The following is a 140834-nucleotide window of genomic DNA, read 5'->3' as shown; positions in this document are numbered from 1 at the left end:
ATCCCTTATCTCCTGTTGGTAAAATTGTGGGCATCTTGGTGTCCCTGACACAGGGAAGAAGTTATTCTTGGCAGCTCTAGCAAATTCTGGTTCTAAACTTGGTCAGGGGAGGAAAATGACTCTCTGGTTTGGACTTTTGTCCCCAGACGTGTGATGAAGGACTGGTTCCCTACGGGTTCTATGAGTTCTGCCAATTCTGAAGTTGTGGAGAGGACCCACTCCTTCGGGTGTAGGGTGGGTCTCGGCCAGCAGATGGGGGCACGGTGGGGCGCGTGGTGGTGGCTGTGAGGCACGCATCAGCCAGGAGGTGGCGCCAAGGTACCGTCCGAAGACCCTGGCGTCTGCGAGGCCGCCTCGAGCGAAGCTGGCTCTGCGGACGCTGGCTCGGCACCAGCCCACGTGCTCGCGGAGCCTCGGGCAGCCTCTCTGTGGCTTCGTCCATTCCCCGGGGCTCGTCCTCTCCGTGAATTTCTTTCTTTCACAAACATCGACTAGGTCCTACTGTGTTCCTCCTCCGGGTTAGGACTTGACTGAGCACTCCTGCGGACTCCCCGCTCGGTGACAGGCAGCATGCTTGGACCTTCTCTCGAGCTGCTTTGGTCGACAGCCCCGCCCCGTGGGGGGCGTGGTCTCTTACAAGACCCATTTTGCAGATGAGCCTGGAGTTCAATCAACTCGCTCCTGAGATTTGGACCTAACCCGGTGCACTTGAAAGTGATTTTTGCCCACTCTGTGAGTGAGGAGACAGGGGCTAAAAGGTTATTCGGACAGTGTGACTGTCCAAGTTCAAGAAGACACAGCAGGGCAGCGATCTCCAGAGCCAGAGGGGCGTGGAAACTTGCACTTGCCAGGATCTGGAGAGGGAGGCTGGCTGGGTCAGGCTTGGCGTGGCAGAGACTAGGGCCCTCTTCCGGGCAGTGTGTGTCTGCTTCTTCCAGAGGTCACCCAGAAGGAATGTTGCTGTGAATCCAGATTTTTCTGTGAAACCTCCTGACAGGTAAATGTTACCAATTCCACAATTTACAAAAACAAACTCAGCGAACACCCAAGAAACCATGTTACAAAGGATTGGTGAAAGACTGGGAATGTCATTGTCTCACTCTTTTGTTTTCTATTTGGGGAACTGAGGCCCTAGGAGAATCCAGAGCCAGGTCAGGCAGAATGTCCCAGGCAGGCTGTTCCCAGCCTGGAGACTGGGGGGAGTCCCTGGGGGCTTTGATTGCATTCCCTGCAGGGTGACCAGGGTCCCGGGCCTTGAAGCTCAGGTTGAGGGACTTGCTGTGGAAGGGCCCAGCTGGAGGCGAAGGTGCTTCTAGTTCTGTGACTGGTCCCTGAAGCTCCACCCGCCCATCCCCAAGGCTTCAGAGCCTGCAGTCGCTTCCTTGTGTGGCAGGAAGTATTGAAGACTCTGCTCCCAAGGATTTCTCTCCCCAAGAGTGATTCTAGCTTAGAAAATTACAAACCAACCTGTGGGGGTGGGGAGATGTGGTTTTAATTTGTACCAAAGGAAGAAAGAAAGAAACCCACGCTGTGATTCTGGGTGATGGGAGAAGCGTGAGGGCCCCCCTGGAAGAAGCAACAGTGCTAACGGGGTGGGTGGGCTTTCAGGAGAGGTTGCAGCAAGCTTTTGCCCAGTGGGCCAGGACAGGGGGACATCCCTATTCCTGCACCTTCCCTCTCTGTCCCTGGGGCTCTCTGCCTCAGCTTGCTGGCTGGCACAGCATGCTGGCCTTGCCTGGGGGCTAGTTCCTATCTCCTCCTCACCCCAGGACTCCCTATCACCCAGGAAGCGTCTGCCTGGCCCTCCGCTCCCCTCCCGGCTGCCTTTCTTCTCCCTGCCCACCTCCTTTCTCATCTCCAGCTCTTCCACCGAGCCCTGGTTCTCTTTCGAACAAGTGTTATTGTTATGGCTAATTATAAAAGTCATACTGTGCATCGACACCCCCCATCCACACAATAAACAGGGACTGGCAGATACGACCACCTGGAAGCCTCCCACCAGCCCTGCCAATCACAAGGTACGGTCCTTCCAGACTTGCTTTCCATGCCAAAAACATTTTTTAAACTTGGGATATTATTATATGCACTGTTTTGTAAGCAGCCTTCTTTGCTTAGCAGTATGGAGCAGACATCTCTCTGTGCCAATAAATATAGATTGACAACATGTTTTTTAATCACTGCATAGATTCCATGGTATGGCAGGAGCCTGACTCATGTGCAGGACTTCCAGGAGGTCTCTCTCTTTTTCTCCCAAGTCTCCCTCTGGAGACTTCTCCATGCTTCCTCTCTCCCCCCATCTCTTTCACCCTCCTCTTCTCCTGCCTCCATCCCCAGCATCCACACCCACACCCCATTCTTCCCGGATGAAGGACATCTCTGGCCCTCCCTATTCCCTCCAAGTTCTCTGCACCCTGCGGAGGGGTGCCGGGGTTGGTGGCATCTAACACCCACTCCCCTCTGTCAGAAGTGTGCCGTCTCATTAGCTAGCCTGTCCCCCCAAGTGAGGCAGGCAGGAGCCACAGTAGCAGCGAGAGGCCTAATTGAATGTAACTAATTATTCACTCCCTTAAATGGGCCTGGGAGGGACAGAATTACTCACTCTGAACTGGGGAGACAGGGAACTGGCCGGCTGGCAAACAAATCCGGGGCCTGCAGAGCCTGGCTCTCCTCAGAATACTAATTAGGGCAGGAGAGATGGGATAAGACCAGGCCGGGGAAACCTCTCCCTCCCCGCCCATCCAGGAAGTCGGGGGTCTGGAGGAGAAATGGACCCTTGTGTGAATCTAATTGGAGGACCCCAGGGAAGGGTTCGTATGGGGTGGGGGATGCAGGGAAATTAAATGCGGAGCCTGGGGCTTGAGGTAGGTAGGGGGCCAGTGTTTAATATGGACGGAGGCAGGAGGGCCCCTTGGAGCTGGCAGAGAATGAGCCAGGCCTGGGGGTGGGGTTGCAAGTCACCGTGGTCCCACGTGAGCCAAGGGGACCCAGCCAGCTCCCCAGAGGAAAGCCCTCTAGTCCCAAGCGCTGCCCAGAGCCAGGCCCATGCTGAAGACTGGAAGCCTGGAATCCTCTCCAGACCCGTTACCTCACGTAAGGGAAACTGAGGCGCAGAGAGGGGAGGCCTCACTTTCATCCAAGATCTGGCAGCCAGAGCCGGGGGAGGGGGTCAGGGCTGGCCTCAGTTCTGTCCCCATGCAAAGCTTGGGTTCCCAGCCTCTAGGATGACTCAGGCCTCACCTCAGACCGATGACGCGGGAGCTTTGTCCGCGTTCTCTCCTCCTCCGCGGTCCCCGTCCTTCAACTACTGGTTTAAGATTTCACAGCCCTACCAGAGGCCCTGCTCCAGCTGGGTCCGCGTGGTCTGTGGCGTCTGTTCTGTTCCTCATCCAGTCCCTCCCAAAGGTGTCCAGTCTTACCTGTGACTGTGCAGAACAGCCTGAGGGAGGTGACTGGGCGGGGGTGCGAGGTCCAGGGAGGTGGGGTCCCAGGGGGCTCGGGGCATCTCCTGGAGGCCAGAGGTGAGAGGTCGGTAGGGATCATTCAGGTACAGAAGGTGGGGAATCGGGCTGCAGAGAGATGCAGAGCAGGTAGATTGTGTGAGGGGCAACAGGGAGTGGTAGGTATGGATGGGCAGAATCATCATGATTCTGGATGCCATTTATGTGTCAGGAACTTCTCCCACAGTTGATCCAACAAAATCCTTTGAAGTTTCCAGGGAAATCATGAGGTCCCTTGTAACTGAGCAAGGTTCGTTCAGAGAGGTTGAGTAAATGATCAAAGACCACACAGCAGAGGTAGCATCCAATTTCTGGTTCTCCTGTATTCCATTTTTTTTTTTTTTTAATTGTGGTGCTGGGGATTGAACCCAGGGCCTTGTGCTTGTGAGGTGGGCATTTTGCCAACTGAGCCACATCCCCCACCCTCCTTTAGTCCAAATTCCATACTCCTGTCTCCAATGTTGCTTTGGTTTTATGTTTGTGATCTCTTCTCTTGCAAGTGTTAAAGTGGGTGTATTACTATTCTGTGTGTGTGTGTGTGTGTGTGTGTGTTAGTGGTGCATGTTGGTACGTTCTCTCTCCGGAAACGAGCCAGCTGTCCGCAGTCCCACCCTGCACCATGCCCCCGGCTGACCAGCCAGAGGAGGGAAGCAGGATCTGCCTCTGCTTCCTGCTCCTCCTCTGCCCGGCCAGCTCCAGTGCCCACTCAGCTGGTGACTGTCTAGCCTCCTGGCTGGGCGGACGAGAGGCGGGGGAAGGCGGGTCGCCCTGCCAGCCAAGTGACAAATAGCCTTGTTAGTAACAAAGGTGGAGAAGAACCCTCCCTAGCATGAGGGAGAGAAAACCCCTTCCTAGGCTTTCTGAGCTGTCCCCCGCCCCCCGTGAAGGTGTCAGGAAGAGATGGACGGTCGCCCGGTCACACTCACCCCCTCCTCCCCCACCCCTCAAGTGCAGGGGACTTCATGGGAGCTTCATGGAGGGGCAGCAAATTTATGAGCCCAGCACTGATTCCCCAATCACCTCACCAGCCGATCCATCTTTCTGGCGCCGGGGATGAAATGAAATTACGGTGAAATAAATCTGTAGAGATGATGGAGGGATTGGGGGGGCACACGGGGTGTGAGCTGCAGAGGAAAGGGGTTCCGGTGGGGGGTCCCTGCCACTCCCCTTGGCTGAGATCCAGAGAGGGGATTCTGCTGCTGCCTTTCTGCCCCTGAGGTCTCAGGGTGGGCGTGGGTCAGCGCTGGGTCTATGTCCCTGATTTTCCTCGAACTCCCCTACCCAATAGGATCCTTGTTCAAAGGACTGGGTACAGGGCCCTTTAGCTTGTGCGGGGTCCTCATTAACCTGGGTTTCCAGACTCCCAGGGTCAGAGAGCTGGCAGGCTGGAGCAGGAGAGGGGAAGAGGGAGAGCTGTGTCCAGGGCAAGGTAGGGTGGGTCGGGTCTGAGCAAGGCTTGGGTCATGCCTCACGTCTTCCCCTCCAGTAGTCATGGCCAGCAACCAGTCAAAGGGCCACAGAGAGGCAGGGTCCCTGGAAGTCCCTGCTGGGCCTCGTGGGAAGGAAATCCGTGCTACTGAGTGCTTGGAGTGGCGCCTGTTGGCCAGGGGTTCCGGGTCCTCCCGTGTTTTAACAGGCTCCGGAGTGGGTTGGTGTGGAGCGGCAGGATGCGTGTCTTGGGACGGGCCAGGGTGAGGCAGTATGCTCCCCGAAGCCCTGAGCCCAGAGTGCAGAGCCTCCTGCTGCCTCCCACTCAGCTGGCTCCCAGGAGATCCCCTCGCCCTGGGCACTGAGCTGGAAGAGGATGCAGCCAGCTGGCTGGGATGTGATCATCCGGCCTCCTGAGCAAGGCCAGCCCTTAACCACAGGGAAGCCATGAGGTCCATGAGCATCCAAGGCTGGGCTGGAGCCACTGGGCAGGACTGGCCTTCCCCAGCCCACCCTGCTCCAGGACCCTCCCCTTCCCAGGAAAGTGCATGTGACTTTGGGGGCAATAAAGGCCAGAGGACCACCCCCTCAGCACCTACTGATGTTGCAGGGTGGATGTCTGAGCAGCCCAGGCTCACAGTAGGTGGGGTTGGGGTGGGAGCCAGACCAGGCCGCCCTGGAAATGAGATTTGCCTTGTTATCTGTGCTCGCTCAGGCCAGGGCCTTGGGCATGAGACAGTCCACATAAGGAGTTTCGGGGTGGGAGGGGCAGAGCACCTGCTGGGAGGGGTGTGTGTGTGTGTGTGTGTGTGCGCGCGCGCGAGGGTTCCCTGGTTAGTTGTCTTTTCAAAGAATGTGTGTGCAAGGGCTTTGTTTCCCGTTCACGTGTGTTGCTATTTCTTTAGCGTGTGGTGCTGGAATCAGCGCGTGTCTGGAACCTGCATGTGCGTCTGTACCTCACACCCACTTGCTCCTGACAGTTGTTTGTGCGTGTCCTGGTCACCCCCGCCCATGCTGAAAGCCTGCAGGCTGACACGCCCCTGCCCCAGCCAGGTGGGCCGGCCGCCTGCACCAGGGCGGGCTGGGTCGCGCTGCGTCCTGGAGGTGGGTGAGTCTGGGCGTTTTCCAGAGGCAGCAGCCTGGCAGGGAACAAAGGGGCAATCAGTTGAGAGGCCACAAGAGCACTGATTGAGGAAGAGGAATTAGCGAGGAGCCTTGTGGGCCCTGCAGGAGGCCGTGGGTGGCGGGGGCCCTGGCGTCTTGATTAGGAGGGGAGCAGGTGCAGCTGGGCTTACCTGGGCCACAGGAGGGCAGGCAGCCGGGGAATCGGAGGGCACGGGAGGGGAAGCCCAAGGATGGGACAGGGACCAGCTGGAGCAGAGCCTGAGGCTGAGGGGCTGGACCCGGGACCTAGAGGGAGGGAAGTCAGCGCTGACGTGGTCCCCGTCCTAAGTGCCACTTGTTCAGAGCCTGCCCTGGGCCTGGCAGTGGGCTAAGCACCTGGCACATTATCCTCACAGCACAGAGACCAGTTCTATCGCTGGCCAGGTTGACAGATGAGGGATCAGAGACCCAGAGAGGTGGGGCACCTGACTCAAGGTCACACAGCTATTGATTCAGGTGGGCTTGACTTTAAACTTTTTTGTTTTGCTGAGCCGGGGCTTGAATCCTGGGCCTCAGGCGTGCTAGGCAAGGGCTCTGCCCTGAGCCGCACCCCAGCCCCTGCGTGGCTTGAGTCCTCATTTGAACCTCTGTGCCGCCTTCCCACTCCCGGCCTCCGCTGCATTGCCAGCGAGAAGCTACAAGACAGATTGCGGGTGCAGGGAAAGGAAGGAACTTACAAATCCACCCGACCAACAAACAAAGCAGGTTGACCTGGGATTGGCAAGGTGTCTGTCACTAGAGGTTGCAAGCAGTGGCCCCGGGTGAAGGGGTTCCTTGATGGGCGGGAGGTTGAATTCCATTCTCTCCGTCCTTACAACATGGACTTGAGTCACAGCCCCTGGGTTTGAACCCCAGCTCCCTTGTTTCCTTGCTCTGTGACTTTGGACCACTTGCTAGACTTCTCTGTGCTTCAGTTTTCTCAGGTCAACTGGAAGACCGGAAGACGGTGAGCATTGGAGGAGCGACAGGGAAGTGCTGGAGATGTACCTTCAGCCGAGCCGGCAGGCTGGGAATTCTAGCATTGTGTCTCCAGGGAACGGAGTGAGAAGGGCTGCAGTGTGGAGGCCAGAGAGCTGGGGAAGAGGCGGGGCACGCGGTGGACAGAAAGCAAGGGAGGAAAGCGGGTATGTGGCGCGGGGCTGGGTGTTGAGGGGGGTTCCGTTTCTGGAGACGCCCCAGCCTCGTGCCTGCTTTTCCAGCCCGGTCTGCTCCCTGCCCCCCTTTAATTGGGCCCCTCCCTCCCCTCCTCTGCAGCCCTGATGACTCCCTTCGCCTCTCAAGTTGTGCCAGGAGAGCCCCCTGGAGCCGGGGACGGCCTTGGGTGGCACATCATCCGGGTGCCCTGGGGACCTCCCAGTTCTCTCTCAATGCCCAGGAGGACATCCCCGTGGGCCTCGGGTCTGCTTGTCATGCCTCCTGTGAAGGGAAGTCAGGCCAGGCTCGGAGCCGCTGGCAAACAGCCGCTTCCCGTTAGGGCTCAATAACACGGATTCGTTATAAACCTGATTTCTGCCACCACTTCCTTCTCCAAGCTCCTTCTCTCCGCGGCTCCTCTTTCCTGTTTGCATCCTGCTTCCCTGGCTGCCCCCGGGGTCTTCTGGTGGGTCTCCTTTGTGACTGGTCCTCTGGAGGCAGACAGTGTGGTCAGGTTCTGCTCTGAAGCCTTCTCATCCGGGGACTCCAGCTAGTCCTGTGGCTCCAAGGCCCCGGGGTATTCCCAACACATCTGTCCAGACTCAGAACTTTCCAGCTGTCTTCTTGACGTCTCCATGGGGCTGTCCAACAGCCGTCTCCACAGGAAAGGTCCCCAGTGGAGCCCTGTGTTACCCGCCTCTGCTCTCCCCTGGCCGGCCCAGTCCCGGCCGTGTCCAAACATCTGGGAGCTCTCCTGGCTTCTTCTCATTCCTGCCTTTGGCCTCCCATCCATCAGCCACCCTGTCAAGTCTACCTGCAGAACCCTCGGAAATGGCCACTTCTCTCTGTTCTTCCTGGCTGGTCTGAGCTTGTGGTCCCTCACCTGCATGTTGCCAGGGTGGCTCTGCAGGGTGGACAGCTCGCCACACAGCAGCTGGGGGGCATTTAGAAGCACTCATCAGATCGAAGTTCTTGGGGGGCGCTCCTCAGTGCTTCCCGGCAAATCTGAGCCTCTGGTCCGCAGGACCCGTGTGACTTGGTGTTTTTCTACCTGTTTCTCCCATTTCATTTCATCCCATATAACTTTCCCCCTGGTCCACTTGGCTCCTGTCACATGGCTGCCCTTTTGTCCTTGAACTACTGAGCTCAGCTCTATTTTGCTCCCTCTTGACCTCTTGGCAATTTCTGGTGCCCCAGCAGTCCGCTCGAGGGTCACCTCCTCCGAGAAGCCTTCTCTGAACATCCAACAGGACAGTCGCCTCCCTCGTTACCTTCGAGCTCTGTGGAGCGTGGCATTTTTTATCCATTTTCTTTCTTTGGTTTTTGCTTTCCTCTGTCTTGATGAGCAGCATTGAGGTAGGGATGTGACTTGTCTTGTTCATTACGGAATCCTCAGTGCCAAGCATGGTGTCTGGGTCACAGGAGATGATTAGCATGTGTTGGTAGAACCAATGAATCGCATTTATTTTTACAATTCCCTTGGCATGACAGGTATCAGATTTTCCCATTTGAGTTTGCAATACGAAATTTCCTAAGAATAAAGCAAAAAGGGCGCTGGGGAGGTAGCTCAGTGGTAGAGTGCTTGCCCGGCATGTTCAAGGCCCTGAGTTCCATCCTCAGTACTGGGGGAAAAAAAAAAAAAAAGAATAAAGAAAAAAGGATCTGATAAACGACTTTTATCCAGAATATATAAAGAACGCTTACAACTCAACAATTAAAAGACAAATGCAATTAAAAAATGAGCAGAGGATTTGAACAGACATTTCTCTAAAGAAGATCACCCATCAGCACATGGAAAGATGCTCCCCATCATTGATCTTTAGGGCAATGCAAATCAGAACCATGAGACACCACTTCAAATCTCTGTGTGATATCATTTCACTAGAATGGCTCAAATTTTAAAAAGGCAGACCACTAATAACAAGTCCAGGTAAGGCGGGGAGAACCGAGATGCTCAGGGCTGCTGTGGGATTGTGGAACGGGGCAGCCACTTCGGAAATCGTTTGGCGGATCCTCAAGAAAGGCTAAACGTGATCCAGCAGTTCTCTCCGAGGTGCATGCCCGAGAGAAATGAGAGCACACATCCGCGCAAAGACCTTGGAGAATATTGATAGTGTTATTCAAAAGCGCCTGAAAGTAGGCACAACTCAAATATCCATCAGCCGATAAACGGGTGTGCACGCGTTCATCCGGTGGAACGTTTTTTGGCAATAAAAAGGCAGCAACCTCCGCGGTGCATTTTGAGAACAGCGTGCTTACTGAGAGAAAGCAGCACAGCAGACCAGTATTGTGATTCCTTTCACATGAAATGGCCACAAAGCCACAGAAATAAAAAATAGGTCAGAGGTTGCCAGGGGCCAGGGGAGAGGAGCAAGGGCGCACCCGGGCGTGGGCGCAGGGTTTGGGGAGCGATGACAGCGTTCTGAGATGAGACGGTGGTGATGGTTGTGAAATTCTCTGCGTTTGGCAAAAGCCACTGACTCATATTTTAAAAGGGTGCATTTTGTGTTATGTGAATTACATCTCAATAAAGCTATTATTTTCAAAAAGTTAAAAAAATTGACCTTTTCTTTAAATTATCAGCAGTGTAGGGACACACTCTTCACGCTGTCCGGTGAAGTCATAGAGGAGGATGGTGAATGACCCCAGCTGGTTTTTAGGTGGCTAAGGAAGAAGCCCAGAACCCTGTAGCCACCTAGCCTTATGCTAAACTCACCATTTCACATGTGGCCCTTCTTATGGCCACAGTGGCCTGCGCCCTCGATCTTTCAAGCTGCCTGGGCTTTGCAAATTTTGGCCTTTGCCTGGGGTGCCCCTTCCCCTTTCTCCACCTGATTTAATTCCATCCAGGCGACTGGGAGGCCGGGCAGGGGCGAGCCCTGTGCCCGCTGCCGCAATACAGGGCAGACCAGCAGGGCAGATGCCATGGAGCCCTTGCCCAGCTCCCAGGCTGTGCGATGGTTGGGCCCTGCAGCAACTAAGCGGGCTGGGGATGCAGCGGAAGGACCTGGCAGCCGGCAGCCTGAGGGATCAGGGAAGCGTCCCCAGAAAGGGACACTGCGGCTGAGAAGTCAGCCAGGCAAAAAATAAGAGGAAGCGTGCCCGGCCCAAGGGAGCAGTGTGGTAAAGGCCCCCAGGCAGCACAGCAGGTTGAGGGACCGTCAGAGGAGGCAGGTGGGACTGGGATGGGCGTAGGACCCGCCAGAAAGGACCTGAGACACTTGGCCCGGCGACCAGCGCGCTCGCAGGCTGTGCCAAGGCATCTGGGTGTTTCCAGGGCTCGGCGAGCTTCGGTACAACACACATTATGGCTAGTTTTCTTCGAATCACTGAGCATCCCTGCCGTCAGCCACCCGTCCTCTGTCTCCTCCCTATTAGAAAAGACATGGCCTTTATGCTGTCCACTGCTGTGTCCCCAACAGCCAGAACAATGCCCAGCTCATGGAGACACTTAATAAATGCTTATCAAATACATGAGTTAGCCTGCTCTTCTGCTAAATTGTGTCATTTAGAGGCTGAGACCTGGAGACTCACTGTGGTGTCCCAGGGCCTAGCACTGAGCTTGGCATACAGGCGCTGCTTATAAATATTTAAAGAACGAATGAGCCTGTGACAAACTCCCACAGGGCAAGGGCTACCTGATTTATGTCCCCAGTGTCCGACATATCGCCTGGCAGGAAGCACTCAGGAGAGGCTTGTAGGAAACCAGAAGTCCCTTCTGGATGGGGGCCCAGGGCAGCCTGCATGCGGCTCTGTGCTGCTGGTTCTTGGTCACACAGGAAAAGGAGGAGCCCAGTGGGTAAAGGCTCTTAGGGCCCTGGAGTCACAGGCTGTGTGGACAGGATCAGCCTGGATTCGCGTGAGGGGTGGGGAGACAGGAGCACCAGGGAGGCCTTCCTGGGGGTCAGGGACCCTGCCCCTGGTCATCAGTCCCCTAGGCCCACCCTCTTCTGGCAACTGGCAGGCAGCTCCACCAATGAGGTGTGGGCACAGCTGGGGGTGGTGGTGGGACGGGACAGATGGTGGGAGACAAGGAAACCCCCATGTCCTCCTCCATCTGTTACATTTAATTGACTTCCCGCAGAAAGGAAAAAAAAAAATAAACCAGTTGCAAGGATGAAATTGCTAATTAAAAGGCCCTCTGATTAGATAGACAAATATTTACCAATTATGCCTGACCCTGTCTGTTCCTCTTATGTCTGAAAACTCCCCGTCAGCGTCAGCACCGCGGCCACATCACACCCAGCTGGTGGCTCTTCCACCAATCGCTCTCCTGGGGCTCAAACCCGTGCGAGTGAAGCAGGGTAGGAGAGATGCAAATACTGGCAAATAGTCATTCAACAAACACAACGTCCATTGCACATTCAGATCCATGGCTGAGCCTGAGTGGGATTCCCATGGACAGTTCTTCAGGGTGTGTGCTGCCCAAGGGCACGGCCCTGGGAGAATGAAAGTTCTACTTGTCAACCTGGGGTTGCTGGCACCAGAGGAGGGAACATTTTTTTTTTCTTTGTAAAATGGTGCATTAGCTTGCCAAGCCAAATCCTCGGGATTGCGCCTGCCAGGGAGGGCACGTTTTCCTGATTCATACAGAACGGGTAGCAGCAGCTCTACAGAGATGGCCAGAGCTCAGCTCTTGATCCTCAAGGGCTCTTGGGCTAGAGGGAAGAAAAATATACCTATGATGAGGAAATGTTCATTTAACACACTTATTGAGCACCTAATGTTTGCCAGACACTGTGTTAGGTGCCGGGGAGAGAGATGAGTAATGCATTTTCTGCCCTCCAGGAGCCCAGTCTAATCAGAAGAGATTAACAGGCGTGTCTGCGTCTGCCCTTCCTTTCTTGCCTTCCTTCCCTCCAAATAATCTCCAGGAACACCTGGGAGACAAGAGCCAGAGGTCTGGACTTACACCACCCACATTTAAATCCAGGTTCTAGCCAGGTGCAGCGGTGCACACCTGTAATCCCAGCAGCTCTGGCGGCCGAGACAGGAGGATCACAAGTTCAAAGTCAGCCTCAGCAATTCAGTGAGTCCCTAAGCAACTTAGCAAGATCTCAAAATAAAAAATAAAAAGGCTGGGGATGTGACTCAGTAGTTAAGTGACCCTGGGTTCAATCCCTAGCACCCCACCAAAACTAAATCCAGGCTGTACCGTGTCCTGCCTGGGTGACCCTGGGCAAGTTACTTTGCCTCTTTGTTCCTCTGAAATTTGGAGATAATAATGGTAACAGCACTCTAGGGTTATTATAATGATTAAATGAGTTAATGCATGTAACGCACACCTGACACATAGTAAGTGCTCAATAAAAGTTAGCCATTGTGTGTGTGTTCTAGCATCTATTGTATGCCAGACTCTGTCTCTTGGGGACACAGAGCTGAGCCAGTCCAGTTTCCTCCTCCCTCCAGAATTCACAGTGTGGAGCATACAGAGAAATCCATACCCAGACACAGGCTCTCACACACTCAAGCTGTGCTGAAAGAAGGTTGTGGTTCTAGAAAAGCAAGTCTTGGAAGCAGGAAGGTCTGGCGTCATCTTAAGTGCAGGTTGGGGAGATGGAATGGTTCTGGCAAGGTAGTGATCTCCCCATTGCAGGAGGTGTGCAAACCAAGGTGTGGCGGTGGGAGGAAGTCAGCTCAATTCCATAAGGTGAACGCTGCTCTTGGTATGACAGCCCCTTGTGGGACAGATGAGTTTCCCAAGATCAGTGGAGCAGGTGCAGAAGCCCAGCACTGGGCAATGTCCTGGGAGTCTGTCCTTCCAGCACAGGGACAGCCAGTTTCCCACGGCACAGGCCTGTTCCCTGGCAAAGTGTTGGGTGGCAGGACCGGGGCAGAGGCAGGACTGAGGCAACCTCCCTCCCTGTTCAGGAGGCCCATGTTGGGGTAGGAGACAGCAGGGAGCCCAGTATAGTGAGAACATTGTCCAGTTACTCCCCCTGCCTGGGTCTCAGTTTCCCTACCTGTGAAACAGGAAAAGCAGGGACAAACCCTTGTCTCCTTTCTCCCACCCCCAAATTATAGACAACATTCATTGAGTGCTCAGGACATACCAACCAGTGGGCTAAGCCTGTGGCATGTAGCATCTCATTTAAATCTCACAACAACCCAGGAGGCAGGTACTATTATCATTGTGCCCACTTTACAGATGAGGAAACTGAGGCTCTCAAAAGTAGAGTAAGTAGTTCACTCTGCCTGGAAATGTTAGACTCAGGTCCCAAGTCCAGGCCTGGCTGACCTTGAACCCTGGAGTGCCAGTCACCTTGCCCACCTACCAATCAATCCTGCCAGCCTCTCTGGGATAGCCCGTGCCCCTGCCACATGCCCGGGGACACTCCTCTATTCCCCGTCCCCATCTGGGCTCATACCATGAAAGCCCCATGCAGAGCCTTCTACTCTAGAGGGATATATATTATCTAAATTTGATAAGACAACTTAATTTCACTCTGTGTCTGTTACCGGCGATAAAACCAGGAGACTTTTATGACCCAGCGTCCTCGGCAAGATTGTCAGGAACTTATTATACAAGGTCTAACTGGATTTCTCTCTGCAGATGGCTGGGAGCCATGGGCTGGAACGCAATTCGGCAACACATTTGGGGGAATAAATGCAAAATGCTTGTTCCAGAGACTTAGATAAGGCAGCAGCCTCTGAGCTCCCCAAGAATCGGATCTGCCTTCCCTGGGCCCTGAAGGGTGATTTGGGAGGATTTGCCCTGCTGGAGGAGGAAGGGAGGGTGGCTCTGTCCCCGCTTCATCCCTGATCCTCCGTGCCCCAGGAAAGGAAGTCTTGAGACTTGGGGTTCAGCAGAGCAATTCCTGGAGAGCCAGCGATTCAGGGCAGAAGTGGGAGAGAAGGAGGGCGCAGGAGGGTGTGCAGGGAGGGACCGAGGACATGAGGGTGGCGGGTACTCGAAAAGGCTGCCCAAGGGCCAGGCTCGGCCTGCTGCCCACGATCCACCCCAGGCTCACTCCTTCCTGTTCTGAGATGTCGGGGACCCTCACATCAGGGCTCCCAAGCAGACCCATCCTTGGACATGGGGTTCACGCCCAGATTCATACTTGGGTTCACAGATGCCCCAGGATTTTGAAGTTCATTGCCAAGGAGCCCCAAATTCAGAGCTCACCTCAAATTCTGGTACCTCCTAGGCTTGGACTCAGGCAGGGGTGGACAGCACCAGACGCAGACCTGCCTAATCCCAGGGGTGCAGCTCACAACCCGCCTCAGCCCCAAGTTTGGAGGTCACCCTCGGGCAGGATCCCCAGCCAGGGTTTCCGGACGGTTTGGCACACCCCGGATTCTGATGTCCCCCCAAACGAGCTTGGGTACCCCAGCCCTAGGCTACCACCAGAAATGGAGGGGCCCCCCTGCGATTCGGGCGTCCTTGAACAGGCTCATACTGAGCCTCGGGGTGCAGTGCCAGGCTCCCAGCCTGGTGAGAGATGCTGCTTCCTCGCCATCTGCCTGGGAAGTCACCTCTGCCCTGCCCCTTGCCACTGGTTCTGTGGCTCCAGGCACTTTCCCCCGGGGCCAGGGAAGTAGTCAAGACCGTTGTGTGCCACTTAATGAGAGCGTTAGGGACATGTTCTGAGAAATACGTTGTTAGGTGCTTCTGAGGTCATGTGACCATCAAAGAGTGCACATACAAACTAAGATGGTCACATGAAGACCAAATAATCCCTCTCCTCCTTGCCCTCCCCCTTCTGTCTTTCTTGGCACTGGGGATTGAACCCAGGGGCACTTTACCACTGAGCTACATCCCCAGCCCTTTTAATTTTATTTAGTTTTGAGATGGGGTCTCTCTACGTTGCTGAGACTGGCCTCAAACTGGTGATCCTCCTGCCTCAGCCTCCAAGTCTCTGGGATTATGGGCAGGTGCCTCTGTACCCAGCGTAGGTATATAATCTTACGGGACCTCATTGTCCATCCTGTCCATCGTTGTCCAAAATGTAGCTTGACTTAACTTCCATCTGCCACTCGGCTGCCCGATGCCTCCTTTCCTTCAGCTTCTTTTCAGTGGGCTCTGAACTCCATCACGGGAAGCTTTGCTCGTCTTTTCAGCCGTCTCTGCCTGTTTCTTCGCGGGGGCTGCATCCCAGCTGGGTCCTTCCCCTCCAGTTTTTGGTCCAGGGCCACCTCTGCACGCCAGGGCCTGGCAAGTCCGGTCTCACCGAACTCTCACCACAACTTCCAAACCAGATTAGCACACCCATTCCACAGATGAGCAAATGGCGGTGCAGAGAAGTTAAGTTACTTGTCTGAAGGTACACAGCACAGAAAGTGGGAGCCTTTTTCTGCCAGGATCCTGTCCCGAGCCTTGGAGCCGAGCTTGGTCATGCCTGGGTGTGGGTTTGAGGGTCTGCTGCTGGTGCGGAAGTCTGAAGGGTATCGGGCTGAGTGTAATCTTGTGTGGTTTCCACACTGGCAAAACGAATTATTTCCAGTAGACAGGAGGAGGGGGTGGGGGCACAGAGTGGAGGACACTGTGTTGAGATCAAGGGCACCAGCAGCCAGGGCAGTCACTGGGGGTGCGGGGGATGGGAGCTGGCCTTTGCCAGCAGACAGTGATGAATGAGCTGGGCCCCAGCCTTGGGGCGCTGAAGGGCGATCTGAGACGGCTACTCTGTGTGTCGCATGGGGGGGGGGGTCGGAAATCACTGCCACCCTGGGGAAGCCAGGAGCGGGGGGCCACCTCACTCTGGGTGAAGGCCGGGAAGCCCCAAGGGTCTCCGGAATGCTAGTGACCTCCCTCTGCTGGCCCTGCAGGGTGCAGTGCTGGGGCGGCCGCCAGCCTTTCCACTCTGTTCCCGAGGTGGGAGCGGGTGCAGGAGGCCTGGACCAGGGTCTGTGGCGGAACGAGTGCCTGCTGCAGTGAGGAGCACAGAAGATCAGAACCGGGCTCTGTCATCTCCTAGCTGTGTGACCTTGGATAAATCGCTTCACCTCTCTGAGTCACAGGCACATGCACCAGGGGCTGTGATGCCGACCTGGAGGTTGTAAGGTACAAAGTAAGAGCTGACTCAGGAAAGGGTGTTTAATATTAAAAAGGGGGTCCCCCGCACCCTAACAGGCTGACCCTGAAGATTCCCTCCAAGAGGTGGAGTCTGAAAAATCACCTCAAACCCCCAGCTGAGAGTGATTTTATTTTTTAAAAAGAGAAACAAGTCATATAATCCTCAAAGGATTTTCCCTCTTGGCTCTAAAAAAAAAAAAAAAAACTAACATCTTCATCTCCATCCCCCCTTTTAAGCTAATTTGTGGAAAATTAAAACGGGGAACTCACGGAGGCTGGCATTTTAATTGGATCGCGTCTGGCGTCCTCTCTAGGATTCCCTGATTAGCTGCCTCCATTCAATCCTCCGAGCTCTGTTGAGCCTGGTTCTCACCATCCGCGGGGCCTGGGACTGGCAGGGACGCGCAGGGACAAGGTGGCTTCCTGCACAGGAACACGGGTGTCTCCCTGGTGCCCACCGCTCCCAGGGGCTCTGTGGCCGAGGGGTCCACGCTGGGACTTCTGATCTCTACAAGGCACCCTGCTGCCCTGCCTGTCTCTGATCTGGCAACAGGGTCCATGGAATGGCTTCCCTGGGACTTGAATGGCTTCCCTGGGACTTGAATGGCTTCCCTGGGACTTGAATGGCTTCCCTGGACCAGACCCCTGGCTGGCAATCGTTACTCAGTGTTTCCTTTTCCACCCTCCTCCAAGATCCAGGGTGGGGAAAAGAGTCTCCCAGTGGCTCCTGGGCCCTGAGGTCAGTTTCCTGCTGCAGCCACCAGCCAGCCAATCTGGTTACAAAGCCACCTCGTGGATCTCGACAACAAGGCTTCTTGTGTGCTTACCTCCAATCTGACTCTACCTGCAGGGTCTAATTTGCCTCCCTAACAGCCCAGGGGAAGAACCCATTATTATCTTCCCATTTTATGGATGAAGAAACTGAGGCTCAGAGAGGCTCAAGGTCACACAGTTAATTTTAGTGGCAAAGTCAGATTTCGGTGTCAGGTCGTCTGACACCCCCCAAACCTCCTCAGCTCAGCCTGGTTTTGGAATCCAGGGTCACTGGATTCCCACTGTGTTCCTGGGGCCTGGGACTCAGGCCATGGACATCGCCATCCTTCCGCCCCCTGAAGCCAGCCTAGCCCAGGGCGGGCAGGTAAAGGGTGCAGCGGGGCCAGCAGCGCCCCCATCGCTACCCCCAGGCCGAGCCCCAAGACGGGGCGCCCTCCTCCGCCCGGCGGGGGGCCGCAATCAGCGCTAATCAGTAGCTGCTAATTATCCGGCCCGTGGGGAGGTGAGCGCAGCAGCGCCAGGAGGGAGCCGCCGGCTGCGGGGGCGCAGGGACCCGGTTCCTTCCACCCCAGCTGGGCTCAGTGGGACGCTGGCGCCGCATTCTTCCTTCTGCGCCTGGGTTTCCCTAGTTACCAGTGGGGACAGGTGAAAGCGGTAGATCTCCGAAATGCAAGCGAAAGGGCCTTGCGCCCACCCGCAAAACCGACAGGTAGTTGCGGAGCTCTGAGCTGGAAGTGTGGGCGTGGCCGCTCCAGCGGTCTTAAACCCGGTTGCTGGGGTAGTTAATTTAGTTGGTCGCCTCTCACTTTTCTCCTAAGGTCAAAGCACCGACATCCACTTAAAAGGGTTCAGAGTGTTCAGTGTGATGACCCGAACGGCTCTGCATGTAGTAAGTGCTCAATAAATGGCAGCTCTGGCTGGGAGCGTTTTTGCTTACATGAGCTCCTTTAATTCTCAGAACAATGTGCTGAAAGTGGCCTCAGGACAGATGGGGAGACTGAGGCTCCTAGAGGAGAAACCCTTTGCTGGTAGACTAGCTTCTCCTCCTCGCAGCATTCATTCATTATTCATCCCAGTCCTTCCTGAATGTTTACTGAGCACCTACTATGCTCCAAGCCCTTCTTTGTAGCTGCAGCCCTCTTGGGGCTCAAGTTTCAGCAATTCCAATTCCCACCGTCCTGGCTACCCCTGGGAGGGACACTTCCCACCCTCTTGTAGGGGCTGGAGAGGACATCAGGGAGAGCCTGACTAATGGAAATCCTCTGGGTTTGGGTGCCTAAGTATCCCTCTTCTCATAAACATCACATGTATATTTCTTTCATAATGACACTGAAAGCTATCAAACTATCTAATTTAATTTCTTTGCAAGCGGCCGTAGGTTCTGGCACAAACACCTCAGGCAGAACGTGCCGAGATTGCTGCCATGCAGGCCTGACTGGCCCCGGTACACACTTGCTAAGTACATATTTATTGGGCTGGGCCCTCTCCTTGGAAGAGGCGGGGATTCTGCTGACTCAGTCCAAAGGGGAGGAAAGTGGGCACAGTGGTGATGTGGGGAGGAGGGGAGGGAGCAAAGGGGGAATGTGCTAGGTAATTAATTATCCGTTGTACATCCGTAACTTTTTATTAAATGAATATGCAAATGCTTCCTAACTGGGCTGACTTCGCCTGGGTCTGCCTGTGGCATGACTGTTAATCTGTGGCTGGGTCCATCGGGAGGAGGCCTGCCTGTAAAGTGGGCCAGCCTCTCTTCTCTCCCTCGATTGCTGTGGCTCCCCTGCTCCACCGGGGCCAGCAATTTGCTTACCCAAGGCCGGAAGATTGTGCTTTCTTAAGATCGCTCCTCAGCATTTCGTCCCTCTTCCTGTTTGGGCTCAGTGTCGAGCATCGTCCTCTTGTTCTGGCTTCTGTCTGCTTCTCCAGCCTCATTTCCTGTCCTTCTCTCTCTTGCCTGGCATGCCTTATCTCTGCTGGCCTCCCGCCAAGCTCTCTGTACCTCAGGACCTTTGCACCAGCGGTTGTCTCGAAGGCTGTGCTCCCATGGCTGGCTCTGCCTATTCCTCTAGGGTTTGGGTCAGTGTTTTCTACCCGAACCTTCCAGGTGAAAGTGCCCTTTTTCCTGTGACACCTGCTTGCTTTACTTTTTTTTATTGCACCTGTTATTCTGATTATATTCTTTTTCACCGATTGGTTTTGCAAATTTCTTTTCTCTCCCGCTAGACTCTTCCTTCCAAGGAAGAATAGCCTCGTGTTACTCCCTGCTGTATCCTGAGTGCCTAGAACGGTGCACATGGGTGACAAACACACCTTACCTGAAATGGATGAATGAAGAGCCTTCTCACTCTTAACCTTGTCGCCGGGTCACCCTCTCCAGCTCTCCATCCCATTCGGGATCAGTCTTCCTGCGGGCAACCTTCCATGGCTCCCTAGTTCTCTGGAATGACACCCGAGTCCCTTCGCCCATGCTTTTCCCAGGCGGCCTCTTCCCTCCCCCACCCCTTCTCCATCCACCCCAGCTCTTTCCGTCCTGCACACGCCTCGGCCTTCACACGAAGCACCCATCTTCCGGTTGCCAAATTCTCTCCAGTGCTCTTAGCCTGGGCGGTTCCACCTTGCCTTTCGCTTCTCGGATCAGGCATCGCCTCCTCCGGGAAGGCCTCCTGCTCAATCTGCTTTGCCTCTTGTCGTGACACTCCCTGGCCCACCCTCTTGCCTTCCCGCTTCCCTTTCTGGATGGGGAGCTTGGGAGGACAGGAAGGTACAGGAGGACAGGAGGGTTCCTCCTCATCCAGGCCGCGATCACGGAGCGGGGAGCTGGCTTGGATTCTGGATCAGGGACGTGGGTTCAGGAGCCAGGCTGCCTGCGTTCAGGGGTTGCCCCTCTGTTTACGACGTCCACACCCCAGAGCTGTGACAGCTGGTATCCAGCCTTTGTGCAGAACCCCTGGAGGTGAGCTGGACCCGGTGACCCCCTTCTAACCAATACAGCCAGCGGGGTAACGGCTGCCGCTCCTGAGGCTCGGTTATAAAAAGGCTGCGACTTCCATGTGGACACCTCCCTCGCTCACTCCCTACTGTGCGTAACCCACTGCAGGCCACGTGACAAACCTGATGTTTCCAGCCAGTGGCCCACGAGAGACCCCGAGGCACTCCGCTGAGTTCTGCCCGGATCCCTGACCTAGAGAAACGGTGAGATGATGGACGTTTGCTGTTTCAAGTTGCTAAGTCTGGAGCGCGTGTATCACACAGCCGTAGACAACTGAATACCGAGTGGCCACGGGCAAGTCACTTGACCTTCCTGTGCGTCAGTTTCTATGTCTGTAAAATGCGGACAGTAATCCTGCCTTGTGGATTCTCTGTGCCTGTGGTTGTGAGGCTCAACCAGTTAGCACAGTGCTTGACATACAGTAGGTGCCATTTAAGTGTAGCTATTACTGTGCACTCAGCACCTGCGGAGTGTGGAACAGAGTAGCTATAGCGGGGTAATAGTTACTGTTCACTGTTCTCTCCGCCGAAGTTCAAGCCTCCTGAGACGGCCTTTGAGGTCCTTAGAGCCCCAACCCCTGGCAGCTGCGTGCCGTGGTGCTAGCCTGTCACATTTCATTTCATCCTTACAACATCCCTGGGAGGCAGGGGCTGCTGCATAAATGCACAGACCTGGTTCCAGAGAGGTTAAGTAGCTTGCCCAGAGTCACAGAGCCAGAACCAGATCAAACTAAATATTGAATCCAAGAAAATTTGGCTTTTGGTTCAGCTTACCTGTGTGTCCTCCGTGCCTCCCCGAGGCCTGGCGTAAAGGGGGAAGCAGGCCCCTGGCCAGTGCCCCCTGCCTCACCATGACAGGTGAGAAAGCACAAAAAGGTCACCCTGCCCAGAGACTGGAGAGCAATGCTCAGCCCAGAAGGCTGACCGGCCAGCACGGCCCGGGGCGTCTGCCTTAATGGAGAGGGAGGGCGCAGCAGCTGCAGCCCCAGGGAGAGCTGCCCATTAGCCCTAATTAGCAGCCCGTCTGGAAAAGAGCTGGGGCTGAAATTAAGATGCTGTCAGCGGGTCCCAGCTGGGTCGTAGCCGAGAGGCAGCGCAGCGTCTCCAGTGTCTGAGCGCGAAAGGCCCAACCGCCTGGACCAGCCCGGCCCCCCAGCCAGGGGGTCTCCGGCACCGCCCTGCGGAAAGCCCCTGCCCGGCTGCCTCCGTGGGTCCTCCCACGGCCCAGGGAGGTGGCACCTCTGCACCCATTTTGCAGAAGGAAAAACAAAGGACGTGAGAGTTTTAGGGTGTGCCCAAGACCCACAACTAGGAAGTGGCAGAGTTTGGGGGGCCCTGAGCCCAAGGCTGGGAGTGGAAGGAGGAGGCCCAGAAGGATCCTGACGAGGGCTGGCAGCAGAGCCCCCAGGAGGACGGAGGACAGGCCTCCAAGACGCCATCACCGACTCCGTCCTCTCCCTCTTCCCTGGACAGGGCAGAGGTCCCAGGGCAGGGGAAGCAGGTCGGAGTGGAGGAGCCGGGGTGGAGGCAGACCAGCCTCGGGCAGGGCCCACGCCGCCTCCCCAGCCTCCAGTTTCTCTCTTAAATTGCCGAGAACAAACTGGGATTTAAAATCAAACCAAAGGAAAAAACCACAAAGACCCTGAAGCCGCTTTCCACGAAATCGATGGCAGTGATTTGTGCAGCAGATGTGCCGGGGACACCCTGCTGGACCGCGGAAGGACTGCGTGGCGTGCGTGGCGGGAGGAGGGCCTGGAGGGGCAGCCCCAGGAGGCCTGCGGATGTCCCAGGGTGTGACACACACCAGCTCCCTGCCCAGGGCTTTGGCAGGATTAACTCTTTAATCCTTGCAATTAACCTTGCCAGGGGGGCATGTGCGGTCCTTGTCTTGTAGTTGTAGAAACAGCCCCGGGGCAAGGGGCTTGTCCAGTGGGTGTGTGGGGGGGATTCCAACCCAAACCTGTCTCCAGACAGCAGTCTGAAGGGCTCCGAGGGCATCGGGACTGTCACTCAAAGAATGGCTTAGGTCTTTGTCTATGAATAAGTTTAGAAAGTCGGGGGAGAGGGATCAGACAGATAATGGCCATGTGGGGGGTGGTGGGGAAGGGTAGTTCCCCAGAGGGAGCCCAGGGCCTCACAGGGACCAGTGCTCTGGACCGCTGCAGACTCCGAACTAGACTCCAGCTAGTGGGGCCAACCCTGGGCCTCCTCCTCCCTGGACCCAGATCAGGGCTTGGCAAAGTGCCTCCTGCTTGCAGGCCAGCCCTTGCTGCTTCACTAATAAAGTTTTATTGGAACCCGGTCAAACCCAGGTTTGCTTTCATAGGTGACACAGATGAGCAGCTACCAGATCCTGAAGGCTCTCAAAGCCCAGAATACTTACTATCTGATCCTGGATGGAAGAAACTTGGCCAGTCCCTCTGACTGCTATCCTAGGCAATGTAATTACCCCCCTTTAGATCTCAGACCTTCTAGGACATCATCGCTCAAAGCGTCCATAGAGAATATTCAATCCAATGGAGGCACAGAGAGGGAAAGGCACTCACCCAAGGACACACAGCAAGGAGTGAAGGAATCAGGAAGGGGATCCTGGCTGTTACATGGCTGTGGCCCAGTGGCCCAGTGGGTTAGCCCCAGGAGACCCTGAGAGTTGGCCTCCACCCTAGTACCTCCAAGGTGTTTGTACACCCTGACAATCTGCAGACAGCGTTAAATATCACTGAATTGCCACCTGCCAAGAATGGCAGCTCCTCCCCAGCCCACTTTCGGGGTCGTTGTGTGGAGGAGAGTCGGGGCGGGCGCTGTGTGTCTGTCATTTCTCGTATTCAGTGATGTCTGTAGTAACAGGAGCACAGGACTCGGGCAGGAACTGGCGGTGGGTTTATTTTGGGATGGTTTTTTCCACTGCACCATTGATGTCCTGAGTTACTCTTTTCCTGCTTGATGTACTGATCTAAGTTTTGCTTTCAAAATAAAATCAGGCATAAAGAGGGGGCTGTTGGAGGAAGGAAAACATTAAGCATACAATAGTCCAAGTGCTACTTGGAGATGGCAGAGGTCATAAATATGGTATTCGAACGCTGAAACCAGGAAGATGCTGATCGATTTTCTAATATTTCCAGAACTGAAGTTCCAAGGTCCTGGATTTGAGCACAGGATACGACCTCCAATCGAGGGTGCTATCACGGGGAAGCGAGCTGGCCATGCACAAGGCCACCATGTCCTCGCCAGACCCAGGGTGACTTCCGTTTCACAGGAAGGTGTGCCTCGGGCCTGTTCCTTCATCTCTGCCTTCTGGGTTGAGGTACAAACCCCCAGCATCTTGGAGTCAGGTGACAGGAGAGGCCAGAGGTGGGAGGTCACGGTGGCCCTCTGGTTGCTCTTGCCTGCAAGAGGCTGCTCCTCGCCCAAGCGTCTCGGTGGCAATGCTGCCCTTGGTGGCCTGGGTAGACTTGGGTTTGGAAGCTGTGAACAGCCTTCTGTAGGAGCCAGGCCTGGGGTCCTTGGATTCGAGGGCTGACTCTGCTGCACCCTTGCTGTGTGACTTGAAGCAATTTCTTTAACCTCTCTGAGCCTTGGTTTCCTCAAATGTGAAATGAGACTCCCCAGTGATCGGACCTGGCTCCCAGGGTTGTGCTGAAGGTGTGGGTCAGGTGGTGTGGGCAGTGAGTGACGTGCAGTGGGTGTGGCCCTCGGGGGCTCCGGCGGGCAGCCCTGCCAGGGTCCAGCCCCGGGGTTGGAGGGCTGGGCTGGCTCCCACAGCGGCTGCCTGAGTTGATGGCAGCTGGCTTCCTCGCTGCCAGGCAGCCGCTGACGGTTTTATGGGTGGATCACAGGTAATGAGCTCTCCCTCCAGGACCTGGGGACATTCTAGAAAATTGCATTAGGGGTGGAGAGTGGGAAGAGGGAGAGCAGGGAAGGAGGAGAGAGACTCCCCTGCCTCTGCCCGCCTCGTCCTTCCTTCCGCTGCCTCGTGGAGAGAACGGGAAGCCATCGTGCCCACCCCGGGCCCAGCCCCAGGGAGGGGCCGCTTCCTCTTGTCTCGGGGTGACCTTGCCCCGTATCTGTCATCCTGGAGGCCGATTCCCGGGTGTCACAGATGGGCTCCTTTCTTGTGTCTGTCCCCACTGTGGCCCCACCCACCCCTCCTCGCCAGCAATGTGTGTACGACCCCGAGGACACGGTGGTGGCCTGGACAGAGACGAGGTTCCCGTCCTTCCAAGAGCTTTCGCCGGCTCCTTCTCTACCTGACAGATGTCGACTGAGCTCCTATTACCTACCAGCAACTTCGGCCAGGGGAGGTGCAGTAATGGTCAGAAAGGACATCGTCCCTGTGCTTGGGGGCACCGTGGGGAGGCCGACCAGGCTTCGGGATGGACACAGACAAGTGCTCCTGAGGACGCAGGGGATGGACTCCTGTGGGCACTAGGGGTGGACACTGAAGTGCCCCAAAGACCCCCCTGGTGATTTCTATCAGGGATTGTCTCCTCACTGAGGTGGCCCGCCCCCAGGACCTTGGTCACGGACACCGATGGCATCCTGTGCATTAAGAATGGGTGCTCTTGCGATTCCTCAAGGTCACCAACGCTGGGCACTGATGGTACTCCAGTGACGTTGGTGGTGACACTGGTGGGCTGAGGACCCTGGTTTGCTTCTTTCTCCTGGAGATCCCAGGGGCCCTCCCCATTCAGTCTCTCTCCACCCACCGGATCTAAGCCCTTGCAGGCAGAGGGACCTTGGGCAGATCCTGTGGCCCTGCACATGGAGTGGGGGTACCCCACGGCCTCTGTCCCGCTGGCAGGGCTGGCTCCCCACTGGAGACCCGTCGATCCCCCTCCCTGGGGGCCTCTCTGAAGCTGGAAAGTCGTTTCCTACACACGCCAGAACCCACCTCTTCCTTACAATTACTGAGAATCACTTATGAAGGGCAAGTCGGCGCGCACGTATTGATTGCCATGGGAGAACTCAGGAATCATTTCGAGTAGATTAACCTAACTTTTTTTTTTTTTTTTTTTTTTTGCCTTTTGGGAAGTTGGACTCGAGTTATTTAAGGAGATTAATCAGCTCTTAAGAGGTCCAGACAGACTTCCTACCTCTTCTATCTCCTTTTGGACAAGCTAGGGCCATGTCGCTTTGACCTTGCCTTCAAAACATGTTCTGCCTTGCTCCGGAATCCCCGCCCGTGTCTCCACCACCACTGGCCAAGGTCCGGCTCAGCAGGGTTCCCACAGGCCCCTCTTCTGGGGAAGTATTCCTCCGGCGGCCATGGTTCCCCTGGAGAGCCTTGTCGCCTGGACCCCAAGCTGGGCACAACCTCAGAGAGGGCGGCCCCACCCAAGCCTTGGGGCTTTGCAGCTGTCGCGTAGAAAGACCCAGCTGCCCCGTTCATTGAAAGGCAGGGTTTTCCTTCAGTGAGAGCCTGACCCTTCAATGGTGCAGAGTTGACCCTTCTGAGTTTCTAGGTGCAGCTCAGCTCCTCTTCCCTCCCAGGAAGCCTGTCCCAGCCTGGGCTGCCATTCTGGGAGCTGCTCCTGCTCAGTGAGACCCAGAGGAGGGGAGGAGGGGGGAGGGAGGAAGGAGGAGGGAAAGGCGTGAGAGGTTCTGGGAGGATTCAGCCTCTGCCTGACCCCATGACCCATCTTGCAGTGGACAAAGGGCACGTTCTGATGCCAGGTGGACTTAACCTCAAGTCTCAGCCCCAGCCCTTCCTGGCTGTGTGACCTTGGGGAAATCACTTCACCTCTCTGAGCTCCCAGTCCTTCCTTATTCAAATTGGATGTAAGTAGTTCTTACTTCACAAGATTGTCACCATTACCAAATGAGGGCACATGTGTGACATGCTTAAAACAAGGTCCGGTGCTTAGTAGGCGCTCCACTGACAGCAGGGCCATGTCGACAGGCCGTATTGCATGGGACTTCCTCTCCGCCTTGGGGAGTCCCACTGCTGCTCCCCAACCTCTTTCCCAGCTAGAAGCAGAGAGGACGGCCAGGTGCCTGGGCCGGGGAGGGGCGAGGCGGGATTCTCAGCGCCGAGGGTTGGGGACACTGCAGAACACCGCAGGCCCTCGCTGCCCGTCCCTGCCGCTTCTCTCCCCTTCCAGGAAAAAAGTTTGAAGTCGAATGGGTCCCGAGGTGGAATATTTTCCAAATGTCAGTGCAATCTGTGGCACATTACAGCTAAATGCGATCATCTCCGCGCCAGCTCTGAATGTCAGCGCACCGGCCCTGATGGAGTGACAAACAGCAGGTTGACAGGTGGGGCTGCGGCCCCCCTCTCCTGGGAACTCAGCCTCGCTGGGCAGGAAACTGGGCCATCTCTGAGCCCAGCAGGAGGGGTCCGTGGGCCTCTGTGGGGACCTCACGGCTGGCCTGGAGGGAGCCTGTGCTTGCCCACGAACTCTGCTGCAGTGTCCTCTGCCCCCAAGCCACTTCCTCCTGGTGGTCAGGACACGACACTGTGTGTCGTGTGCACACGTGCTCAGAGACACCATGAGGGTGGTCACTGAGCAGAGCTGGGGATCTGAGTGACGGTGCACGTGTGTTCTCCATCACGGTGCCACCGCGCGCATGTGTGTGTGCGCGCGCGTGCGTGTGCGCTTGGACGCTTGGCGGGACCCCGGCCGCCGTACACACACGTGCCCTTACTGGCTGTGGGATCTGTGTAGAGATGGGCACCATCTGTCTCCTGCCCTGTACGTGATCTTCCGGTGCCTGCACCCGTGTAGCTGTGCGTGTACCATCGTGTGGGGTTCTGTGACTGAGATCCTGTGTGCACACGTGACTCAGGGCAGCAGTGTGTGCCTGTGTGCATTTCTGGGCTCGTAAATCCCATGCCAACTACAAAGGGCTCTCTGCCTCACTGCCCTCGTGGCGGGGCCTTTGATGGCTGCCTGCTCTCGGGGCCTGTGATTGGCTGGGCAGGATGGGGATTAAATGGCCTCCAATTACCAGAGAGTGAACGGTGAGCCTGGGGCCAGAGGGATGGGGCAGGACGCCAGGATCTGCAGACCAGAGGGATTAACAGCCCGGCAGGGCCAACAGCCCCAGGTGCGTGTCTGTGTGGGGGTGTAGGCACCTGCGGGAACGCAGTGCGTGTTGTGTCCGTGATCGCCAGAAGGTCGTGTCTGTCCACAGACTCAGGTGTCGCTGCCCCTGAGCGTGCATCCTTGTGTCGGGGATGCGTGTGAGTTGTGATCTGCGTCAGCGTGTCACCAGGTCTGTGAGCATATGTGTACACATACAGAGTTCTGTGTGAATCCGAGCGTGAGGCTCTGCACAGGCGTCCTTGGGTGTGCATGTGTCTTTGTGTGACTTTCGACATGGGGTGGATCTTGGATTTCTTTGCGTAGTATGTGTGTGTGTGTGTGCGTGTGCACACGTGTGTGGTTAAACGAGAGCATCTGAGTGAATCAGTGGCTGTGTGGGGAGGGGGAGGGGCAGCGCCCACCCCCTGCTCATGGTCAGAGCCCCAGGGTCTCCTTCCTTTGACTGTGTGAACGGAGCCTCCACCACCTGCACTGCCCCAGCGAGGGAGCTGGCGGGGTCTGTGGCCAGAGCGGGTGCTGAGACCTGAACGAGGGATGTGATGGTTAAACCGTGTCCCCCTGACATTCACCGGTTGAAGCCTAAACCCGTCCCACTTCAGAATGGGACCTTATTTGGAAATAGGGTCACTGCAGATGTAATTCGTTAAGATGAGGTCATCCTGGAGTTGAGTGGGTCACTAATCCAACCTGACTGTCATTATAAAATTGGGAAATTGGGGCACAGATGTAGGTGTAGAGGGAGGAGGGGGAGGAGACAGGGAGGAGGTGGCCACAGGCCCTGGGGGAAGGGCAAGGGAGGGAACAGCCCTGTCACAGCTGCACTGCAGACTTCTAAGCCTCCAGCACCAGGAGATGACACATATCTGTCCTCCAAGTCACCCAGGTTATGGCCCTTTGTTACAGCAGCCCTAGTAAATGGATTCAGGAGACGTGAAGCGTCAAAAGCGCTTCAGCTGCCGGCTCCCTTCCACCCCTTAACTCCCATTTCACAGATGTAAGTGCTGTGACCAGCAGCTGCCTCCTCTCGCTCTGCCTGGGGGGATCTTCTAGGCTCCTCCTGCTAAAAGCACCCTGCCTCTGGGCCTTGGGTGGCAGCCTCCTCTGAGAGAGCTTGCAGATAACCCCGCCATCCCTCTTCCAGCCCCGCCCCTCTTCCCACACCTTGCTTGCTCCAAAGGCTTCCAGCCCCGCCCCTCTTCCCACACCTTGCTTGCTCCAAAGGCTTCTGGCAAGGCTGGTTTGTCACCATTTCAAAAGGAGCCACATCTTGGCTGGGCGTGGTGGTGCACATCTGTAATCCCAGTGATTGTGGAGGCTGAGACAGGAGGATGGCCAACTTCAAGGCCAGCCTCAGCAATTTAGGAGGCCCTAAGCAACTTGGTGAGACCCTGTCTCAAAAAAAAAAAAAAAAACCCTAAAAGGGCAGAGGATGTGGCTCAGTGGTTAAGCAGCCTTGGGTTCAATCCCTGGCACCAAAGGGAATTAAAGGAACCACATCTCCCCACTGTTCTCTCTTCTATAGCTCTATGTTCTGTATACAGCAGGCGACCACTCTTTAGCCTCGGCGAGGTATCTCAGGCTTCCAGTCTCTTTCTGGGCTTGGGTGGGAAAGAGGACAACCCTCCCCCAGCCCTCTGCCCACGCCAGGCCGGAGTCCCAACAACTGCTATTCATCTGGGCTTCCTCCCGGCCAGGGCGGAGCTTCCGGGCCTGCCGGAGCTCCCCCTCTGAACTGCCCCCGCCCCAGGACTCTTTTTCTTGTTTCCATTTTCCAAAGGAGAACTGAATTCCAGAGAGGAGAAATAAGTGGCTTCTGGTCACACCTTAAGATTCTCGACTGTCAGATCAGGAAGGAGCCTAGGGAGGTTAGACGGCCCTCCTGCTGCCCTTACAGCTGCAGAAACCAGGTCCCAGGGGCTCCTCCCGCTACCGGACCCTCCTCTGCTCCTCAGAGATCCCCCCTGACCCTCTGATCCTGGCGCCCCCGCTCCCTCCCTGGGCCTCCCTGACAGCAGCTCATGCAGACACGTGGCCACTACATCTCTCTGGTCCCTCCACTTTCTGAACCCCGGTGCTGAATCTCCGAGTCGTGTGCCCATGACCTGCAGCCCCTTCAAACTCCACACGTCCAAAATCAAACCAACCGCGCCTGACCCCACACCCGAGGCTTCTCCTGGGTTTCCTGGCTCATTACCAGCTTTGCCACCCTTGTCACTCAAGCCTGACGCCTTTGACCTCCTCCCGCCACCGTGCCTGAGTCAGTCTGTTGCCAGCTCCGGCCAGGTCTTCCTTCCACGCAGTTCTCAAGTGCACTGTTGCTGACCCAGTTTAAGCTTCAGGCTCTCTCTTTCAGATTCATGTGTCAACCTCCTTGTACCAGCTAGAGTTAGGCTTGGCTGCTTGGGACAGAAGACCAAAACAAGTGACTCCAATAAGTTGGGAGTTTATTTCTTTCTCACATAAACCAAGCTGGGAGATGGGAAGGTTGGGGCTCCATGAGGTTACAGGAAACTTGTCTCTAGTTTGCTGTCTGGCCTTCTGTAGGATAGAACCTCTGACCTTATGGTCCAAGGTGGCTGCTTGGGCTCCAGCCATCTCAGATGTGTGCAGCCAACAGAGAGGAGAAAGGGGCAGAAGAAGGAAGCAAAAAGGCATGAATGAGCAGTAGTTTAAGGAGTGAACCAGAAGCAGTCACATGCCAGTTCTGCTTAGTCTGTATCGGCTGAGCCAGTCCAGGCAAAACCCATCTGTGCTAGAGGGTGGGGAAAGTGGTCATCGTAATCGATGACCTTGTGTCCAGTTAAAACGAGGGGATTTCCTGGCTAAGGAAGAAGGCAAGACCGTGACACCTCTCCTATCCTCACTTCTTTTACCCACTAATGTAGCCTGGACACATAGCCAGGGTGATCTTTCCAAAACGCCAATTTGTACATAAAGTTGCAGATTTAACTAATAAAAATACAAGATTCCCAGTTGAATGTGAATCTCAAATAAACGATGTGTGAGTGTTTTAGCATAAGTCTATTCCAGGCAGTACTTAGGATACTGATAGTGGAAAAGTTATTTGTCACTGACCTGAAATTCAGATCTAACTGGATGCCCTGTATTTATGAGTCAACTCTATCCACACACCTTCCATGGTTCCCCATTGTTCTCAGGAAAAGGCCAAGCTCTTTGGAGGGACTGACTGTTGGAGCTGTCCTCCAGCTGACCTGTGCGTGTCTTGCCTCCTAGACAGTGCCCTCTGCTCCTGCTGTTGTCCTTCTGGAATCCCCTTTCCATCTAAGAAGCCCATGCCTCCAGAGGACTATGACATCTGCACCTCTACATACTGGGGACATGACAGGGGTGAGAGATGAGCTGATGAGTGGAGCAAGTCCAAGGCCACCCAACAAATAAGGGCAAGGCTGCAGCAGCCTCTTGGGCACCATGAGTCCCTCCGCAGTGCTCTCTACATCTGGGTTGGCTCATGTGGGCCCAGAGCTGCGATCTCTGTCTCTGGGGTCTTCATTCCCTGCGATCCCACGTCTGTGCTTGGTGTCCCGCAGCATGCAGGGGGTTAATCCAGCCTTGGAATTGGGAGCTGGAGCCCATGGAGTCCTTCCTGACAATAAAGCTAATGAATCCCTCCTTGCTGTTTTCTCTTGCACAATAACATTTAATCATCATTTGCACAGCAGATGAGAAGTTTGCAGCAGATGCAATTCTGCGTGAGTGGCGATTTCTGCGTGTGGGCACCATTCCTACTGTCCCCGGCACACCTGACAATCCAGGGCTGGGGCAGGCTGCACCCCAGGGGGGTTGTGAGCATCCACGTGCCAGGGATCTGACTCCATCCACGTGTGGGAGATGGGCTTTGGAGGAGGCACGTGTCTGTTTGTGTGCATGTTGTTGTGTGGAGTTAGGCAGATGTGTCACAGGCTGTAGGGAACTGTGGTGGGCCTGCCTGGAGGTGCATGGGGACGGAAGTGGTTAGGTGCCTGAGGACAAGGGGCCTGGAAGCAGAGGAACATACATCCAGGGAGGCAGGTGCCCAGGGGGATGTATTTTGCAGGTGCACACGCTTGGTGTAGACCTGAGCTCTTGGAGGATGCCTATCTGTTCAGGTGCTTGTAGGTGATCATACATATCACAGTCATGCACACAGCTGCTCACACGTGCAGACACAACTATGGGCACCGTGTGCTTGAGTTTAAGGCTTGTGTCAGACTTCCTGAGGATACATGTGCTTTCTCATGCATGCACATAAATGTGCACATGAGTCATGAATGAAAGCGTGGAGTTATATTTTAATGTGTATGAGCACAACTAAGAACACACACAAGTACTGTGCATTTGAATGGAGTTTCTGGGGGCACGTGTGTGAGAGTGCATGCCTGAATGGTGAAGTATGTTTGCTCGTGGAAGCATGCCAGTGGACACCCGTGTACATGCATGTAAGAGAACATCCTAGGGGAGGCGGGTATTGCTTAATGTGCAGACGTGAGTGCCCACATGAGAGTTTGCTTCTGCACATGCATGGTGTGCTGGCACGTGGCCACATTTGCGGACCTGCCAGGATGCACCATGTATGTGGTAGTGAACATGCATGCACCTGCATTGTGCACTGAGGGGGAAACATCTCCTGCAATGTGTGCATGCGTCACGTGCTAGCACGCTCCTGCACCCGTGTGTGCACTGAAGCGTGAGACCTCTCGCATCAGTGTGAGGGCTGACAGGGTTACATTTTCCAAAGGCTCAGCGGCCAGTGACAGAGCTGGCCTGAGTGTGCTTGCTGGCAGGAGGTAAGTGGAGCTGTTGATTCGTGACCTGGGGGTGGGTGGCGATGACGGCTGGCTGACGGATGCGGGCGCTTAGCCGCCCCCTATGACAGCAGCCCGCTCTCTGAGCTGCCCAAATCAGGAGGTGGGAGGTTGATTCTTGACCTCTGTTGCTGGGTGCTGGCTTCCTACCGCCCTGGTGTGTGTTGGCAGCCATGTCAGGATGCACACAGTTGGCGCACACCAGAGATGCAGACCCAGGCTGGGACTGTGGCCTGCCAGCTCTGCCCGCCTCCACCTTGCTCTCGGCTCTGCCACCCATCTGGAGCATGCCCCCTCCCCAGCTGCTTCTCTCCTATCCACCCCACTCCATAAACCCCACTGAGAGTCTGATTTGTCTAGTCCTGGGCAGAGCTGGGGTGGGGGCGGGGCATGTAAAATGGCCCCAGGCCCTTAGGATCCCATCCTCATAAGATAGGGCCGATTAAAGCACCAGCTTCAAATTCCCAAGACATGTCATGGAAAGTGCCAAGAGCCGTGATCACAGAGTCCTTTCCCTGTGAGTCTTATCTTCATCATATTAATTATGTACAGTGCTCAGTACAGTGCCTGGCATGCAGCAAGTGCCACATAAGTGGGCTGTCCTCATCATTATTGCCATTATTGTCATTGTCATTCATACCCTTGGTTCTGAAATTCTCGGTCAGTTGTACATCAGGTCCTGCTCAAGACCCTGAATGGTCTTTTATACCATGATAATGACAGGGACAGCAAGAGGACCAGAAGCGGCTCTTTCTCTTGCCATCCTCTTGTGCCTTTTAAGGAGGAGGAGGGCAGGCTCTTCCTTCTCTGAGCTCCTTGGTAGAATTGGGTGCACCCAGTTGGAGCCGGAGCTGAGGCGGCCTCTTCTTTGCCTGAAACGGGCAGAGGATCTGGCCCTCTTCCTGGAGGGACCTCATGGAACCAGCGAGGCAGATGGCTGAATCTGTGTACCCCACAACCAGCTCCTTCTCCACGACACCCAATCCTCAGAAAAGCTCCTGGTCTGCGTGGTGCGTGGACACCCCGTGCACCTGTAGAAGGGGCTGCACTCACCGGGCTTCACTCCATGCTGGCCCAGTGTCCCGTGGAGACAGCAAGAGCAGATGCAGCAGGTGGGGACACAGGGGACCATGGGAACATGGCCCTACCCTGGGACCAGCAGAAATCCCCGGAGGCTTGAGAGCCCAGTGAACTCAGCCGCTGCCTGGGGCTTACCGTGTGCGGGCACTGCCTGTGCTGCCGATGGGTAGTGCTGGCGCCAGAGCGCCCAGGCTTCCATCTCAGCATCTCCACCTACTCATTGATCTTGGGCAAGGTTTTTAACCTCTCTGTGCCTCAGTTTCCTCACCTAAAACATAAGGGCTACTGCATTAGGTCAATGTGGGATTGAATGAGCTAATTCATACAAGCCTTTAGAGTACACAGGAAGTGCTCAATGCGGCTGTGTTTTAACTTTGCACCTTATAGAGTAGGTGTTGAGCATGTGCATTTTATGGATAAGAAAATGGAGGCACAGAGAGGGTAAATAACTTGTCCAAAGTCACACAGCAAATAAACAGTAGGCTCAGAAAGTGAATCTGGTTGAATAAAGTTCTTTACTCCTTGGCAAGATCATTAATTCCACGTGACCTTGGTAAGTCTTTTCCCATGTGTGAGGTTTGGACAAGATGTTCAAAAACCAGTGACACCATGTCATTGTGTCCCCCTCTAGACAACCTTCCCATAACCTTCCCATAACAACCTCCTTGGCAGAGTGAGAATCTGTCAAGCCAAGCAGTGTGTGTGGAAGGAATGGATTTGGAGTCGGGGGAAATGTTGTCCCAGCTCCGTCCCTCTGTCCCTCACCAGCTGGGTGTCCTTAAGCTAGTCACTCCGTTCCTGTGAGTCTCAGTTCCCCCCTCTGCAACACAGATGGCTGTGCTCAGCCTCAGAAGGATTGCAGGGGGTCTCCCTGGTCCCCAAGCCACCATTTGTAGGACAAACTATAGGAGCCATGGGCTAAGGGTTTCACCTGGGGTGAAATGAGATGAACTCCCGTCCACCACACTAACCCCACCTCCCTCTCATTAACCACCCCGCATGGACTCCAACTGACACGTTCAAGGTGAGCCAAGTGAGTTCCTCAGCCTGACTTCCACAGCCTGCCTGGCCAACCTTCCCCGCTCACCCCCCCCATTCCAGCCCCTCCCCCACCTGCCTTGCCAGGACACTCAGGCTTGCTCCTCTCCTATGATCTCAGACTCATCCTTTAAGACCCAGCAGGATCACATCCTCCAGGAGTTTTTCAATCTTTCTCCAGTGCTTTAGTTCATTTCCTTACATCTTAACCAAACAGAAACATTGTTTCTATTCCCCACAGCCTCCCTTCCCTGCGCTGGGTTCTGAGCTGCAAGGAACCGCCTACCACCACCTGGGCAAGCTGCGACTCTGTGCAGTTGTGTCCTCACTGCATTGGGGCTGGCAGTACCTAACTTAGCAAAATAACACCGGCAAGGCACTCGGGACACAGTGATCATCTCAGGATCTGTCACAGTGGACCTTGGCAAATGTGGAGGGAATGAATGAAAGCTCTCCGGGAGCATAAAAAATAAGGCTGATGAGCATTTATTGAGCACTTGCCAGGCGTCAGGAAGGCACTAGACCAGAGCTGATCATTCATTATCTCCTTTAAGCCTCAAGAACCCTTTTTTGGGAGAAGCCATCGTTATCTCCACTTTACAGATAAGGAAACTGAGACTTCAGCCATTGAGAACATTGCTGAAGGACGCCTAGCTAGCAGGAGCTGGGATTCACATTGGATCAATGTGGAGTGAAGGAGCTACTCAGGGCTGGGATTGGGGCGGAGAGACAAATAGCCAGCATCTCGTAATATGGTTCAGAGTTGGAAACTCCTGGAGATGACTTCGTGCAGGGGTTCTTAAGTTAGGGTTCAGGGATGAGAGGACTCATGAGTTTCCAGATCAGACAAACAAATTCCCCAGTGCCCAGTGGCTTTTGACCCTTCTGTCGAAGTCCTCAAGCTGTCCAGCTTGTCTTCTCTTGACACTCCTGCCAGATGTGACCTGAGACTCTGGAAGGCTCAACAGTCACTGGGGACACCCCTATTTCCCTCTGATGGGGAACTGACAGTTGGGACCAATTCCTTCTCCCCTGGGGATGCTGGGAAAAGGGGAGGCATCTGGGGCCATGGAGAGAGCTCAGAATTGGAGGCAGACACACTGGGCTTCTAATAAAGACAGAAATAATAATAGTAACAAAGGCTAACATTTATTGAACACCGACTATGTGCCAGGCACTGCCCTAACCACTTGACACATCTGAACCCTTCTTATCCTCACGATTCTTCGAGGTAGGTTCTGTTATTAACCTCATTTGACAGATGAGGAAACTGAGGCCCAGAGAAATGAGGCGACATACCCAAGGCCAGGCAGCCGGTTAGTGCCAGAGGCTCCACCATTCACTGGCTAGGTGTCCTTGGACGGGTCACAACCACTTCTCTGGGAGGCCTTCCCCATCTGGCACCTGCAGGATCCCACCTCACGGTTTCTGTGACGACTAAGATGGTCTGCGCACAGCGTCCCAGCACACAGTAGGTGCTTAGTAAATGAACAGCCCTTCTTTCCTCTTCGCTTTGATGGAGGAAACCTGGGAGGGGGCGTCTCAGCATCGTCCTGCTCTAGCATGCCCTTCAAGCCACGGCTGAGCTACCTGCCCGTTCCGTTCCCCACGCACCCCCGCCTCCTGCGTCTCCTTTTCTGACCCCAGAGCCACGCAGTGCCGGCTCTCCTTCCCTTTTAATGACGTTGGTCCTATTTCCGCACCTCTGGAGTCCAGAGCTGCACCGCTGGAGGCGGGGAGAGAGCGGCCCAGCCAGTCCGCGCTCCGATCCGGCCGCCTGGGAGGAGGGGAGGGACGGGGAAGGGGCAGCGCGGGGAGACGCGGCGGCGGCCGGGGGCTAGGAGGCTGGGGCCTCGTCGTCCGCGCGGTGGCCGGCGTAGAGCGCGGCCAGGGGCCGGAAGCGCGGCCCCCAGCTGCTGAGATAGGCGAAGTCCTGCTCGGAGCCCGACGAGCCGCTGTGCAGCGAGCTGAGCGAGGCGGCCGGCGAGTCCGCGCCCTCGAAGGCGTAGGTCTGGAAGGCGTCGTAGGGCGGCACCGACAGGTCCCCGTCCGCCAGCGCCACCTTGCGGCTGATGAAGTCCCTGAACACCGAGAAGTCCGGCTCGGGGCTCGGCGGCCCCTGCGGGAGCGAGTGGCGCTCGGAGGGCAGCCGGGCCTGCGGGGGGCTGCCCGCGTCCCCGCCGCCGCCACCGCCACCGCCACCGCCGCCGCCGCCGCCCGCGTCGCCGCCCTTGAGCTCGCCGAAGTCGTAGAGGCTGCGCAGCGCCGACATGTCGTAGGCCTCCGTGTCCTGCTCACCGCCGCCCTCGTCGTTGTATTTGATGACGTTGTCCCGCATGTCCTCGTCTTCGTCGGGGCTCAGGTGGCTCTTGTGGTGGCGCCTGAGGGTGAGGATCAGCAGCACCAGCACTGTGTGGGATGCACAGGGCGCAGAGTGAGGGTCCCAGGGCATTACCGGGACCCCCGCCCTGTCCCCCCGCACAGTCCCTCAGAGGAGCAGGGGACTCCTCATTCATGCAAATTTCCTAGATTTCTGTTTAAGAAAACACCTTTCTCACACTCAGAACAGGAGAGGTGGTGAGCTACCCATCTCGGGAGGTGTGCAAATGGAGGCGAGATCAGCATTGACGATGGAGTGGCAAATAGAGGGTTAAGGGTTTTCATGGGTGTCGAGGTCTGGATCCAGCCTCTGAGGTCTCGGTCCTCAACTCTATAAATACGCCCTACTCTAGATGCTGGGGGGTGAAGGGGCCAGCTGAAAGACACAGGGAACTGGGGGCAGTGAAAGATGTCCTTCACCCTTGACCTCCTCCATTCACTCCAGAAGTCCTGTGGTCTCAGGAGTCCTGAGCCACCAGGCCAGGTTTAGCGCCTTCACTTCCAAGATCCCCTGGGAAGGAGTTCCTCCGTCTGTCCCTCTGTTCTTAAAGTCTGGCCTCTGGGCCAACAGCAGCAGCAACAGTCCCTGGGGAACTTGTTAGAAATGCAAGTCCTCAGGTCCCATCCTAGATCTGCTAGGTGGGGCCCAGCACTGTTTTCACAAGGTCTCTGGGTGATGAAGAGACAGCTTCTGCGCTATTGTAGACCATATTTGCTGTGTTAACATGTCTGTCTCCCGTATGGAGAAATACACACCCTAGACTGTTCCCAAGGACCTGGAAATGTCGCCCTAGCTTGGTGCCTGGTGTGCAGAAAACACTTGAAGCATGCTTGAGGAATGAATGGAGGAAGGAATGAATACTCGAGTGGAGACCTGGGTGAAGGAAAGGGTGAGTGAATGAATGAATTGGCGCCCCTTGTTGGCTCCCAAGACTCCACAGTCTCCTCCTCTCACACCCCTGAACGCTCCTTTTCAACTGTCTAAGCAGGTTTCTCCTTCCTCTCTGACCCCTTAACATTAGGAGTCCCAGGACTCCACCCTCCCTCTCTTGACGCTCTCCTCCAGTCTCATGGCTCTAAATTCCATTTAGAAACTGACAACTCCTATATCTCAGGCTCCAGCCTGAGCTGCTCCCTTGGAATCTAGATTGTACATCCAATTTCCTACTCAACATGTCCTCTAGGTTGACCAAGAGAATCTCAAACTTAACATGTCCAAAGTGGAAATAATAATCTTTCGCCTTTCCCCAACCTCAGTCTCTTCCATCTCGGTGATGGCAATCCCCAACTTTTCAGTTAGGGCTTTTAAAAGTCTCTTTTGTTTACTGATGGATCCAGTACTCACAACAGGAGGGACTCACTGGCTGGATATGTAAGTGGATGGTGGGTGGGTGAATGGATGGACAGACATGTGCTGGGTACTGCATCAGGGATTAGACTCCAGGCAGTTCCAGTCAGGCCAGTGGCCAGAGCCAGCTGCTCACTGGGTAGGGTACTGGCTTACCACCTATTAAGGTAGCTTAAGACAGGGATGAAGCTGAGGATCTGGCCAGGCCTAGAAGGAGGGCAGGAGGGAAGGAAGGTGTCAGGAGACAAGTGGGAAAGATGGATGGACAGCTTTCAGAGCTGGAAGCCGGGATCTGCAGAGGGGGATGCCCGCGAGAGCAGATGGTGGGGATTGCGGGAGGCAGGCGACAGATGTGCAAGGCTTGATCAGCGATTCCGCCCGTCACCTTTAGAGCACTGATGTGCACTTTCTTCGTTTGTGGGCAATTAGGCAGAAATTTGTTTGCACTGCCTCGGAAAATGAAACCGCTGTAAAGTGCACCCGCTGGAAAAAGGGTTTCTGAGCCACGGGCGGGGGCGGGGAGGAGGGCGGGGCCTGCTGGCGAGGCGGAGCCTGCCGGGTCTGCGGAAGACCTGCCACGTGCCGCCGGCCCTTGGAGGATGGCCGTGCGGGCTGGGGGGGGGGGGGGGGGGGGGGAGGTGGGGGCAGCTGGCATCTCTCAGGGAACCGAGCAAAGCTGCCCTCTGAACACCCCGAGGACCCCTGTCAGCCCAGCTGCAGCAGGACTGGGGCATCAGTGGCCACCCCTGGGATAAGAGCCAGGGGACTGCTTGAATCCCATTTAGCTCCGGAAACTTGACCTCTTCTCAGGGGACACTTCGGGGTTCAATGGCAGCGGGTGGGACTGGTAGCAGATTTGGAACCCCCTCCACAACCTTTTAAGCTTCTGCCCCAGGTGTCCCAAAGTTTTGCTCCCAGTTTAAATTCATAGCAGGTGGTGGAGCTAGAGGAGGGGACACAGGGTGAGAAGATCTAACTTCTAGCTGGAAGACCACCCGTGTACCCTCCCACCAGCCACTTAGCTCTCGAGCCTCAGTTTCCTGGACTAGATAGTAGGGCGATGCACCTGGCCGCGCAGCCGAGCAGCGTCTTTATGGAGAAAAAATGTAAAAGATGTGCCTGTCTTTTAAAGGGCGGGAGAACTTTGGACTGGCGAGGTGGGCAGCACGAGCGCCATCCCAGGTGGGGACCATTATCTGGAGTATGTGGGGCGGCTCTGTACCTAGGAGACTTCCTGTGGGAGGTGGGACCAGCCAGGCCACTTCTAGGAAGCGGGAAACTGGGGCCTATGCATAGGGGCAGTTGGGAAGGAAACCCAGGGCCCCGGGATGGGGGCCAATCAGGAGGGGCGGGTGACTCTCGGTGGACTCACCGACCAGGATGAGGACACAGACCAAGAGAGCGATGAGGGCGCCGGGGCTGAGGGAGGCAGCCATGACAAAGGCCGTGGTGTTGCAGGACTGGATGGCACCGGAGCTGTCGCAGCCGCAGATGCGGATGGTGAGCGTGCCCGTGCTGCTCAGCGTGGGTGGCCCGCTGTCCACCACGAGGATGGGCAGGAAGAACACGTCCTGCTCCTGCCGGTTGAAGCCCACCTGCTGTGTGTGCACCGCGGCAGTGTTGTCTGCTCCGGAAGAAGGGGGTGGTGCGTGACTCTGGGGTCAACCCGCATCCCGCCACCTCCTGATTCCACCTTGAGATTTGCCTCTCTGTGCTCCAAACAGCTGCTGACTCATGGGTCTGTTCTCCAGTCTCCCCAGCTTCTGCCCCAGCTGCCCAAAGAGCCTGTCCTTAGCCGCATGGCCCACAGTGCTGTCCCCGGCTGTCCCCAGATTCTATTCCCAGCTGCCTCAGGATGCTGTTTTCAGCTCTTCTAAGATTTTGTTCCATGCTGTGCCAAGGTACTGTCCCCAGCTATTCCAAGATTCTGTCCCTGCCTGGGCCAAGGTCCCGACCCTGACTGTGTTAAAAAAAAAGTATTATCATTATCTCAACAGCCTGTTTTGTTCTGGATTCGACTCCAGCTGCCCCGTGTTCTCTGACCCTAGGAGTCCTGTGAGCCTTGGGTCATGGTTTACTGGGCCCTGACAAGTCGGAGGTCATCCGAGAAGATTGGGAATGCTCTCTGGCATCTGCCTTTGGCTGAGGAGCCTTTCTGTCCTTCATGCCAGTCAAGAATCCTGGAACCAGGAGTCTCTCATTTAGAGGTCAAGCCAATAAGACTGGGTGCACAGCCTTTGGGTCCTGATGAGGGGACCCTGGCACACAAGGTCTCTTTATACACAACTTTCCTTTTTACGCAGGCAGCCAGAGAGGACCGCGTGAACTGGCACAGATGGTCCTCATGGCTTCAGCCTGTTGCTGGGAAAGCCAGGCAGGACTTGGGAAGGCTAGGTGATAGGTAGCACCTACTTCCTCCGCCCCTCCTGCCTCCTGCATACCTGTCCTGTGGGAGTCAGGCTGCCCTGACTCTCAGTTCTGCAGGACATGGTGATACGAAGGGCTGGAGCCCCGCTGGCCGCTGCCCCACCATTAATCACCAACTTCACCAAAGGAGGCCCTCCAGCCTCCTCCTAGCCTCACAGTCCTTAGGCTGGACTCTTGGAACTGAGATTTTTGGCAGCCTGGGTCCCACTCCAGCTTTGTGGCCCCAGAGGTTCAGGTCAGCCTATTCTTATATGGAGAGGGAAATGCAAGCCTCATAGGGGCTTTGGAAAGGAAACCCAGGACCTCAGGATGGGGACCAGTCCCTTCCCCAGCAGGCCTTCTTCAACAGTCCCCCAATTCAGTGCTCCAGATTTGACCTTCCTCACCTGGACATAATACAGGGAAAAGAGCCCTTGGAAGGACTGGCTTGTAACTGGGGAATATCCAGGAAGCGACCTGATGTCCAGAGGAGACAAGTTTGGTACTGAGTTGAAGACCACCCAGGAGGTGACGGCACAGGAAGGTCCATGATATTAATCTAAAACTTTTACACACATTTGAATATTTCCGTGCACGTGTTAAAATAGAATTCTGAGTGTATCATTTACTAGCCTGGGAAACTCAGCTCCTTTGGACCCTGGTGTCCTCACTGTAAACTGAGAAAAAGGGTGTCACGTGTGAAAATTAAGTGGTGTAATTCATGCATAATCCTTGGAATAGTCCCCGGCATCTAGACATTCTCCACAAATGCTGGCTCATGTTTTTCCCACTCGCCCCATTTCCCTAGGCTGCACCCCGCGCCTGCTCCCTGCTGGGCCTCCCTGCCACTCCTCAGGACGCTCCTGCTGTCTGCAACACCCTCTCCACCTTCCTGCCTGGGCAGATTCCTCATCCGTCATGCTCCAGCTAAATGTCACCTCCTTTTTGTGGCCTCTTTTCTCTGCTTCCTGGGAAGGAAGGATTTATGCCCCTCTCCCCACTCTGACAATGCAGGTGCCAGGCACTGTTCGGCTGCAGCCCTTGTCACTTGCATTGAACTAGCGAGTGCCCCTCTCTTGACTACCTGGCCAGCCGGGACCTGGCACTGAGCCAGTCTTGAGGAACGATGCTTGAATGAATCACGACTCAGGCTAACTGTGGTCATGGGCTGGATCCTCAAGCTTTGGCTTGGACTCTGGCCCTTCTGCCAAAGGGTGAGTCCCCCAGCTATGAAGACATCACCTTTGACTGGGGAAGAAAGGAAGTTCAAGGGCGAGTGGAGAAAAGGAGGAACAGAGTGGGACTCTGGATGCTTTTTATGCATCTGGACTGTGTGGAGACTTTAAGTAAATTGCTGTGTTAATCCTCATCAGCAAGACCTGGGGCTGTATTTTCCTTTGATATGTGTGGAAATGGAAGCTCAAGAGAAGTGACTTATTTGAATTTATCTAGTGAAATCATTCATCCATCCATCCATCTGTTCATCCATCCATTCATCCATCCATCCACCCATCCATCCATCCATCCATCCTCATTCTCCATCCTCATCCATCCATCATCCATTGTACCTCCATCTTCTACCCACCCATCCATCTACCTGTCTTCCCTCCTCCTCCCTTGTTCCTTCCCTCCCTCCCTCTCCTCCAACAAATCTTAATTAACCACTATGTGCCGGGCACCATGCTAGTCACTGTGGGAAAACCATAGAGCTAAGTTACCTGTAGTCCTGGATCTGAGCTCACACTCTAACGGGAGAGATGAATGCTAATCCAACAAACGCACAGTTGGGTCCATTTGTGATCATTTCACAAACCATGGCCAGTGCCGTGGGGCACAAGGGCAGGAAGAGCACATCAGAGGACTTGACCAGCCTGGGAGGTGGGGCTGGGCCTCTTGGAAGAGGGAACACTCTTCCTGAGTCCTGAGCAACGACTTCAGGCAAAGGGAAGAGCCCAGGCACAGGCCACGAGATTGGAAGAAACGTAATATGTCCATGGAACTTAAAGTGGTCCTTTGTGGCTGGAGAGGTGGGGGTGACCGCTAGAGTGAGTCGAGCTGAGGCTGCCGGGAGGCAGGAGCACGTCATGGACAGTTTGGAGGCTGACTTTGGTAAGGGATTTGGTTATTATTATTTTTTTAAAGAGAGGCCATTGATTGGGAGATTTTAGGCAAATAAGTGACCTAGTGACATGTCATCCATTCATTCAACAGCAAATACGCATTGAACACACTCCACATGTCAAGACTCTTAGCCCCTGGGGAGCACAGCAATTAATAAGACGGTCATGGTTCCCGTCCTGGCTGCGCCTACCTTCTGGGCAAGGAAGTTGATGATCCTAAGTTCAGGAATGGGCGTGGACCTGCAGTTAGGAAGGGCTGCGTGTTTTCAGTGAGATAATTGCGGTAGTGGAGGAACCAAGTAGACAGATTTGAGAAATGAGTGTCTGGCGCTGGCTGGTCTCAAGTTGCCAAGAAGAGCGGAGATGTCTGTCTCAGGTTGCTGCCTTTGGCCGTGTGAACATATGTTCCGAGAGCTCTGGTCCCGGCTATCCTCCACCCCGGGGAAGGGATTCCCCGAGCATCATCCCTGAACTCATGGAGATACCCTCCTGGGCAGCAGCTGGCTTCTGCTGGGGAAGCCCTGGCCACCCCCGGCCCCACCCTACCCTTCTAGGTGGGATCTGTGCCTGGCTCTGCATCCATCCATCTGGCCTGACATACATCAGTGTCAATCCCTGGCTGCAAAAGCAATATTTATAAATCACGTTTCCAAACTGGCTACAAATTTGTACAAAGAAACAGATGGGTTGGGGTAGCCATTTGTCACCTAGGATATTTATACAGTGAGGGGGAGGGGCTTGCTTGGCATGCAGCAGGAAGGGCCTCAGGGACTGGAGGAAGAGACCTTTGTGGCTGCTCTGACCTCAGCATGCTGTCCCTGGGGCTTATACCAGGTGGTCACCCTCTGGGAGTCACAAGTCAAAAAGCAGCTGGGATGCAACCCAGGCCCCTAGGGTCAGAAAGCATTGTGAACTTGGAGATAGGGCTACCTGCGAGTCTTGGGCCAGCTTAGAATACCAGTGGAGAGATGTGTAGGCTGGGCTGTACGGTGGTTAAAATATTGAAATACTTCCAGAAAGGTTTAAAGAGCTAGGGCTCCGCGTCCCTCCAGCCCTTCCCGCAGGTGTCCTCCAGGCGTCCTCCTAACTTTAACACCATCAAGCCCCAAAGGATTAATGCTGGGCACAGAGGGGCTCAGGGCCCTGCTCTGGTTGTGGTTAGGTGTTTTCTGATTCGTTATCTGAGCTGCCAGGCTGGCTGTTAAATAGTTTTACTGTGGCTCCTGAAAATACAGATGGGTCTGACTTCAGAAGCCACCGAGGCCTCTCCCTTTGTCAGCTGGGGTGTAAAGGTCTTGGGGTTGATGGCAGAACCATTCCAGGGCCAGGCGGAACCAACCTGAGCTGTCACCGGCCGCTCTGACTCCCTGTCCTCCCAGTCTCTCGCCCACTCTAGCCCACAGGCCTCCTTCCATCCCAACCCTGCTCCCACCTCAGGGCCTTTGAAGCTGTTTCTTCCACCCAAATGGTTCTCAGCCCTGCTATCTGCATGGCTTGCTCCTCGTTTCCCTTAGGACCCTCCTTGCTACGGCTCCCCCAGAGAGGCCCACCCAGGCCGCCCTGCTTAGAGCAGCTTCTCCTCTCACCCTGGCTTATTTTTTGTTTCATGTAACACATTTTACTGAGCACCTATTATGGGCATCACTGCTGTGGCACCCAGGGTCCAGCAATGAACAAAACCAGGTCCAGGTTCTCGTGGGTCTCCTCATTCCTCCCTCCACCAACCGCCCGTCACCCCCAGTGTGGCATTCATCTGTTTCATTTCTGTCCTGCCTGGCTGGACTGTAAACTCCCAGAGGATTGAGATTTTCCCATCTGCCATTGCATCGCCAAGGCCCAGAGCAGAGCTTGACCCATAAGCTGAGTCTCAGTAATGCTCACTGACCTGCTCAAAAAATAATTGCTGGATGTGGGAATTGATGTGCTCTAGGTACTAACAATATACCGTGGTGGCCCTCATCCCACCAGGGCCACCTAGCCACTCGGAGTGGTGAGCATTATTAGCCCCTGTTTACAGATGATGAAACTGAGGTTCAGAGAGGGCCAGACAGACACTTGCCAGGGTTGCATGAGGAGCGGGGACCCAGGGCCCTCACTCTGATGCCTTGGCACCGGCCTCCCCCTCAGTCCACCCCTTAAGGCTTCAAATTTCAACTCCTGAGGAGCCCTGGGTGCAGTCTCACTGAGGACTCAGCTGTGGGGGGCGGGCAGGGGGCTTCCAAAGTGTGAGCTGGGCAGGAAGCACTTGCATCTGGGCAGCTGTGGCCTTGAGCCCTGCTCACCACTGTCTCCCCGTAGGGTCCTGGGCAGTCCCTTTCCCTCTTAGACTCTCAGTTTTATCACCTGAAAATTGGCAGAGGGGCCGGGAAACCACCCTCCAGGGAGGTCATAGGATGCGGAGGGAAGCGGGGCAGGAGCACTTCCGAGCCGCGGTCTGAGGACAGCGTGTGTGGGGCTTCCTTTCACCGTTGCTTACAGCAGGGGGTCCCCGCTCTGCCCCCGCCTGTGCCCTCTCTGGATCTTTCCACCGACCCCTCTCTACCCTTGGGATGCCCCTCTCCTTCTGCCAGCCCACACCCTGCTTGTTCTTGGTGGCTTGACCCGTGGGTTTGGTAACAGTCCCAGCTGGGCCCAGGCTTTCTGTGACCTTAGACCCCACACTGGTCCCCTGGGTGTCTCAGTCCCTCCCTCTATAATAAGGGAAGAGGGCGGGGAGGCCAGGCCCTCCCTGCATACATCCGGGGTTGGGTGGCTCAGGGTAACTCACCTTGGATATCCAGCAGAGAGAAGTGGGGGTTGCTGGGAGCCTCAGGGACCAGGCGGAAGTAGAAGCGGTGCCCGCCCTGCGGCTCATCTCTGTCCACTACACTGATGGTCTGGATGAGCTGCAGGGTGAAGGGGCGGGGCTGAGGGTGAGGCCGGCCACTCTGGCCAGGCTAGAGGGTGCCCTGGCCGCCCCAGCCGCAGCCCCCTCCCGGCCCCTCAGCAGTACCTGGCCTGGCTTGGCATCCTCACACACGGCTGCCTCGTAGGGAGTGGCCAGCTCGGGGGGATTGTCATTCACATCCAGGATTCGGATCCTCAGGGACGCCCTGGAGAGCTGAGCGTGATTGTCTGTAAGGAGAGCACAGGAGGAAGGCAGGCATCCAGCGTGAGGGCTGGGCAGGATGAGACCAGGACGAGGCCCGCCACCAGGACAGGACCAGGACGAGGGCCAGCAGGACAGGACCAGGACGAGGTCCTCCACCAGGACAGGACCAGGACGAGGTCCTCCACCAGGACAGGACCAGGACGAGGCCCGCCACCAGGACAGGACCAGGACGAGGGCCACCAGGACGGGACCAGGACGAGGTCCTCCACCAGGACAGGACCAGGACGAGGTCCTCCACCAGGACAGGACCAGGACGAGGGCCACCAGGACAGGACCAGGACGAGGTCCTCCACCAGGACAGGACCAGGAAGAGGTCCGCCACCATGACAGGACCAGGACGAGGGCCACCAGGACAGGAGCAGGATGAGGGCCTCCACCAGGACAGGACGAGGAAGAGGGCCACCAGGACAGGACCAGAACGAGGGCCACCAGGACAGGACCAGGACGAGGGCCACCACGAGGACAGGACCAGGACGAGGGCCACCAGGACAGGACCAGGACGAGGGCCACCACCAGGACAGGACCAGGACGAGGGCCACCAGGACAGGACCAGGACGAGGGCCACCAGGACAGGACCAGGACGAGGGCCACCAGGACAGGACCAGGACGAGGCCCTCCACCAGGACAGGACCAGGAAGAGGCCCGCCACCATGACAGGACCAGGACAAGGCCCTCCAACAGGACAGGACCAGGACGAGGGCCTCCACCAGGACAGGACGAGGACGAGGGCCACCAGAACAGGACCAGGACGAGGGCCACCAGGACAGGACCAGGACGAGGGCCACCACCAGGACAGGACCAGGACGAGGGCCACCAGGACAGGACCAGGACGAGGGCCACCAGGACAGGACCAGGACGAGGCCCTCCACCAGGACAGGACCAGGACGAGGGCCACCAGGACAGGACCAGGACGAGGGCCACCACCAGGATAGGACCAGGACGAGGGCCACCAGGACAGGACCAGGACGAGGTCCTCCACCAGGACAGGACCAGGACAAGGCCCTCCACCAGGACAGGACCAGGACGAGGCCCTCCACCAGGACAGGACCAGGACGAGGGCCTCCACCAGGACAGGACCAGGACGAGGGCCACCAGGACAGGACCAGGACGAGGCCCTCCACCAGGAAAGGACCAGGACGAGGCCCTCCTCCAGGACAGAACCAGGACGAGGCCCTCCACCAGGAAAGGACCAGGACGAGGGTCACCAGGACAGGACCAGGACGAGGCCCTCCACCAGGACAGGACCAGGACGAGGCTGGCCACCAGGACAGGTCCAGGATGAGGGCCACCAGGACAGGACTAGGATGAGGGCCACCAGGACAGGACCAGGACGAGGGCCACCACCAGGACAGGACCAGGACGAGGGCCACCACCAGGACAGAACCAGGACGAGGGCCACCACCAGGACAGGACCAGGACGAGGGCCACCAGGACAGGACCAGGACGAGGTCCTCCACCAGGACAGGACCAGGACGAGGGCCACCAGGACAGGACCAGGACGAGGCCCTCCACCAGGACAGGACCAGGACGAGGCCCTCCACCAGGAAAGGACAAGGACAAGGGCCACCAGGACAGGACCAGGACGAGGGCCACCACCAGGACAGGACCAGGACGAGGCCCTCCTCCAGGACAGAACCAGGACGAGGCCCTCCACCAGGACAGGACCAGGACAAGGCCCTCCACCAGGACAGGACCAGGACGAGGCCCTCCAACAGGACAGGACCAGGACGAGGGCCACCACCAGGACAGGACCAGGACGAAGGCCACCAGGACAGGAGCAGGACGAGACCCGCCACCAGGACTGGACCAGGACGAGGTCCTCCACCAGGACAGGACCAGGACGAGGGCCACCAGGACAGGACCAGGACAAGGTCCTCCACCAGGACAGGAGCAGGACCAGGGCCACCAGGACAGGACCAGGATGAGGGCCACCAGGACAGGACCAGGACGGGGCCCTCCACCAGGAAAGGACCAGGACGAGGCCCTCCTCCTGGACAGAACCAGGACGAGGCCCTCCACCAGGAAAGGACCAGGACGAGGGCCACCAGGACAGGACCAGGACGAGGGCCACCAGGACAGGACCAGGACGAGGGCCACCACCAGGACAGGACTAGGATGAGGGCCACCACCAGGACAGGACCAGGACGAGGGCCACCAGGACAGGACCAGGACGAGGCCCTCCACCAGGACAGGACCAGAACGAGGGCCACCAGGACAGGACCAGGACGAGGGCCACCACCAGGACGGTACCAGGACGAGGGCCACCACCAGGACAGGACCAGGACGAGGTCCTCCACCAGGACAGGACCTGGACGAGGGCCACCAGGACAGGTCCAGGACGAGGGCCACCAGGACAGGACCAGGATGAGGGCTACCACCAGGACAGGACTAGGACGAGGTCCTCCACCAGGACAGGAGCAGGACGAGGGCCATCAGGACAGGACCAGGACGAGGGCCACCAGGACAGGACCAGGACGAGGGCCACCAGCACAGGACCAGGACGAGGGCCACCAGGACAAGACCAGAACGAGGGCCACCAGGACAGGACCAGGACGAGGGCCACCAACAGGACAGTACCAGGACGAGGGCCACCACCAGGACAGGACCAGGACGAGGTTCTCCACCAGGACAGGACCTGGACGAGGGCCACCAGGACAGGACCTGGACGAGGGCCACCAGGACAGGACCAGGATGAGGGCTACCACCAGGACAGGACTAGGACGAGGTCCTCCACCAGGACAGGAGCAGGACGAGGGCCATCAGGACAGGACCAGGACGAGGCCCTCCACCAGGACAGGACCAGGACGAGGGCCACCACCAGGACAGGACCAGGACGAGGGCCACCACCAGGACAGTACCAGGACCAGGACCACCAGGACAGGACCAGGACGAGGGCCACCAGGACAGGACCAGGATGAGGGCTACCACCAGGACAGGACCAGGACCAGGACCACCAGGACAGGACCAGGACGAGGGCCACCAGGACAGGACCAGGATGAGGGCTACCACCAGGACAGGACCAGGACGAGGTCCTCCACCAGGACAGGACCAGGACGAGGGCCATCAGGACAGGACCAGGACGAGGCCCTCCACCAGGACAGGACCAGGACGAGGGCCACCACCAGGACAGGACCAGGACGAGGGCCACCACCAGGACAGTACCAGGACCAGGACCACCAGGACAGGACCAGGACGAGGGCCACCAGGACAGGACCAGGATGAGGGCTACCACCAGGACAGGACCAGGACCAGGACCACCAGGACAGGACCAGGACGAGGGCCACCAGGACAGGACCAGGATGAGGGCTACCACCAGGACAGGACCAGGACGAGGGCCTCCACCAGCACAGGACCAGGACGAGGGCCACCAGGACAGGACCAGGATGAGGGCCACCACCAGGACAGGACCAGGACGAGGGCCACCAGGACAGGACCAGGACGAGGGCCACCAGGACCGGACCAGGACGAGGGCCACCAGGACAGGACCAGGATGAGGGCCACCAGGACAGTACCAGGACGAGGGCCACCACCAGGACAGGACCAGGACGAGGTCCTCCACCAGGACAGGACCTGGACGAGGGCCACCAGGACAGGACCTGGACGAGGGCCACCAGGACAGGACCAGGATGAGGGCTACCACCAGGACAGGACTAGGACGAGGTCCTCCACCAGGACAGGAGCAGGACGAGGGCCATCAAGACAGGACCAGGACGAGGGCCACCAGGACAGGACCAGGACGAGGGCCACCACCAGGACAGGACCAGGACGAGGGCCACCACCAGGACAGTACCAGGACCAGGACCACCAGGACAGGACCAGGACGAGGGCCACCAGGACAGGACCAGGATGAGGGCTACCACCAGGACAGGACCAGGACGAGGTCCTCCACCAGCACAGGACCAGGACGAGGGCCACCAGAAAAGGACCAGGACGAGGCCCTCCACCAGGACAGGAGCAGGACGAGGCCCTCCACCAGGACAGGACCAGGACGAGGGCCACCACCAGGACAGGACCAGGACGAGGGCCACCAGGACAGGACCAGGACGAGGGCCACCAGGACCGGACCAGGACGAGGGTCACCAGGACAGGACCAGGACGAGGGCCACCAGGACAGTACCAGGATGAGGGCCACCACCAGGACAGGAGCAGGACGAGGTCCTCCACCAGGACAGGACCTGGACGAGGGCCATCAGGACAGGTCCAGGACGAGGGCCACCAGGACAGGACCAGGATGAGGGCTACCACCAGGACAGGACCAGGACGAGGTCCTCCACCAGCACAGGACCAGGACGAGGGCCACCAGAAAAGGACCAGGACGAGGCCCTCCACCAGGACAGTACCAGGACAAGGGCCACCACCAGGACAGGACCAGGACGAGGGCCACCAGGACAGGACCAGGACGAGGGCCACCAGGACCGGACCAGGACGAGGGTCACCAGGACAGGACCAGGACGAGGGCCACCAGGACAGTACCAGGATGAGGGCCACCACCAGGACAGGACCAGGACGAGGTCCTCCACCAGGACAGGACCTGGACGAGGGCCATCAGGACAGGTCCAGGACGAGGGCCACCAGGACAGGACCAGGATGAGGGCTACCACCAGGACAGGACCAGGACGAGGTCCTCCACCAGGACAGGACCAGGACGAGGGCCACCAGAAAAGGACCAGGACGAGGCCCTCCACCAGGACAGTACCAGGACGAGGGCCACCACCAGGACAGGACCAGGACGAGGTCCTCCACCAGGACAGGACCTGGACGAGGGCCATCAGGACAGGACCAGGACGAGGGCCACCAGGACAGGACCAGGATGAGGGCTACCACCAGGACAGGACCAGGACGAGGTCCTCCACCAGCACAGGACCAGGACGAGGGCCACCAGAAAAGGACCAGGACGAGGCCCTCCACCAGGACAGGAGCAGGACGAGGCCCTCCACCAGGACAGGACCAGGACGAGGGCCACCACCAGGACAGGACCAGGACGAGGGCCACCAGGACAGGACCAGGACGAGGGCCACCAGGACCGGACCAGGACGAGGGCCACCAGGACAGGACCAGGACGAGGGCCACCAGGACAGTACCAGGACGAGGGCCACCACCAGGACAGGACCAGGACGAGGTCCTCCACCAGGACAGGACCTGGACGAGGGCCACCAGGACAGGTCCAGGACGAGGGCCACCAGGACAGGACCAGGATGAGGGCTACCACCAGGACAGGACTAGGACGAGGTCCTCCACCAGGACAGGACCAGGACGAGGTCCTCCACCAGGACAGGACCAGGACGAGGCCCTCCACCAGGACAGGACCAGGACGAGGGCCACCAGGACAGGACCAGGACGAGGGCCACCAGGACCGGACCAGGACGAGGGTCACCAGGACAGGACCAGGACGAGGGCCACCAGGACAGTACCAGGATGAGGGCCACCAGGACAGGACCAGGACGAGGGCCACCAGGACAGTACCAGGATGAGGGCCACCACCAGGACAGGAGCAGGACGAGGGCCACCAGAAAAGGACCAGGACGAGGCCCTCCACCAGGACAGTACCAGGACAAGGGCCACCACCAGGACAGGACCAGGACGAGGGCCACCAGGACAGGACCAGGACGAGGGCCACCAGGACCGGACCAGGACGAGGGTCACCAGGACAGGACCAGGACGAGGGCCACCAGGACAGTACCAGGATGAGGGCCACCACCAGGACAGGACCAGGACGAGGTCCTCCACCAGGACAGGACCTGGACGAGGGCCATCAGGACAGGTCCAGGACGAGGGCCACCAGGACAGGACCAGGATGAGGGCTACCACCAGGACAGGACCAGGACGAGGTCCTCCACCAGGACAGGACCAGGACGAGGGCCACCAGAAAAGGACCAGGACGAGGCCCTCCACCAGGACAGTACCAGGACGAGGGCCACCACCAGGACAGGACCAGGACGAGGTCCTCCACCAGGACAGGACCTGGACGAGGGCCATCAGGACAGGACCAGGACGAGGGCCACCAGGACAGGACCAGGATGAGGGCTACCACCAGGACAGGACCAGGACGAGGTCCTCCACCAGCACAGGACCAGGACGAGGGCCACCAGAAAAGGACCAGGACGAGGCCCTCCACCAGGACAGGAGCAGGACGAGGCCCTCCACCAGGACAGGACCAGGACGAGGGCCACCACCAGGACAGGACCAGGACGAGGGCCACCAGGACAGGACCAGGACGAGGGCCACCAGGACCGGACCAGGACGAGGGCCACCAGGACAGGACCAGGACGAGGGCCACCAGGACAGTACCAGGACGAGGGCCACCACCAGGACAGGACCAGGACGAGGTCCTCCACCAGGACAGGACCTGGACGAGGGCCACCAGGACAGGTCCAGGACGAGGGCCACCAGGACAGGACCAGGATGAGGGCTACCACCAGGACAGGACTAGGACGAGGTCCTCCACCAGGACAGGACCAGGACGAGGTCCTCCACCAGGACAGGACCAGGACGAGGCCCTCCACCAGGACAGGACCAGGACGAGGGCCACCAGGACAGGACCAGGCGGTGGGGCCCACAGGTCGTTTGGGTGGACCACATTCGTCAGAGGACAGGACTGGGGACACATGGGCTGTGTGAGTCAAGGTCCCCGTCCCCTCCCCACCACCATTACCAGGAGCACCTGCACCGTGAGCATCATCACCACCATGACACCAGGACCACCCATCGTCCCCAACACCAAGACCACCACTGCCACCCTCACCACCATCACTAAGCCATCACTGCCATCGACTCTCCTCGCCGCTTCTGGCAGGATAGGTCAGTACCACCAGGGCCGGCCACGCCGCCCGCACCATTGCCAGCGCCACCACCGCCATCATGCTGGAAGCAGCATGTCCACGGGCCCTGCTCTCGTCGCCTCTCGTCACAAGTCCCAAGACCACCCTTTATTCTCACCTCCACCACCACCGTCCCTCCATGACCACCACCACCATCGCCTCCTCCGCCATGGCCACCACCATCACCATCGTCGCCTCACCACCATCGCCAGGGTCACCACCAGTGCACCCCCGTCCCCAGCAACACCATCACCTCCACTCCCGCCTCCATCCCATCACCCAGAGCACGTGGGATGCACCGGGAGCGCCCACGGCCATCATTTCAGCAGCGGTTTGGCACAACTCGTATCTTCACGATGCAAAGGTGAAACTAAAACATGGGGACTTTAAAGAAGAGGTCAGCGGTCAGCGGAACTCCCAGACCTCTGGTCCCTGCGGACCTGATCCTGAAAGGGCCAGACCAGTCGAAGGAGGTGGAATTTGGCCAGCAAACGCAGCTGGGATGTGCACGAGGTCAAGGCCCCGGTCTTATCTCCCTCCGCATCCCGGGCCTTGCCGGATGTGGCACAGAGTAAGCTGAACAAAAGAATGAAGCATGGAAGGATGGAGACCGAAGGAGGCTTGGATTCCAGGTGTGGCTGAGAGCCTGCCCCAGGGTTTGACCTTGGTTGAGACCCTGTGCTCTCTGATATCAGTTTCCACACATGGAAAATGAACAGGGCACAGTGAGGAAGAGCAAGGACTTGAGTCTCATGGTTCTGATCCCAACCCTGCCACTTAGTAGCTGTGTGATCTGGGGCAGGTCACTTAACTTCTCTGTGCCTTGCTCCTCACCTGCAAAACAAGTCTAATAGTAATAGGTTGGTTAAGAGAGAGGTTAATGTCTGTAAACCACATGCAACTGTAAACACACACACACACACAAGTGCTATATAAGTGTTTGGTAAATAAATAGACATCCTCAAAATGACTCCAGATGTGAGCGCTGCACCCAGCCTGGCCTCTCTGAGCAGCACCCTGCACGCTGTCCCTCTCTGGCCTCTCCCTGTCCTGGGGCTCTGCATGCTCGCTGCACCTCATCCTCAGCTGTCTGGCCCTGGGATCATTACTTACCTGTTCCACCTGCCACTGACCTCGGGGGCATCCCGGGAGAGGAAACAGCACCCCACTTCCAAGCACCGACTCGGATGACGGGGTCTCCAGCTGGGCTGGCAGGGAGTTATTTTGGTGGCAGGCTGGAAGCTTCCAGCAGCTGGCACCCCGTGAGTTCTGGGGCAGTGGGGCTGGTGGGCCACCTTCTCCTCTGAACTCAGGGCCCTGACAGCAGCTGCTTGTGTGTTGATAAAGAGAGAAATGGGGTGGGGGCGAGCGGGGCTGCCTCGTGGGGGTCGAGGGAAGGAGGAGTCCTTCGTTAGCTCAGACCCGACCCCTCTCTGGAGCTCCCCTTAGCCTGGGGCACCTTATCTCCTCGGCTCACCCAGATCTGCCGCTTCAGCGATTAGAGGGCCCTCGCCGGGCTGAGAGGTGGGAGTCGTGCTGGGGGTGCCGGGCCAGCCGTTATTTTTAAGAGCATGTGTTGCCAGAGAAGCTCCACAGACAGATGGGGAGAGGAGGGCGAGGCCCGCAGCCAGGAGCCCACGCCTGGGGAGCCGCGGGGTCGCAGTGCGGTGCAGCAGCTGAGGGGAGCCCGGGTCCGATGGGCCATGAGGAGGGAGGCCACAGGGCAGGCAGGATGCCCAGCGGGTCCTACTGCTGGGAGACCCCCAGGATTGTCTCACTGCTGTGTGTTCCGCCAGGGGCTCGCCAACCTCCTCTTTTAAAAGGTGGCAAGTCACCCCTGGGGAAGGCCCTGCCCCTGTGGCATGCCGAGGGCGGATCCCCAGGGTGGGGCGCTGAAGGAGTTTGCTGACGAGGTGTGCCTTGAGGCTGCTGAGGCTGCCACCTCGGCTCCGGGGCGGGCCCAGGATCCCGGCATTTATGGCCTACCCTGGTGCCTGGTTCTCTGGGCTGGAAACATAAGAATTGCCTGAGACGCTGTAAAAAAAATCCCAGCACAATGCTCGGGATGCTTGGTCATTGTTTTTGCTTTAACTGTTCCCCAGGGAAATCTAATGTGATCAAGGACTGCCAACAAGTGACCTAGGGTGACTGGCAGGTCACCTCCAACTGGTTTCTCCCAACCCCTCCTGGTCGCAGTTAGTATTGTTGATCATTTCTATGTCTATCCTCTTACATATTTGTATTGCTTACAAAGACTCCATCAGTTGCCTAACCTTGACCTCCGTGCAGGATTTTCCAACTGAGAGAAACTTTCTTGCAGATGTCCTTGAGTGAGTCTCAAAACACCCCTGAGAGGGCCCATTGTTAAACCCATTTTGTGGATGCGGAAACTGAGGCCCAGTGACGGGTGGGAGTTTCCCCCGAGTCAGGGCGGGGTCCTGAGCCTCCCGAGTCTAAGTGCTTGGTCCAGATACACTGGACCCGCTCTCCTGCTGCCTGAGGTTTGTCCGTTTGACGGCAGCTCCTGCTCGGTCCCAGGCTCAGGCTGACCTCCCCAATGCCCAGTGGCAGGTGCCCCCTCTGGGGACTTGCTCTCCCACAGTCTCCCCCCTTGGCATCTCAGTTCAGCTGACTGACATGCAAATTAGTTTAATTATTTCTTCTTCTAAAATAAATTATATTTTGCAGTAGCTGCAATATGTTGTGTCAGGCAAAATTACATTCAATATTTTTAAACTAATTGATGCAGCCTTGAGGAAGGCTGATTGACAGCCCGGAGCTGAGCAGGCCCGCAGCCTTAGCCGATTCCTAAATTAAAATTAAACGTGCTCTGGCCCGGTGCTTCCTCCGTGAGCTGGCTCACCATGAAGCTGGGGAGGTGGCAGGTGGAGCCCCGGGGCCCGAGGGGACTGAGGAGGTTAGGCAGCTGTGTGAGCACCTCAGAAGAGACCAGACTCAGGGCAGGAGAACTGCTAGGCCACGTGGTAGGTCTCTTACCTCGCTGGGCTGCCGAGTTCCTTATGACAGCAGAGACAGCTTAGATGGGGCCATTTGGAACTAGGCTTGTGGTTTTTGCTGACAACTATGGATTAAGAATCTCCTTTGTACCAAGGACACAGCAAAGAGCAAGAACAACATAGTCTCTTGGTTTAGTGGCAGAGACAGATGCTACTCCTCTATGGCAAGAGCTGAGAGAAGAGCGTTGGAGAGCTAGGAGAATAGCAGGCAGGAAGTCCTACCCTGGTGGGGCACAGGGATGTTTTCTTGGCGTAAGAGATTTTTCTGATGAGATCTGGCTAGGAAGTAACCAGGCAAAGGTAATGGGAAGGGAAAGACTGTTCTGTGGAGTAGGATCAGCATGTGCAAAGGCCCTGGGGTGGGACAGGAGGCTGTAGATTCTTCCAAGGAAACTCCAGCCCCTGGCAGTCACTCACCTGCCATCTGGACTAAACTGAGTGTGAGGGTGTTAGAAAACAGTGGGAAGGAAGAGGCCATGTGGCCTGGCCTAAAGACAGAAGGAATGTGCTCCTTCCCAGAAGGACAGCAGCAACCGCGTACTGAGCACCGGCCATGTTCAGGGTCTGTTCTGCCTGATTTTATGCTGTCACTCCCATGGAGGTTGGGACTAATATCATCGCTGTGTTATGAGGAAATGGGCTCAGAAAGTGAAGCAACTCCCTTGCAGGGAACAAGTGACACCTGGGACTTGAACACAGGCCCAGTTCCAAAGGGGGCACTTTGGACCACCAGAGGGTACTGCCTCCCTCGGTGTGCCAGACCTTCTTGCCTTCGAGGTCCCATACAAATGCCCTGCCTCCTCCAGGAAGCTCTCCTTGACTACACTCAGAGGATGGGTCAAGTTGGACATGCCCACAAGGCCCACGGATTGTCCTGCCATTGCCGCCCGACCTCATCCCTCACCTCTCCCTCTGCCTTTCCCTGGGGTCCCAGTGTCCCTGTGCCACCCACGCACATCACTTCCCTGCTTCACGCCCCTCGGTGGTGTCCCTCCAGCATCCTCTGGGTTCCTACTCTACTTGCTCCTCTTCCTCCTTCTCTCTGCCCGCGGCACCTCTGTCTCTATTGTTTAGGGCTGTACGCACGGCACATAGTAGCTGCTCAATGAAGATGTGTGGAGGGGACTGCGCGGCCTGGGGCTCCCCTGCCTGTGCACCGGGGATGCTGGGGAGGGGACCAGGAGAGGGCAAGGCCTTCCTGGACGGACCGCTGCACCCCTCCAGGACCCCTCCCTCTGAGGAGCAGCGTGGTGCCGTGACCCTCTCCCCGCCCTTCTCGAAACCAGTCTTCTCATCCAGAAAACAAATGGCTATCCCAGAGAAAGAGATGCCCAGAGAGGGAAGAATGAGGTCCTGGGCGTGGGGGGCGGGCGGCAGGGGGGAAGCGCAGGCGGGGAGGGGCCCCGCCGCCAGCCCCGCCCCCACGCCCCGCCCCCTTCCTCAGGAATTAAATTGCATCTGAGCACCAGGCTCTGAGCGGAGCTGGCCAGCTGGGCAGGAAGATTGATCATCCCAATTACCCACCACCAAGGAGGAGGAGGAGGCGCTGGGTGAGCAGCTGGGGTGCTCTGGAGAGGGTACCTCCTGGTTCTCCCGGTCCCATCCCCACGTGCCTCCGCCAGAGGACGGGGTGCAGGGACCGTGACCTTCTGTTGGGCTTCCACACGGAGGTGGGAGGGCTTGACCTCGCTGGGGAAGTTCGTTCCTCTGAGGGACGAGGAGAATTTCTGGTGAAGCAGGGGCCCCGAGGTCATGGCATCCCCAGAATTTGGGGGAAGCGGAGGAGAGAACGTTCTCTTTCCTAGGGGTCAAGTGGGTTCCTGATACTTGGGTGGCCCCATGCTTCCCCCAGACTCCGTGGATGCCACAGAATCTTCGTCCCTGCCAGCATCTGTTAGGCACTAAGGTGGCACAGGACCCCGGTGTCACCAGGCCCAGAGGAGCCCAGGCCTGAGGTGCGCTACCCTGGTGATGGGGGTCCACCCCTCCCGTGCACAGCCTCTTCCCCAGCCTCCTGAGGCTCCCGGCCACGTGTCAGGCCCTGCCTGGGCACCCCAGCACGGGGCTGTGCCCGAGTCCCCTGCAGCCTCCTGTGGGTTCCAACCTCCCTCCCCGGAGCCTGAGGGAGCAATGGGGACCGCGCATCTGTTCGTGGCCCTCTTCAGCTCAAAGACCTGCCCTGGCTCCTGTCACCTCTAAGAGATGTCAGATTCAGCAGGGGACGTTCCAGGCCTGTCCCCTCGCCCTCACCCAAGCCCACCTGCTCCAGCTCTTCCCAGCCCCGGCCTCCAGCCACACCTCTCCGTCTGTCCTCAGAATGGGCAGGGCCGCCAAGCCTCCAGGCCTCGCGTACAGGTACCCAGAAACCCCCCTTGGCCCTTGAGACTCCCTCAGACACCCCTTCCTGCTGCCCCCTCTGGGTGGGCCAGGCGCTGGCTGCTCCCCAGGAACGCCACGGCCCCCTAACTTGGACTCTGCTATAGCTGACAGCTGGCCTGCCTCTCCCCTGGCCTCCTGTGAGCCCAGGGCCGTGGCCACACATGTTTATCACCAGATCCCAGGGCCCAGCCCAGGCTGTGGGGTGGATGACAAGAGGCCCTCAGAGAACCTTGACTGAAGGGGGACATGGGGAAAAGCTGCTGAAGGAGACAGAGCACTGTGCGGTCACCCTGCTCCTCCCTCTGTGGCCTTCCAAGGAGCACTGGATGGGAGTCAGAAAGCCTCAAGGGCGAGGGACCTTTCCTTGGTGGGGCCCAGTCTCCCCGGCTGAAGCAGGGGGCAGGGGGGTCCGAGGCCCGAGTCTGCCATCCGACAATCCCTCTCCCTTCAGATTCCGTTCCCCCTTTTCTTAGTACCAGGGATTGAATTTAGGGGCGCTTAACCACTGAGCCACATCCCCAGCCCTTTTTATATTTTTAATTTTGAGACAGGGCTCGCTAAGTTGCTGAGGCTGGCTTTGCACTTTCGAGCCTCCCGCCTCAGCCTCCCGAGTCACTGGGATTACAGCCTCAGACACCTTCCCTGGCTATTAATTCCACCCGCTGGGTGCCACACACCATGCTAGGCACTTGCCATGTGTGACATCTAATCCCTTGAGGGCATTATGTTTTATACAAAACACAGCCCAATGTCTGTATACTGTAAATTTTAAATAAGTAGAAGCTGCTCTTATCACTAGTTATCAGTCCTCAGTGACCCAATAAGGTGGTCCAATGGCCCATGCTGTGTAGATGAGACATTCAGTACCCGTCTCCACCCGTGCTCCACACTGTTCTGTGTCCCCACTGGCTGCACGAGCGCATTTGTTTGTCCCCTTGGTAAATATTCACACACTCTGCTATGCACCTGGCAGGTACTGAAAGTTGCAGATACGGATCAGACCCTGTCCTCGTGGAAGATGCTGGGAAAGAGGGGAGTCACTAAATATGCAAATAAATGCATCTATAAATTGGTGGCAGGAAGGGACATGCTGGGTGCTGTGAGACGTGACTTGGCCGGGTGACCCAGATGGGGGAGCTTCTAGCAGGTCTGGTTAAGGTGACCGCTTTGCTGTCCTGGTCAGCCAGCCGGTATCCTCCCAGGCTGCTGGATGCGGCCCCTGGGCAAGCCCTACCCGGCCAGCCTTTCCAAGTCCCCCACCCCACCCAGCCTCTTTGAAGACTGTCCCTTTACAACTGCCCTTTCCACTGAAGGATTCAGACACAAATTGTACTTTAAATTCAATATCGGTCATTAATATTTCATGATTACAAAACGTTAAAGATAATGTCAGTGAAGGAGTGTCTGCATGGGCAGAATGGATGACTCAGAAGTTCGGGGAGCGGGGAGCCGGCATACTAAGTGGGCTGGGAGGCTTTGAGGTAATCTGGGATGACAGGCGGCGCTCCGGCTGAGGGCCACATTCTCTGAGGTGCGCAGGAAGCTCCGCGGTGTGTATAAATATTTCCCCTCTGATTCTTGTCACCTCGTGTTTGTTACGCCTGGGAGCAGGTGGGGCTGCCATGACCCCCCCGCACCATCCCTGTTTCGAGAACGACAATCGGACACTTCCAGAGGAAGACACAGGGCCAGGCGGGCAGGCCCACTGGCATTGCCCTTGGGGTTCAGGGTGGCTCCTGGGGGCGGGAGACCTAGGTCAGGCCCTGGGCCTGCGGGGACTCGCTCTGGGGTCTTGGGGGCTATTGCTGTTCCTCCCTGAGCTTCTCTTTTGTCATCTGGAAAATGGGGATAGGGCACTCATCTTGTTCTCATCTCCTGGAGATGGCAAGAAGGCAGAGTGGGTGGGTTATTCGCCACAGTTCTTGATTTGTGCCGGCATCAAGGAAGTACCACGGGAAGGGCAGCTTGCAGACAGGCTGGGACTGGGAATCTGGACAAAAGTTTTTGCCCTCTGAGCCTCAGTTTCCTCATCCACACACTGGGGGCAGCTGTAGAGTCAACACATCACTAAAGTGCCTGGCCTCAAGTCACGTGCCCAGGGTCCAGGCCATCGGACAATCATTAGGTGAGCATTTATTAAGTCCCAAGCCCGAGGCCACGCTTTCTTTCCTCCTCCAGTTCAGCCCTCCCACCTGCTCTGTGGGCGGAACCACTGGTTTTCCCATTGGCTACCGACGGGGGAGGGGCGAGGGCGGGGCCCCAGTTCAGACAGGGCCAGTCTACCTTCAGGACTCACCCTCCCCACCCGGGTTAGTCGCTGGGGTTGGTGGCGGGATGGGGTGGGGCTCTGAGGGCAGAGTGCCAGGGAAAGGAAGGCCATGCAGAGATGCGTCCAAGTCCCAGCTTGGCCACGGCAAGTCCTTGGCCAGACCTGATTCTCTGAGCCTCAGTTTTTCCAAGGGTAAAATGGGCACTGATCATGCTACTGATTAGGATTCGATAAAAGCACGTGCTAGAAAGCGTGGAGCCCAGGATGCACGTTAAGTGGAACTCATCCAGTCTGTGTGGAGGAGGGGCCCCTTTCATCTGTCAAGCGGTGGCATCACAGACCTGCCGGCTCTCTCTGCAAGAGACCCACTGGGTAGAAGCACAATGCTTGACCCAGGAAGGGACTTGCCAGTGGTGGCACATCAGGCGTGTGACAGGTTGGTGGGGGCACGTCCAGCGGGCAGGGAAAGGCTCTCACCCCCTGGCTCTGCCTGCAGCCGGACGCCTCCGCCGCTGCCCAGGGAGCAGGTTCAGGGAGGAGGGAGGTGGCTTCTTCTCCAGCCACCTTTGTTATCTCTTTCAAGGGGAGCAGGAGTGGATTCAAAGGCTCCGGAGCAGCAGGCGCTGAGGTCTGAGTCAGCTTTGTATTTTCTTTTAAACCGCAGTTGAAAGAGAGGAAGGGAACTTCAGCCTAGGGACTTCCTCGGCCCTGGAATGGGCTGGTGGGGCTGGAAGCGGGAGGACGCCAGCAGCGTGGGGGTAGGGGCCGCTGGGCAGAGCAGAGCAGAGCTGCCCCCTGCAACCTGGTGCCGTGATTGCCCCAGCAGCTCTGTGGACTCCTGAGGGGTGTGTGTGTGTGTGTGTGTGTGTGTGTCCCCTGGAGAGCAGGGGGAGGCGGAGGCCCTGTGGGCACTCTCCTCTGCCCTCTCCTGGGGCCCCGTGGGTCCCTGCGCCCTCTGCTCCTCACTTCCATGGCCTCGCTTTACTGGACCCCATGCCTCAGACGCCCAGCTGTGCCAACTTCCCTCTCACACATATACACGCATGTGCACACACATACTGTTCCAGAAACTTCTCAGCTGTGCCGAACTGCCTGCAGTGTGCGAAACTCAGGCCAAGCACCTCAGAGTCATCCCTGACTCCTCTCCACCTCTCACCTTCAGGTCAGCCCCAAAGTAGGTCCTGCGAGCTCATCTCCAGCCTGTCTGCTACTGCTCCAGGCAAGCCACCAAAGTCCTTCCTCTGCTCCAACCCCCACTGTGACTCCCGTCTCAGGAGCAGAGTCTAAAGGCTCCACCATGGCCAACCACTCTGACCCTCACCAACCAGGCGCGCCCGCTTGCTGCTCCTCTCGCATGGGGCTGGGCCACAGGGCCTTTGCACTGACTGCTCTCTGCACCTGGGCTGCTCTTCTTCCAGGGGCAGCACGAGGCCCTCCCTGTACTGAGGTCTTTGTAGAAATGTCTTCTGTCAGGCCTCACCCTGAGAGAATCCGTGCCCCTCTTCCTTCCAAGCCCCTCGCCCCGCTCTTCTCGCGTTCTTCCTTAGCACTCACATCCTCTGACATCATGCACACCCTGGCTCAGCCTGCTGATGACCTAGGATAGGCACTTTTCTGCCTTGGTCAAGGCTGTGTTCCTAAGTCCTACAACAGGGCCTGGCAAGTAGTTGCTCAATAAACGACAGAAGAAAGCTGGCCTCAAAACTAGCCCTATCTTCTTGGCTTGGGACCCCTCCAGGCTCTTTATGCCGCAGACCAGCTTTTGCCGTGACCTCCACCCAGGTGGGACCTTTGCCCAGTTTCTTACCGTTTTCCCCGCCCCCAACATTGGCCCCGCCCCCATAGACTTTGACAGCCCAATCTTTGCCCCGCCCCAGTCATTGGACCCACCCCTCAGTTTTTGCCCCACCCCTCTATTTGCCTGGTGGTGTCACCCAGCTCACCAGCTTCCATGGCCAGCACTGTGATGTTGTGCCAGCCTGCCGTCTCACGGTCCAGTCCCTTGCCCGTCACGATGGCGCCCGTGTCTGCATCAATATCGAAGATCTGGTCCAAGTCCGAGTCGCGGTCAATGGCGTACCTGCGGAGGCAGGCGGGGCTGATTGAAGGTGCCCCATGCCGGATGGAGCCCGTGCCCACGTATCCCTTCCCAGTCCACCTGCCCGGACACGGGCGGGCAGAGAAACCCTTTCCCGGAGGGAGGCACCTGGGTCTGCCTCGCAGGTGGCTGGTGCCTGCTGTGCCCGTGGGCCTCCCTGTCTCTCTGAGCCTCAGTTTCCTCAGCGGGGGAATGTGGGTAATTATAATTTGCACCCGCGGTTGCTGCTTCTGAGAACAGGCGACATGCCTGACACAGTTACAGAGGTCCCAATCTTACCTTTCCAAAATAGGTGACCCTGGAATTGGGCTTGATGGCGAGAAGGGGACTGGGGAAGGCATTCAGGGCAGTGGGGACGGGACAGAGGGCGTGGAAATGATCCAGGGACCGGTTAATGGTACAAATAATTACAAACGGGAAGCGGGAGAGTCAGGCGGGCTCCATGTGTCCTGGGGGCGATGGAGAGTTTTGATCAGGAAAGAGGGGGAGTTGAGCCTTGTCTGGAGGTCAAGGTGGAGGCAGCAAGACGGCGCCGGCTGCGGGGAGGGTCTGGGGCTTGGTCCGGGCTCCTGCCGCCTGCGCAGCACGCGTGAGCTAATCTGCGGCTTTTCAGTTGCCGCGTGAAAAAGCCCTTTGTTCCGCCTTCTTCCCGGGCCTTTGTGCAGCGGCTCCAGGCCTGAAAGGCCCGTGTCCAACACATGTCTCGGGCGGCGGCGGCCCAGAGAGGCCCCGCCAGCGCCGGCCTCCGCTTCCCGGCGCTGATAACACCGTTGGGGGCGCACAGCGGCTGCGCCACAGACAAAGGCCTGGAAGCCAGGCAAAGGCTCATTGTGCAGCCAGGACAAAGCATCCTGGGGCGGGCTGAGCCCCAGCCACCGGCCCTCCCCCACATTCCAGAGAGGGAAACTGAGTCCCTGGGAGGCGAGGACACCAGAAACTGGCTGCTGGGAGCCCCAAGCCTGGGGTGACCCTTCAGGGGCATCCTGGCTACATGGCCCCAAAATCTCTGGGCCTCAGTTTCTCCACTGAGATGGAGATAGTGACCCCTCGGGATGGCAGGGGTCAGAGCGCACTCAGCTGGGCTTGAATCTTCTGCCTGTGTGACTTTGGACAAGACTTCCTTTTGCTCATCTGGAAGAAGCTTGGCGTGGGTCAGGGAGGAGCTGAGACTCTTTTCATATTTGCTGTGGAGGAGTGAAGGCAAACTGTAGAGGGCTGGGCACACGGGAAGAGTGGGACTTACAAGCCAGTCTCCTGAATCCCTGCTTTAACACTTCTTCCTGTCCCTATGCTGGGCCTGGGTCCCACTGAGCGGGGAGGTCCAGGGGCAAGACGGTAACTCCTCCCCGGCACACGCTTGCCTGGCCGCTGGCGTTCTCCCCAGCCATGCCCTGCTCCTTCCTTCATGCCAGACACGACCAGGTACCTTCTCTGTCCTGGTCTGTGCTAGGCACCAGGGACAAAGTGGCAAAGGAGACAGGCGAGGATCCTGCCGGGCATCCTGTGAGGCTGCCGTGATCTCCCCACTTTGCAGATGAAGACACCGAGGCTCAGAGAGGAAACTTGCCAAACTTAGGGTTGCAGCGTTTGGTTGTGCAGGTGGCGTCACGAACGGAGGACCCAGGCAGGAGTGGGGACGAGGGACGAATTTCACCCGACCCTCTGCTTGCCAGCCCTGTGCCCCAGGCCGGAGAGGAACTCCGCAGAGTGGGCTGGGGAGCTTAGTCTTATTTACACAAAGCTGCCATCTGGGCTGGCCTCGACCCTGCCCAGGGTTGCACGGTGACTCTGTTGCAGAATTGAAACGCATACCCAAATTTGGGACTCTTTGTCCCCTGTCCCCCAACCACCTGGTCCTGTCAGATGTTTGGGTCCCAAAGAGGAAGAAGGAGGCGCTGAGCATGGCACAGCTGGAAGGAATCTCAGCGCCGCTCTGGACGCTGTGGGTGGAGGGTAGGGCGCCGGGAGGCCAGGGCTGGAGGGACCCGGCTCCTGATTCTCCTCCCCGCTGCTTAGCCCTCTCTCTCCTCCTCCTTCTCCACCCCACCTCCAGTGTTTCTCCTTTGTTTCCTCCTAGAGGGGAAAGACTGAGCTGGAACCTACGTGGAGACAGCTGTTCCCAAGGCCGGGGGGCGGCCGCCATTGACCAGCTGCGGGTCAACACAGTTGGCCGGCTGGCTGAACCCAGGTGTTTTGTTCCAGCCCAGGGAAGCTGGGAGTGAGTGGGAGGGTTTCCGAATGTGACAAGGACAGTGGCCTGGCAGACCTGGGGCGGAGGGAGCTGGCGCACCTCTCGTGCAGGTACCTCTGGTCTGTGTGTGGGTGGAAAGTGTGTTTGTGTGACATGAGTGGGTGTGTGTGTGTGTGTGTGTGTGTGCGCGCGCGCGCGTGCGTGCCTGCACATGAGACGATGAGCTGCAATTGGAACAGCAGCTGCTCCACCCTGGGTCTGCAGCCAGGTCCATGCTGTCCCCAGACAAGACACTTCCGCCTTTGAGCCTTAACAGAGATGTTAACCCTGCCTCTCAAGTTGCTGGGAGGACTGACGGCAGAAGATGTCTAGCCGAGTTCCAGGAAAATTACCCACGAATGGAAGCAATTGTCATTCTAATTAGGATTCAGAAATGTCCCGCAGGGCGTGCCCAGGAGTCCCGCCGCCCAGTGTGCGGTTTGCGTGCCGGAGTGGGTGGCACCGTGTGTGGACGCCCGACATCGCCGGCAGTCAGTCGGGGAGGTGGCTGTGGGTCCAGGGGCTCTGCTTAGATGTTGCCCTGCTGCTTCTCATGCCAGGAACCAGAGCAGGTGGGGGTGGGAGGGGACAGTGCAAGGATATGGGAACATACAGGCCTGTGTGTGTGCATGCTCATGCAAACACACTTATGTTAGCCCACGTGTGCAAGGGAGGCCTGGGAATGCTGATTGGAAGTGTAGATCTGATGCCCGTCTGCCTGGGTTTGGAACTAGCTGTGTGACTTTGGGTAAGTCACTTAATCTCTCTGTTCTTCAGCTTCCTTTTCTTAAAAATGGAGCTAATACTCTCCTCACGGGCTGCTTGTGACTATCAATGAAGCATGTTTAACCTGATACATGGATTAGCTCTCACTTTTTATGTGTACAGCCTGCAAAAGGACTTCACCTGCACGAGCCCCGCAGTTCCTCCCAGGTAGTACCACCCGTCCCACTTTACAGATGAGGAAACTGAGGCTCAGAGAAGCCAGATACTTTTGCTCTAGGCCACAAAGGGTTAGTGAGTAGCAGAGCCCAGGTCCAGCCCATGTCCGTCCAGGTCTAAGGCCTCCCAAGGGGCTGGGCATGGCTGTGGCACTCCCCACCTGTGACATCAGGGTCAGGGTGGGACGGCGGCGGGTACTGCTTCCTGGTCTGGGGAAGCGTGGGGTGTTCCTACACAGTATGTGCATGCAGAGCACACGCAGGCCTGAGAAGCACCAAGGGCCGCGGACCAGGCCACACACACCTTGTGGCGTTCCGCCTTGTGAGTGTTGTACACGCAGCAGGCGGACCGCGAAGCCCCCGAGGCTGCTAGGGGCGGAAATCTCTTCAGACACATGGCGCTGCCCGTGCTGCTCCATCAAGGGGCCCTCTCTGCTCGTCCACCCTGTCCTTGACTTTCACCTTTTAATGTGCATGATCAAAACCCCGCCCCCCAATGCCTCGAAAGTTGTATGTGGTCGGCGCTGGCCGCAGAAGGAAGGGGACGACATGTCCAGTCCAAGAACGTGTTTCCTGAGAACCTACTAGGTGCCACGCTCTTACTCCTCCCTCCAACCCGGGAGGATGGAGCACAGAACCTGTGCACAGCAGGCTCTTCACACCCACGGTGAGCCCAGGGCTATGGCGAGGCCCATTTTAGAGACGACGCTCACAGGATGCAGTGACTGGTTCAAAATTCTATGATTTGAACCCAGGTCCTGGCTGATTCCAAAGCCCAGGAGCGTCTGCCGCCCCCCACGGCACTGCTGGGTGAAACGCGCTCCCTTCCTCTGGTCCCGAGGAGACGGTCCTGGGTTTGGTTTGGTTTCCTTTGGTTTGGTTTGGTACTGGGGATTGAGCCTAGGGGTACTTTGCCTCTGAGCCAAGTCCCCAGCCCTTTTTATCTTTGAGACAGATCTCACTAGGTGACTGAGCGCTGGTCTTGAACTTGCAACCCTCCTGCCTCAGCCTCCCAAGCCGCGGGGGTTGCAGGTGTGCGCCACCACGCCTGGCTATGTTCCTGGCTTTGATGTTCAAAGGGGACTTACGGCGGCGGGGTGGGGACTGGCGGGAACACGGCTGAGCTCATAAATGGCTAGTCTGCCTGCTCAGTGGCCCGATCCCTAGATCTGAGCACTTTCCTCTCTCCCTCTAGAACCTTCTAAGGCTTCCTGCTGCCTGTAGGAGAAAGCCTCATGTCTTCACCTGACCTTCAAGGTTCTTCACAGCTTGTCCCCAAGTGCCCCTCCCTGCTCCAAACCGCATCCTCTTGGTCCTGTGCTCCTCTGTCAGCTCCTCCCACTGGAGCCTGGATTGCGCACATGGCACCCAGTCTTCCAACAGCCCATGTCTGACTCGGCTTTGTGGTCCACGCGTGGACTGGTCACAGCACAAATTCAAGAACCGCACTAACCCCAAAGAACTAAGCAGCAGGGAGCACATCCACTTGCTTCCTGCCTGCCCAGAGCCCTTGAGCATCCTGCTCCTTCCATTGAGATGGTTCGCACGGGCTCTCATCCCTGACCACTCAACCCCAAGCGCCCGACCCCTGCTCCCTATTCACAGAGCCTCTTGGGTGTATGTTGGCAGGGCTTTCGTCTGACCCTGTTTCCCCGCCGCATGGGACAGCAGCGCTCACCTATCAGTGACCCTGGAGCTGGGACCTGGGACACGCGGGGCCTGGGCAGCACTGCGCTCAAGAGAACCCCATCTGACTGGCACAGACCCGCACCAGCCTCTCGTTGGGCTCTGCCCTTGGCTGCGGCTCAGGCAGGCCCCGGAGGGGAGCTGGGTAAAGGTTAGGGGTGTTAAATTGGTCCGCCTCAAGCTCCTCCCAGCCTCTTCTTCTGAGGAGCCTGGGGGAAGGGCCAGCAGAGGAGATGAAAGGAGGGGAGAAGCAAGTTTCAAAGCTGGCCCTCTCCTCGCAGATGAAAGCAGGAGGGAGCGGGGAGAAGACAGAGGGGCGCGGGAGAAGTGGAGGGGCGGAGCAGGGGAGGCGCCGCTGACCTGGCCCCTGAGCTCTCGCACAGCACCGGTCGGTTCTAGCTCCCGGTGACAGCCAGCAGAACATCCCCCGCAGTTTCCCCACAGACAAGGGTGACAGGCCTCCCTGGAGAGTCTGGGGCCAGGCCAAGGCTGAGGGCTGACTCGAGGCTGCAGGCCAGCCAGGTGGGAGGGAGTGGAGATCAGAGGCGGCAGCAGGGTGCTCAGGCAGAGTGCTGGCATTTGGGCTTCTGGATGGAGGGCCCTGGAGGCTCCATCAGACTTCACCTGGGTGCCTGCGCTCCTCCCTCACCGCAGCTCTCCCTGTCTTCCCTTGTCCCCTGGCGCTGGACATCAGCCCAAGCCATTCCTCTACCCGGAAGGCCCTTCCCCTCATATTTACACCTGACCAGACCCAGATGCCCTGCTCAGCTCAATTCCTGCCTCCTCCAGGAATTTTCCTAGACTCCTGAGTCTGCATCTCAATCTAAGAGCCTATGGGCAGTTAAACACTGCAGCATCTTTGTGTCCCATTACCTAGGGTTACTAAGTAAGGTTGCACAGGCTGGGCACTGTACAATGCCAACAGGACTGTTCAGATAGATGATGATGGGAATGTTATCTCTGGAATTGTGCAATGCAGAGATCCTCAAATTAACTTTCCCTCTTCTCAACTCTCAGCACAGTGAGGCACAGAATCAGCTTAGGCATTACTCATTGACTACGTGCAGGGGGTTTAGGGAGGAACCAGGGAGCCCCAGTCATTCCCCACTCATTGAACTACGGCTGTGACCCTGACCCCCTCCTCTGAATCAGCTTTTGCCACAGCCTTTCTTTTCTCCTCTTCTCTCTGACCTTCCAGCCTAGGATCCCATGATCCCTGCAGCTCCCAGGTCCTTCCGGGGACACCATCTACCTCCCTCCTGCTCTGCCTTTCTCTCTCCTGGTTCTTCTGTTCTTTCCCTTCCTGGCTCTCTTCCCTTCCCTCCAAGGCTCCTGTCTGTCTCTGCATTGCCAGGCAGGGGTCTCAGCTCCTTTGGTCTCTCCCACCCTCTCTCCAGGGCCCTTGCCTCTCCCTCTCCCTCTTCCTCTCATGACTGGCTTCTCTGAGAGTTTGTTTCCGCCTCAGACTTCCTCTCTTTAAACATTTCATTCATTTACCATATATTCGGTCAGCGTCGGGGAGGGGTGGGCCCCGAGGACACAGTGGGGAACACACGGTGTAAGTCCATACCCTCATGGGTTTGGGCTTTTAGTGACAGAGACAAACAAAACATCAAAAACCAAAACAAAATAAAAAACCCAGGAAGCTCCTTAACCGGAAACGAAGGCTCGGGAGAGGGACAGCGAGGACAGTGTGACAGACAGAGAGGGATGCAGGAAGGCCTCCACGAGAGGGTGACTTCTGAACAAAGCAAGTCAGAGGACAAGCAAGGGGATTATTCGGGGGAGAACATTCTAGGCTTGGGGACCAGCAGTGGCCCAGAACCCAAGGCGGAGGCCAGCTCGGTGTCCTTGGGGTATGGGAGCAGGCGGGTGTGACTGAGCAGTGTGGGCGCGGGAGAGAGAGGGGTCTTCGGGGAGGGGGGACGTGAGCCGCGGGTGGGCGGGGCCACGTGAGGGCGTGGCTTCCATGCGAGCCCGCAGGCGCTCTGGGCGGGCAAGCTCTGCTTGGTGCAGGGGCAGGACTGGCTGGCTCCTGCACCTATTGTGGATCAGAGAGGGGCGAGGATGTAGCAGGGGGGCCCAGCACGCAGGCCACTGCGGGGACGCCTGCCAGAGGGTTCGGTGGCCTGGATCTGGCTGGCTGCCGGTGCCCTGCGCCTGGTCGGGTTCTGCCTGCCTTTCCCAGGCAGGGACGAGGGGCTTTGCTGATGGACTGGAGGGAGGGGTGTGTGTGAGTGACAGTCGAGGTGCCTCCAGCACCGATGACCTGAACACCTGGAAGGGTGGACGGGTCACTCGGGCTGGGATGACTCAAGATGACTTAGGGGTTCGGGCTTTGATATCCCTTTGGTGGAGGGAATGGGGCTCGGCTGTGAACACTGGCCAGCGGGAGGCATCTGGGAGAACCCCGGGGTGCCGGGGCAGAGCCGGGGCCAGAGGAGGAGCTGGTCGGGACTGGCTGGGAAGAGGACTCTCCCGCGGCCTCTGGCCTCCTCCCCGCTGTTCCCACTCCCTGCTGTCCCCGTTCCCGCCCCCTCAAGGTCCCCTCCTCTGCCCCTCTGCTCTCTGGCTCCCGCCTCTCCCTCTGTCCAGCTCCAGTCCACCTCCTCCTCCTCCCGCCTCCCCCCTGCCCGCCGTCTGTCGCGGGTGGTGGCGAGAGAGCAGGCAGCAGGCGTCGGCCCCGGGCGGGGGTCTCACCGGACGGGCCGGTTGGCGGCGTCGGGGTCCCGCGCCGTCACCACGCCGACCAGGGAGCCCACCTGCGCGTCCTCCTGCACCTCCAGGAGGCCGGAGGGCGGCTGGAACTCTGGGGGCTCGTCCACGTCGGTCACCGCCACGCGCACGATCGCCTGGTCGCGGAAGGTGCCCAGGTCGGCGAAGCGGGGGTCCACGAACTTGTTGAGGGCCTCCAGGACCACGGTGTGCACGGGCTGCGACTCGAAGTCCAGGCGCTGGGGAGAGCAGAGGGCTGTCAGCAGGCGCGGAGGAAGCCAGGCTGGCCACTGTCCCGGGCGGCCTGCGCAGGGTCCCGGCCGTCAGGGCTGCACGGGGCACTGGCTGTCAGAAACTCGTACCCACCCTTTCCAGGTCCAGGCAGAGGCACCCAGGGGATGGTCCTGCCTAGGAACAGCCACTCAGGGCTGAGGGTGACACCCACACGTCCTGCCTGCCCCCCGTGTGGTGGGACAGCTCGTTAATTTTTTGAGCAAACACAGAGCACTTAATAGGTGCCAGTGCTGTAATTGTATTAGCTCAATCTCACCAGAACCCTGGGAGGCTTGCTTTATTACTATCTCATTGTACACCTGAACTTGAGACCAGAAAGGCGCAGGAACTGGCTCAAGGTCGCCAAGCAGTTAACCGCTAGCAGAGCCGGGATTCGAACCCCGGTGGCGTGACTCCGAACCTGGCTCCTAAGGCCGGGAGAAGAACAGGCAGGTGCTGGATCTGCGGCCCCGGGGCCCTGGGTTCCTGTCCTGCTCCCCTGCAGCCAGTGGCCACTCTGGCATTCCAGCTGGCTTCTCTGGGCTGCAGGGCAAGTGAGAGATGGTCCCTGGCACCCAGGAGAGAGCAGCTCGTGTGAGCTGAGCCCAAAGAGCGAGGAGCGGGGCTGCCTGGAGCCTCCCTCTGGGTCTGGCGGAACCCAGGCTGGGCCTGTGGGTGCTGACGGGTGACCCCGATGGGTGCACTCCCTGGCTGCACCTGGAGACCCAGGGGCAGGTGCCCTGCTTAGGGGGTCCGGCTGTCCCCCCAGAAGCCCTCACCCACCTTCCCCAGCAGCACGAATGGCCGCCTCCTTCCTCCATCCTGTCGCCTGGGAAAGCAGGATGCAGGGAGGCAGGCAGCGGCCCGGCCTGGCCTGGGAGCGAGCGAGGACTCTGGAGCCCGCTCATCAATCAGGCGGGGCTCTGCTGCCCGAGCCGTGACCGACGCCACACAGACACCCCAGGCGCCGCTGCTGGAGCAGGCTGGTGCTCACAGAGCCGCGACAGGGCAGTTCTGGGGGGTCGTGAGCATGCGCCCTGCTGGGTCCGGAGGCCGGGCTTGGGCCTGATTCTGCTGCTCTGGGATGCCGGGCCTCTCTGGGCCATTCTTCATCTGTGAGATGGGCTCAGTTTACAGGAAGCACACACAGAGGCCAGGAGACTGAAAACCACACAGGGCTTAGAAGGGTGGGCCTGAGCCCGAGCACTGGCCGTGTCCCTGCTGGGCCATCTCTGCTCAGCCACATGACCTTGAGCGAGTTACAGAAGTTGGGGCCTCAGTTCTCATTGATAAAATAGGCCACGATCGGCTGCCGTGGGGACCGAAGGCGTTAACCCTGCAGACGCGGTGGAGGGGCGTCTGCGGCGAGGGCAGCGCTTTATTAAAGTACTCGCTGTGCTGTTATCATCCTCCGGGAAGCAGCCCAGGACCTGGGAGCTAGGTCCTTACACTCAGAGCCAGGCAGAGAGCCGGTCACTCTGGGCTTGGGGGACAGATGAAAGGAGTTGGGGGCAGCTCCCGTGTGGAGTCAGAGGCAGAGCTTAGGCTGCCGAGGGACCTAAGAGGGCAGGTTCTGGCGGGGTGAGAGGAAGAGGGGCTGGTCAGGAGCTGGGGTGAGCCTCCTGTCCCTGGAGGTATGCAAAGGCTCCTGAGAACTTGCAGGACAGTGCAGGGGTTCCAAGCTCCTGTGGGAGAGCAAGTGGATCATCTGAAAGGCCTGCGCAGCCCTGAGTTACCGAGCCCACGGCCAGACCCTGCAGGAGGGAGTTTTTGCGTCCTCATTCGACCTCCATCTCCTCCTAGGAATAGTCACGTTTGCAGTTTTAGCGTTTGGTTCTGGGGCCAGTTAGTTGTAAGGAATTTCCTGTTAGACTCAGGAAAGAGTTTTGGAATGGTCCGAGCATCCTTCAACCCAGCTCTGTCTCTGACCGGTAAGATCTTGGACAAGCCCTTTTACCTCTTTGAGCCTTCTCACTTATAAAAATGTGAATAATGATCTCTCTCCTTTAGAAGGAAAGGTAAGGATTAAAGGAATTAGGAGGAATTAGGAGCGTGAAGGACCTAGAACAGAGTTGAAACAGCACACTGTCGTGTTTAAAAGCATGGATTCAAATCTGAATTGAATCTTGGCTTCAATAAGTAGCTGTGCAACCTCAACTACATCACTTAACCTCTCTGTGCCTCCTTTTTCTCATTTGAAAAACGGGAATGATAGAGAGCATCAGTGTTTTCCCAGGTTGGTCCTGGGTCTCTAGAGACTCAGCACCCGGAGTGGAATGAGGTCAGATATTGGACTGTCAGAGGCCTCCCCGACCCCGCTGCCCCTGGGCCTGCCTCCCGCCTCCCTCCCGAGGCAGCCGCACCTTCTGCACTACTATGATGGCCTCCTGCGTGTCGCTGTCCGTGGTGACCTTGAACACACTGCCTTCGCTGCCGCTCTCCGCCTTGAGGTGGTAAGTCATGTCGGTGTTCTCGCCCACGTCTGAGTCCTCGGCCTTCACCCGGCCCACGGCGGTGCCCACGGGGGCCGACTCCTGAATGCTGAAGTGGTACAGCTCTGTGGGGGACACGCTCGTGAGGGGGCGGGCAGGGCGCAGCCCGACCTCGGCCAGCCCCGGGGTGGGGGCCCAGATGTGCCTCTGGGGGCTGGGAGAGGCCTGCCTTCTGCAGAAGTCTGGAGGCCGTGCCGCGAGGAGGCTCCTCGTTCTGACCCAGGGGTTATTTGCTGAGCGCTTTGGGGAAATGCCCGCCGTGCTCTGGGCCCGTTTCCCCATCTACCCGGCAAGGGGACCGGGGAGCACAGTGACAGAGGCTCAGGCTCTGGTGTCGGGGAAGCTGAGTGAGCCGAGCCTCGGTTTTCTCATCTGCAGGATGGGGACGACCAGGGTGCCTTCCCAGCAGCAGCGTGGGCAGGACAGGACCACGCCGACGTGGCCGGCACGTGGAGGCCTCAGTGAGCACAGCGGCTTGTGGGCGCCGCCTGTGGGCCGCACCTGCCGCTGGCCAAGCGGCCCCATTCCTTCGTCTCGGCCTGTTGGTGGCCACTATGGTGTCCCAGGCAGCCTGTGGCCCTAGGCGCTGGGGCCACAGCAACCAACAGCACAGACTCTGGCCCAGCTCTCACCCCAGGGGCCCTCCGGGGGATACAGTGTGTCCACAGGTGACAGGGACGCAGGGGGGCTGTGGGCTCGGCAGAGGGGCCGGGCAGGCCCAGCGGACACGTGCTTGCCGAGCGCACGCAAGGCCCGGGGTCATCCTGGAGAGAGAAAGCCCAGCAAGGAGGTGACACTGCTGCATGCTTACAGCAGAGGGAGGCAGGGGGCGGGCCGGGCGGCTGTCGGGAAGGAGGCTCTAGACAGGGGCGGCAGGTGCAGAGGCCCCGAGGGGGTGCCGTGCCCGGCGCGTTTGCAGAATGACAAGATGGCCATGCGGCTGGAGGGGAGAGACAGAGGGAGCCAGGCGTGAGGTCGAATGGAGGCAGATGGCACCTTGCTCTCTGACCAAAGCCAAGGTCCAGGTGCGGACGGGTCGTTCGGTGATGGGCCAGCCCAGGTGACGCGGGGCCGAGGGATGGAGTGCGCCTCTTGGGGCCTCCAGGTGTCCGGTGACCCTCGCCAGCAGGGGCCGCCTCTGGCTCATCCTCACAGCAGACCTGATGGGCCACTGCCTTGCTCTAATCCCTTCCACAGCTCCCCACTGTCCCTGGGGGGGAGCCAGGCGCTGGACCTGCTGCTGGCCGCCGCTCCGCTCCTGCTCCCCTCTCCAGCGGTAGCTGCAGCCTGGCCGAAGGGCCGGGTCCCTGCGGGCAGCTCGTCGCCTGCAGGCAGGCCCTCTCTTCTCCCCGCCCCGCCCCGCCGTCTCCCTAGCGTGAACGCCTGGGGAAGCTCCCACTCCTCCGGGCCCTGCTCCTGGGCCCTGCGCCCTGGCAGCCCCCTGGCCAAGATGACTGCATTTCCCTCGCATGTCCGGAAGACAGGACTGCATCTCTTATCCGTCCTCAGTGCCTGGCAGAACACAGGCTGTCACCTAAATGAAATGCGTGAGCCACCATGATGAGTATGGGGATGGAAGCCAGCTGGATTACCAGCACACATCACCTGATGGGCAGGAATTAAAGAGTCCGACAACCCCAAGTGTTGGTGAGGATGTGGTACAAGCCATGTGTGCAATTTTTCATGCAGGTAACCAGGTATATCCCATGACCCAGCCATCTCACTCCTCTGTGTACACACTGGAGACGTGTGCAAACGGGCACTAGGAGATGTATGCAGGATGTTCAAAGCAGGATCCAAACTGGAAACAATTCAAATGTCCCTCAACAGCTGAATAGATAAGTGATGGAATACTATACAGCAAGGAAAAACGAACACGGCTACAAGTGATGGCATGGGTTCATAAACAGAATTTTGAGAGAGAAAAAAGCAAGACACAAAATAATTTGTATTGTAGGATTCCACCTACATGAAGTTAAAAATGGATAAAAGGAGACTATAATGTTTGGTGAGACTGATGGAATGAGTAGGTTCTAAAGAAAAGCAAAGAAACGATGGTAGCAGAAGTGAGGGGTGGTTAATGCTGGAGGAAGGGGTGGGAATGTTATGATCAGGACCAGGCATGCTGGGCTTCTGGGGTCCCAGGAGTGTTTGTTTTATAATTAGTGGTTGAACTGGACCTCTCTGTCTTATGCCCTTCTGTGGGTGTGCCGTACTTCACAACAGAGAAACGAGGAGGGAAGGGAGGGAGGAATGGAGAAGTCCCCTGGTGCCCTGGCCGCCTCCTCTGCTCTGCCTCCCTGTTCTACTCACGGCTGGTACAGAGCCTGGCCCAGCTGGGCAGGGGCCACGTGGTGCTTGGACCCCATTGCGGGCTGGCTTCTGTGCTGGGCTCCCTGGCTCTCCACCTGCTGTCTGGCGGGAGTACAGGCTGCGGGATGCTGTGCGCTCAGCTAAGGGATTGCATTCCCTTATCTGGCGGGGGTCAGTCCCCTGTGGCGGGCCTAATGTGAGAGCAGCGGACCTCAAGTAATGACTCCCTGATAGGCATCAGCCCGGCTCCCGGCAGCACTTAGTCTCTGCCAGCTTCGGTGGCTTTCCTGGCGGCCCAGCTTCCCGCCTGAGCCTGACAGAGGGACAGAGGGCTGGCTGGGCTGCTGGGAGGTGGGGGCCTGGGCCAGAGAAAACCACGGTCCCCCATCGTGCCAGGAGGGGCAGAGGGTGGAGAGACTCCCAGGTCAGAAGCTGCCCCTGCCGCGCGGGCTCAGGGACGCAGGAGACGCCCGTCACTCAGCCTGGTTTCTCCAGGCACCGCCGTGGGCCGGGGTGTGGGGGCTGCTGCCTCTGCCCACCCAGCCCCGCCCCAGCCCGACCCCTGCGCTGTGCCAGCTTGGTCACCCGCAGACAGCGGTGCAGCCGGGGACCCTGTGCGCGTGAAGGCCCGCAAGGCGCAGGGGCAGTCGGACGGGAAGGGCAGGTGGGGCGCGGCCTCTTCCTGTGCGGGACAGGCAGAGGTGGGCAGGAGGGAAGCCAGGGTCAGTGGGTGGCTTGGTGGGCTAGCAGACAGACACGCAGAGGTGGCCTCCCTCTGGGAAGCAATGACTCACTCTGCGGGAAGCGGGGCGGGTTGTCGTTGACGTCGGTGACCACGATGGTGACGGTGGTGGAGCCTGAGAGGCCGCCCAGCTGCCCGGCCATGTCTGTGGCCTGGATGACCACCTCGTAGCGCTCCTGGCTCTCGCGGTCAAGGTCGGGCACAGCAGTCCGGATCACGCCTGGGGGTGAGCGAGGGTGAGACCCGGGGAACCCGCCACCAGCTGCCGGCTGGCGCGGAGACCCCTGCACAGGCTGAGGGAGGACTCAGACCTGCTGGACCGTGGCGCAGTTCGAGTTCAGGAGGAGAGCGGGTGACACGGCAGACATGGATGCGGCCACAGCGGAGGCGTGGGCTCAGCGGCCACCACACACACACACACACACGTGCTCTCGTGCACACACTAGCTGCCATCACGCCTTCTTGTTCACATGCATCCCTTTCCACAAACTCCCCGAGCCTTACCCCGCATCCGGCCCCTCCTGGCCCTGCCTTCTCTGTCTGGACACCAGTTAGTCACTGAGTAGACGATCCCCAAGGGGTTACTGGGAGGGGTGGGGAGCCAAGAGGGGGACAGCGAGATGAATCCTGCCGAGGGGAGGGCCCAGCTTCCCGTCTCCCTGCCAGCGGAAGAGGCTGGGTCTGCAGGGGGAGTTGATGAGGCGTTCAGAGCTTCTGCTGACACCCACTCCAACCTGCGAGCACCAGGTGGTGACAGGTGGCGTCCAGGGCCTGAGCGCAGGTGGAGTCACACACCAGCAGCCCCAGGATGCGCCCCATAAACCCAAGCTGCACTCCTGCTGTCCCCAAACAGCCTCAGACTCCAATAAAGGCCACGGCGCAGGCAGGGAGGCTGAAGGAGGCGCGTGTGCGATTGGGGCTGCCAGACATGGGGCGCAGGGGCAGGTCTGCTAGTGTGGGTCACGTGGGGAGATGGGAGGGCCATGGGGGCCAGGTGGGGATCGCACGGACCGTCAGTGCCCTCCGTGGCTCCTCACTGGGCCCCTGCCGGCCCCTCCTGTGCTACATGCAGCTGGCCTTCTTGGGGACGGGGTGTCTTGGAAGCAGGCGGCTTTGGGAAAACTCCCACTTCCTTGGCCATGTGATTCTGGGCAACCCCTCCCCTCTCGGAACCTCAGGGTCCTTCAGTGTAATACGAGGACACCCACACCTACCTGAGCAGGATCGCCCAAGTCTGGCACCGCTGGCATTGGGGGCAGGCTCGTTCTCGTGTGTCCGGTGGGGGGCACAGCCTGTCCCCTGCAGGACGTCTAGTAGCATCCCTGGCCTTACCACACTTCAGAAGCTCAGTTCTCCCACCCAGGTAAAAATGCCTCCGGACACCGTCAAATGGGCCCTTTACTCGCTGGACAGGGTTCCAAGCCCCTGGAGCGGGTACCTCATTTAATTCTCTCAATATCCCAATGGGGAAGGGGCTGTGATGAGATTAGGTGAGGAGATGGAGGCACAGAGAGGCCCAGAACCTTGCCTAAGATCACACAGTAGAAAGCACACAGCAAGGACTTATATAGGCATCCATTTGGAACTGGCCTTCTAGACCAGGGAGGGAGGCCTCCCTGCCCAGCCTACCCCAGATCCCTGTCCACACACCCCCAGGTCCCAGGGGCCTCCGACGGAGGGACACTGGGTCCTGTCTCAGCTCCTGGACGGGCCTCCTTGCTCTTCCCAATGCTGCTTTCCAACCACGCAGCAAGTCCACCAGCCTGTTTTGGGTGCTGCGGCGAGATGCCAAGATGGCAAAGGAGACCCTTCTGGCCTCAGCGGGTCCCTTGGGGAGCCTGCGGCTGGACGGCAGGGGTTGCACTGGGGAGATGGCGTGTCCTGTCCTCTGCCCTGGAGGATCGGAAGGAAGGGAAGAACATAAAGGGGGAGAGAAGAGGAAGAAAGGTGATGGTGGAAGAGAGGGGGAAGAGGGAGAGAGAGAGAAAGGGAGAGAGGGAGAGGGAGAAGGATAGGGAGAGGGAGAGGGAGAGGGAGAGAGGGAGAGGGAGAAGGAGAGGGAGAGAGGGAGAGGGAGAGGGAGAGGGAGAGGGAGAGGGAGAGGGAGAGGGAGAGGGAGAGGGAGGAAGGAAGGAGGAGGAGCAGCAGCAGTGGCAGTAGTGGTCCTGGTGGTCCTGAGGAGAGGGAGAGAAACCTAGCAAGAAACAGGAAGGACTACCACAGGGTAGAGAGACAGACACAGAGACAGAGGGAGAGGGGACAGGCGGGCGGGGAAGGAGGGGAAGGGGAGGAGGGGTGGGTGGGATAAAGCCGTGAGAAACCCAGGAAGAGCAGCAGGAGAGCGGCCTAGGGAGGGACAGAGACCTGGAGAGAAATGGAGAAGAGGCACCTGAGGGCGGGGAGGAAGGTGATGGGAGGGCAGGTGACGGCGCAGCCCCTGGGCCAGAGAGCGGGGAGTCCCGGACAGAAAGGAGAGGGCGCTGACTTTAGTGGGACACTGACCCTGCGCCAAGCTCCGTGGGGGTCACTTTACACACAGGATCGCACTGAACACAGAGAGCCCGGGGACACTTCAGGGCTTGGGCGCCAAAGGCTCTTAGCAGGGCTTACAGCAGGGATCTCGTTCTGCCCCCGGGGTGTGAGGAGAGAGGCTCCAGGAGGCTGGCCTCCTGCTGTCCCCACCACTTCCAGCTCCAGAGGAATGGGGGACATCAGTGCTTTTCACTTGGATACTGGTCATGAAGTCTGTAGAGTGCGTGTTTTGGGTGCCTTCTCTGGGCACCTATGAGGTGGGCATCTGGAGACCACGCGGCCCCTGGACCCTGTTCCCAGGTCGCACACTGCAGCAGGTTGCTATGGTGACAGCTCTCAGAGAACCACATCTCTTGGTATCCACAACCTTGTATCATTCTCTCCCACACTGATGGTGGCCTTGGCCATGTGACTGACTTTGGCCTATGGGGCATCGGCAAGTGTGACAGAAGCAGACGGTGATGAGCCCTGTGTGCTGGGGCCTGTCCTTCTGGATTCCTGAGAAGCCTGGATGAAAGGCCACAGGCAGAGAGGCTGGGTCGTGTCAGCCCTAGTGACTGCGCAGTCAACGGTTGCCACCTGAGTGACCCCCGCCAAAGGACTGCCCAGACAGTCCACAAAATTGTGCCAGAGTAGGTCGTTTTAAGCGCCTATTCTTCGGGGCAGTTTGCACACGGCCACGGCTTACTGATAGAAGACCAGCTGGCCGGGCTGCTTCCGGTCGGTTTTGTCTGGGCTCACTCATACAGGATCAACTAGGTTGGAGGTCCAAGAGGACCTGATCCACACCGTGGGTATGATCGGGCTTCTGGCTGGGACACAGGGGTTCTCTCATCCCCCAGTAGGTTGGGTCCTTCAAATGACAGTCTCAGGACTAAGTTCCAGCACAGCAAAACCCAAAGCTGCCAGGCCCCTTAAGCCAGAGGCTTGAAATTTGCATAATATCCTCCTGCCACATTCTATTGGCCAAAGCAAACCATGGGCCAACAAATCAAGGGGTGGGGAAATAGACTCCACCTCTTGGTGGGAGGGGCAAAGTCCCGTTAGGTTATGTATCTGTGCGTTCCTCGTCCTCAGATTCAACCAACTGCAGAATGGAAATACTCAGGAAAGAAATTGAGTCTGCATAGAATATGTACAGACTTTTTCTTTTCTCATCCATTCCTTAAACAATAGAATATGACAACTATTTACACAGCATTTACTTTATATTAGGTATTATACATAATCAAGAGACTAAAGTCTATGAAAGGATGTGTGTAGGTTAGAGACAAATACTATGCCATTTTGTAGAAGAGACTGAAGCATCCACAGGTTTTCGTATCTGCAGGGGTCCTGAAACCAACTTCCCATAGATACCCAGAGACGACTTTACTAAAGACTGCGCACAGGGATGGGAGGAATGGAGGGTGCATTTCCCATCTACCCTGCCACTCTATCTATCCCACTCCTCTCTGCCTCCTGAAGCTGGAAGAAACGCGAGGGAGCTGCACTACTGGGTACCTGAGGGGCCCCGGGGATGAAAATCTCAAATAAGTCCATGAAGTTGTTCTTCAAACTTTCAGGCTTGGCAAATTCATTCATTCACTCATTCATTCATTAGACCCTCGCAGAGGACCTACTATGTGCCAGAAATACACTGAATCAGATATGAGCAGGGTAAAAAGTGGAGACTCTGGAGTCAGACAGATATGAGTTCACGTCTTCTTTCTACCATTTACGTCCTATCTGACCTTGAGCAAGTCCTTGAGTCTGTCTGAGCTTCTATTTCTTATTCTGTAAAATGGGGCTACCCACTAGACAGGGCTTAGATGAGAGGAAGCTTCCAGCAGCAGGGGCATCTGCATTTAGGAGATCCCTTGCTGATCCTTTCTTCAAGTCCTGAGTTGGGCACCCTCACAAAAAAGTTCGACAGGGGGAGAGATGCGTGCTGGCCTTGCTCGTTAGTTTATCAATATGGCCTGGCACAAAATGTTCGAATGTCATCTGGACTGACTGATTCCTACTGCCCCTCGACTCCCTCCCAGCCTGGGTGTATCTGCCTGTTTGTTTGTGGCTTCTCTATCAGAACAAAAACTCCCTGAGGGGAGCAACCAGGCCTAGTTCATCATGCTGACTCCAGGATCTGGCCCTTAGCAGGTGTCCAACAAATGTGATTTCCATTCTCTCCTGGTAAAATGGACGTCTCCAGAATTTTCAGCAGCGATCCTGGAGTCTCGGAGAGTATTTCTATTCCTGCTGGGGCGGTGGTGGGCGGGGGCTGGTAATTATAACCTGGCCTCGGCTCCCTGCAGCCTGCCTTCACCCATCGCCCCCAGTTCCAGCTGTTGTCCTCATGGCCCCTGCTGTCCCCTCCAAATACTGCAGAAGGGGCCCTGGAGCTGGTGTGACGCCTCATTAGCCCGCAAATGCCATCCCTGTCGCCCCTGTGGGGGGCTTGCTGGCAGGCCTGGCCTTTAAAACACACAAGTTAATTCCTCCGCTGGCACTCGGGCCTCGTGGCGCCCCGCCCCCGCCCTTCCTCACACCTTCCTCTCAGGCCTCGTTCCGGCTCTGCTCCCTGCTATCTGCACAGCGAGAACAGACTGTACCTCGCAGCAGCAGCTAAATATAGACCCGCATCGGCGGAATATTCCTGGCTGGGGAAATGGAGCTGGGGCTGGGAATGGTACCAGGGCGGCTCTGGCAGTGGGGCCGGGGGCACCGGGAGGAAAATTCTGGTTCTTCCTGGGAAAGGTCAGACTGAGCTGGAGACCCTAGGAGAAGGACCCTGATGGAACGCCTTCGCTGCCTTGCATGACGCTCCCCTTCTGGCCTCTGGGGAACCGTTTCTGCTCTCCTGGGCTCCGGGAACGCCCACTTGCCACCCTCCTCCAGACCCTCTGCTCTGGGGGATGCTCCTCAGAGAGCGGCTGTCCTCCTCACGCCTTGGGAGTCTGCTCTTTCCTCTGCCCACCTCTGCCACCTCCCAACACTCAGTCCTCACCCTTGGCTAATACCTGTGTTCTTTCTCTTCCTCTTCTCCCCAAGGCTTATCCTCCCCCACGCCCTGCCTCCTGCTAGAGGGAGGAAGTCCTCATCACTGCCATCCTCACCCCCTGTGCCAAGCGCTGGGCAGGACACCTGACCCATTTGCTGTTCCTTGGGCCTGCAGAGCTCTTGCCCCAAATCCTGTGGGCCACACCCTCACTCCATTCCCCCATCTTTCCTCTACAAGCCCACCCCTCACCTTGGTTTATGGTTCTTCCTTGCGCCCATTACTACATGACGCTATGCTATGTGCTTATTTTCTGTATTCTTCATGTCAATAAAAGCTCCATAGGGCAGTACTGAATGTACCCTTTGCTGCATTCCTAGTGCCTGGAACAGGCACATAGTAGGCACTCAATAAATACTTGTATGCATGAATATGCTTTCCCCCTGAATTCTCACATCAATCATACGAAGAGGCACCATCACCCCCTTGTGCACGTGGGAAACCCGAACTTAAAGAGCCCCACGCATTCTCAGAGCTCCACACCCTTATTTCAGATGGGCCCCTGGAAGTTCTAGATGTTTCTTTCCCCCATCTTCTCTCATCCTAAAGCCAGTATGGCTGCAGCTGGATTCTTTAGCTCTGCACCAGAACCCAGTGCACATTTGCTAATTCCTATGCTCCTAAATGGCTTTCGTAATTCACATACCTCCTGCTTCTGTAGGAGGTGCTCCTTACCTAGACGGATATACAGGACTAGGCAGAGAGAAGAATCGAGGGATCCTCACTTTGGGACCTGGGTCTGCCCAACCTTTGCCCTTTGCGGGATCTCACCACAGCATCTCCATGTCCCCTTATTTTCAATCCTTCATCATTTCTGGTCTCTCAACTAGACAGGCAGATTAAGGAATCCAAGTGGGTGCTGAGGAAGAATACAAGCTTTTGGGTTTTGTCCTTTGGGGGTCTATGCTGGGTACCCCGACTCCAAGGCCTCCCTAACTCCAACTCCTGCCTCTACAGCAGCAGCCCAAGGGATCTTGTTAAAATGAAAACCTGAGCATGTCACTTCCCCGCTTAGAAGTCATCAATGAACCCACAGTGTTGGCGAGGAGGAGGGGGAAGTGGCTCTCACACGTGGCTCGCGGGAGCGTGATGTGGTAGAGTTCAGCATTATCTGCTGGGAGTCTAAATGCATGTGCTCTTTGACCCAGCTTTTCTACTTCCTGAAAATTACCCTGCAGATATGCCTACACAGGCACAAAATGATGTATGTATGAGGTTATTCACTGTAGCAGTGTTCGTTGTAGCAAAAGATTGGAAACAGCGTAAGTGTCCATCAATTGGGGACTGGTGAAATAAATTTTAGTGTATCCATAACAGGCATTAAACAGAAGAATGAGGAAGCTCTTTATGGACTGATATGGAGTAATCTTCAAGATGTATTGTTAAGCAAAAAAGCAAGCAGTGTGTGTTCATAGCTACCATTCATGAAAAAATAAAACAAATACATGTGCCTTATTTTCTTATGGATGCATAGAATAGCTCTGGAAAGATTCACAAGAAAATTACATTGGTTGCCTTGGGGACACAGACCGGTTGACTTGGGAACTGGATGGGGTGAAGAATTGCCTCTAAATACTCATTTGAACTTTTTGAGTTTTGAACCTTGAAATGTCTAATCTGTTTTGGGTTTTGTGACTTAATATTTTTCAAGTGAATGAATCTAAGATCTCATAGGATACACACACCAAGCGGCCACCTCTGGGGTTGCAATTACCGGAATAGGGAGTAGGAAGCACTTTCTTTTTAACATTTATTTAATGTTTGAATGTTTTCTAAAATATACTACTTTAGCAAGAAGGAAAAAAGTAAGGAAGACATTATGTGGAAGAGAACGCAATTTTAACTGGGTTTCTAGACTGGAATCCTCCTTCTCTCCAAACAAAACAAACCCACATACAAAATCCCCCAACCCAATTCATCAACCCCCACTTCCGGTCATTGCCCTTAGACTGAAATCCAAGCCCCTCGCCTGACTTCCACCCACACAGTCCCTGAGGCCTCTCCACGTGGCCTCCAAGCTCTCTTTACAGTTTCCCTCGGCCTCAGGCACGTTTCCCTATTTTTGCCTGTTCTGTGCCCTCCGCCTGCAATGCCCTTCTCAGAAGTCTCCCTTTGGCCGCCATCTTCCGAGATTGCTGCTTCTGCCTCCAAGAAGCCTTGTGTTCTAGTTGCCCAGTCACATGCCTTCCCCCTCCTCCCACAGTCCTCTGAGCTCCATGATGGCATTTGACAAACGTTCTGTGGTGTCTGATGTCTCATCTCCCTCCTATTCCAGGGGCTGTGCGAGCACCCAGTGGAATCAGCAGCTCTCCCAGCTGTGTGACCTCGAATGAGTCACTTCACCTCTCTGAGCCAACATCCTCTCCTTCTGTCTTCCCTGGCACTCTCCCAAGGTCCTTGAGAGACTAGTCAAGTCCCAACCCCTGAGTAAGTGAAATGGGGATTGGTGGGTGCTGCACTCTTGTTTGCTGCTGCTGGTGGTGTGTGTGTGTTTGTGGGGTCAATGAAACAAACAACAATCCACCCTTGAAAACCGTCTCTAAGCGTTTCCTTTCCATCAGATCCTTAACAGCAGCCCAGTAAACAGAGCTTTCAAGCCTGCGGAACGAAGCCCCTCCTAGAACTGCCGAAAGGAACCCTTGCAACCCCAAAAGGGCTGAGGATGCGTCTGCCTCAGTTCAGCTCCCAGGACTACAGAGGTCGCCTCGTTCAGACCTCTGATGTCCTCCCAGGGCACCAGCAGCGACGCCTCCCGCCTTTTTGTCTTTCTGCTCGTACTGCAGGAGCCCCCGCCCCACTTTTCTGTTCCTCAGCCCTCCCTCTCCCCGCCCGGTTGCCCCTCTTGAGATCCCCTCGGCCCTGGAGTCCCCTGGACCCCCAAGGTGCCTGCTCCAGAGTCCTCTGAAGCGCACGCTCTCCGCCTTGGGTCAGACGGCTGAGAGTACAAGTCTGGGGTGGTTCTCCACCTGCCTCAGGCCACGCCCCTTACAGCCCCTCCCTCCAGATTCACCCTTCTGGTCCCGCCCCTTGGCCCGGCCCCGCCCCTCACCGGTCTTAGGGTCCACGGTGAAGTGGGGCTCGCCATCCAGCACGCTGTACACCAGCCGGGCACTGCTGCCGTAGGTGGGGTCATCCGCATCCGAGGCCATCACCTGCATCACGGACGTGCCTGAGTCCCGGGGACCAAGCAAGACAGGGGTCACCTGAAGCTGTTGTGCTCCTCCCTCCCGCCTCACCCACCCCAGGGAAGCGGGGAGAAGAGACCAGCCCCCTCACACATCCCATTCCCACAGAGGCACAGCCGGCTGCCTGACCCGGGCCTTCCGAGTGGCCCAAGGGTTACCATGGAGTCCGATCTGGATTCACATTTCCCTAGGGTGGTTCCCAGCAGTGGGACTCTGCAAGGAAAGCCAGCACCTCTGAATCTGCTCCCTCTTTAGCAAAACGGGGATAATCCGAGCCTTCCAGCACCAGGTTGAGGGAAGGATTTTGAACTGCCAGCACGGAGAGGCTGGGGACAGCCTCTCAAAGGTGGTGGCTGCAATCATGATCACAGTTAAGGTCGTGGAAGGCCGAGTCCGAGCCAGGACTAGAGACCAGGCACCTACCTCCTCATCTAGAGGTCTTTACCACTCCAGGCCCTTTGGATTCCTCAGAACTCTGTCCCCTTGCCCCCACCATGGCAGTAGGGGATAGACAGCCAAGAGGGACAGCTCAGTTCACTGGGGCTCAGGGGGCAGTGTCTCTGGGCCCCTGGGCAGCAGAACTCAGTGCCCAGCTTTCCCCCCGGAAAACAGTTAACTTGGGCCTGGGGCCCTCCCCGCCCCTCCCCCCGTGCTCAGACAGCCCCCGCCCCCAGTCACACAGCTTCTCCTCATGCTCTGCACGTAGGCTACTGGGGAGAGTATAAATTGGATAAAAGTCCATCAAACAGCGGCAATTAAGTTATTGATTTTCGACGCTGCCTCATTAAACTGGGAGCTTCTCTCGGCCTGTCCCAGAGATGGCTCTAATTTGACATCATGTTCAATTTGACGAAAGCAGGGCTTGGGACGTGAGGCAGGACCAGTTGGGGGAGGGGTCAAGCCGAGGGGCCGAGAAGCTGTCTTGTACATCTGAACCTTTCCAGAAAGAAGGGAATGAGGTGGAAGAGCCAGAGGGGGTCTTGAGGGCTTAGGATATAACCCAGTGGAAGGAGGTTGAGACCCCACCTCAGGGACATGCCCCCTGCTGGGTGGGCCTCTCCCACTGGGGTGGGCTGGGACCCTCCTGGGACTGGGCTGGGCTCTCTGGGTGGCACAGTGGCATGCTGGGAGGTGAGGCCAGTTCACGGTTTGGCTAATGAGTGAGCCTGGAAGTGCTACTGCAGCAATTCTGCTAAGCCCAGCCTGCTGCCCGCCTCTCCCGCCTCCAGCCTGGGGCCCTCGATCATTCCAGACAGACACATGTATTTATTTTTCACTCCTTTGCATTTCTCATTTCCCTCTCTGGGTCCCCCTCCCAGCCAGAGCCTCCTAAGCCGGCCCTGCAATGCGCCTGTCTTTGGCGGCTCCGGCTCCATGTCAACCATGTCCAAGTTGCCCTGACAAGCTAGGGAAGAGGAGTGGGCAAGCCCCCTCCCCCTGTTGCTGGTGCCTGCGATCTTCTACTCAGTGCCAAGGACACACTCCAGGTGTGTCCTGACCATACAGAGAAGGGAGAGGAATGAACTATTGAGCACCCACAACACACCTGGCTTTACCAGCCCCTTAAATTCATTCCCTCTAATCCTCTGGGCACCTCAGAGAGGCAGAGTGGACCCCTCTAATATCACGGGTGAGGCCACAGGCCAGACGGGGGGAAAGATTTGACTGAGAGCACAGCCTGAGGAAGCAGTGGGATTTGAACCCAGGACTGCGATGCCAAAACCCCTCTGGGTACCAGGAACACTGTAAGCGTGGACTGTGGGGACAGTGGCTCAGTGTACTGAGTCATAATCAGTGATGGCACTGCACTTATTAGAATTTTGGCACTGGACATGTCATGAACTCCTTCATGCCTCCACCTCCTCATTTGTGAAATGCAGGTGACAGCAGCAGCAAACTCCTAAGACCGTCCTGAGAATTCAAATAGATTTTCCTGTTCAGCACCAAGGACAGTGACTGGGCCACACTAGGACCCGATAAAGCAGGTGGCTGTTGTCTCAGGAGGCCTGCAAGCTACCAGACAGTGGAATTGTGCCTCCCTCACTGAGGTACTGAAATGGGAGAAGATTCGTAAAGCATGGGGCTCGTGGTGGGTGCTCAGTAAACGGTAGCTGTTGGAATGTTAGGAGGGACATCTCCAGCCACTCCCCTGCCTGTTCCCTCCACCCCATGGCAAGCTACAACGTCAGGCTGAGCGGCTCCCCAGGGACATGGCTGAGCGCAATCTCTCCTTCTCTCTCTCTCCCTGGCTGCATCCCAGGGACTCCCGCGGGGAAAATGGAATCATTTCCCCAATCTGGGCTTCTTTATTGCAGCCATTACAGTTAATGCCGACACGTGGGGATGGCGAAGGGCCGGTGATTCACCACCACTCCCCCAGGCCCTGCAGGAGTGGCTTCTTTGGGTCACACACCCTCCCATCTTCACCACCCATGAATTGGCAGACAAAGAGGTTCCAGACTCGTGGCTGCTATGAGACCCCCTTGGGGCCATCCTCCCTAGGTCACCCCCCAGGTTCAGCAGTTCACGTTACAGGACACTGCCATGTCCAGTCTGAGACCTCACAGGTCTATGACATAAATGGAGTGGAGGAGGAATACCCCACTTATTTGTATTCCCTGATTTCTGTAGTGCAAATACTCCACCGTGGCCCAATTTCAAGTCACCAGTGTGATATCACAAAACTTCTGGAAATCAATATGCCTTTTGTGCACTGAAACCCATGATTACATATTATTATTCAATAACAATGATTACTGCATATTGCATTTGTTGAATAACTACTTTGGGCCAGAAACTATGATGCAAGCCCTTTGTATGTGTTATCTCATGGAAATGACACAATAAAGCCTTGCTGTGAGCCCTGTTACATTTTCCACTTTCCAGATGTGGAGGCTGAGTTGAGTTCTAAACCTCTCCATGCCTCAGTGTTCTCATTAATGGTGCCACCAAACTCTATGGGACCCTTTGTGAGACCTCAAATAGATCCCCACGTTCAGCACCAAGGACAGTGCCCATCAGGGGCTCCCCTGGTAGGGAAGTAGGTGAGGCAGGATTCAAATGCAGGTAGATCTGATGTCCAAACTCACCTGGCTCCTGCCTTACAGGCAGGAGCGGGTCAATTGGGGTCGAAGTAGATGGACAACTGAGAGGGAAGATTCAGAGAACGGAGAAGGAGGGGAGGGGAGAGGAAGAGCAGGAGTCAGGTTGAGTCTGGCAGCTGGTTGAAGCCCAGACTACCAGGAGTGGGGCTGGGTTTGGTTGGGACAAGCAATGCACTGTCCATGGTGCTGTCCACCGGTCCTATTAAATGGGGGTTGAGAGCCCATGTCCAGGCTGGAAGAGGATAGGAAGGGCTGCCTAAGTGATTCTTGGGTAAAGAGGATCCCGGGGCTCAGGGATTCATGTGGAATGTTAAATATGGAAAGGCAGGTCCTTGAGGGCATAGAAACCAATGGTTCTCAACCTACTGCACATTAGAAAAAGTTCATGGGAGTTTTAAAATAAAACTGATGCCGAACCCCATCCTACACCAGTTAAGTAGGGCTCTTGGGGAGGAGCCCAGGCGAAGGCATTTTTATAAGCTCCAGAGTGATTCTAAAGTGTCCCCTGGGCTAAGAACTACTGATGCCCTAGACCCGCACCCTGACTGATGAGAAAACAGTCACAGAGGCTTCTAGGGTCACGTCACTAGTAACTGGCAGGGGGACTTCCAAGCCAGCACTGCCTAGCCAGCATGTCACTTGCCTGGACTCATGAACCTGTCCTGAGATTGACACCAGAAGGAAGCCCAAGGATGCCTCATGCCACCAAACTGGCCAAAGTTGGCATGAGATGTCACAGCCTGAGAGGAGATGCTCCTCACACCTCCAAGGAGATTGGGGAGCTTTGGCATCAGGGTCCTGGGTTCAAATCCCACCACTTCCTCATGCTGTGCCTTGGGTCAAATCTTTCCCCCTGACTGGCCTGTTTCCTCACTGGTGACATTAGAGGGGCCCACTCTGCATCTCTGAAATGCTTGGAGGATTAGAGATGATGGTCCAAGAGGCTGGTAAAGCCGGGTGTGCAGTGGGTGCCCAGCAGGAGTCTATTCCTTTCCCTTCTCTGTATAGTCAGGAAGTGTCCTTGGCTCTGAGCAGGACTTCCCTGGGCACCAGCGTCAGGAGGCAGGGAGTTGTCTATTCATCTGGTTCATCCGGGTGACTCTAACACAGCTCAACCTGGAGCAGAATTTGAAGCTATGTCCTGGTTTGTCCCTTAACAGTTGCTGTCTGTGAGGTGCAACTGAGGCCCCAGGGGGCTCCAGGAGAGGGTGGCCCTGCATGGAGCTCAGGGATGGCACGCAGATTCTCATTACAGCCCTGTCCTCAGCTCTGTGCATGGCGGCTGGAAAACCAACTGACCTGACCAGGTGACCAGGTCTCAGGTCCCCTTCTGCAACATGGGGATCATACTTTATCCCTCCTGCTCCTTGGGTGTGGGAGACCCCTTGATGAGAAGAAAGAAATGAAGCACTTTGGAAAAGAACAGGGTCCTCTACTAAGGTGACCAAGTGTCATTATTATGAAGATGTTTGTAATTATTATCATCCTGCTTCTTCCCTACCTCCTCTGCTACCCTGCTGGGCCTGGGGATACCCTAGGCTCACATTTAGCTTCTCAAACATTTGTAAAAGAAAGAAAAAAAAAAAAAAAGAGTCCCACCCCCTGCTGCTGCCAGCACTGCACGGAATGCTTTCTATTAAAAATTAAAAACCACTTGTCGAGTCCCCGGGAACGCGCAGATTACACGGGAAACAAACCCCTCCTCGAACCCCTCCCTCCCCTCCCGACTCCCTCTCAGATCATCACTCATAATGCTGGCTCACTGGGCTGCTCTTGACCTTGCTGCTGGCCACCCAAGCAGGGCAGCTTAATGTAGATGAATAACACACAGGGGAGGCAGGGAGGCGGCTGCGGGGAGGGGGGTGCAGGGAGGAGAGGGGGAGGCAGGTCCAGAGCCGGGCAGTGGAGAAGGCCGCACAGAGAGGCAGGGCGAGAAAGTGGGTGTGAGGTGGAGAAATGAGGGACGGAGAGACACAGGGACCAACAGTGGGGCAGAGAGCGTAACAGAAACACAGAGGTGAGGGAGGAAATGAGTCCCAGAAACGGAGGCAGAGAGCATGAAATAGAGACCCCTGTGAAGTAGGGTGGGGGGCACCAGGAGGAGGGACAAGGGGCAGAGAAGTGAGATCAGGTACCGTGAGGGGAGGGACCGTCCACATTGCAAATCCTTCTCCAGAGCCTCTGGAGACTCCCGAACACCCTCCCTTCACTCTTTCTTTCTTGATGGATCCCAGCCTGTCTTGCCCATGTGGGCATCCTCTGAGTGTCTGTGTGAATCTAATCAATTCCCCTGAGAAAGAGGACTCTCCTGCCACCCCAAATTGAGACCCACAAGCTCTTCTGTCCCCTCAACATTTACATATCCTGTCCACTATGTAGTCTGCTGACCTTATCTATTTGGACAGCAACATTTTAAGCCCCTGGGAAAGCATCCTCTGCCGGTTTCTGTAAGTAAACATTGTGTTTATAATTTGCTCCCATTCATTTATCCAACATCTAGAGAGCCCCCACTATGTGCTGGCCCCTTGAAGGCAGTTTTATCACCTCACACCCAGGCGGGTAAATGGCCTGGCACAAGACAGAGCTCACGTTTGTTGACTGATTTGTTGATGGGAAAAGACAAAGAGAGACATGCATCTCTGAAATGCTTGGCTAACTCCTCCCTGCTCAAATCACCTGAGCCCAGGGGCCATCTCCTGAAGGCTAGGGCCTCTGCTCCTCTCTGCCACCTCTCCCCACCGGAAACCTCCTGCCCCATTCCCCCCGACCTGGGTGGTGAAAGCCAGTGCCGTTGCTAAGCAAGGAGATATTGCACATATAGATCTTCCTGGACTTTAATTAAAAACATCTTTAGAAGTTGTCTCTGCAGAGGCCGGCGATTGATTCCTGGCTTGGGCCTGAGGGCTGCTGAGCCACACTCTCTCTGGCTGCAGATGGGACAATCAGAGGCTCCCAGCCTGCTGCTGCCCTTCCCAAATGAGACCCTTGGGGAACGCTCTGCCTCCCGCCTTCCTCCTTTCCCCTCTGCCACCCTCCAGCCTTGGATTTAGCAATCCACATGGTCTCCCACTTTTATTTTCCTTCCTCTCTCAAGCCTCAATTTCTTTCGTTGTAAAATGGGGATGTCAACAGAATTCAGGAGTCTGTGGGAGGATCCAATGCCATTAGAGATTTTCAAGCTGGATGTCCCTGTGCAAGAAATGGTCATGCCTGCCCCCCCCAGAGAAAGCCACGGATGCTAAGCCCAGTCACTCGGGTCCTGTTCGCAGGGTCTGGATCTCGAGTTGTGGCTTGGCTCTTACAGTGGAAATTCAGACTAGTCACTTTATCTCTCATTGCATTTATTTCCTCATTGGCAAAATGAGGACAGTAATACCTGCCCTGCTTATTCCCCAGGATTGTGAGGATAAAGGAAAATAGCTCCGTGAAAGCAGTGTTGGCTGATAGCTATTATTTAGTGAATGTCCCAAGAAGTGCGGGCTGTACTACAAAACAGGCATTTTCCATCCATTAAAGATGCTGCTCACAGAAGAATCGGAAAACACAGGATGTGGCTGTGGCAGGGCCCTGTCCATGTCCAGTCTGTGATACAGCAGCACCAATTCTGTGGCATATCAGCCACCACCTCCACCCTTTGCTTGCAGCAGACATCACTAATCCATTGCGGCATTCTTTTCTGCTGGGCCCAAGATCTTTGATTCCCCAACACAGCCCTAGTCACTACCAATTGATCAAAGTTGGTGCAGGAGATGAAATTGATCTGCTACCTGTCTGAGGTCAGGCCCCTCCTAACTAGCAAAGTGCTGTGTACACAGGAGGCACTAATAAGTGTCTACTGAATTAAAACTACATATTTTTCTATCCTCTGTGGGTCTAAATACAAAGTGGGTGCTAATAAATGTTGGCTAAGTTGGGTGACTCATCTTTGCAAGCCCTACAAAGCCAAGGACACATGAGCCCTTGTAATATAATAGGTGCTGAGAAATATTTGTGGATTTAATTATATGGCTCCTCTTTACCTCCCTTGCAGTGCCCAGAAAAAAGCAGTGGTTAAAATATGCGTCTTGAACTGAATTTCTCATTTCTGAACTCTCACTAGTACCAAGTACAGTGCCTTGTACACAGTAAGTAGGTGGAGTTGAACTGGATATGAGAACCCTGAAATTCTTCCTGTCTATCACTTAGATTGTGACACCCTAGGAAAGGTGTCCAGGACCCTAAGTGAAAGATTATCTGTCCAGTTCTTCTTTATTAAAACTCGCTCCCTTGTCGATTTCATCCAGCCTCGAGCCTTAAGCTCCCCCTCCCTGCTGATGACTTCCTGTTGCATCTCTAGCCCCATCTCTCTGCCGATGCTCGGACTCCTAGATCCATCTGTCCCCTGGACATCTCCACCTGGACTTCCAGTGGACGTCTCAATCTGAACATGTCCAAGGATGGATGGATTCTTAATTTATCTGGCAAACTTGCCCTTCCCGGAGCGTTGACTCTGTCTCAGTCACAGTAGCTCCATCCATCCAGCCGCTCCGGTCAAATCCTTCAGCGCCACCTTGTCTCTGTCGCCCACAGACCCTGTTGCCCACAGACCGTCAGCTCCACCTTCAACACACAGGAGTCCCACCTCTTCTCATCACCTACGGGATCCCCGCCACTGTCACCTCTCGCCTGCTTGACGGCAGCCTCCTCCTCCCTCGCCCTTCTTCCCACCTCACCCCCTACAGTCTATTTTCAACATGACGGCCGAGTCATTCTTTTAAAAAAATAAGTTGAATCGTGTCCCACTCCCACTCCCCACATCGTTCAGAGTACAACTGAAAGCCCTCCACTGCGTCCTGGTCTTATGTGATCCACTTCCCTGGTCCTTCTTCAGAGGTACCTGGACATTCTCAGCCACACTGATGTCCTTGCTATTCCTCGGATATGACCAACACACGGTCCTCAGGGCCTTTGTACTTTCTGATCCCTGTGCCTTGAACATTCTTCTAGCTTAGTGGTTCTCTGAGTGTGGTCTTCAAACCAGCAGCATCGTTAACCCTTGGCATTGGTTAACACTTTGACAGACTCTGGCCTATTGAATCAGCAGAGACCCTGGAGTGGCAGGGGCTGGGGACACAGCTCAGTGTTAGAGCCCTTACCTAGCATGCACTGAGTTCCATTCCCAGCACCACAAAGACAAATAAATAAATCCTGGGGGGAGAGGGGCAGCAAGCTATGCTTAATGAGTTCTCCAGGTAATCCAGGTGCACAGTAGGGTTTGAAAACCAGTTTCACAGAGCATTTTGGTTCTCTTCCTTGTGTCCGTGATTGAATGTCCGTTTAGACTGTCCCTGACCCCTCTACCTAAAACAGCACTCCCCCAAATCCCTGCCCGCCCCCTTACTCTGCAGGAAGCTCACCACACTGGTCACTTGTCCGTTTCTTTCCTATCTCTGCTCTAGTATGGGGACTGCAGAGTCCCCAGAGCCTGAAGTGCCTGGCACATAGTAGACACTCAATAAATACCTGTGAATGATATTGCATGAACCCCTTTAATGATCAGGAGGGTAGCTGGTGCCCAGAGGAGGACAGGGAGCAGCCCAAGGTCATGTGGGTGGCCAGACCCTCCACTGGCAGCTCAGGATTGCTCCGCTGCATTAGGCCAGCATGGCGGGTGCCCCTCCTCAGAAGCGTGGCTCATCGGCCCGACACTTCCCTTCCCTTTTAAGCTCTGAGTGGTTTAATTTGCGAGCACTGCTGCCTTTCATGTCCCAAGCAGCGTCCCCACTCCCTCTGATCTCCGAAGCTACCCAACCCTGCTGCCGCTTGTCGGCCCGCCCCGCTCAGCCCGGATCAGGAGACTCAGTAATTGTGACTGATTTTCAAAGCTGCCTGGAGTCTCCGCAAGCACCCCAGTGTCGGATTTGCTTCTCCTTCAAAAAGTTGCTCAAATAAAACAAACTAATTTAATTTCTGTCTCCTCCTCCTTGCCCCTGGGTTCCCCAGCTTGTCCAGGTTGAGTCGCCCTGCCATGGGAAGCAGTGAGCGGGGGCGTGGAGACATGGCAGGGCCGGGGCGTAGGCCAGGGCCCAGGAATAGGGCTCAGCTCTGCCTCCCACTCTCTGTGTGACCTTGGATGAGTCATTGCCTGTCTCCTGGACTCGGTTTTCCCTCAGGTGACACCAGGGCTTTGCCACTCCCATGTCTGGGAGCCAAGCCCAGCACCTGGCTCCGTCAGACTAGCTAAGGGACCACGGCTACAGCTCTCCTCTCTAGGCCTTGGCATTCCCATCTGTTCAGTGGGGATGCTAACGTCAATCCTGCCCCCTCCGGAGTTGCAGAGAGTGAAGTGGTGGTGGAGAGCCCTGTGGAGGAGCAGAGGGAGCTGTCTAAAGTGCAGGTGTGACCAGGACACTTCTGTCCAAGTCCCTCAGACACGCCCCAGTGTCCTTCTCCAGCGTCCCCTCTTGCTGCCTTCCTGGTCTTGTCCATGTGTAGACATGCAGGTCAGTCCTGGGCAAAGGCAGACAGGACCGTGTCTTCTCAGGTCAGAGTTTCAGTTGGGGTGGGGATGGGGACCTAGGAAGTCAGGGCTTGGCTACCTCTGGCTCTCCGTGTGACCTTGGGTGGGTCTCCATCTCTCTGAGTCCCAGTTTCCCGACTGACGAAATTAACTTCTAAGTTCTTACGGGCTCTAAAACTCACTGTGTCTTTGCCACCAACAACTCCCAGATTCACCTCCCAGCCCAGACCCCTCCACCGCACCTGGCTACTCAACTGCCTTTCTAAACATCGCCACCCGGCTGCCCCGTGAGCACGTGGAACTCAGCGAGTCTGAAACCAGCTCCGGCTCCCGCGCCCCTGCTCCTCCGATCTCCCTAAATGGAAATTCCAGCCACTGAGTCGCTCAGGTCAAAATCCCAACAGCCGTCCTTTCTTTTCTTTCTCACCCTCCCGTCCAATCGACTAGCCGTGCTTGCAGCTCTACTTTCTAGAGATCCACGAGTGACCTCATTTCAGCACCGCCACCGCCACCATCTTGTTCTGAGCCACCACCAGGTCCTCGCAATATCCCCCTCCGGGGGCCACTGGCTCCTGCCCTTGCTGCCTCTGCTTCAAGGAACAGCCACGAGTTCCGGTTAAACTCAGTCAGATCTGTGATTCTTCTGAGTGAAACCCTGACTTCCCAGCCTGCTCAGCATGAAAGACGAAGTCCTGGCCACGATCTCCCTGGCTGTATGCCACCCTCCTTGGGGGAATTGAAGCCCACAGCCTTTGCTCCTGCCGTTCCCCGGGGCCCATCCCCTCACCTCCTGCGCTGCTCCAATGTCACCTCCTCAGAGACCTCACTGGACCAATGATTCGTGTGCTCATTCTTGTCTCCTTCCTTAGCAGGAGGTACTCCTCGTGAGTACTTCACTGCTCTGTCCCCAGTGGCTAGCACACAGTAGGCACTCAACAAATATCTACTAAATGAATGCATGAGGGGACACCTCCAGTAGACCTATGGCATGTCACGTGCCCGCACCGGCCTGAAAGTGCCCCTCAGCTGGCCATGCAGTGCACATCTGCACGCAGGCGTGGATGGGATGCACGTGGACACAGGCACACGTGTCCCGTGTGTGTGTACAGCCCACTCACACCCTTGCTGTTCCCTGCCCTCACCATCCTCTGACCAGAGGAACGCGCACATCCTTAGCCCAGAGATTATGGTCTCTCTCCAGAACCCAAAGCCCCTGGCCTCTGGGAGGGGCAGAGACAGTGCGGAGCCCGTGGCTGTCGGGAGCCAGCAGTGGAGCGTGGTCTAGGACCCAGGGCTGCTCCCTTCTAGTTGGTTCTCAGATGACTAACACGGTGGGTGTGACAGGTGCTGGCTTGTGCCCTCACCCCATGACTCCAGTCCTACCCCAGCCTCAGGAACCCTGGGCTCTGCGCGGCCTTGATGGTCAGACAAGAGTAGGGACCCCACAGTGTCTTCCAAACATCAGTCTCAGTGTCCTGTGCAGTGAGGGTGTTTCTGAGCCTGGTTGTGCCTGACATCTTCTTGCACATACGTGTCTCGGTGTTTGCTTCCTGCTCGATGCACTAGACTGTGTGTGCAGCGTCACAGGTGCTTGCGGCCACCCCCAGGGACATGTGACTGAGTCTGTGTCGGGGCCTCAGGGTCTCTGTGTGGGCCTGGGTCCCCAGTGGGTGGCGTGTTGTCCAGCTGGACCTTCTGGGGGCGGTGAGCAAAGCCATCTGGGTGTTGCTCACTGGCTGTGCCCAGATGGAACTGCACACCTGGACAGAGCCACACCCATGACCTCTGCCACATCCACGCACGCAGCTCCCACATAGACACGGACCTGCGTGTGGACACGGTGACGGGCACTGCAGCACGGCAGTGTTGCCTGGGGCTTCTGCCTGTGTCCTGCAGGCAGCGAGTCTGCTCAGAGGCGCTCTCTGCGTGAGGGCACTTTCCCTGCGGGGGGAACGTGGCTATGTCCAGGTGTGAGGTGGTGTCTGGGTCCTGTTGGGACTGTGATCTGCTGCGGCTGTTGCTGGTTGCAGGTGTTCCTGTGTGATCGTGCCTGGGGACAGGATGGCATGCGTGCCAGTTGTGGCAAAGGGCTTGCTGTGTCTGGGTGCTGCTGAACCTTCGTGAAGGGTTGTGCCCAGGGCTACAGCACGTGTGTGGCCGTGTCTGGTGCTGCCTGGGTGGGGGGCAGGCTGAGTGGGGTGCACGGCTGATCTTGTACCTGGGGCTGGACTTGAGTGTGCAGTAGTGTCCGGGTGCGCAGCTGCATCTGTGCATGGGACTGCATGTCAGCGTGTGCGTGTCTGAGGGTGTCACTGAATTCATGTATAGGCTGTGGGCATGGGTGTGGCTTTGTCCCGGTGTGCCACCGTGACTGTGACCTGTGGGCACCTGCCCCTCCCCCAGGCTTCACGCAGGGTCTGTCAACACCCCCCGGGGGCACGTCGCCCTGCCCGCCCAGGGCCCAGAGCCGGCCGCGCACCTGTGGGCGAGAGCTCCGCCACGCTGCCGATGTAGGGCCCGTGCAGGAAGCGGGGCTCGCTGTCGTTGATGTCCTGCACCTTGATGATGAACTCCGACTCGGGCTCCAGCAGGCGGTTGGTGGCCCGATCCCGAGCCTGGGCCCGCAGCGTGTAGAAGGTCTTCTGCTCCCGGTCCAGGCGCTCCGTGGCGTGGATGTCGCCTGTCAGCTCGTCGATCAGGAAGATGGTCCCCGCACCCTCGCCCGAGATGGTGTACTTGATGGCACCGTCACCCTCATCGGAGTCCGAATGGATCTGGGGAGGAAGGAGGAGGGCAGAGTGGAGGCGGGGGAGGAAGCCCCTCTCTGTGGCCCACCTCAAGCCCCTGGGGGCCCGTTCCTGCACACCAGTCTCCTTCAACGCACCTGCACCTTCACGATGGCCAGGGCCCGGAAGCCGTGGTGGCACTGACCTGAGGCAGCCTCTGGCCTGGAGCGTTTCAGCAGCCCTCCGAGGCTCAGCCTGCTCCAGTCCTGACCTGCAATCCACCCTCCTCTGGGCCGGGGAGCCCTCAGCCTCAGAGGGCCATCTGAACACGCTTCCTTGCCCACGACCTTCCACGGCTCCCTACTCCTACATGAAGTGCAGAGATGCTTCCTTGTGGCTTGGAGAGCCTCGGGCTCCGACCCTGAGCCCTCAGCCTTATTTCTCTGCCTCCCGAAAATCCCCCAGCCCTGCAAGGCTCAGCTGCAATGCCACGCTTCCAGAAAGCTCTTCTGAACCACCCCTCTATTCCCCTCCAAGATCTCTCTACAAAGCCATCATTATCATGATCAATCTCCTAAGATCAAGGTAGCCAGGGCTTCTCAACGCCTAAGTGCAGGCTGATCGCCTGGGCATCTTGTTAAGATGCAGCTTTGGACTCAGTAGTTCAGGCAGAGCCTCTGGGTTTGCATTTCTAACGTGCTGCCAAGCTGCTGGTCCATGACCTCACTCTGAGTTATGGACTCATCTCCCCCAAGGCTGGAGGTTAGGTGGCATCATACACATCTCAGTATAAGGTGCAGCAGTCTCAGGACTTGGCACATGGTGCGGACAGGAGGAAAGGGAGAGGGGATGCAACTGCGGGGCAGCTGCTGCATGCTGGGCAGTGAGTCATGAGGCACATGCCCTCATCTTGGTCAGGACTCAGAGAAGAAACTCTACTAGAGTTCTACAGATTATCGTTTTCCCACTGAGGATCAGAGAAGTGGGATAATATGCTTCAGCTTAGACCTCCAAGGAGCAGGCTGACTCCCGAGCCCAAGCTCTTTCGCTCCACCTAAAGCCTCTGCAGAGGAGCCACAGGAAGCAAGAGGTGTGCAGCCTGGCCACCCATGCCTTGGCTCCAGCATCCCTGTGTCCTCCTACAAGTCACTGCTATTCCCTGGGACTATTCCTTCATCTGTTATACCAGCAATCACAGCAGCAGGTCATCCTAGAGGAGCTGAGGAGTTCACTAAGTTGAGAGTACCTAAGGTCCGTCGCAGCTGCCCAGCACCAGCGACATGCACGATATTTAACAGCCAACATGGTGGGGGCCCTGCCAGTAGGGTGGCGCTGCAGCAGGGCCCTGCAGCAGATGCTCTGTCGTGGCTAGATCATGGGGAGGCCTGAGGGGCTGAGAGCAGGGGTGGGGAGGAGGTGGGCTACCAGCTGTGGGTGTGGAGGTTTGCACTATTGTATCAACTGGTACCACTAGACCTGTTTGTGCCCGCTGCAAATCAGCCCTGCCTGAGACATAGTAAGTGTCCAATAAATGGTAGCTAGCGTTACTATGTTATTATTACTGAACGATCTCTCTCTGTAACTGGGATTTCATCCTGCTAGGCTCCAGAGCTCAGGCTGTTCCCGAGGCATGGCGAGCTCTTGGGGGAGGAACCAGCAAGAAGTCCGTTTTCTTGCAAACAGAAACACCCAAGACTTTTCCCTCCAGTGCCCAAATCTCTGAGGCAGCCCTGAGCAGAGGAAAATCCATCTTGATGAAGCCAGTGACTTTGGGCAGGTCCTCGCTCCTTCTAAGCTTCCATGAAGAGGGGGTATGAACAAGACAATCCCTAAAGCCCCTTTCAGGATGGGCTGCCAGGGACCCCAGCCCCCTCAGCAGGAAAACAGGTGCCAATGAATTCGTCAGGTCACGAAGAGGGAGGAAAGCCCACCCCCGCCAGGCGGGAGGAGCCGGGGTGTAAATTCTGCTGGTAGAACTTTGTGTCTGAAAGGTGGATTATAGAAGTGCCATTTGGAAGATTGAATGGCCCATAAACATTTTCATATTTCATTAGCCGATTAATGGGCATCTCTCTCTTTTTGGCGAGTCTGCTGATTCTCAGCAGAAATTGCGGGGAGTAAATGGAGGCGTCTGGTGGAACCTTTCCGGGTCCCCATCCTGTTATAGATTGCCCCAATTAATGCCCGTCCTGGGCTCCACCGAGAAGCCTTCTTCCTGTCCAGTTACTGTTAATAGATTTCTCATAAGTGGCTGGATTGTAAAAACCTCATAACTCAGTTTAATGCCCCCAATAAAATTATCTCAGGACGTAGGCCCTGAATCATTGGCACTGCCCGGGATGAGTCCTGTCTCTCCTGTTTGCTGTTTATGCTCTTCCTGCACCTTTGCCCTGGGGAGATGCGGTGGTGGAAGGTGGATTTTTTTTCCCTCTTGGGGTGCCTTCCCCCACCTCCCCCATCCTCTGCTTATTGAATCAGCAAACACTTCTGGGCACCAAGGTGGCATCGCTGCCACGTGGGGAACGTGTGGGAGCTATGATCTCACTGGGCTTCATTGTGACCTAGGACACGTTACCATTCCCATTGCTCAGATGAGGAAACTAAGACGCAGAGAGGGAAGGTCTGTTTCCCACACGGCTCAGGGTGGGAAGCCACGCTCCCAACTCCACTGCTCACGAATGTCATGGCTGTGGACTTGTTCCTTGTACCTCTCTGAGCTCTGTTTTCCCACCTCAGAAATCAGACTGAGCACAGGTGCGGTGAGGACTGAGCGAGAGCCAGCTTGCAATGACCCCAGCCCTCGGCAAGTGGTCTCCGTTCCTGCCTCCCCTAGCCCTTGACATTTTAACTCAGGTCTTGGAGAGGAATCACTGATCAGGGAGAGCGGGGAGGAGGGAGCAGAACCAGCGGTGACGTCACCGAGGTTCTTCTGTGAAGTATGACACGGAGCGCACGCTGGGCCCGTCCGCTGCTCTCTGGGGACTGCAGAGCCAGACAGGGCCAACGGGCATGGGGGCAGGAGCTAAGAAGTTGGAGTTGCAGGGTCCTGGCTCTGGAGCAGAAAGGGAACGTCTGACTCTGCCCTAGACCCTCCACTGGGGGCAGAAGATGGTGCTCTCATTCATTGAGTCCGCTGTGGGCCAGACCTGTTGCAGGCTGTTTGCAAAAACTGAACTTGACTTTGTGAAGTGTGAAAATGCATGCCCATATTCCAGGTGAGGAGTCTGAGGCAGGCCTGGGCCTAACGACTCCAAGGTGCAGGTCAGCCTCTCTGCAGCCTCGGGGAATCCGGTGAGCCACTTATAGGTCTCCACCAGAGGACAAGGGAGGGAAGGGGAAGGAGTGGGCTGCAGGCGGTCACTGGGCTGAAGGCTGGGCAGTGGCCAGGCTTGAGACCAGTCTCTGACCTTGCACCCAGCAGGCCTGGTTGGTCAGTGGCCTCCTCTCCCTGAGCCTCCATTCCATCATTTGGTAAAGGACCTCGAACCACAAATCAGGAAAGACGGTGGGCTTTGGAGTCCGGAGCTGCTGTGTGCTGGCTTTAGCTTTGCCACTTTGGCCCTGGGGTAGTGGCTGCCCTGCTCTGAACCTCGTTTCTCACACGTAAATAGGACTGGTATGGCTTCCCCATCGATTCTAAGATTCATAAATAATACATGGCAGCTTCTGGCACATAGTAGGTGCTCAGTGCAGATCAGACCCCCTCCAGGCCCTCCTGGTCTCAGGAGGGATTAGAGCCTCCCACTTTCTCCTCCCCACTCGGGACTCTGGCTCAGATCCTGGCTCTCTGGGACTTGGGGCTCTCCGCTGACACCTCCTTGTCATTCAGGCTCCACCGTCTCCTACTGAGGCAGCCCTCGTGGGTGCCCTGCCCTCTGGCTGAAGAGGCCTTGCGCGCTCTGCTGCTCCCGTGTGCGCACCTTTCTGTCCCACACTCCCCTGGGACATCTCACTGTGCACAGTTGTCCCCAGCTGTCATGGGCTTAGGGCATGGGCTGACTTCCATTCCTCTCCGTCTGAGCTCCCCATGCTAGGCACATACTAGGTACCCTGGCAATGCCTGTGGAGAAAACCCAGGGCGCATGGGAGAGGTGAGCGTGTGTGCGCTCGCACACCTGTGAGTGTGATTGCAAGCTCCTTGACAGTAGAGCACATGGCTGTTCCCATGTCCCAGCACAGGGACCACAGCAAACCATGGAACAAATGAATAATGACGTACACAACTGATTTCTGTTCAGTCCCAGGCACACATGTTCTAGATTAGGAAGGACAAGTACTGGCACCTGTAATGACCCAGGCCCAGTTCCAGACCCTTTACCGTTGTCCCAAGGATGTCTCATAATGATTCTGTGAGTCAGAGACTATTCTCTCCCCATTATACAGATAGGCAAACCGAGGCCCAGAGAGGGTCCAAATCTTACCTAAAGTCACACAGTTTTTGTTAAAGGCAGCCCGAGGCCATCTGGCACTGCACCCAAGGTTCTCAATAGTGCATGAAGTAAGGCCAGCCCCAGAGGAGAAATCCCCCCAGGGCCAGCCTTCCCTCATAAACAACACGGAAAACACTAGAGTGATGGTTTCTTATCCCAGGGGGGCTGAAAAATGGGATTTACGAGGCCATTAATTACTTCCTCCTAATTAAATCAAAATTAAATGCGAGCAGAGGTACGTTTTCCTTATTAAAGACAATTAAACGGACAGTGCAGCTACGCAAATAAAACGAGTCCAGGATTTAAACGGAAAGCAAATCAAATAAAAAGCCTCCCCGGAACACGAGGGGTCTGCTCACACCGGCGCTCCTCGTAAACCAGGAGTTCATCAATTTTCTTTAAATATTAGCAACTTAATTAAATCTGCTCTCCTCCCCACTTTAATCCTGCCGTATATCTAAAATAGATCTCACCGCCCACAGGAGTTGGTCATAAGTGCTGACCCCATAATTCTATCTTTTTTAAAAAATTAAAAATCCTACAAAATCCACATCCAGCTGACAGAAGCCTCTGGGGAAATTACAGTTTGGAAAAGGGATTAGTCAAAGTACCCAGATTTTATGGAAATGCTGCCAGGTTGCTCGGGGGCGGCTGTTGTGAGCAGGTGAGGGGGGGGGGCCAGGGCAAGCCAATGGGGCAGGACTTGGGAGTGTGCTGTTTGCGTGGCCTTGGTGACAACCACAACCGCGGGGCCCAGCGGTTCCTGTGGGTGCCGACAGGAGCCGGCGGTGAGTGATGGAGGAGGCGTCTGTAAAATAGGTTACCAGGGGCCGGTTCGCTCCGCCTGGTGCTGTTGCTAAGCTACCTTTGGAATTCGACAAGGACGGATGCTCGGAGCGGCTCCCTGGGGTGGGGGGACCAGGCAGCAGTGAATTCACTGAAACCATGGAGAAGACCCTTCTCCCCGAAGAGCATGAGTGTGCGTGTGTGTGCACACGTGTGCACACACAAGCACTTGTGCACACACAGGCTCGGCTGAAAGGGGCCAGGTGGTTTTAAAAGCCCCAGCTCACACTCCTGGGATGGGGGTGGGCTAACCAGCACCTCTCGAAAAATTGGTGGTGAGAAGCCGGGATGCCGAGTTGCCAGGAAGGTTTCTGGGATTTGGAGCAGGGGTTCCGGGAATCCGTAGATGGTGCTGGAAAAACCGGGCGAGACTTAGAAGAATGGAAACCAACGCAGGCAGGCCAGGAGCCGAGGGGTTTATGATCTGCCCGCGCCCTGTGAGGAGGGTGCAGTAATAGGCTCACTCAACGGAAAAGGAGCTGAGGCTCAGAGAGGCTGAACCATGTGGCCAGAGAGGGAGATCAGGAGCAGCAGAGCTGGGCCTTGAGCCCCCGGCCACACACAAGGCTGCTCACCTCAGAAGAAGGTGCACCCTGGGCACAGGCGCGGTGCTTTTCTGGAGGGGGCCTTGAGCGTGGAGCGGGGCTCCAGGGGAAGGTGGAGGAGGAGGAGGAGGCGCCCCAACAGCAGTGGGGACACCAGAAGTTGTGGTGAGAAGAGGCAAGGCCCCTGCGCTGCACAGCGCTTGGCTTCCAGCACTGTGGACTAGGAATGAAGCCCGGAGACAGGGTCAGGACGCTGGTTTATGGGTCGATTCTGCCGCCATGTTGCTACATGGCCTTGGCCTGAGGGCCTCCACCCCTGGGCCTTGGTTTTCCCCCTCACAATGGAGGAACTTACTAGGACCCTCCACAGACTGTAATTGAAGGAGAGGGCGAGGCTCGTTCATCTGCGAGGCTGAAGGCCAGGCGGTGCAGATCAGAGCATCGGCAGCCGTTTTCTCACTTTTTCAGGAGTGGGGGGCACTTTGCAGAGACGACCACCTCCTCTGACATTTAGGCAGGTGTGTTAGGGTCCTTCCCAGTCTCTCTGGGGTCCCCTGGACTGCGGGCCTTTGACCAGGCCTGGAGGTCTCGGCCAGGTCTGGACAGTCGGGCGGAGGCTGGCTGCTTCTCCCCAGGACTAAGCCCCGGCTCACGCAGCTGCAAATGCTGGCTAGGCCACTTGCCTGCTCTGTGACTCTGCCTTCTCTGCCCTCTCTGCCCTCGGTTTCCTTGCCTACCAAGAGAACGATGATTTCCACCTTGCGGTTTTAAGGATTCAGTACTTTGTAGGGAAATATTAAGAAAAATAATCGCGAACAAGCCGTGGGCTCAACGCTCCGAGAGCCCAGTTTCTTGCTTAGTTCTCAACAAGCTTAGAAGGTGGGCTCTCGGAGCCCCATGTCCACAGAGGAAGAGTCAGAGTCTCAGGGAGGTGCAGGGATTTGTTCAAGGTCACACAGGGATTGGGATGGCAGAACCAGGCCTGGGCCCCGGGGCGTCTGCCTCCAAAGCCTGTGATCTGAGCCGCTCGCTCGGCTGGTCGTGGGTGTAGGCCCCTCCCCCCCATTCCAAGACTGCTGTCCAGGTTCTGGGGGGGAGTCGGCCGTCCTGGGCTCTGTCCCTCGGTTGCTGGGTGATCTGAGCAGCAGGCTGTGGACCTGCTGGAGCTGTCTGCTCTACTGCAAGGATCCACTGCAGTCACATGTAAGGAGAGGAAAGAAGCCGAGGACCAGGGACAACTGTGTCTAGCCCCAGAGAAGAGCTGGGTTTCTGGAGGCCGACCTGACAGCTCACTCCTAGACTTTCCTCCTGTCCTTGCCGAGACCTTGATTGAGCCTCAGAACGGATCCACCTAGAAACTCTGAGGCCTGTCTGCAAGCAGGAAACGCTGGAGTTTTGTTCCCACTGCCGACCCCAACTTCCCGGAAAGCCAGCTGGTCTGCATAAAAGCCAGAGAACTGTCCCTGGGCACCACCTGCTTCCTTTCTGTAGCCACAGCCACCTTTCACTTCAACACCTCCACTGTGGACTCATCTCTGAATAAGCCAGGCTTCTTCAGGACTCCAAGCTCCAGGCTCTACCCTCTTCCCCCTCAGCCTGAGGGACTCCTACTCATACAACAAAACCCAGTTCAGGTGTTTTCTCCTCCATGACGCCAGTCAACAGAGACCCTTTAATGAGTGCCTACTCAGTGCCAGGTGCTGACTTGTGAGACTTTATCCACCCGCGTGTCTCTGTCATTCTGGGGAGGCAGAGGTTAGATCTTACTCACTTCTGCCTCCCCAGCATCATACCTGGGTCCCATGAAGACTGAGTGAATGAATGAAAGTCCTTCTCAGTTCCTTTTATTTCTAGGGCACAGATCTTCAGTCAGACCTGCAAGCACGCTCGGGGAGTGAGAAGGTAGCTTCCATCCATTCATTCATTTAATGGAGAGTTGGTGAGCTAATGCCTGTGCACTGGGGATCTAAAGGTGAGCAAAACAAACATGGCTTGATAGGAAAGAAACACATTAATTGCACAATCAAGCAAACACATGCATAATTACAGGGTTATGAAGGAAAGATACAGGGAACTCGAAAGGCATGTAATAGGGGGACCTGGCCTGGCCTGGCCTGGTCAGGGAGGGCTTCTTGCAGGAAGTAGCACTGGAGCTGAGACCTGTGGTATGGTATGTGAAGCAACTGGTGGAGGAGAGCAAGGCAGGTGGGGGGGAGTGTCCAACGGGGGCAACGCGGGCAAAGGGGCGTGATGGAGGCTGGGGGGGTGGTAGGGCCTTTCAGAAGGCATCAGACCCCTGGCGCAGCTGCAGGAGGATGGGAGCCCTAGAGTCAATGGGATGGAATTCAGGCTTGACCCCAGGTGCACGGAAAGCCATGGAGGCATTTTAGGCCAGTGATCTGAGTATGTTTGTGACATGATCGGATTTGCAAACTTGTTTCTAAATTCCGCATGCCTTCCAGGCAACAGATGGACTGGCTTCACCCACTCGCTTGCTCTCTTTCCTCTGGGAAGTAAGAGGGACAGGGCTGAGCACAGGGCGCTGGGGCGGTAGAGTGGGGCTGGTAGCCAGTCGTGCCCCTGGCCAGGCACGCTGAAAGGAGGGAGGCGGCCCCGCGCGGACTAGGGGCGGGGATGGGGGCCTGCTGGGCGGGTGGGCCCCACGTTACCTTGCCCACGTACAGGGGCTCCGTGCCGGTGTACTCCTCCACCACGAAGAACTGGTTCCACACCCAGCCGCGCTTCACGCGGCCCGCGCCCTGCGCGCCGTCCTGCCGAGCCCCGGACGCCGCCGACGGCGCGGGTGTGCCCGCCGCCCACAGGCGCCCCAGCAGAGGCGGTGGCGGCGGCAGCAGCAGCAGCAGTAGCAGTGCGGGCGACAGCGCGGCCCCGGCTCGGAGCGCCCTACCGTCGGGCCGAGGCCTCATGCTTGGCTGCGCGGGGCCGGGCCCGGGAGCATGGACGGGGGGCACCAGGGCGCCGCCGCTCGGTCGGTCGCAGGACTAAGCGGCGCCGGGTCACATGGTGGCCTCAGCGTGGCCGCCGGGACACTGCCCCCGACGGGGCACCCGGACCGGCCCACGGCCCTGAACGCCACCCAGCCTCGGGGCCGCCCGGCTGCAGCGGGAGGGGACGGCCGCGCCGAGGCATGGACAGCAGCCCGGTCCACCCGCGCCCCTGGCCCGATCAGCAGGCAGCGCTGCGCGGACAGGAAGAGGGTCGAGGAGGAGCTGATCTTCTGATCCTTCCAGGACTAGGGCGCCTCTTGATCCATCCAGAGCCTGCAGGAGAAAGGAGAGAGCATCCAGGGGCTCCGTCGGGAGGGCAGACTGAGTCTGTCTCCTTCTGTAAGCACTGATTAACCACCTACTGTGCACCTGGCGCTGTGCAGGGTGGCACAGACACGTGGTGACCAGGAGAGGCCCCTGGCTTCTTGGAGTTCGCAGTGTAGTAGCCCACTCACCATCCTAGCCTTAGATCCCCCTTTCAACCCTGGTGACCCACCCTGCTCTGCTCTCTGCCGCCCCTCCCCCACGTCCCCACAGACGCCCCCCCCCCCCCCCCAGCTTCTCACTGCTGCCAGGCCCAGGGGAGCAGGGGCTTTAGGAGCTGCCTCCCCTGCCTCTGGCTGGCAGTCTGGTCCAGCCCAGCCTCCCCAAATCCTCCACCCCGCTGCAACTTTTAGAAGAGGTCTTTCAAGACCCAGGCGTCCTGGGGCTGGGTGCTGCTCCCAGCCTGCCACCCCACCTCCCACCCTCCCATAGCGACAGGTAGAAGCCGTTTCATCCAAATCTGGGACTTGGGGAAGGCCCTCTGGTAAGCCACCACCCCTTCGCCCCTCTAGGGGGTGAGGCACTGGCTCACCGGCAGGCCTTGCTTGGAGGGGCCCTGCGTGACTCGGCAGGGTCACAAGCCCTCTCCTCTGCACGTGCCTTTATCGTGTCCACATTCCCCCAGAAAGCCTTTCCCTGGCTCCGAGGGACACCTCTCCTCCCCCATCCTGGACCAGCACTGTGTCCACAGATCAATCCTCCCTCCCTCCCTCCCTCCATCAGATCCCCGTTTTCAGCAAGAAAGGATCTGAGGGACTCACGCCTACTCAAGCCCTAATGATGAATAATGGCTTAATGTGGGTGTTTACAGGGGACAGCCATGCTGCTTTAATGGAGGAATTTCAGGCACAGACCAGAGCCAGAGAAGGCGAGGGGCTCAGTCCCCTGCCTCGCCACCTCCAGTTCCGCTCAGCTCAGCAACTCAGTTCCACCAGCCTCGACTCCGGGCCAGGTTGAGCCTGGATGCTGGGAACACAGATCACGTGCAGTTTGGTGGGGTGGGAGGTGAGACCCTCCAGTCACAACCCAAATACCAGGTGGCCTGTGATCGGGCCCTTGAAGTGTGTGTATGCGGACGAGCTGGACCTGTGGGCTCAGGGGAGGGAGGTGGGGAGTCAGGGCAGCTTCGAGCAGACGGAGGAACAGGGTGGGCATTGCAGGCGGCAGAGCACACACGCCGGCCCGGAGCCGTCGGGCTAGTTGAGGAGTTAGGCTGGAACCTGAGGCGTGCGGACCAGGGGCAGGGGGCTGAGTCTCCAGGGAAAAGACCCTCCTTTGATGTAGATGAGATGAAGGTATTTCTGGGGGCTGGCATTGCCCTGGTGTTCCTTCGCCATGTCGGCCCTGGAAACCCTTTATGGAAGGGGTTTCAGGGCCTGGAGGCTCTGCTTGAAGGTGACGGTGCTGGTGAGGGTTTCTGGGTAATGGAGAACGCCAACAGTCCGGAGGGGGCAGTGGGATGGAGGGGCCCTGGACCCGCAGTCCCCTCTGTCCCTCTAGTTAAGAGGACCTGTGGCCCCACTGCAAGCGCCCCTCATCCCCTTCCCGACCCCCACCCTGTTATGTGGGTCTGGGAGGCAGCTCCCTCATCCTGGTGGCCCGCTCTGCGGCCCCAGGCTGAGCTTCCGCCTCTGGGGATCTGGCTCTGATTCCCCACATGATGGCCGGGGCTGGCGTAATGAGGCTGGAGTTCTGGGCGAGGAGGAGGCAGCTCTGAAGCCTTCATTTCCTGGAGCTTATGACTTCCCCGCACACGCTGCAGGGACTGTTCCCCTGGCTCCACCAGCCAGTTCCAGGGCTGTCATCGCCCCGCAGGGATGCAGAGGGAGGCGCTGGAGGAGGGGGGACCTCGAGGAGGCCGGGCTGCCTCTGGGAGATGCCCAGTTGGCAGGCAGCCTGCCGTTGCTCTGCTCCCCGCCCCCCGGTTTCTTGGTTTATAATACCTTCTGCAAGGTGGGGGGCGCTGGTACTCAATCATTCATTCATCAGACATTAGTGTCTACTGCAGGCGGGAGACAGAAATGCACTTCGTTCATTCCCTCACTCATTCAACAGACGATTAGCATCATCCCTCTGAGGACGACCGCGAGATCCAATCAGTAATTAGAAGACAGCGCGTCTTTTCTGGCTATGCGTTTACTCTTCCCACAAATATTTACCAGTGCTTCCCTGATGCTGGCCCCTGTGCTGGGCCCCCGGGACACGGCAATAAGCAGAACAGAGCCCAGGCCCTCGTGGAACTGGCCTCCTGGGGGACAGACAGACGATAATGGGGTCAATCTACAATATCATATGATTTTAGGGCCTGGTAAGCAAAAGAAGAAAATTAAGGCAAGAAACGGGAATGGAAGAGGTGGGTGAGTGTCCCCCTGGACAGGGGCCTGGGAGGGGTTCTCAGAACCGGGGGAATCTGGCAGAGCCTGGAAGGATGAGGAGAAGCTGGACACTAAAGGGTTCCCCACAGAGGAATAGCAGGGACAGAGGCTGGGCCGCATGGAGGTAGCACTCGAGGTCCAGGCAGGGAGGGTGTGGGCGAGTGGGATTGGGAGTGTGGGGAGCCTGCTGGGGAGGCTGCGGGGGGCAAGGCCTGGGTGCCATGCCTGCTCCAGAGGAGAGTGGAGTCGGGCGCTGTCCAAAGTCGCACAGCATCAGTGACAGAGCGCAGTCTCGAACCCAGGACCCGACTCCCCTGGGCTCGCGCACCTTTGGGGGATGGGCAAAGGTGCCCTCTGGGTGCTGGGGCCCACTTGGCAGGTCAGGGCCGCCCCCTGGCGCGTGGCACAATTGGCATCTGGTCTGAGGGGCGGCCCTGCCCACAGCCCGCTCCTCTCCCTCCCCACCTGGGCCTTTGTGCCTCAGCTGCCAGGTCCTCCCTCAGGCACGCTGGCCAGGCGCCCTGGCTGCCTGCCAGCTCGTCGCCGCTGTGCCGCCTGCCAGAGCCGCTGAAGACTCAGCCTCCCCTCCCCTCCCTCCCGCTCCTGCTCCAGCTGCCTGTCCCGGGTGGGTGACGGCTACAGGACCCTGCTTGGCATTCTGTCTGTCTGGGGCGGTGGTCTGGATCCCTGGGCTGTGTCCAGCTCTCCTGCGACTCCCTGTGAGATGCTGCACGTGTCGGTGGCCTTCCTGGGCACAGGTCTCAACCTACTGCACAGAGCTGTTTAATCCCAAATGGGATTAAGAACTGAGCCCCGGCCGGGCCGGCCACCCTGCAGCCCCGCCTCCACAATGCGCCTGTCTCCCCGGGGGCTGCAGACACGCATGGCGTTTCTATGTGCAGGCAAGCATGTGTCTGCAGCCACACACGCCAGCCGGCACGCTGCATCCCATGCACATCCGTCCATTCCAGGAGTTTCCACTCTGTTGTTCTATTGAAAATAAATAGCTGGAGACCTTGCCTTGCTAGGTGGTGGACACCAACGAGAAGCAAATGACCTGTCTGCTTTGGTTTGAAAACGGTGTGTTCCTTCTGAAATGCATCTTGAAGGTTGATCATCATGGTGGGGGTGTTGGGAGGCGGGCCTGTGAGAGGGGAGGAGGTCGAGAAGAGGAATTAACGCAGCTCTCCAGGTTCCGGGTTGTAACTGCACCCCCACGTCGGGTCTCTTTTGCGATGCTTGCTACCCACTTGCTTGTCCTCTCACCTTCTTTCGTGTTATGATGCCCTCACCAAGTACCACACTCTGTTCTTGAACTTCCCAGTCTCCAGATCATGAGGCAAAATAAACTTCCGTATAAATAACCCAGCCTCAGGTATTTTGTTATAGCAACAGAGAACCGACTAAGACAATGTCAGATGATGGTAAATGCTTTGGGGAAAAACAAAGGCCAGTGAGGAGGGTGGTAGAATTTTCTATCTATCTATCTACCTACCTATCATCTATCACTATAAATGAGCATTCATACAGGCTGTTCAGAGAAGGGCTGTGCCATTAGGATGGCATTTGAGCAGAGACCTGAAGTGAGGGAGCTGTACATACGCAGGATTCCAGACCAAGGGAGCAGCCCATGCAAGGCCTGGGGTCAGTGCCCTCTGGGGTGAAGGAGGGCCATCATGGAACCCAGTGCTGCCCAAGTGGAGTGAAGATGGGGTCAGAGGTGCCTGGGGGTGGGGCTTGAGCCTGAAGGGTCTCTTGGGCTTTGCCCGTGAGACGGGGCCTCACGGGTGGCTGGAGCAGAGGAGGGGCATGGGCTGGCTGGCTACTGGGTGAAAGTGGAGGGGCTGGGGGCTTCCAAGGATAATCCAGGAGGTGGTCATGGTGGCATGGCCCACGTGGAGCAGGGGAGGCTCCGGCTGAGCCTAGGGCTATGCTGGTGGGTCAGAGATGCAATGCAGGGGAGAGATGGCCGGCGCCGCCACCCTGGCTAAGCCACAGGCACCACAGGGCTTCCTTTTGCGGATCTGAAGATGACTCGGGAAGAGCAGACCCGGGGGAGCAAGGCCTCACGCTGCTCGCTCCTCACTGGGTGGATGCTGATGCCGCCGGCTGGTAGCCATGGAGAGGAGGCATCCAGTGGGCACCTGTGCCCTGGGTCGGGAGCTGGGTGAGGTCCTGGCTGCAGACACCCACTTGGGACCCAGGTGGGATTTGAAGTTGAGAAAGGGTGAGGAGGGAGTGTGGGGTGGGGGAGGCCTGGGGCTGGGCGGGGCTGGGCTGGGGGAGGAGGCAGGAAGGGCAGAGGAGACCGAGGAAGAGGGAGGCCGCGAGGGCGCTTGGGAGTCAGCAGGACACAGCCGGTCAGGGCATCCACGGCCCAGAGCGCTGCCGTTTCGTGGTTGGCTGTCCGGCTTTGCCGGGAACAGTCCCGTGGCATTCCTATTAACCGGGTCCCTCTCCCCCGTTTCCAGTTGAGATGATAAATGTTATGGTCATCTCCGGACAGTTCTCTTTGAAGTGACCACTGGAGTGAGAGATGCCCAGGTCATCACTGACCTTGAGCAAAGGCGTTTGGTGGTGGCAGGGCGTGGGTTCGACTGGAGCAGTCAAGACACTGGGAGGAGAGGCGGCCGGATGGCCTGGTGGGCAGGGGCCGGACTTGCGAGAGTTCATTTTCCTGTTCCTCCCCCACCAGTGAGGACGGCTCACGACAAGGGTCAGGACAGGAACCAAGAAACGCCACCAGGGCAGCTGCAGGCACCTGAGCTGGGCCCAGCCTGCAGCCCTTCCTCCTCCTGCCGTCTCTCCGGACCTGGGGCCGGGACCCCTGTGGCCTGTGCCCCGCCCAGGCTGCTGGCTTGGCAGAGCCCCCTCTCCTGCCTGGAGCCCTGAGTCCCTCTGGCGGTGGTGGGAAGAAGGGGACGGCCCACCCCAGGTGCCCGCCTGCCTCCAGCTCCCACACTCTGGCTCTGGGCTCCTGGGAGTCCACAAGTACCCACTGCGCTCCAGGCCCCCCAGGCCCTGCCACTCTGTTGGGTCCCCAGGTCACAAGGTGTGTGGAATAACAATAACACAGCACGACATCCACCTCCGTGACCACAGAGGCCGGCTCAGGGCCCCCTAGGCCCGAGATCCACCTTTGGTGTCTGGAACATGCGCAGGCCCGGGGGACCCTGTGGCAGGCGACTGGGGCTGGGTGGTCTCCAGGGGGCTTGGGCCAGCAGCTCTCCTCCAACGGCCATGACGAAGTGTGGTTCTCAGCCCGGGAGGTGGGCCAGGTGCGCCTAGCTCTCCAGGCGCCTGTGGCCAGGGTGGAGACATTCATTCTGTCCCTAGTCCCTCAAACCTAGGGGACATTTCCTAATGAGCTGGAGAGGGGCTTCGAGATCCTTGGAATGATAGAGACATAAAGACCCAGTCCCTCCTCCAAGGCGCTCACCATCCCTCGACTGGCAACACCCACAGCATGTACAGAGCACCACCTGTGTACCATTTACTCGTTTATCTCTTCGGTAACAGATATTGAACACCAACACCAGCCAAGCCCTGGGGATTTGATGCACGTACCCACAGATGCCCAGGAGACTCTGGGGCGCCGTGCACACGCGCACACGCACACACACACACACACACACACACGCACACACATTTTTCAGTCCAGAGGATTAAACCCAGGGCAAACGGCTGTACCACCGAGCTACACCCATTATTTTTAGAAGTTTATTTATTTGTTCTTTAAAATTTTGAGACAGTGTCTCCTTGAGTTGCCCAGGCTGGTCTCAGCCTCCGGTGCCATGGGATCGTAGTGCACCACCAGGCCTGGCCAGCGAGACCAAGAGTCTTTTTAAAGCCCCCAAAGAACCAACTAAAAAGCAAAGCATGGCAAATGGCAAGGCGAGTCCGTGTGGGCCACCGCGGAGGCCATCTGGAGGGAGGGACGCAGCTGATCCCCGAGAGGTGAGCAGGAGTCAGACACGAGGAAGCAGATGAGGTAGGAAATTAGAGGCAGGAAGTGTGAGCAGAGGAACCCTCAGGACAGGAGCCAGAACGGTGACCAGTGCAGAGCGACTGGATTTTCTGGTGTGTAAGGAAGAATGATGGGAAATACCAAGGACACGGCTGGCTGCAAACAGCTGGTTCATCGCCATCTTTCTTTCTCGTTTCATTTCAACAACCGCTCTCTGCTCGGCCCTGTGCTCAGCCCCTGCTCTGGGCACGGTGATTAGTCTAAAGTCATAAGAGGCACTCCCTTCTCCCTACCAGTAACTGGTTTAGAAAGTATCATGTGACAATTCTGGTCCATGAGCTTCCAAGAAAATATCTTTGCTCTTAAAAAAGAGATGCCTTAAGGAGACACATTTCGTTTTCTGCATGTGTGAGTAAGGTAATGGCTGGAGCAACAGCAGCCTTTTGGGGATGATGAAGGGAGACAAACCAAAAGACCAAAGAACTCTACTAAAGAAAGAGAACAATCTGTGTGTCCTTAATGATATTGATGAGCCAATGAATTGATCCGCCCTGGGTGTTAAATCCAGTTCCAACCTGTACTTCCTCAGACTCTCATGCTCTCTTCTCTGAACTCGCTCAGATCTGTCTGGCTGAGCCCACCTCTGGGGGCTGGTGGCAGATTCTGAATGACAAAGACCATGCCTACCGCTTCCTCCAGAGCCAAGCACAGAACCGGGCCTGGGAGGGAGACCAGCTGCAGGCTCCGGGGCTGCTGGGCGTGACTCTCCATCTCACAGAAGACGGCAGCTGTTCTGGTTTGCTGTGGCTCATCTGAGCTCCGGCATGGCCGCTGCCACGCGCACACCGTGTCCTTGGGAGTCCGGTGGGTGGCCAGCACGTCCTTTCTTGATTTCTTAAGGCCCTGGCACCATAACTGCCAAGGTTGCCTGCCAGCTCAGAGGCTCCTGGCTCTCCTTTGTCATCTGGCTCTCTCCCTGGGGACAGAGGAAGGGCTTCTCACCCTACCCCTCCCCTGGTTGCTGCCCAGTCTCTTCTGCCAAGATCTAGAAGAGGGGCCAGGCGCGGTGACCTCCAGACAGGACAGCACAGAGGCCTTTTCCCGGCGGAGCCCGGGGCTCCTCACGCCTGCCTCCTCCCCAGAGTTCCCGAGAACCCCCGACCCTATCTTAGGGACCGGATTTAATATTTAGGGACCCTAAGACCTTGAGGTCTCGGGTTGGGTCCCAGTTCTGTTGTGTTACTGCACATGGAACCTGGGGCACTTTCCTCCATTTCCCTAAGCCTCAGTTTCCTCTGCTGAGAAATGGGATACTGCTACCTACCTCCTGGGGCCCATGTAAGAGATCGGCGGATGGACGCGTGTGCAGGGAAGCAGTGCTGGGTGGGCGCCTGGAGATCAGACACTAGCCGGTGCTGTCACTCGGGTCGGTCGACAAACACTGCCGACCCCACGGCACACAGAGTTCTGCTGGGTACAGGGGCTCGGAGACATTGGTCGGCTCGGCCGAGTATCTATTCGGTCGTGCGTTTATTTAGCAACTGTTAATCAGGCCCTAAGTGCGCCCTGTGCCAAGAGGAGGGGAGCCCACTGGGAAGGGCAGCCGGCTCCACCTGGGCACCAGGCTGGCGAGCCCAGGAGGAGGGGCCTCCCCTCGGCCGCTCGCCCCTCGCTCCGCCTGGCCGCCCGCGAGTCGCGTCTTCTCTCCAGGCCTGCTCGACTCGGGGGTCTGGCAGTTGGAGCTGTGCCTGGCAATCTGGCTGCCCTGTCCCTGTCCCAAGGGCACCGTGCCTGCTGCATCCTGAGCCCGGAGCTGCAGGCTCCTGGGGGATCACTCCTACCGGCTTAGTGCTCCCCAGCCAGGGTGGGTCCTGGGGAGGCCGGGGAGCTGCTCGGGCACCTGGCCTCCGCCCCTGCCCCAGGTGGAAAGCCCGCTGGCGCACACGCAAGGAGCCGGCTGCTCACCCCCACGGCACGCCTGTGACTCACAGCCAAGGACGCCTGCCGGGTACTGTGCACGGTATCCCAGCACCTGGAATAGCTCCCTGCATACAGGAGGCGCTCACTGGGTGTGCAGCGAGTGGCTGGCGGGGGCTGCTCTGCGGGGGCTGAAGCCATGGCTGGGGGGCCTGGCGGTCCGCGTGAGGAGCCAGGGAGTGCGTGTGATGGGACCCGCCAGCACCCCTGGCTGGAGGCTGGAGGGGAGCCGGGAAGGGAAGGTGGGGGGAGGGGGTCAGAGCTGGGTCACCCGCGCCCCATGACCAGGGTCGCTGCACCTGCAAAGGCCCCTGGGGCGCATGCCCTGCCTGGTCCTGCCCTGCTGAGGGCGCTCCAGGCATCTCCTCGCAGCCGCGCTCCTGAGGGCTGGAACCTTCCGCTCCCTCCCAGCAGATCCGTCCCCCCTGAGAGCAGCAGAGGGTTTTCCTCGTCCTCCAGCACCTCGTGCCTCCTACCGAGGGTGCTGTTGGCCCTCGGTCTTCAGATGAGCACACTGAGCAGGAGGACCTGCCCAAGGTCGTGCCCCTGGTGTGTCCGGGAGCCTGGACTTGGCCTGCCCGCCAGCTCCCCGCCTGGGCCTTTAACCCCTGCCCGGCAGCCGCTCCAGGCCCACGGCCCCCCACACCCCCGCTCCACCAGCCACACCCGGTTCCGGGAGTCGCCAGCCTTCCGTGCCTCTGGGCCTTCGCCCTTCTCCCGTCTTGCCCTGTGACCACACTGGCCCACCTTGGGGCCAGCCCCACAGCCCACTGGCTCTGCCTCCTGCTCCCGGCTCTGGAGCACTTTTGTCTGAGCCCGAGGCCCAGCCCAGGCCCTCCTCGCCTGGCCCCAGCCTGCCTGCTGGCCCTGGGCACCTCTGCTCTTGCCCCCTGCCCCCAGCTCCCACCTCAGGGCAGTGCTCAGAGGGTGCTCCCCCCAGGGAGGAGGAGGGGCTGCCTGCTGCGTGGATGGCCAGACTCGATGGCCGGGCTGCCAGGCTACTGTCGCACCGCCTTCCCCGGGCTGCCCCTCTGTGCTAGCGCTTCCTTCTGCTTGCTCCATTTACTGACTCATCAAATATTTATTGAGCACCTACTACATGCCAGGCACTGTAGAGGCTACGGATGCAGCGTGGAGTGAGCCAGGCAGGTCCGTGTCTTGAGCTGTCCATTCTGGGGACCCAGGGGTGCACGGGGGCGGGCACGTGCATTGATCCCACAATCTCGCAAACAAATGTGCAGTAACCACTGGTCTATCCCACAAGGAGGAAGCGCAGGGCCCCGTGTACAGTGGGGGCACGGCCTCCTTAGGGATGGGACTAGTTCCTGGGAAAGGTGTTTGGGACGAACCCTAAGGGACGGTGGGACACGCTGGGGCAGGTAAGAGACCTGTGGAGTCACATCCCAGGCCTGACGGTCAGGGCTGAGACGGAGGATGGGGGGCGCGTAGAGAAACACCGGGAGGGGCCGGAGGAGCTCCCGCTGGGGAGGGGGCACCACGCAGCCGAGGAGATGGGCTCAGACGCGCCTCTCCCAAGAGCTCGCCGTGCTGTCTCCGGAGGGACAAGCCGGATGGGCAGGCTGGAAGCCGGCCAGCAAGGGAGTGGCAGGGTCTGGGGGAGAGAGCGGAGGTGGCCCGGACCAGGGAGGCCATCGAGGGACAGAGAAAGGTGAGAGCTTTGGAATATTGAAACATTTAGGAAGCACCACGGAGCAGACGTGGTGACGATGGACCGTGGGCGGAGGGAGGCAGAAGCACCAGGAAGGACTTCCCGGCTTTACTTTCCCTTGAGCCGACGTTTATCGATCACCTACCAAGAGCCAGCTCCCCGGTCCTGGCGCTCCCACCATGACCTCGTTATTCCCCACGAAAGCCCCATCGAGTGCGTTACAAGCCCACTTCCAATGAAGGACAATGCAGGACACTGCAGCAAGGGGACACGGAGGGGTTGGTCCCAGTTCTGTCCCTCTGGGGACACCCTTGACAGACCAAGGGGATAGAGAGGAAGGAAGGGAGGCGGCAGCACCTGCTGAGTTCATGGTGAACCAGGGAGAGCGACACTCACACACATCTACATGGGCCAGGCACAGCGCCGTCCCCTTAGCTAACGAAAGAGGGGATGCTGAACTCCAGCAGGACGCTTTATGAGGGTGAGCAGGTTGAATTCTCACAACGGCTCTCTGCAACATTTCTATCACAGGAGAAGGGCTGGTGGCTCAGAGAGGTTGAGGGACCTGCCCAAGGTCACACAGCTAGTGAATGCTATATCTGAAATTCGGACGGTCTGTGATCAGGGGAGAATAAGGATGGGCAAGGAGGTGCTCGGTGGTTATCAGGTAGGACAGGCCTGCATTTGGCTCTGAGCATGAACCATGTCCTCCTCTGATCACTGCTTGGCTTGCCTTACCCCAGGCCAGGGTCCCTGCTTGAGGCCTGACCTCCTGTGCAAGTTAGAGACGTGTGTGCACACGTGTGTGTGCACACATGCACACACACTCACACTGTGGCTGCCTCTGCTCACCTGCAGGGAGACCCTCAGGCCCCTGGGCCAGGTGCCCAGTGGCACCTGTCTCGGCCCCACCCCCGCCCGCCCGCTGGCGGTGCGGCAGGCAGAGCCGCTGTACATCATGTTGACAGCGGAAATTACATCCTGGGCCGCTGTTCTACACCGCGCCCTGTCAGAACTCACCGCAGCCCAGTGATCAGGACAAATTGAATACCATCCTGGCCGTGTCAATATTTATTCCATTTTACAAACGCGGCCGGATGGGGGCAGGGCCCGTCCTGGTGCCAGCCAAGCAGAGCCGGAGCCCTCCCGCCCACCGCGGACCGCCGCCTCGGCCTCCGCCTCTCTCCCCCACTCTTTCTAGACTTTTCAGTCTGTTAAATTGTGAAATTCAGCCTTGATACAAAAAACGCCACAAATGCACAGCATAAACGATAATCACAAGACAAACTGATGGACCCGCCCTTAGGTCGAGCCTCTCAGCCACCGGGTGCCTGCACCTTCCTGACGCTGTGCCCTGGTCCATCTGCTGGCTTTGTGAGGACCAGTTCCTTTCTTCACTGAGAACATCTCTGTGTGCAACTAAACGTCCCAATGGTTTCTTGTTTGGCTTGTTGTTGAGATTGATGTAAATGGATGCCTACTGCAAACCCTCTTTGCGTTTGGTTTCCTTTTCTGCACCTTAAGTTTGTGAGACCATCTTTGTTCTCCTTTTCACTGCTGTATAGTACTTCACCTTACGAACTTGGCTTGAATCCCACCATGCTGGGTGACCTTGGGCAAATCCCTGCCCTCTCTGGGCTTCTGTTACAATAGAAGGCCATGGTTGGTGAATCCATTCTACCCATTCGCCCTCTTCCTCTTCTTTCCCCTCTTCTCCTGTTCTTTCTTCTAGTTTGTCTCTTTCTTCCCTTCCACCTTCTCCTCCTTTCTCTCCCCTGTCCCACCTCCTTGGCTGTCTGTCCCCTTTGTTCTGTCTGCTATATCGGGGAGCTGCACACGCTGCCACCAAGCACACGCGAGGCCCCTGCTCCCCCATCCTACGGGGGTCCTGAACTTCCCCTCCCTGGCTCTTGGAATATGAGGCTTCAGACTGAGAAGGTGCTCAGGGACCTGAGCCTCTTAGAGTCCACCTGTTGTGGAGGCTCCAGGGCAGCCTGGGTGGGGCACACAAGATCCCTTGTCCCAGCAACCTTGGGGAAGAAGGTCTGACCTTCCAACCCTCGGGCCAGGGCTAGAAGGGAGGTGGCCCCAGTGCCCCGCAGGGTGCAGAGCTACGTGGGGTGGGGCTGGACCCAAGCCAGGCAGGGCACTCCTCAGCTGCAGCTCTGTCCACTGAGACCTCGCGGGGTCCCAGCACGGGGTCTCACCCACACCAAGGCAGAGAAGACCTGCCGGCTCCGGGGTCTTTGGGAGTCACCAGAAAGACCGCTTGGATGTCCCAGGAGCATGGTGACACGTTTCATCCGGGTCTCCCTCAGTCCTGCGTCTGCCTTGGGGCTGCATTGATGAGGCGCATATTCAGGGTAGTTAATTTTTATTGCAACCAGAGAAGATGACATTAAGGAATCTGTCCCTTTGCAGTGCAAGAGAAAGCTCTCTACTGGAAGACAAGTAGGCTTGGTTGGAACTTGGCTTGGATCCCACCATGCTGGGTGACCTTGGGCAAATCCCTGCCCTCTCTGGGCTTCTCTAGAATAAAAGGTCAAGCCACAGTTCCCAGGACTCATCAGAAAACCGGGATCATGCTGGCAATAGAACAAGGGGCTTATTTGGAATGCATATTCCCACCCCAGCACCTCTGATGCCGTGGCAATGACAATAACAGGAGCGGGCAATGTACCCAAGGGGCTTGTGCCAGGGACTTGGGCACTTGATGAGCTAAAAATAAGAGACGGCACTTGTCGGCCACAGCGCCAACCTCTCCACGTCGGTTCCCTGTTTCATCTGTGCCACAAAGTATTTTATTATCATTGTTACATTTTGGATGAAGAAACTGGGGCACCGAGAGGTGAAGTCACTTGTCCAAGGTGACAGCCAGCCAGGAACGGGGAAGCCAGGACTTGAAGTGGGAACGTCTGGCTGCAGAGCCGGGCGGGCCGGGAGGCTCCCCGGCAGATTCTGAGCGGCCCCAGCCCGAGCGGAGGTCAGGGAGCCGTCTCCACCCGGCAGGGTGCAGCTGCTGTGTGTCACCCTGAACTCGGCTCCGGGGTCTCCCAGCGATTGGACAGGATGTGTGTGAAGGCCTCCAGCCTCCGGAGGGGCTTGAGGAAAAAGAGGCCACAGAAGAACCGGGCTCGCCAAGCCCCGCGGCGAGGGTCCAGCGCCCACGAAGCCCTCACCAGCCGCGCCCCCTGCCCCGCCCCGCGCAGGGCACCCCACCCTCCGGGCCTCAGTCTTCCCATCTGCGAAAGAAGCCCCCACCCCACACGCCGGCGCCCACCGGCGACGGAAGGCCTGTTGCCAGTTTCCGGAAACAGCCCAGGCTGAGCCTGTCGCAGGAGGGGACAGGGGACCCTGGGAACTCCGGAAAGCCCAAGGGGGAGTTGCCCGGGGGCGCGTCCAGCAGGGGCCTCACGGCCCGTGGAGGGCTCTGGAGCCCCGGCTCCCAGCGAGTCCCGTCTGCAGCCCCTGGACGCGGCTCCCACCTTGCCGGGGGTGACGTGGGGGTGGGAGCCGCCTTGGCGCGGGGTCTCCGAGAAGGGGCTCAGCCGGGCTGGGGGCAGCGCGCAGGCCGGCATCGTGGGAGGCACGTCCCCCTGATAAAAAGTGTGCTGGAAACTCAGAGCCTGACCTCGGCTCTGGAGGCCGGCGACAGCGGGCAAGTCGCAGCCTGAGCCCCGCTCAGCGGCCTGGCCCCGCGCCGTCGCCTGCTGTGATCACAGCAGGATCAGCGCCCCGATCTCCTTAAAGCCCTGCTGCCACCTCCCGCCTCGCGGCTCATCTCCCGCGGCTCCCCGAGGTCCCGGCGATTATGCCACCGAAAACTCCGCTTTCATCTTGTCAACCTCGCAGTAAATTACAGGCCCGGGGAGGCGCCGGCCTCCTCCTTAAACAAGATTCGATTCCACTTAGCTGCCCCTCCAGCCCCGCGCGCCTCCCTCCCTGCGCACCCTGCTTGGGATTTATGGCCTCTCCTGGCAGCAGCTGGTAACCATGGCGAGCTCCTTAGGGAGGCTTCGGCCGGAGCCTCCTCAGCCCCAGACTCCAGTGCACACTTCCTCCTAGGACAGTGAGAGGAGAGGACAGAGCTACACTGTGGGCCTCCAGAGGAGGCCGAGCAGGGAGGCTGCAGCAGCCTCAGCAGGAGCCGGCCCAGGCCGGGGTCCTCACAGCCTCGGCTGCGCACGGTACAAATGGGCAGGCGAGGCAGAGCGGTGTGAGGTCAACTGCCAAGGTCACACCAAGGAAGCAGAGGCCTCCAGGGCAGGTGCCGAAGCAGCAGGCCCACGGCCTCTGCCCGGTCGCTGCTCTTGGAGAGCTTCAGGCCCCGCCCAGACTGTGCCGCCTGACTTCCCTCTTCGTGGCGGCCTTGTTACACTCCTCCAGGGATGGGGAGATCACTTCCTCCGGAGGGCCCATTATCTCTCTAACGACTTGACAAATAATTGACTCGACAAATAATTGATCAAGGCTGTCGCCCCCAGGAGCACTCTGGCATCTAAGCCCTCGCGATCTGGCTGCAACTCCCTTCTCCACTCACCCCCGCTGAGGCCTTCTGGGGTCTCCTGTCCACTCCTGCCCAGCCCTGGCCTGGCCTTTCTGGCACCAGGCTCTGTCCCTGCACAGTGGCCTCCCTGCTTCATCCCTGTCCCAGACGCCAGTGCTGGAAACGCATGGCTTACTGCCTTCTCCCGATGGAGAGAGACCCGGGAACGGGAGGGACTTCCCTAGTGCCCAGGGCGAGTTGACAGTGGCTTCGAAATCATCCTCTGATAAAATTATCAATAGAAGCAAGACTAGCTGACGTTGGCTGGGTGCTGAAACCGCACTCTGAGCATCCTGCGCATGAAATCACCCCTCCTCACAGGGGCCCCTGAGGCAGGTCCTAGTTCTGTTGCCATTTTGCTGTGGAGATGAAGCACAGAGAGGTCAGTTGATGCGCCCAAGATCACACAGACTGTCTGATGTCAGAGCCATCTCCTAAGCAGGGCCCCCCATTTCCTGCTGCCCCTGTCCATTCCATGTGGCTGAGACGGGAGCTGCCAAGAGGAGCCAGCCTGCTGGGGAGGAGTAGGGGAGCCTCTCTACCAAGGAGCCTGGCCTGCTGCTGTCATTCTTGGGTCTGAGGCCTGAGGGCCATCCTCCCCTCCCCCAGGCCTCGCCCACTAGAGACCATCGCTTCCCATTTCCTGTGATTTTGTCCCACAGGACTGCAAGTCTGGACCTCCGGAGGTAGAGGCCGAGGTCTAACCCATGGATAAACCCCAGAGCTCAACCCAGGCACCCACACGTAGTAGGTGCTCAGTAAAGGCTTGCTCTGATCTAAGGGAGTCGAGTGGGCGTCCTGCACGGAACTGGTCCTCCAGGGATGAGGAGGGGTTCGCCACATAGACCCCCAGGGGTTCCAGGCAGAGGGAACCACCTGTGCAAAATTTGGGGGAAAGGAATATTCAGGGAGCCTTGGAGAAGGGGTAGAAAGGTACGGTGGCCTCCTAACCTGGAGCGGACACTCGCCCTGACCTGGTTGTGTCCGGAGCAGACGAGTCGAAAGTCGGGGAGGGAATATTTCTCACGGTTCCAACTGCCTCCGGTTGGGACGGCTTGAACAGCAGGTGGCAATCCATTTGGTCGAGTCACCCCCCAGCCTGCAAGCAGGGTCCCATCTGGGGTGACAGACAGGCAGCACTAAGGCCAGGCCCGGGGACTTTGACCGGGCAAGGAGCTGGCAGGTAAGGCATCCTCCTCCCTAGTTCATCTCGGGCAGAAAGGAGAGCCCAGCGAGCCTGGCGCCAGGTTCAAGCCTTGGTCCCATCCTTCCTGAGCGCGCAGCTGTGCACTCTAGCCCTGAAGTCTCCCTCCCATTCTTAGGGGCTGCAGAAGGGAGGTGGTGTGACCCCAAATCTGTGTTCATTTTCACAAAGCTTGCAGGGCAAGGGGCTGTCAGACTCCGACTGCATGCACATCAAGCTTTGTTGCAACAGACTGTGTGACCTTGGGCAAGTCACTTCCCCTCTCTGAGCCCCAGTGTTCTCTCCTGTACAATGTGGGGGGATAAATTCCTCCTGTTTTCTTCTTTTTTTAAGCTTCAGTCAATATGACTACAAAAGTAACCCTCTGGAAAGAGTCAAGTGCTGTAACCAGGTGAGATTTGATGATTGTTTTCCACACACGAGGATGGCTCAGAGAGCTGAGAGTGAAAGATAAGAATAGCAGCTCCTGTTTACGGAGCTTCGACCCCCTGCCCTGACCACCCTGGGGGGAGACCAACATGAACACCCACCACAGCCTTCCTCGGAGGGCCGCCCTGTTAGTATGATCCCTTTGTACAGGTAAGGGGACACACACATCTTTGTCCATGCTCTCTCTTCTCTGCATCAGAGGAAATGTCCCTCCTCTTGTCTGAGGACAGTCCCCTGATCCGGGTGCTGAAGCCCAGCCACATTCTTCCTTCTCCTGAGGCTGCGGTTTGCCCCTCTGGGAGTCAGGTTGAAATTTAATCCCCAGTACGAGATTTTAAGAGGTTGGAGCAAGTTTGCTACAAAAGCCAGTGTGGTCAGGCCTCTCGTGAACTTCCTGCCTCTCCACGTGAGGGCCTGCGCAGCTTTGGGACTCAGCCACCAAGAAGGCCAACACCAGATATGACCCCTCAACCTTGGACCAGAACCGTGAGCCCACATGAACCACTTTTCTTCATAACTCCCAGTCTGTGGTCATGTCATTAACAAAAGAAAATGGAGTAAGACAGGGGCTGCCGGACATCAGCCTTCAATCATGCCCAAGAAGATTCTAGCCTTAAAGAACAACGGGAAGGGCGCACACCTCCCCTACCTCCAGCTCTCCCTGAGCAGCACAACGGCAGGTCGCTCAGACACGTTATCTCCTCACGCATCTCCCACTCTCTTCTCAACCCCCCACCAACGGGCTTTCGCCCCCAACACCCACCAAGATGGCGGCTGAGGCCACCAGCGACCGCCATGTTGCTAATTCCAATGGATGTTCTCCAGTCCTCACTGGTATTTGGAATGTGAAGCTGAACAAATGGCTTCCTTCCCGCCTCTCTAACAATCCACCTGGAGACCCCGGACTCTTGCCCTCGGCGTGCCATCCATGCCCAAGCCCTCAACGACCATCAGCGCTCTGATGACTCGACCTTGGTCTCCCCAGTCCCAACCTGTCCTCTGCAGTCCAAGGCTGGACAGCCACCCCTCAACTTCGGCCTCTGTGAAACCTCAAACTCAACAAGTCCAAAGCCACATAGATCGTCCTCATCCTCAAAACTGGCTCTGCGCCAGGGTTTTCCAACTCAGCGAATGACCCCCATGTGTGCCACGTGGTCCCAGCAAGAAGGCTGGACGTCGTCTCCATGCCTGCGCCCACTCTGCCTCCTGAGCAACCCTCTGAATTGGTCAATTTAGTCCATCTCCGCCATAATTCCAACCAGGAATCCGGGATGACTCTTAGGTTCCGGCTTAACACTGGACGGTGGTGACACTGGCCCTGATGGAGGAATTGGGGGAGGGGGTTTCGGGCGGAAGCAGGGACGTGGCGACTGCATGCTGGAGATGTTCCTGAGACACCCACATAGAGATGTGCAGCAGGCACTTAGACGGAACAGCCTGGAACTCCAGAGAGAGGTCCAGGCTGCAGATATAAATCAGAGATTCCTCAGCATGTAGATGACATTTAATGCTGAGGAAATGAATGCAGTCGCCTGGGGAGTGACGGAGAGCAGCCCCAGAACGGAGTGCCAGGGCGCCCGCCAACATCAGAGAGAAGCAGGGGAGAGGAAGCCCGAAGACCAGAGGGGCTGACTGCAGAGGCCACCCCAGCCACGTGGTGCCATGGAAACCAGAGCAGAACCAGAGCCCGGCGTGGCCAAGGCCGCTGAGGGGCAGAGGAAACCGAGGACAGAGAAGTGCCCGCTGGGCAGGGTGGAGACTGGACGGTGCGCCCACGGGGCAGGGCTGTCGCAGTCACTCGTTCGCTCAGCTCGGGCTTGGCTCATTACGCAGTTTTCTGAAGTCTGGTTATCTCTGCATGTTGACCCTCTACTTGAAATTTTATATTAAGGAAGAATTCCAAGCCCAAGATGAAGGTGTGTTTTTTTTTTTTTTTAACAGCATTTGCATCTGGCTGTGGTTCAGCCACGTGGACTTACTTTCAACAACAGTTAAGGCTTGAGGGTCCCTGGCTTTCCCAAGCTGAGCGGCGGGCTTTAATCCGAAACTCAAGGCTGGCCTCTGGTCCACCCTTACCCCACAGCAAGCCCCGGGGAGTCCGGTTGACTTTGGTGAGGGTCTCCAGCTTGCCTTCCCACCTGGCTCAGGCCACGAGCTCTGATTTCCATTCCCCATATGTTATGAGATCATCAAAAACCAAAATCAAATTTCCTGGGATCAGCACACGTCCTTAGGACAAAAGCTGCTTCGACGCTTTCTAACTTCTCTGGGTTTCTGTTTTCCCTTCAGTTTTGACCTAATAATTCCTGGTAATTCCTTACAAAAAGCTTACTCGTCAGCTCTTTGATGCGGTAATAAGATGCTTTTCATATCTTATCCAGCATCCTTAGCTTCTTTTAGCCAAAGGGTTAGTCCCAAACCCCAGCGTCCTGTTCCTTAACACAGAAATGGCTAATATCTGGGACTTCAGCACAGGGCGCTACACATTATAATGGCTCCACCCATGTTTGTTCATTGAACAAATGAGGTGAAACTAGGTTCCCAACATCTCTGCTCTCGGGTGCATTGGGCATCTCACACACAGGTCAGGATATTAACAGGATGTGGTCAGAGCTTGGTGAGCTGGGCAGAAAGACAGGGTTGTGGGCTCGGGAGGGAAAGAATGGGACAGGGCACCTGCAGGCGGTAGTGTGTAGGAACAGGTTAACCCAAGGACGGGGTGACATGCTGCCAGATGAGCCACTGGGCTGGGGACCCAAGAAGGGCCACTGTAAGTCCAGGCCTGAACTGAGGCTGGAATGTGTGTGGAATACAAGAGCTGAGTGGGCAGAGAAGCAGGAAGCAGCCAGGAAAAGGGGCCCGGGAGGCCCTGGGCCCAGCGTGAATGCAGAAGCCGAACCCAGGCGAAGACACTTCCCTGCGGCCGCTGGGCGGAGGGAGGAGGAAACAGCTTTTGTTGAAATGCACACATGGTAATTGCTACAGAAGAGTATTTCCCTTAGTTTAAAAAGCTTTCTCCTCTGCATTTTCCTTGGTTCCAGTTTCAAAGGAATTTTAATTGCAAAGAAAATTTTGTCTTCTCCCTGGGGGAGAGGGCTCTGCTGCTTCCAACAGTCATGCTTGGTGCTGATTCTTCTCCAAACCGAGGATTTGCACGCTTTGGCTGCGTGGAGGCTGTCTGGGGATTGGATGGCGTGGAGGGAGGGATGGGTGAGGCGGATGCCCTGCTTCTCTCGGGGGCTGGGAAGGCTGGGTTTGCAGCCAGGGGTTCCCTGGCCTGGTTCTACCTGAGACCCTGTGGTGCCAGCCTGAACACCAGGCACCCAGGTCTCCCGTACCAGGCCTACTTTGTCCTTGAACCCAGTGGGCTTGTTTAATTATGTTAATGAAACGACCAGTTTCTCAGCTTCCATCTGCTCACTCTAGACTATTCTCCACATGGCAGTCCATTTGGAAAACAGTTGGGTAGTTCCTTAAAAAGTTAAACATAAACTTGCCATACCATCCAGCAATTCCACTCCTAGGTATCTACCCCTGAGAAATGAAAACATATGTCCACACAGAGACTTGCACAAAAATGTCCACAGCAGCATGACTCAGCCCCAGAGTGGAAACAATCCCACAGCCTCCCACCCGGATAAACAAACGAGGGACATTGGCACCCAGGAGTACTACTGAGCCATGTAAAAGGACTGTTGATGACCTAGAACCCAGCAGCACCTCAGAGTCATCAGGCTCCACAAAAGAAGGCAGATAGGAAAGAACAAAGCAAAGCAAGATGTGATCCAGCTGCTGTTACAAGATGTGTTCCAGCTGTTGCTATAAAATGTCCAGGAAAGACAAATCCATAGAGACAGAAAGCAGATTAGTGGTTGCCTGGGGTTGTCGGTGGGAACAGGAATCGATGCAGATGGCCATGAAGGCTCTTTTGGGGGTGAGAGGCACGTTCTAAAACCAGAAGCTGGTGGTAGTTGCCCAACTCTGTAATTTACTGGACATCGTTGACATGTGTGCTTACAATGGTTGAATTTAATAGAATGTAAATTATACTCATAAAGCTGTCAGAAAAAAATGGCCCCCCATTCCTCTCAGAGTAAAAGCCAGAGTTTCTAAAGGCCCTACACGATCTGCCCCATGACCTCCCTGGCCACGTCCCTTCCTCCATTCCCTCCTCTCTCGGCTCCAGTCACAGTGGCCTCTGGGTTTTCCTGAGCCAGGCAGATACACTCCCACGCAGGAACTTTGGGGTTGGACAGACCCTCTCTCTGCCTGGATGCTCTCCCCCCAGATTCTGCAAAACCCTGATGTCCCTCCCCTGCCATGGGAATATCTTCGTCCAAACATCACCTCCGAGTGAAGAGCAACCCAGCCACTCCTAGAATTGCAGCCCCTGCCCAAGGCTCTGCCCACCTCTCTCCCCCTCGCCTTCCTTTCCATGTGTTCGTTACCTTCTGCTGTTGAGAGATTTTCTTATTTTTTTCTGCCTACGGCTTGTGTCCTCACTAACTTGTTTGTGTCACTGAGATAGGAATCCTTGTTGGTTTCTTTCACTGATGTGCCTTTAGGGCAAAGAACAGTCCCTGGCAGGGAAAGGTGTCCTACAAATGCGTCTTCACTGGAGGACGAGTTAATATGGATCCAACAGATGATGTCCAGGTGCCCTCTCTGTGCCCAAAGCCGTGCGTCGAAAGGACAAGTCTCCTACCCCCGGGGTATTTGTGTTACTGGGAGAAGGACCGAGGGCAAGAAAAAGAAATTCAGACCAGAGGTGGCAGGCAGTACCAGGCACCGTCAGCAAGAAAGCAGGAGCAGAATAAGCTTTAGAGAAGGCTGTTCCGGGAGCAGAACGAGGGAGGGTCTTTTGGGAGAGGGACCTACGGACCAACAGAATCGGGCAGGTGGGAAGGAAGGATCCAGGCCCTGCCCAGCATGGGCAAAGGCCAGGGGTGAGGGAGAAGGTGCATCCTCCTGCTTGGGGAAATGGAAAAAGTCTGCTCCTGTTAGACATGAACCCTAAGGGGGACGGGGGAGAGATGTGGCCCTTGAGGTGGCTGGTGCCAGGCTGCAGAGATCCTTGGGCACATCAAAATGTGTAACAGCAGCTCAGCAGGGCTCTGGCCAATCAGAAGAGAGCACACAGAGCCGGGGCGCTCCTGGGATGCTCTGCAGTGCCCCAAGCTAGGAGAGACGGGCTTTAGACACGTTGGTCATCCCTGAAGGTTTAGAGAAGGGAGTGACATGATTTGATTTACTTCTTAAAGGATCACTCCAGCTGACAAAAGGACAGTCTGGAGGGTCTGGAGTGGACGCGGGGAGGCTGAGTAGGAGGCTGGAACCCGCCAGGCAGAGGAATCGACAGAGCTGGTGATGGATCGGTTGTCGTGACTGGGCAGGGAGAAGCGGGGACCACCGGCGGCAGGAAGCAGGCAGGCACCTGCTCCCAGGCCCTAGCAGGGCTTGCCTCCCCCGTCCACACGTCCAAACCACGCCATGAGAAAGGCGCCCTTGTCATCTCCACTTTTAAGAGGAGAAAACTGGAACACAGGGGCCCCCAACCTAATCGTTATCCAGGATTCGGTCGCCATCTGACCACTATGTCCAGCTTTCAGGGGTGACTCCCAGGCTGGTGGCTCAGGAGGTCAGGGTGGGCTGAAAGGCGAGAAGAGCGGGTTTGGGGTTTGCTAGGGGAATGTGCTGGATCCGAAAACTGTGGGAGTCGAGTGGACAGTTGAATAAGTGAGTCTGAGATCCAAGAAGAAATTAAAGCCGGCAAGAGGCAGTTGGGGCCTTTTGTCCCAAAGATACCACCCATTGGAGGCTGAGATGACTCAAGACAAGAAAAAGGAGGGAGAAAGGACCCAGATGTGGTCCTGGGTGACAGAAGTTCTGGTCAGAAGTCCTGCCATCCCTGTGCAGGGAGTAAGATAAACCCGAACAGATGCCAGCGGACGAGCCAGACACTTTCCTAGAAGGCTGTGTGAGGAATTGTTAGCAGGCCCCTTCTGAGGTGAAGGCCGGGCAGAGGAGGCGCCCCACTGTGCGCTCTGACCTTTCTGCACGCAGAGCACGTGGCCGCACGCGTGGCACACAGCCCAGGGCCACGTGGTCTACAAATGCCAGTGGGGGATGTTGGTGTCTCTCTATGTTCACTGTGCGAGTGTTTCTAAGCTCACGCGTGTCGTTCGACAGGCTACGGGGCAGGTGGAGGAGGAGATGGAGCAGGTGACAGAGAAGGAGCAGAGATAGAGCTTGGTGCCAGCGGCCAGATGGGGGAGTCGGGCGGGTGCGGCCCTGGGGGCCTAGGAGATTGAGCCTGGTGAGGGACGAAGGGACGGGGGTGCGGGAGAGCCACCCAGAGGCCTCAGTGACCTGTGACAGTGGTACTGGGAGTGGGCGGGCAGCAGATTGCAGGGGGCCGGGCGTGAGGGGAGAGCCGGGAGCTGGCTTGGCGAGTGGGGCTTGGGCGGAGGCTGGGCGGAGCGGGAGAGGGCTGGGGGCCAGGCTTTTCCCCAGGGAGGGGGGACCTGTGTTCAGCACCCACGCTGACGCAGGCAGGAGGTAAGAAGGAGGAGGCGCTGGCCAAGTGACAGGGGGAGAGGGTGGACCGTAGGACGGGAGCCAGGGCAATGGGAGCAGGAGCCGGGCATCGGGTCCCTGGCTCCTAGGGCTCCCCCTGAGACCACTCCTCCAGTCCTTTCCCACTGGGTGGTGACCTTCTGGGGACAGTGTGTGACTTTGTGTCTCAGGCTGACCATGAACCCCGCCTAGTCTTCTAGATCCTTCACTCAGCTGTTCAGGGCACAGGCAGCTGCTGACCCTGGCCGTCCAGGCAGCGGGACCTCCCATCCCTGCCCCTGTGCCTGGGCTTTCCTCGGAGTTCCACCCAGCGCAGGGCGCTGGGACCCCACCGTCCACCAATGTGCTTCCTGTCCTGCCTCCGCCACCCCAAGCTCCCAGCGTCTGCACGAGGGCAAGCGGCCCCGGCTGACAAGATGAGCGTCCTGGCCCAGAGATGATGGGCACACGCCTTCTGGGTCTCCAGGAGAGACCTACGGCTTGGAATTTCAGGGACTCTAGGCTCTAGGTCCAGAAAGGCCCAGTTCATTAGGCCAGAGATTTGTGTCCTAAGCCCTCCTGCGTGGAGGAAGAGACCCTTGCTTACGTGGGGGTTGTGCTGGGCTGAGGAAGCCAAGCTCTAGGCCAGACTGTCTGGACCTGGCTACGCAGCAGGGAGTCAGGTCTGCGCGCCTCTGGGTCTTGGCGTTCTCCTCCGAAACCTGGAGGAACTCGGTGCTCCCGGGGGTGTTACTAGGTGCCAAAGCCGGGGCTCTGGTAACTACCATCTTTACTAATGAGCCCGCCCTGGTCTATTGAAAAGGAAAATATGTAGAAGTCAGGACCCGGGAGTCTGAGCTCAAGAAACACTGGCATGTGTGCAGATGGGTACCCACGGGGACAGTCCCCCTACGCTGCTGAGAGAAGGGAGAAGGAAAGCTTCCTTCCACCTGCAGGTAAGGGAGTGGACAAAGAGCACGGAGCACATTCATCCCACGGGATACAGCCACTAAATGGAAAGCTATATATACCAACATCGATAACTGTCGGAAACATTGTCGGAGCAAAAAAAAAAAGCAAATTGCAGCATGTGATACATCCAGTATGAATCCATTTACATTAAAAAATACAAAACAATGCTACTTATATTCTGTGGGTACGTATAATGTATGCTGAAGTATAAAAATGGCAGGCGGTGACACATACTGAGCTCGTCACAGGCCCCGGCTCTGAGGAAGTGGGGACAAGACCAGATTGGAGGTGGTAGGAAAGGGACTTGAGCTTCTTCCACGGTGTCCCACTTTCCAAGGCAATGGATTCATGTGTTTATTACGAAGTCAGTTTTTAAAAAAGAAACGAACAACTTTTAAAAATACCTGCCCTGCTGAGTTCATGAAATTGTTTGCAGGATCAAATCCTAGGAGCACGGGAAGTGTCGTCCCTTTCCTAGTTGGAAGGTATTGCCCACGTGACCTTCCCCCAGCCTCCAACAAGCCTAGGAGCAAGGGATTGTGATCTCTGATCTACTGAGGAGAACTCCTGGGTACACAGAGTGAAGTGAGTTGCCCCAAGTCACACTGTGTCCTGGGGACAAGCTGAGATTGCAGCCGGGACTGGTGTCCCCATAGCCTGGGATTCTTTCACTGCTCTGGATCTGGGGTAAAAGTGCTTTTGAAGCTGTCTCAGGGCCACTGTGGTCCTTAGGATGACGATGGTGAGGGTCCCATTCTCTGAGCTCCTCCGGGGACCTGCGACCTTCCAGCAAAAGTTTCAGCCGCGCTTGAGCCGATCCTGAAGATCTCACCCTGTGGTCAGGGGGCTGCCCTGGCCCTTGGGACCGTCACCCACTGTTTTCTGGAAGGCAGCGTAGTACTAAGGATAGACCGTGGATGTGGGACTCAGAGAGGCCTGGATTTGAATTCCAGGCTTGTCACTTACCAGCAGGCAACCTCCAGCAAGCCACTTCCTGGCTCTGCAAAATGATACCTAGTTTGCTGTTGCTTTGAGCAAAGTGTACGCGGTCAGTGCCCCTGAGAGCTGGTCCCACTCTTGCCCTCCCCCCAGCTTTCCTGATGCTAGGAGGCCTGGGTCACCCCAAGCAGCCTCTCCTTGCTCCTGAATCCTGGGCCAGCCACCGCGCCTGGTAAAAGTAGGTGTTCGGGGACGTCTGTGACTTGGTTTCTTTTGTGGGGCTAGATTATCAATGACACAATTCACCACAATCTAACTGGGTGGACTGCTGGGGTCGGACCTCTTCAGGGCAACAAGAGGGCCATCGAAGGGTTAATCAAGAGAGTGACATGATTAGATGGGTTTCAGGGGGGAAAATGCACAGTGTGGATTTGGAAAGGACCTGAGACCACTCAGGTGAGATGGAACCTTAAGATTCCTTCTAATCCTGTAAGACGCCTGGGGACTGGAGGGGGCCGAGGAAGAATGGGGTGGCGGGACTGGATTTTGAAGATCCAGTCACTAGGATCCTATGGGAGAGCGAGGGGAATCGTGAGCAGGAGAATGCGTTTTGTAAACAACAACAACAAAACAATCGCCTCCGCCCACTCTGATGCGCTGCTGTTTCTGTCACAGCCTTTGTTGACATACAACATCCCCGCGCTTTGTATTCAAGGAGCATTGACACAGGTCTCAAGGAAACTCCCCGCTCACCTGAATTACTTGGCAGAAACAAGTTCTTATGTCAACACACAAACCGACCCGTGTAAGCCCTCCGACAAACACGGCGTGTTATTGCGAGGGCAGGTGGCCAGCCGAGGGGAATGGCCAGCTTTGCCTGTCCTCGTTTGTCACAGACACATCTGTCCACCCAGGCCTGGCACTCAGGATAATACCACGAGGGCTCAACACTTCAGACTCCAGGGAGAAGCAGGAAGGGCAGGTGGCCTCTGGCCAGGGTGAGGGTGGGCCACTATACTTTAGCCTCAGAACCGCAGGCGACAGCCATCGGTGCTTCCTTTGTGCTGGGCACAGGCGTCCGTTCTCATGCCCACCTCTGATGTGGGTGCTGATGGGGCCCCGCAGCCCGAGAACTGACGCAGCTCACTGAGATACACACAGCCGGGTCTAGACACCGTCCGGCTCCAAGATGCCATCAGGGGACTCCACCAGTACCAGGAGCTTCCTCTTTGCTCCCCAAGATACGGATCCTGATGATGTTTTTAAGATGTTGCTTCACTTATTCATTAAAAAACAAGTATTAAGCATCTACTTTATGCTTGGCAAAGAGGAAGGCGAACAGCAGTGGAAGGTCAAGGGCAAGGTCAGGGGCAAGGTCAGGAGATAGGGACGGGAACTCTCTGAAGATGCCCTGGACTTTGCGGGTGGGATTCCAGAGCAGGGTAGCTGGGTTGGGTGGGGAGCAGCGCTGGGAGCCAGGGGTCCTAGCCAGTGGCCGGGGTTGGGGCGGGGCGTGCTCCCAGCGCGGGGAAGGAGCCTCGCTTTCTTATTTATTACCTCTGGGCTCTCAAACGCATGACTACCAGGCAGAAGTGACAAAATAAAAAGGGAAAGGAAAAAATGCCAGCTACCGCCAGAATAAAATCAGGGCAAATAGAATAAAACCTGACAGCCAAGTATAAATAAATATTCGTAAAAGAGTTAAAGGACAGATTAAAATAAAAACACCAAATGCAATTCTTACCCCCTGACAAATGCAGTGCGAATTGGGTTCTTTTAATCAAATGTTTGGCAGGTGTATGAATTATTTATAATTCAATATCGGGTGGTTAAATGGAAAATGGAAGATGTTCCCGCCGTCTTCTCAGAGCTTACCCGCCTCCCCGTGACTCTCCCGGGAGGGGAGGGAGTGGGTGGTGGGTGACCGTCCCCCGCTCCCAGGTGCGGGGCTGGCCTGTGAGCCCACGGTCCCTGCCTCTCCTGGACGTTACCATTTGTCCTCTTGCTCCCTGGTGGCGGCTTCTTGCTGCTCAGAGCCTTGAGCAGGAAGGAGGTCCCTCCATACCGGGGACAAGAGTCGGGAACTGGCCAGGTGTACAGGAGCTGGGGGTCCAGAGAGCCGGATCTTGTCCCCAGTCTTCCACAGACTCCATGCTGCTCTCCTGCGAGTCTTAGTCCCCTCCTGGGTCCTCCTCCCTCAGACGAGCTTCTCCCTGCTGGCCTTCACTCTTCAAGTCACGTCCCCGTTTACAAGATGCAGCTGGCACCTGGTCCTCCCCACAACCGGCCGCGGCAGGAGGCATGACCACCTCCATTTTACAGAGGACCAAACTGAGGCTCAGAGAGATGCAGGTAGTCTGCTGACCCAGTGTGGCAGCTGGAGCCGCAGCTGGAATCCAGGTCCTCAAGTCTCTGGAAGCGTGAGTCTCGGAGCAGCTGGAGGGCATGAACTCCAGAATCAGACAGACTCTGGCTCCAATTCCAGCTCTGAGCTTACTCTCTGTGTGGCCTGGGACTCATTACCTAACCCCTCTGATCCTTCACTTTCTCATCTGTACCCTGGGCTAATATAACAGCTATCCTCGGAGCTATGGTGAGGATTAAGACAGGGTGGAGCCCTCCACCGAAGTCAGACTTCCTGATATTACTAGAGCTACAGGAAATCACACTCATTTTACAGATGAGGAGACTGAGGCCCAGAGACACAAAGGGACTTCCCCACAGTGACTCAGTGAGTCGGCAGCTGGGAGTCAGGTCAGACCAGGAGTTGCTGGCTCACGCCTGCACCTCCCTGGGTACCCACGCACATGGGGGTCGCTTCACATTAAGTCATGGGACATTCAGGTCTTGACTGCCCTCTTCACTTCCCTCTTAGCCCCTCACCTGTCTCTGTCTCTCACACACACGCACACACACACACGCACGCACATGCACACGCACCCTCTGCGTGAAAGCCGGAGCAGCAGACGCCACGGAGGCCAAGGGCTGACTGACTTCCCTGAGCAGCAGATGAATGAGTTCTCATGCTAACAAACGGCTGTCGGAAAGGTGGGAGAATGAAGGTAATTAGTCCCCCTAATGCCGATTTCAAACTAATCTTTCACACTTAAGGAAATTGTTCCAATGATTTTCTTATTTTCAGGGGAGCTCGTTAAGTAAGAATTAGAAAAATAGATATGGTAGGAGAGATAAGAAAATGGATTTCGTAATGACAAGCTGCCTAAACACACCCAGAGGGAGCTGGCTGGGCCGGGATGGAGTGACAGACCAGGGCCTCCCTGGTGGGGGACAGGTATTCCAGGACCCCTGGGCAGGATGAAGACCCAGGGGCAGGGGCCCGGGACCCCCAGCCTCCACTGGGACCTCTGCAGAGTGGGTGCTCAATGCCTGCTGGATGCAGGCAATTTTACACCCTGGCCTCCCGAGGCCTCCTGTTGCTGGGCCCTACTGGGGAAGAGGCTCACTCCTCAGAACCCAGGGCGAGGCCTTGTCCGTCGGGGCCCTGCAGGGAAGTTGGACCAGCTGAGCGCCTTCTGGAGCCTCTGGGGAAGCCAAGGAACATTTATTGAATGCCCACTGCATGCAAATTGCTGGGCTGCATGCTTTACCCCCATTTTACCCCACAGCCCCACGGGGTCAACATGCGTGTCCCCATTTTATCTGGGTGGAGCTGCGGCCTCTGGGGACAGGGCCCATGTTCAGCCAGCCCCCTTGGCTGTTTTCAGCACTGTCTGTTCTGACTGGTCATGCCTGTGCTGGCCCAGTTGTTAAATATTTTGAACGTCGCCCTTGATCACGTGGCTTGGTCCAGGCCACGGGGCTCAAGGTTCCAGTCTGTCCCTGGAAGGCATGGCGTCTGATACCAAAGCTTACGGCATCTCTGTCCCTCCAGGTGGCCTCTGTGGAAGCCATCCCAGTGGGAAGGAGGCTTAGAGGGGACAACTTGGAACTGGAAGGAATTGCGAGTCCCCTGCAGTGACAGAGTGGCTTTACCAGGTAGGAAAGTGGACGCAGGGTCTACTGGGGAGGATGCGTCTTCTTCTGAAGGTCCTGGCCGTTTTCCCCTCCCTCCTTCCCCCGCTCATTCCTGCCTCCCATCTGGGCTTATGCCACACCTGACCCACCACACTGTGCCCAGCCCTGGTCACTCCTGGTCTTGGGCCCAGCGGCTTCAGGTTCCCCTTCACCTTGGATCCTAAAGAGACTCACTCGGTGGTCTCTGTTTCAGCTGCAGTGCATTCTGGGAGGCTTACTTCCACCTGTCTGTGACTGTCCGTGGACCAGTCAGCAGCCTTAGGAGAACTGCCTGGCGATTGGTTATGGCAAAGGGGAGCCCTCTAATAGGCCGAGGGGAACATGTGCCTTTGTGAAATGTCAACATGTCGTTTCTCCTCTGCTCTCTGACCAGGTGGTGCTTCTGGTCTTGCCTTCCGGCGTCCCCAGCTACAGCTGCTCCTGGGCCTGGCTGGGAGAAAGCTCCTGGCCCAGCAGTTCTCCACCAGGGGAGATTCTGCCACCCTGGGGACATCTGCAGTGTCTGGAGACATCTGCTTGTCACAACTGGGAGAGTGCTACTGTGAGGCCAGGGATGGAACTCAGCACCCCGAAGCACATAGAACAGCCCCCAAACACCTCCCAGAACTATCCAACCAAGACATCAGCCGTGCCAAGGTTGAGAACCTGCAGGAGATGGATCTGATCCAACGTCCCCTCTAAGTAAGTCCTTAGCGCTGGGGACAGGAGCCAGGTCTCCGGTGTCTACGTGGAAAGGGCAGTGAGCTCCTGAGTCAAAGATCCAAGATTCTGATGCTTTTTCTTTTCAATTCAACAAACACACACTGCTCCTGCTACGTGCACTGTGCAATGGCTGGGCACCCGGTGGACAAGACAGATACCGTCTGCCCGTCTGGGACTCAGGGAGTGGACTTGAGCTGGAGGAGTCCACGTCTCCTCCTCCTCTGAACCTCGGTTTCCTTATCTCTAAAATGAGACACGGGGTCTCTGCCAGCAAAGTGATCGCTCCTGGAGAGGGCTGGGCTATGGTGGGGACAGTTTTCCTATTAGGAAAAGAGAGAAAACTAAGACTTTATTGAGCTCTTGCTGTGTACATCTCAGGGGTCTCTCCGGCCCATTCTGTAATGCGGGTATTTTCAAGTGCAGAGCTGGGGCTGAGCGAGGCAAGACCCTCAGGCTGGATTTGAACCCAGCTCCTCTGACTCTCAGGGCTCTCCCCTTTACGCTCCCTCCAGCGCCTTTAAAAATGATGCCAGGCAGGGAGCCGAGGTCTGAGCCTGACCAGGCCTGGCCCTCGAGTCTTATTCCCCAGCATCCCCTGGGGTCTTGGTCTCACCCCATTAGCGCTGCTTTAAAAAGTGCGGGCCGACCGGGGCGCGTTATTGCCCACATAAATCAGGCGGCTCCAAGTACGGAACACCTTTAAACAAACAGCTGATGGGAGTGAAGTTCCAGGATCATTATTAATAGCTTTTCATTTCGGTAGCCGCTGTGCTGTGACATGCCTTCCCAGCAGAAGCCCCGCGCAGCCAGCCCCCGATCCGCTGATCCCCTGAGTCCGCCAGTCAGAATGAATGACTGTACCTTTGTGTTAATTGTGGAGCCCGAGCCACACGCGGAATGCTAATGGAGCCAAGTGGGAGGGGCAGTGCCAGGCTTGCCTGGTGGCTGGGCAGGGAAGGACCCCACCCCTGGTCCTCTGCCACAGGGGCTGGCAGTGGGATCTTTCTCAAATCGTCATTCGAGCTCCACCTCCTTTGCTCCAGAGAGTCCCGGGGCTCCCATGGCCCCCAGCCAAGCCCAGGCTCATCTGTTCGCCATTCAGAGTCCTCGTGTCTCACTCTGTCTAGGGCTCCAGCCTCCTCGCTTGAATTCCCACATCCAGGCCCCGAGCTGCTCCAACTCCTGTTCACTTATTCATTCATTCGATCAATCATTCATTCATTCAACAAACACCAAGTCCTCCGAGGGATGCGGGGACAACGCGGTGAGCAAGACAGGCAAGCCCTCATCTTGGGGCCTTTAATAGGAAGCAGGAAAGACAGAGGTTGGTGGGCTCTGGAGCCAGGCTCCTTACTATCTAAGTGGCCTTGCACATATGACCTCTTTGGGGCCTCAGCTTCCTCCTCTGTAGAATGGGAACATAACTGCGGCTTCCTCATAGGGCTATGCAAGGCATTAAATAATTAAAGATACATGTACAACAATATGCTCACTATCGTTTACGATGGAGCATGAAGTACTCAGTAACTTAGCTATTATTATCATTATTAACTCACGACTTCATTAAAATGTACCATAATGACTACGAAAGAAATGTACAAGAAGCAAGGAGCACATCGGCTGGGGCTGGGCCAGCCGGGGCTCTGGAAGGGCTCCCTGAGGCAGGGACAGTTTCTTAGGTGCAGGAAGGGCTGGGAAGGAGAGGGCAGTCAGGTGGGGGCAACAGCCTGGGCCAAGGCCCTGGGGCAGGTGGATCGGACCAGGCCGGGCAGCTGAGAGGCAGTGGGGAAGCTGGCATCAGGCGTGATGGGAAGGAAGGCGGAGATGAGACGGGAGAGGCCGGCGGGGTCACGCCACGAGGATCTCTCGGGCCTTGTTAGAGTTTAAGTTTCATCCTAAGAGCGATGCTTCTGAAGGGGAGGATCGGCGGCACTGTACCATTTTTACCCTCCTGCACGCTGCCGGGAGCCTGCAGCAGCCTCAGCCCCAGCCCCTTGCCTGCCGGGGGCCTCACGGGTGGCCAGTAAGGAAGAGGGAGAATGGAGAGGAGGCAGGTGTCCAGGTGAATGGTGAAGATGGCCTGGACAGGGTGGGGTGACCAGGGTGGAGAGAAGGGAGCTGTCGCTAGAGATAAACAGAAGGCCTCGTCCTCAGGACGCGGCAGGGACGCTGGGGGGACGAGCGGGATTCATGGGAGGACACCAAGATGACCACTGTGCCGACTTGGGGAACAGAAGGGGAGAGGCAAGTTTGAGGGTTGGAGACCGTGTGGTCATTCGGCGCGTGCTGACGTTCACAGACCTCTGAGCCTTCGCGTGTGCTGATCCTTCTCCCTGAATGCCCTTCCCCAGGCTTGTCCAGAGGGGGATTTCTTGAATCACTCAAGGCCAGGCTCCAAAGTCCCCTCCAACATAGGAAGCCCTCCCTGGCCACCCCAGAGTTGGCGTCTCCCTGCTCTGTACCCATGACCCTCCTCACCCTGCACCTGGTCTCATTCTGGGCTCCTCCATCTTCCTTTGCCCGCCTCATCTCCCTCCAAACACTGGAGGGCCCAGAGCTTGGTCCTGGCATGGCACCTGTCTGTCCGCACCCCCTGCACAGGAGAGTGCGTTCAATCCACAGCTTGGGACCCCATAGATTCGCCGGTGAGGCCCAAATGCATGAGTCCAGCTCAGGTCCCTCCCCAAACCTGAAACCACAGGTTTCACTGTAGAGGTTTAAAGTGTCCTTCAAACGTGTTGTGGCCAACCCCACACTCCTAGCTCCAGCCCCAGCGCACGCACACACACAAAATAAATTCTGACCTGCCCCTGGTCCTGCTTCCGCTCTTTCCGTAACTGGCAAGTCCATTATTCCAGCTGCTTCTGCCAAAGCCTTGGAGTCATTCTTGACTTCACTCTATCTCACACCCCACATCCGATCCATCAGCAAATCCTGCCAGCTCTACCTGAAAATAGATTCAGGACCAGACCCAGCTCACCGCCTTTACTGTCAGCAGCCGGGTCCAGGCCACCACCATCTCTCACCTGGATTATTGCAACAGCTTCCTGCCTGGCCTTCCTGCTTCTGCCCTTGCCCCCTGCAGACTGTTCTCAGTTAGGGTGTTAAAACATAAATCAGATCATAACACTCCTTCTCTTGAAATTCCTTTGGCTTCTCATCTTACTCAGAATAAAATGGCTCATAAGACCCAACATGATTTGTTCTCTTGCTACTTCTCTGACCTTTTTCTACCATCCTGCCCCTCGATTTCAGTCACTCTGGCCTCTGGCTGTTCTCTGAATAAATGGGCCATGATTCTACCTCAGGGCCTTTGCACTTGCTGGTATTGTTGCCCGGTCACCTTTGCCCCTTATGTCTGCCTGGCTCCCTCCCTTCCTTCCTTCAGGAGTCTGCTCAAATGGCTGAGCCTATGACTTGCCCTGGTAACCAGAGATTTAAAAACCTCCCTAACTCCCTCCACCATCCCTGTCCCCTCACTGGGCTTTCTCTCCCGACACCCAATGGAAGGCATCGAGCCTGGTATAAATGGATGGCCTCTGACCCTACAGCGCAAGCTCCCGGAGCAGAGGCTGACTCTTGGCTCAGCACTGGATCCCTGGCATTGGGAACTGTGCTTGGCACCTAACAGGTGCCCAGCAGGTATTTCTTGAATAACTCTGGAATTTTTGTTTTTAACTATGTGTCCGCTGTTTGTCTTGGGGTCTCACCAGGTAGACAATGGGTCCCACCTGCTGCGGTTTTGCTGGCATCTAAAACACAGCCTTACAGAGTGTGCTCAGCAAATGTCTGGAAACCCAAGTGAATGAATGATAGACTTTCCAGACGGATGGCGGCCGCGGTGGGAAGGAGGGGCCGCCTGCAGAGCTGCCTCCAGGAGTCCTTCCTGTCTGGGCCCAAGGATCTGGAGTCACCTTGGAGGGGAGGAAGCTGGAAACCTGAGCGAGGACTCTCCCGAGGCCCGGGAACCGGGGCTGGGATGTAGGAGCTGGTGCCGGAAGGTCTGGACGCACAGGGTTTCCAGTGGGCTCCTTGTCTGAGGCTAAGGTTTGGATTCAGAATTTGGCTTGAGGTCAAGGAACCTGTCGTTTTAGAAACACATCAAGGGTTAAGGGTTAGGGTTTGGATTCAGGTTTGGAGCTTGGGAGGCAGGATTTGGATTTAAAGTTAAAATTTGGAATTTCTGGTTTGGGCTGAGATTCTGGAAGTTGGGCCCAATGCTCATGATCATCTGGTTTGAAAAGGAATTGGAACCTTGGTGGAAGATAGAATACAGGCACCCCACTTAAGACAGTCCTCAGGATTTAAAAAGCTTCTCTGCCAGGACACTGTGACAGAAGCTCACATTGCTAACGAAGTTCTCAAACAGGCGAGATTTTCCACCTAGGGACACCCGGCCATGCCCGGACCCACTGCTGTGCTGCGGATAGGGAAGGGGCACAGCCGATGCCTACTGCACAGCCCTAACAGCCTGCAGGGATCAGGGACCCTGAGCTGGAGGGTCTCCCATCCTCTGAAGGGTCAGCCAAGGACTGGTCCAGGTGGGCCAGGGGTCAGGGTTACGCGTATTTGGGAACCCGAGTTACAGAATGAGGCTCGGATGCCAACCTGTGCCCCTTCCCAGATTCAGCTTCCCTCGGCCATCTCCGGCCTGGCAGAGCCGAGGGCTCTGGGCGGAGGTTGAAGATGAGAAGGGAGGAGGAGAGTCAGCCCAAGGGGTCAGTGGGTAGTGAGAGAGGCCAGCAGCCTTGGCAGGATCCTGAGAGGCACGGATGAGGGACCTGGATACCCGAGAGAGACGGCGCCCATCTGAGCTCCCTCTGCCCTGCGCGAGATGGAATTCGTACCCTCAGGACCGCAGTGGCTGACCCCTGCGCAGCACTTACCCGGGGTGCTCCACGGCCCTCGCCTCATTTCTAACCTGTCCATCAAGGCCACACAGCAGGCACCGCTGCCATCCCCGTTTGACAGCGGGCGGTGGCGGCAGAGAGGTTGAGTAGTGGCCTGCAGCCCGCCTCCGATTGGCAGAGCTGGCCCTGGCCCTGGCTGCCATTTTCAAGGAAGGGGCTCAGCGCCGGGGTCCCTCGCTGTGCTGCTGGTCTTCCTCCAGTCTGCACACAGTCCACCCTCTCAACAGTCCCCCCGGGTAGGAGCTCCGAGAGGTCAAGGACCTCTCCACACAGCCAGGTCTGCCAACACCAAGGCCACTTGTGCTTCTGAGACGCAGCTCGGGTGCACCTGGGTTCCACCCCTGGTGCCCACTCTCCGGCTGCGTGTGATCTTCACAGCCTCAGATTGCAGATTTTGTTTTAACCTCAGCACCGCTGGTATTTAGGCTGGAACATTCTTTGCTGTGGGGCCACCCTGTACCTTGTAGGATATGTGACAACAGACTGGCAGCATCGAATCACTAGATGCCAGCAGCCCCCAGCGCCCACGCAGGGTTGTGACAACCCAAGCTGTGTGGCCATTGTCAAATGTCCCCTGGGGACCCAAATCACTCCCTGCCCCAATGAGAAAACTGTCCCAAGCATAGGCAAGGAGGAGCCACCTAGGATACAGACCATCAAGAGGACCACGGCCCAGGGCCTGCCCCGGGGTCCACTCAGAGTCCGTGGCAGGACTACGTCCCCCGACTCCAAGCCTCCTGCTGACACCCACCGCTCCAGCAGGAATGTCAAAGCCACACGTGACAGGAGCCAGCCCAGGCGGCCGGTCCCACAGGCGCTGGACCCACGGGCAGCTGCCCCTGCCAGCCCTGCTCGGAGGCTGAGGGGAGGCGGACGCGCCCACTTCCAGCCGGGGTGTGAGGAAAGCCATCCTCGCTTTGGCATCAGGTGGAGCACTTTCCGAAGTGTCTCTTCCTGTTTTCCCATTGAAAAGGGAGGCA

At 57.2% G+C, this 140834-nt stretch overlaps 1 protein-coding gene across 1 annotated transcript; it reads right to left on the bottom strand.

Moving 5' to 3' along the window:
- Nucleotides 1-35107: 35107 nt before the first annotated feature.
- On the bottom strand, nucleotides 35108-105442 carry Cdh22 (cadherin 22). The gene is made up of 11 exons (XM_047540715.1): nucleotides 104912-105442; nucleotides 96175-96469; nucleotides 83957-84076; nucleotides 75391-75558; nucleotides 72155-72348; nucleotides 69504-69757; nucleotides 61792-61928; nucleotides 45207-45328; nucleotides 44982-45099; nucleotides 39061-39312; nucleotides 35108-36370 (listed from the first exon to the last, which is right to left on the bottom strand). The coding sequence occupies exons 1-11, from the start codon at nucleotides 105167-105169 to the stop codon at nucleotides 35799-35801; spliced, it is 2490 nt and encodes an 829-aa protein (XP_047396671.1). The 5' UTR covers nucleotides 105170-105442; the 3' UTR covers nucleotides 35108-35798.
- Between the last annotated feature and the right edge of the window lie 35392 nt (nucleotides 105443-140834).

Source organism: Sciurus carolinensis, chromosome 2 (assembly GCF_902686445.1).
Source record: "Sciurus carolinensis chromosome 2, mSciCar1.2, whole genome shotgun sequence".
Taxonomy (NCBI): domain Eukaryota; kingdom Metazoa; phylum Chordata; class Mammalia; order Rodentia; family Sciuridae; genus Sciurus; species Sciurus carolinensis.
This window is presented reverse-complemented; position numbering and strand designations above follow the sequence as displayed.

Coding starts and splice junctions, on each gene's coding strand:
- Cdh22 (XM_047540715.1), bottom strand. CDS start 105,169: ATGAGGCCTCGGCCCGACGGTAGGGCGCTCCGAGCCGGGGCCGCGCTG. Junction 96,470..104,911: donor AGCCCCTGTACGTGGGCAAG/GTAACGTGGGGC, acceptor CTTCCTCCCCAG/ATCCATTCGGACTCCGATGA. Junction 45,329..61,791: donor AGTGCTGGCCATGGAAGCTG/GTGAGCTGGGTG, acceptor CTCTCCTTACAG/ACAATCACGCTCAGCTCTCC.